At 36.6% G+C, this 143,348-nt stretch overlaps 14 protein-coding genes and 3 long non-coding RNA genes across 26 annotated transcripts; 4 read left to right on the top strand and 13 right to left on the bottom strand.

Moving 5' to 3' along the window:
* Window positions 1–14,995: 14,995 nt before the first annotated feature.
* On the top strand, window positions 14,996–17,274 carry LOC110871759 (AB hydrolase superfamily protein YfhM). Its single transcript, XM_022120489.2, has 4 exons — window positions 14,996–15,350; window positions 16,040–16,204; window positions 16,297–16,532; window positions 16,790–17,274. The coding sequence occupies exons 1-4, from the start codon at window positions 15,063–15,065 to the stop codon at window positions 17,052–17,054; spliced, it is 954 nt and encodes a 317-aa protein (XP_021976181.1). The 5' UTR covers window positions 14,996–15,062; the 3' UTR covers window positions 17,055–17,274.
* Window positions 17,275–19,603: 2,329 nt separating this feature from the next.
* LOC110869410 lies at window positions 19,604–20,515 on the bottom strand. Its single transcript, XM_022118666.2, has one exon. It carries the CDS (start codon window positions 20,477–20,479, stop codon window positions 19,919–19,921), a length of 561 nt encoding a protein of 186 aa, XP_021974358.1. The 5' UTR covers window positions 20,480–20,515; the 3' UTR covers window positions 19,604–19,918.
* A 3,410-nt stretch (window positions 20,516–23,925) lies between these two features.
* Window positions 23,926–26,269, bottom strand: LOC110871758. The gene is made up of 2 exons (XR_004880927.1): window positions 25,874–26,269; window positions 23,926–25,801 (listed from the first exon to the last, which is right to left on the bottom strand). It is a non-coding gene; the product is annotated as an uncharacterized LOC110871758 (long non-coding RNA).
* A 9,317-nt stretch (window positions 26,270–35,586) lies between these two features.
* Window positions 35,587–37,241, bottom strand: LOC110869409 (F-box/kelch-repeat protein At3g06240-like). Its single transcript, XM_022118665.1, has 2 exons — window positions 37,107–37,241; window positions 35,587–36,465 (listed from the first exon to the last, which is right to left on the bottom strand). Exons 1-2 carry the CDS (start codon window positions 37,239–37,241, stop codon window positions 35,587–35,589), a joined length of 1,014 nt encoding a protein of 337 aa, XP_021974357.1.
* Window positions 37,242–39,296: 2,055 nt separating this feature from the next.
* LOC110869408 (L10-interacting MYB domain-containing protein-like) lies at window positions 39,297–40,210 on the top strand. The gene is made up of 2 exons (XM_022118664.2): window positions 39,297–39,611; window positions 39,689–40,210. Exons 1-2 carry the CDS (start codon window positions 39,297–39,299, stop codon window positions 40,208–40,210), a joined length of 837 nt encoding a protein of 278 aa, XP_021974356.1.
* A 240-nt stretch (window positions 40,211–40,450) lies between these two features.
* LOC110869406 lies at window positions 40,451–41,688 on the top strand. The gene is made up of 2 exons (XM_022118663.1): window positions 40,451–41,162; window positions 41,240–41,688. The coding sequence occupies exons 1-2, from the start codon at window positions 40,451–40,453 to the stop codon at window positions 41,686–41,688; spliced, it is 1,161 nt and encodes a 386-aa protein (XP_021974355.1).
* A 1,744-nt stretch (window positions 41,689–43,432) lies between these two features.
* On the top strand, window positions 43,433–52,768 carry LOC110871756 (nuclear pore complex protein NUP93A-like). 8 transcript variants are annotated; one of them, XM_035983891.1, is made up of 13 exons: window positions 43,433–43,622; window positions 43,704–43,812; window positions 45,624–45,824; window positions 47,158–47,259; window positions 47,417–47,502; window positions 47,696–47,762; window positions 49,722–49,760; window positions 49,836–49,895; window positions 50,022–50,111; window positions 50,189–50,364; window positions 50,451–50,523; window positions 51,193–51,289; window positions 51,575–52,768. In XM_035983891.1, exons 4-10 carry the CDS (start codon window positions 47,236–47,238, stop codon window positions 50,270–50,272), a joined length of 450 nt encoding a protein of 149 aa, XP_035839784.1. In that variant the 5' UTR covers window positions 43,433–43,622; window positions 43,704–43,812; window positions 45,624–45,824; window positions 47,158–47,235; the 3' UTR covers window positions 50,273–50,364; window positions 50,451–50,523; window positions 51,193–51,289; window positions 51,575–52,768. The 8 variants fall into 8 exon arrangements, with proteins under 8 accessions (XP_035839784.1, XP_021976176.1, XP_021976174.1 ...); XM_022120484.2 differs by having other exon boundaries at window positions 45,618–45,824; XM_022120482.2 differs by having other exon boundaries at window positions 45,595–45,824.
* Window positions 52,769–55,838: 3,070 nt separating this feature from the next.
* On the bottom strand, window positions 55,839–56,852 carry LOC110869405 (phospholipase D alpha 1-like; the record flags this gene model as incomplete). The annotated part of the gene is made up of 2 exons (XM_022118662.2): window positions 55,839–56,095; window positions 56,171–56,852. Coding segments are annotated over 2 exons (837 nt in total), but the record flags the coding sequence as incomplete, so codon positions are not given.
* Window positions 56,853–73,602: 16,750 nt separating this feature from the next.
* On the bottom strand, window positions 73,603–74,718 carry LOC110869404 (F-box/kelch-repeat protein At3g23880). The gene has a single exon (XM_022118661.1). The coding sequence runs from the start codon at window positions 74,716–74,718 to the stop codon at window positions 73,603–73,605; it is 1,116 nt and encodes a 371-aa protein (XP_021974353.1).
* Window positions 74,719–98,617: 23,899 nt separating this feature from the next.
* On the bottom strand, window positions 98,618–101,700 carry LOC110871755. Its single transcript, XR_004880926.1, has 4 exons — window positions 101,430–101,700; window positions 100,905–100,990; window positions 98,752–98,792; window positions 98,618–98,690 (listed from the first exon to the last, which is right to left on the bottom strand). It is a non-coding gene; the product is annotated as an uncharacterized LOC110871755 (long non-coding RNA).
* Window positions 101,701–104,089: 2,389 nt separating this feature from the next.
* LOC110871753 lies at window positions 104,090–105,784 on the bottom strand. The gene is made up of 3 exons (XM_022120477.2): window positions 105,644–105,784; window positions 104,805–105,203; window positions 104,090–104,712 (listed from the first exon to the last, which is right to left on the bottom strand). Exons 1-3 carry the CDS (start codon window positions 105,773–105,775, stop codon window positions 104,206–104,208), a joined length of 1,038 nt encoding a protein of 345 aa, XP_021976169.1. The 5' UTR covers window positions 105,776–105,784; the 3' UTR covers window positions 104,090–104,205.
* Window positions 105,785–105,917: 133 nt separating this feature from the next.
* Window positions 105,918–113,069, bottom strand: LOC110871754 (TMV resistance protein N-like). The gene is made up of 4 exons (XM_022120478.2): window positions 112,808–113,069; window positions 111,886–112,392; window positions 111,329–111,489; window positions 105,918–106,910 (listed from the first exon to the last, which is right to left on the bottom strand). The coding sequence occupies exons 1-4, from the start codon at window positions 112,990–112,992 to the stop codon at window positions 105,931–105,933; spliced, it is 1,833 nt and encodes a 610-aa protein (XP_021976170.1). The 5' UTR covers window positions 112,993–113,069; the 3' UTR covers window positions 105,918–105,930.
* Window positions 107,228–111,139, bottom strand: LOC110871752. 2 transcript variants are annotated; one of them, XM_022120476.2, is made up of 8 exons: window positions 110,882–111,139; window positions 110,710–110,818; window positions 108,848–108,980; window positions 108,518–108,762; window positions 108,105–108,431; window positions 107,939–108,022; window positions 107,602–107,805; window positions 107,228–107,506 (listed from the first exon to the last, which is right to left on the bottom strand). In XM_022120476.2, exons 3-8 carry the CDS (start codon window positions 108,942–108,944, stop codon window positions 107,357–107,359), a joined length of 1,107 nt encoding a protein of 368 aa, XP_021976168.1. In that variant the 5' UTR covers window positions 108,945–108,980; window positions 110,710–110,818; window positions 110,882–111,139; the 3' UTR covers window positions 107,228–107,356. The 2 variants fall into 2 exon arrangements, with proteins under 2 accessions (XP_021976168.1, XP_021976167.1); XM_022120475.2 differs by having other exon boundaries at window positions 110,710–110,809.
* Window positions 113,070–113,376: 307 nt separating the features above from the next.
* LOC110869403 lies at window positions 113,377–114,771 on the bottom strand. The gene is made up of 3 exons (XM_022118660.1): window positions 114,754–114,771; window positions 114,080–114,325; window positions 113,377–113,989 (listed from the first exon to the last, which is right to left on the bottom strand). The coding sequence occupies exons 1-3, from the start codon at window positions 114,769–114,771 to the stop codon at window positions 113,480–113,482; spliced, it is 774 nt and encodes a 257-aa protein (XP_021974352.1). The 3' UTR covers window positions 113,377–113,479.
* A 10,434-nt stretch (window positions 114,772–125,205) lies between these two features.
* On the bottom strand, window positions 125,206–126,880 carry LOC110871751. Its single transcript, XR_002553917.2, has 2 exons — window positions 126,718–126,880; window positions 125,206–125,450 (listed from the first exon to the last, which is right to left on the bottom strand). It is a non-coding gene; the product is annotated as an uncharacterized LOC110871751 (long non-coding RNA).
* An 83-nt stretch (window positions 126,881–126,963) lies between these two features.
* LOC110871750 (putative F-box protein At3g16590) lies at window positions 126,964–128,273 on the bottom strand. Its single transcript, XM_022120473.2, has one exon. The coding sequence runs from the start codon at window positions 128,095–128,097 to the stop codon at window positions 127,405–127,407; it is 693 nt and encodes a 230-aa protein (XP_021976165.1). The 5' UTR covers window positions 128,098–128,273; the 3' UTR covers window positions 126,964–127,404.
* An 8,655-nt stretch (window positions 128,274–136,928) lies between these two features.
* LOC110871749 (wings apart-like protein 1) lies at window positions 136,929–142,815 on the bottom strand. Of its 2 annotated transcripts, none has more exons than XM_022120471.2 (13): window positions 142,052–142,815; window positions 141,148–141,247; window positions 140,226–140,562; window positions 139,899–140,011; window positions 139,685–139,813; window positions 139,513–139,609; window positions 139,323–139,424; window positions 138,442–139,034; window positions 138,100–138,365; window positions 137,876–138,011; window positions 137,427–137,524; window positions 137,265–137,346; window positions 136,929–137,174 (listed from the first exon to the last, which is right to left on the bottom strand). In XM_022120471.2, exons 1-13 carry the CDS (start codon window positions 142,561–142,563, stop codon window positions 137,091–137,093), a joined length of 2,649 nt encoding a protein of 882 aa, XP_021976163.1. In that variant the 5' UTR covers window positions 142,564–142,815; the 3' UTR covers window positions 136,929–137,090. The 2 variants fall into 2 exon arrangements, with proteins under 2 accessions (XP_021976163.1, XP_021976164.1); XM_022120472.2 differs by having other exon boundaries at window positions 138,442–139,031; window positions 142,052–142,813.
* Window positions 142,816–143,348: the final 533 nt, after the last annotated feature.

The following is a 143,348-nucleotide window of genomic DNA, read 5'->3' as shown; positions in this document are numbered from 1 at the left end:
GGGGTTATCCGATTCCGAAAGCGGGGAAAACTGAGTCCAAGATTTATTGGACCATTCAAAATAGTGGAGCGTGTGGGTAAGGTAGCTTACCGACTTGAATTGCCAGAAGAGTTGAGCAGTATACATAGCACTTTCTGTGTTTCTCATCTACGAAAGTGCTTAGCTAATGAAACGGCTTATATAAGCTATGACGACATTGAAGTTGACGATCAACTTAACTATGTCGTAAAGCCCATCGCAATTCTTAATCGAAAGGTTAAAACCTTAAGAAACAAAGAAATCAATCAAGTTAAAGTCAAATGGGAACATCGGAAGGGATCGGACACCACTTGGGAATCCGAAGAAGAAATGAGACGCCTGTACCCTTCCTTATTTGGTACGTATTACGATTTCGAGGACGAAATCCTCTTTAGGGGGGGGGGGTTACTTGTAACACCCCTAAAAGTAATAAAATAGAGATATTTAAAACTAGGAATAATTAACCTAGTTAAATCTTGTCATAGAAAGATAAGAATCAAAGGATTCTAATTCTTTTCATAACTTATAAACTAGGAGGACTAACATTGATATTTTTGAAAGTTGTTTTTGGTTAAAATTGGATAAGATTTAAACACACCTAGTGTGTGTATTCCCCTGGTCGATCAAACACAGACAAAGAAAACAGAGCTCACATTCAAAATCCTAATTCACTCAATTCCTTCCAAAAATCAAAGAGGAAATTCGATTGGAAGTCAATCTTAAGCTAAATTCTTGATCACTAACCTTAGGAGATCAAAAGGTATGATCAATTTTGATCTTTGGTGAAGCTTTGAAATTTTGTAGATGCTTATAACTGAAATTCATGAAGAACTGATTGATGTTATGGTTAAATAAGGATGAATACAAGTCTAGGAACAAGTCTTAGACACTAAATTGATTAATTCATGTCATAACCTATTAGTTTCAATGGTTGTCATATAGGTGTGATATGGGTTTAGTGAAGAATACTTGAATTCTTGTGATATTTGATGTTAATTGATAGTTATGATGCAAGTTCTAGTGTTGGGTATAGTATTCTTGATATATGAATTGAAATCCTATACTTAAACATGGTTAAAGCCATTAATCATGAATATGATAATGTTAGGATATTAATTATGCACACAAGATGTTTGATAAAATGTTTGAATGAACTTGAAATAAGTGAGAATTATGAAATAATTACTTATTTGACTAGTTGAAAGTATTGGAAGTTGAATATAGAATTATGGATACTAAGCGATATGTCTGAATTGGATCTTATAGGCAATTTGGGTGGATCGTCTAGTAACCAAGGCAGAGCGGATAATCGGTTGAAAGGAAAGCTCTAAAGGTACGTGGATATACACTTCGTAAATTTTGTTATTTTGTTATGTTCAATTACATTGATATAAAACTGTGGATTCCATATGATCAAACCGGATGAATTAATTAAGAAATTTACCCGATAATCAGATTTTAATAGCCAAATAAGAGGTGATTTGATTTTTGGACCAAAATGGCATTAAAAGTGAAACCCCAGGGACCCAGATTTAAAAGGTTTGAGTTTTGGACTAAATCTGCTTGTTGTGGTTGTTGTTGCTGCTGTAACTTCAAATTTAAGAAATATGACCTGATTTCATTTTTGGACCAAAATAACAATAAAAGTGGAACCACATGGACCCATATGCAAAAGGTTTCAAATTTGAATTAAACTGACAAAAATGATTAAAACTCAGAAACCAAAATGACAGTTTACTCCTTTATAATATACACACAAGTGGATAGGGTATTAAGCCATTAATAAAGTTGGTACGGGACTTTTGTTTTTTTGTTAATCATAATATTCTACCAACTCAAAGTGTAACAACAACTTGCGCTAGGCATAATATCATATTAACTCACATGCGAATATAAAATGAAATGATATACATTTTAAAGCTTACAGTAGGAAATTATATTGATGTTTCGTTTGCAAGTACACTAGAAAGCCCAAGGAAACCACAAATTAGTTTATTTGATTTCATTTATATTAGTTAAAAATTAGAGCTGAAATCGGTCAATATAAGTTTTGAATTTGTTAAAATTATTTTATAAGTTATCAATATACACATCTACGAATACTTTAGACGCACAATTAAGATTTTAGAATTATGAGTTAGTCGGATATCTTATTAGCTTCTTAATATGATATTCCTGATTTGATAGTATTTGTTTGAGGCTCGAGTTATCCATCCAGGGCCGACCTAACGTTTTTGAAAGCCCCAAACGAATTACAATGTTGGGGCTCTTGTGAGACTTAAACATAAAAAAAAATCAATACGCAATAGCAAATAAAAAATGAATTCGTATAATCGCGAATATCAAATCGCAACATTGCTTTTTTATGGTTACTCAATCGCAAATCGCACCATCAGCAATTACCCATAATCTCCCCCCCCCCCCCCTAATCGCCATTCACGTCAGTTGCAATTAAGAAGGTCTAGACATTTTATTTGTTTGGGTCATTATCTTTTCACCTATGTGTTTGTTCATTTGGGCTAAATGAACATGTAATATATGAAAAAACAAAATTGGAGCCCCTACTTTTTGGAGGCCTTAAGCTTTTGCCTAGAATGCAAAGCCTATCAGTCCGGCCCTGCATACGAATTTGTATACCTACTAGTTTTGTAGTATCAAAGTCATAAACGCTACTGCACGTACGCAATGCTGGTATTATCGCGAATTTACGAGACAAAGACAAGAGTTTAAACATTTCGCTACTGCAACCAACCTTTGATGTGTGTTTCCAAGCTCGACGGGTTATTTGGTGACAATGAGTTCATGCTCAGAAAATATTGTGCCCATGGTCTCTCAACTATACAAGTTTTTTTTTCTGTCAACAACAAATAACTTGTAAAATATCTTACCTTTCTATACATGCTCGCATATCATTAGTCGACTCTCACATACTACTGCTTCAATGGTTTTTCCCATTTTGCCCTTCTCGGCCTTACAATTCGTTTATTTATTTATATATTTGAATGACAAACTAACCTACGACTATATATTCATATACCTGCACATTACAGGATTTATATTTTAAACCCTCCAACTCTTAGATAAAGAAGAAGAATCTTACATTTCATTTATTTGAAATCTTTATCATGACGCCCATTTTATACTAGTCAACACCATATAAACACCGTATAACAATATGTAACACCATATAATACCATATAACACTATGTAACACTATATATCATTATATAACAAATATAACACTATAGGTTGTCTGATAGCATGTCTATGATAGATGTATAGTGTTATATTTGTTATATAATGTTATATAGTGTTACATAGTGTTATATGGTATTATATGGTGTTACATATTTTTATACGGTGTTAATATGGTGTCATATAGTATTATATATAGTGTTATAATACACTCCTTACACTTTAGGCCCTTTTTACACTATCCTTACCCTATATATATAGGGAGAAGATCATGCGAGAACCACCTCTTATTGTGAGAACCGCGAAAACCAATGTGAACACACAAAAAATACCTAAAAATAGCTAAAAATCACACAAAAATTTTTTTTTGAATTTTTTAATATTTTTTATAAAAAAATCGCTACTTTTCGAAGCAAAAAAAAAAAATTTTTTAATTTTTTATTTTTTAAATTTTTTTTTTGTGGGCTTCTAAAAGTAGCGATTTTAACATAAAAAAATATTAAAAAATTCAAAAAAAAATTTTAGATTTTTTTTTGATTTTTCTAGATTTTTTTTAGATTTTTTTAGGTTTTTTGAGGGTTTAGTTTTTAGCATTTTAGTTTGGGGTTGGGGGGGGGGGGGGGGGTTTAGGTTTTTGGGGGTGGGGGAGGGGGGTTTAGGTTTTTTTTTGGGGGGGGGGGGGGGGTGGTGTTAGGTTTTTTTTAGGTTTTTTTTAGCATTTAGCTTGGGGTGGGGGGGGGGAGGGGTTTTTTTTTGGGGGGGGGGGGGGGGTTAGCTTTTTTTAGGTTTTTTTAGCTATTTTAGGTTGTGTTCACATTGGTTCTCAAGGTTCTCACAATAAGGGTGGTTCTCGCATGAGCCCCTCCCTATATATATATATATATATGTATGTATGTATGTATTAAGCACTTTGCTAGCACATCTTCGGAATAATGTGTGCACGTTGACATGTATATACAAACTTCAAAGGTGGTGACTTTTAATCTATGTATTATTAGCCAAATGCCATATTCATCATATGGGGGCATGGGGCTGTGATTGTGAATTTCTTTATTTTAGTTAGTTATTTAATTTTAAGTTATATATAGATATGTGTGTGTCACGCGTAGATATAGTGTGGTAATGGTATATTACAAAATAAGATTGTGTTTATCATAAAATCACTTTATGAATATGTTAACACCTTATAATCTTATATGTATCCTTATAATTGATGCACATCACCTTTTGCATATTTATAAATCACCTCCCATGTGTATGTGTCTCTTTTCTTTGGAGTTGTCTCTTTCATATCATATCAAACCAAACCCAAATAATAGTCTCACTATCCCATCCTAATGTGATAGGCCGGGTTTGCTTTAATTGTGAAACACCTCTCTAAGTGGCTCTTGGGTAATTTTTGAATGATTAAGTGCTGAACCAGTAAGAGGTCTGAATTATTAAGAGCCAATATAATGCTTAACCGTTCAGAGGCAAATGTCTGACCAATTTATATTAGAGGTCTTAACCATTCAGACTCAGTATAATACTTAATCATTCAGAGGCAAATGTCTGAACCATTTAGACATCTGCTCGTAAAACAAACAGTCTGAACCATTAAGTGCTGAACCAGGAAGAGGTCTGAACCGTTAAGAGCCTCATTAAGAGGTAAACAAACAGCCCCTAAGTGTGTATATATATACTCACACACTTTTAAATTTATTAAGAAATTGATTCATTAATTTTACAACGTAAGTTCATACTTTTACGTATTTTAAAAGATTTATGAATTGTTGAACTGTGTTACAAAATTAATGAATCAGTTCCGTGCATATTTATTTCATGTATGTATGATCAAATAAGAAGTTTTTTAAGTCCAGAACCATATTCCGATCACATATAAAAAGAAAAATCTGCTATTTACCCTTTTAAATGTGGAGTGATAATCTTACACTTATTTTTATGTAGTTGAGAACTAAAACAAAAGCAATGGTACCAGTGGCGGACCCAGGATTTTATTTCAATGGGGTCCATTTTTGGGTCGGTTCTCGTTCAGGTCGAGTTAAAGTGAGGTTTGAACTAGATTTTTTTAAAAAATAAGAAAAATGGGCTTATCAAGGATTGAACCCATGACCTCTTGGTTAAAAAGAGAGAGATTTACCACTACACCAACTTTCTTTTTATTTCTATAGTGTCCACCTAATTGTATTTATGGGGTCCATATACAATTTAATATACCGAATCTACTATCTTTTTTAAAAAGATTAGGGTCCGGGGACCCCGGTGACACCAATGTGGGTCCGCCCCTGAATCGTACCGAACCAAACCATTTAGGGATGGTGACACTATATCCATTCATGTTAGGGATGTTGACACTATATTTTGGGTTTAGTTTCTTATGAATTTGACAACTCCAAATATGTTGATTTCATATGATGTCATGTTGTTGTGTATTCAACCCTACATAATAGTATCCTGAGTGAATTGCAAGTTTTGTCCTTTATCTTTAGGCCATTTTGCAAGTTTTGTCCTTTATGTTTAAATTTGACGAGTTTTGTCCTTTATGTTTAAAAATCAAGCACGTTTTGTCCTTTATGTTTAAAAATCAAGCACGTTTTGTCCTTTATGTTTAAAAAATCAAGCACGTTTTGTCCTTAAAAATCAAGCACGTTTTGCCCCACGTTTTGCCCCAAAGGGTAAAACGTGCTTGATTTTTAAACATAAAGGACAAAACTCGTCAAATTTAAACATAAAGGACAAAACTTGCAAAATAGCCTAAAGATAAAGGACAAAACTTGCAATTCACTCTAGTATCCTTGTCCATGAAGTAATCTCAACACTTCACTTTTAGTTTCATATATAAACTTTTCAATAAAACAAATTCACTACTTATGTATTAGAGGTGGGAAAAAAACCGGTTAATTAACCGGAACCGGTTATTAACCGGTTATAGATATTTAGTATAGGACCTGATTTTTAACTGGTAGACCGATTAATCGAAAAATTCAAAAAAAGGAGAAATATCCGTTTAATTAACCGAAAATAATTGGCTTTTAATCGAACCGGTTAAAATGATTAACTGGACCAACTAAAGCAATAATCGGTTAAAGTTAAAAGTGATATTAACCGCCATCATCAGTTAACAAAATCAGTTAAGGACCATAACCGGTTTGCACACCTCTATATGTAGTTACTAGCAGAATGCCCGCGCGATGCGGCGGGAGCGACAAATCACATTGTGATACTTGTTTTCGGTAGTTCTTTTATCCGTATAATATTTATTGTAGTATCATTGTGATAGATATACATCAAAAGCGAAATAATCAGGTAATCCATTTCATTGTGTTGTGCATGGTTCGGTCATTTCGGTTATTATCCTCAACCGAAGCTGAAACGAAGCCATCAGTTAGTTTATTTTATTAACCAATCGGTTTTTGGTTAATCACTTTGCTTTATTCGATTTGGTTGATGGTTTTTTAGTTTTGTTCATTTAATTTCAGTTAATAACAAAAACCAAACTTGGGGTACGAATTTTGCTTAAAAATATATAAAATTGAGGTAGAAATAATAAAATGAAATTATAAATATATGAAATGGAGGTATAAAATATGAAATATATGAACAGGATCAGGAGGTATAAAAGCTAGAAATATATGAAAATATAAATGGTTCGGTTCAGCTACTTTTGGTTTCACGAGAGTACAAAAAAATTGATAACTACTTTTTGGTTAATTCGGTTTTCCGTTAATTCAATTTTTGGTTGATTTCGGTTCGGTTTTAACTGTTTTCGGTTTGGTTTAGGTTAACGATTTAGTTATTGCTCACTGATAACCAGTTTTGGTTAATAAACCAATAAGAGCGCGCACGATGCAATGGGAAACACAGACATTGCCACGGTGTGCATTGTTCGATTGGTTAGATTATTATCCTCAACCGAAATGAGGTCATCGGTAAGTCTATTTTATTAGCCAATCCGTTTTCAGTTAGTCGGTTTGATTTATTTAGTTAGATTAATGGTTTTTTGTTTGATTCATTTTGATTTCAATTAATTGCTAAAACCAAACTTGGGCTAAAACTTTTGATTAGAAATATAAAAAAATAGGTATAAATACATTAAATGGAGGTATAAATACATAAATGGAGGTATAAATACATAAATGGGGGTATAAATATGAAATACATGAACATGTATAAAAGCTAGAAATATATGAAAATATGAATGGTTCAGTTTAGTTAATTTTGGTTAAATGAGGGTACAAAAAAAACGATAACCGTTTTTTGTTAATTCGGGTTTCGGTTAATCAGTTTTCAGTTAACTCAGTTTTTGGTTGATTTCGGTTTAGTTTTGGTTAACGATTCAGTAATTACTTACCCTTAAACATTGTTAATCATGTAACATATCAATTTTTTAATTTAAAAAACTATAGCAATATTATACTCAAATTAAAGAGAATAAAATACTCGTTTATATGGTGTAATTTAAGAATAAAAATATATTAACGTACAAAAAAGTTATGACCATTTAAAATCATGGGGGAGTTAGTCTTTTATAAGGGGATAAAGTGTAACTACCAACTAATTATCTATAATTTTGTTAAAGATGAGAGATTAAAGTGTAATCTAGATGAGATGATTAACTTGAGATATTTAATCACTTGACATTCTGTAGTTATTAATCATTCTGGGATAATGACTAAGTACGTTGAGCTTTAATCACTTGTACACTAAGACATTATCTACTTGTACCTTTTAATCAGCACGTCAACACTGACCAAGACAACTATCGAAACGTCAACAAAAATGAGTAAGTCGTCACAGTACTTTTGGATTTTTTTTGAAACATTATAGTTTATAAGAGATGGCAAGAATACGAAGGGAAAGATGAAACTAATTACTTATAATTATATTAAATCTTAGTGGATTGAAGTGTAATAAGATGGGGGGATAAAATATAATTATTGTTTAAATGACAAATTTACCTTAATTTTAGAGGTGTATTTATAAATTAAGAGCAAAAAATTCTTCTTTTTGGATATCTTAAAATGCTCATCTCTTATTCATCTATACTATATAACTAGTAGGGTGCCCGCACGATGCGGCGGGGGCGACACTTTGCATTGTAAAACTCGTTTCTGATAGTTTTCTTATTTGTATAATATTTATGATAACATTATTGTGGTGGATATATGTCATAAGTTTACACATATGTAAAAGTTTTGTTCTTTTATAAAAAATAATAACCAAAAGACAAAAAATATTGTTTTTTTTTTGTATAAAAATTAATAATCAAAAGACAAAAAATAAAAGATAAGTTGTTATAATTGTAAAGTTTGTTTATTTTATTGGTTAAATTATAAAGTATAATTTTATTATTTAAAGTTCATAACTTTTTATAAATATCCACATAGTACTCATCCAATAAACTTTAAGTTTAAAATTTTCTTTTTTATAAAAATAAAAAATAGTATTTGACTCGTAAGTACGTTTTAGAGCTTTAACTTAAATTGTTAAATTTCGGGTTTTTACAAATATAAAAAATTTATATTTTTATAAGATTTCATAAACTGTTTTTATAAAAAAATAGAATGATAAGAGTTTATATCTTTATTAACTTTATATCATACTAAGTTCAAACTTTTAGTTCCTAACTAATCTTATCTATATGAGTCTACTTTTAACAAATAATCCCTAAAAATATGCAACACAACCTACTACTATGTATCTAGTCAAGTTGGTAAATAATTATTTTAGAACTGACTAATATTATCTATAACAATATAGTTGAACTTATAATTCCTAAAAGTTTGGAACCCAGTTTAGAATTTATCTAGTAAAGCTTGTAAATTTCTGGAGTATTTTATTTATATTACTTGTTATAAAAATGTTTATAAAATAATTATTTTTTTATTAACTTTATATCATAGTAAGTTCAGTTTTTTAGTTTAGCTTTAAAGTTTATTACTTTATTACTTTTTAATTAAAAAATGCAAATTATTAGATTAATATCCAAGAATAACTGCAATAATTATTTTTTTTTATTAGTTGACTTATAATTCTTAAAATTTTGGGACATAGTTTACTATTTATCTACTAAATATCGTAAATTAGTATTAAATAATTCCTAAAATTTTGGGATATAGTTTACTATCTATCTACTAATCCGTAAATTAGTATTAAATAATTCCTAAAATTTTGGAACATAGTTTATCTTCTATCTACTAAATATCAAAGTTTTGTTTTGTTATAAAAATTAATAATAAATAAAGTATAGAAAAACTGTTTTAAACATGTAAAGATTCGTTTATTAATAAAAAATACTAAACAAATGACAAAAAATAAAAAATAAGTTGCTATCGTTATAAAGTAAGTTTATTTTGTTGGTGAAATGATAAAGTTTATAATTTTATTGTTTAAAGTCCATAACTTTTTTAAATATCCACATCATACTCATCCAATAAACTTTAATTTTAAAATTTTCGTTTTTGAAAAAGTAAAAAGTAAAAAATAGTAGGTGACTTGTAGGTACGTTTTAAACATCTTTAACTAATGTTAAATTTCATTTTTATAAATATTTAAAAAATCATATTTTTATAAAACAGTTTTTATAAAAAAAAAAATAGGATGTAAAAGTTTATATCTTTATTAACTTTATCTTTTTATTTAAGAAATACAAATTATTCGAAAAATCTATAATATTATATAATGATTTTTTCATATCTCGTGTCGTCCAACAGTTTTTTTTTATAGAAGGCACTAATAGATATATACGAAATCCTCGTGAAACATGACTGTTAAATTGAATAAGTTTAGTGTGCTTTGTAAATACAATCTTGAATTTACTCCAAACCAAGAGGTAGTTTTCATGTTTTGGCCATTCTTGGTAATCGAATTTATCTCTTTGGAAATAATCAAGTACGAACATGTAAATTATATAATACGAACATGATTAAGTACTAAAGTATATTAGTTCAATCGAGATGTAAATTATAAGTGCAATAAAATAACACAAAACATAAACTTCAAATATAAAATAAACTTTATTATTCATGGGATAGTCTATATCAAACAAAAACAACTGAAAATGAAAAAAAACATAAAAACACTTGATATATTTCATCTAAAATCTCTACTTTTTTATCCGTTTTTCTTGTTTGTGCTCGAATCAGCAGCATCATCTAATTCATCTTCTTTCTCATCGTCCTCAGAATCATCTAAATTTATAATCTCGACTCATTTCCATTCAGAGAGTCTCTTAGATCTTTTCTTTTGATTCTCATACTTCCGATCCTTAAAAAACAAAAATTTAATAAAAAAGTTAAAAAATGATTAAATAAATTTAAAAAAAGAACAAATATTGAATAAAAAAATTTAAAAAAGATTAAATAAATTTTAAAATTACCTCTTCACTAAATTGACGTTGAAGCTTAGACTTGTATGGACTGAACATTGCACCATAAGAAATAATTTCAACGCTATTATCACCATCATCCTACAATAAAACACCAAATAATAACGTAACGAACTTGTTAATATGAAAGATTATAAGCGAAAATATTACTTAAAAACTAACAAAAGCTTGTTCGATAACTGGGGTGTTTAAATTGGTGTGTTGAATCTGAAAAATCAAATAAGTTAGTATTCACATTAAAGTAAATAAAAGAAAACAATTATTCATTATTGTGATATAACAAAACTTATCATAGAACCGACCTTAGATTTTTCAATATCGCATGCTTGTTTTTTCGCATCAAGTGAATTCAGAACTGGCTCCATATTTTAAATCTGTTTCGCAATAGAAATGTAGAATTGTGAGTGTTTGCTATGTATTTATAGTAGTCCATTAGGGTTTAGTTTTAGATTGGTCATCCATTTATTTAGGAAGTTTGTTGTGAGTTTTAAGTTTTTAAAATAAGATGCACATATCCTGTTTAGTTTGTTGTGGCATGTTTAATAGCAAGTTTGTTGTGAGTTTTATCTATACTTACTATATTAAACATGCCACAACAAACTGACTCTGTACATGTAAAATTAGGGAATATTTTAGTTTATTAATGCCGTTCAAAATAAAAAACTTGGGTAAAAAACAAATGTTAATGTACGGTAGCTAGGTAATGGTCAAAGCTGGCTTGGGTAAAAAACAAATGTTGGCTTTAATCAATTGTACATTTACGCATCGGCTATTTGTACTTTATGAACGCACGGCGAAACTAAAAAAGGCAACTATCGAAACGTTTAAAAAAATGTGCCGATCGTCATGGTACCTTCGGATTTTTTTAAAACATTACGGGTTGTAATATATCGCAGGAATACATTAAAGAATTAAAGAGGGGGGGAGTGTAACTAATTACCCATAATTATGTTAAATGTCAAGGATTTAAATGTAATAGATTGAGGGACTAAAAAATAATTATGGTTTAAAAGACCACTTTACCCTCATTCTAGGGGTTTATTTATAAATAATAGGGGAAGAAGTTCTTAACTTTTGGGAATCCTTCCCTCATGTATTATAATATAGTATAGATAAAAAAAAACCATTTTGAGGACACTTGTCATCATATTAGGCCATGTTTTATAGATAAGTATTATTTTAGTTTAATTTTTTTTAATTAATTATAGACAATCATCCTACTAAATATTATTTAGTTTAATTTCTTATGGATAATTATTATTTAGTTTAATCTCCTTCTCATTTATAATATTATTTATTTAACTAATAGAGTAAATTACGATTTCGGCCTCTGTGGTTATGTCACATTTACTCTTTTAGCCCAAAAAGAATTTTTAACATCTGAGCCCCCAACGTCTTTTTTTCTAATCTTTTTGGCCCCTAACGTCTTTTTTCTAACCCTTTTGGCCCCTAACATTTAATGGATGGGGTTAGTGTTAGGGGCCAAAAGGGTTAGAAAAAAAGACGTTAGGGGCTCAGATGTTAAAAAATTCTTTTTTGGGCTAAAAGGGTAAAAGTGATATAACCACAGGGGCCAAAATCGTAATTTCTCTAACTAATATTATTTATCATTTATACATTTACGGAGTTTTAAATAATGGGTTAAATTTATTGAGAAATCGTTAACAAATTTTGCTACAACAAAATAATCTATTTATATCTATCTAAATTTTTATCTATACTATACTATATAATAAAACATTAATGTGTGACACATGTCGTTCATTGTAAGTATTTATTTTATGATATTCTCGCCTCACTTCCTAACTTATCTTATATTAATTAAATAAATAAATGAATAATGAGTTAATATTAAATTTTATCCTCCTTTAAATTTCGAATACCATTCTTCTATTTTTCTAATAAAATATTATCCGAAATATAAATTGTTAATTTAAAACATTTTAAATAAAATAAATTATTTATCACGAAAACCAAACTTTGTATTAATATATTAAATATTTTTATTTTCACTATACAAAATTACATTTACTAACTTTTTTTTATTATTTGGTATATAAAATTACATTTATTTAACTCGTGTAATAAATGAGGTTTTTTAAAGATGTATTATTTTATTATTTGGTAAAAAATATTACATTTATTCAACCCGTGTAATACATGTGGTTTTAAAGATATAATATTTTTATTTGGTATATAAAATTACATTAATTCAACCCATACAATATGGTTCTTATATATATAACTTTTTATTATTTAATATATAAAATTATATTTATTCAACCCGTGCAATAAAGGAAGTTTTTAAAGATATAATGTTTTATTATTTAGTATATAAATTTATTTACTCAACCCGTGTAATACACGGGTTATAACCTAGTTATAATATATAATATAGATATAATATAGATATGTTTATGAACCGGGCCTGTAACGTCTGGCTCCAGATATGGAGCCCAATAGCCAATAGGCCCTTGTGGCTTGTACTGTTTAACAATCTCTCGATAGAAGGTAGGCCCAGGCCCAGACGGCATGAACAACCATTTTAAGAGAATTAGACAAAGTAACATTCCCGGACGGTTTTTGAGGATATGAAACATGTTTCTTATTGTTTTAGATAAATCTTGGTGTAAAGTAACAATAGCAATAGGTTACCTCATGCATTTGAACTTGTACCTTACGGGCCCCTTTTTTGGTAACATAAAAGAACTTGATAGAAGTGTGAAAAAAAAGAAAAAAAAAAAACTTGATTTTGATTGTTTTAGACTTTTAGGCTACAATCGGTTTGGTTCTTGGTTTTATAGTAGTATAGATTCTTTAGATTCAGTGGTGGACCTAAATATTTTTTTACTAGAGAAAGATAAATTACAACCTTAAAGTGGTTGCAAGAATGGTAAGAACTTGTATGGCTACAAGTTCAAATAAAATAACTTTACATTACCAGAAAGTTTTTCTCGAAACTTTTGTACCATTTTAGGTTTATTTTAATTAAACATGATATATAGTATAAATAGTTAAATAGATCATGAGAACTCTTACGAGTTGCGGACCGTAAGAATTCTGATGGAAGTTCATGCTCCGGTCAGGTTTTATACAACCAGTTTTGGGTATAACTGCAAATTAAACCGTTCATCACGTTTTTAAACTCGACCGACAGAAAGTTTAAAAAGAATGATTTTAAAACTAAACCGATGACCAATTTAGACGATTTTATAGTTTGAATCTGAATCGTGAACACCCAGAGTTAGGGGTGTGCAATAACCGAAACCGAAAACTGACAAAACCGAACCGAAATTAACCGAAACCGAATTAACTGAAAGTCGGTTATCGGATATATTTTTCTTACCATAGGTTAACCGAAATTAACCGAACTGAACCATTTATTTTTTTTTTTTTTATAAATTTCTAGCTTTTATACCTCCATTTCATGTATTTTATGTTTTATACTTTCATTTCATGTAAGAATACCTCAATTTTCATTTATTTATACCTCCATTTCATGTATTTAAATCTATATTTCATGCATTTATACCGCCATTTCATTTATTTATTAATCAATTTCATGTATTTATATATCTATTTCATGTATTTATACCTCCGTTACATGTATTCTTAAGCAAAAATTTTAGCCCTTGTTTGAATTGATTATTAACGGAAAATTAACTGAACCGAACTGAAAACCAACAAATTAATTGAATTAACCGAACCGATTAATCGATGACTTCGATTATGGTTACGGTTACGGATAATACTAATAACCGAACCGAATCGAACCGAACCGTACACACCCCTACCCTGGGTATGCATATGAATTAAGGTATAAATTAATGATTCAAACTTCAAAATATTCTCACGTTCTTCACGAGTGTTTATTCTATCACATAATTTTGTGGAACTTTAGAATAAATAATTAGATAATTGCGACGCGTCTGAACGTGTAAACGGTTAATTAGTTGGTTTTTTTTGGTAGATACATGCTTTCGACTTCAAAGACATTATGGAGATACACAATTTCACGCGGTCTAGGTAAAAAAGCAAAGAGTATCATTCAAGGTTTGATGATGATTTCGTGTTGGTGTATCTGGAAAGGAAGAAATGAATTGGTTTTCAAGCAGTTTAGATGAAGTCCACAAGATATTTTAGGGGAGGTTAAAGCGAAGGGTTATGGGTGGGTTAGAAATAGAACTCCCAGTAATTATATTAGTTGGGTGGATTGGTGTAAATACCCATTGTATATATTGTAATTGTCGACTCTTTGCCCGTTTAGGTCGGGGGTGTTATTTTGTTGTTTGACCTTTTGTCCGTTTGAGTCGGTGGTGTGTTTTAATGAAGTTTATTTAAAAAAAAAAAATTGTTTTTTTGCAGGTACCGTTTTAGAAAAATAAACGTTGGTTGGTCAACAAGTAACTAACATTACACCAGTATATTATAATAACAATCACTTGAAACTTCAAAAAACAAAATGGATCAAATCAAACACAACTTCATTGAAGTCAACGGGCTCAATCTCCACGTAGCCGAGATCGGATCAGAGTCCTCACCAGCAGTGATTTTCCTCCACGGATTCCCGGAGATATGGTACACGTGGCGCCACCAAATGATCGCGGTCGCAAACGCCGGTTTCAGAGCCATTGTACCCGATTACAGAGGATACGGGTTATCTGATATCCCTGAAGAACCCGAGAAGACCTCTTTTTTTGATTTTGTCAAAGATACTGCGTCCATTTTGGATTATCTCAATATTTCTAAGGTATGGTGATCTTTGGTTGATTAGTTATATTGAGATTGTGGTGATATATTATGAATTTGTTGGAATAGGTGGAATGTTTATGTGACTGTTAGATCAATGAATTACTGAGTAGACCCCGAGCTCGTCAAGGCTCGAGCTTGGTTCATTTAACCTACGATAGCTCGAGTCTGGCTTTATTTCTTAAGCTCGAGTTAAGCTCATGAGTAGTTTTCCAAGCTCGGTCTCGGGCTTGGGCTTGGGCTTGTGTATTGTTTCTTAATTAATTTATATAACTATTCATATATCTATTATTTAATTATGTTATTATATTGTTACTATATAAATCATGGGCTCATCCTTGTGAGACAACTCGAGCTCGATAAGTGAAGCTTGAGCTCAGGCTTGTTTATTAAACAAGCTTTTTTTAGGTTCGGGCTCGTTAAGCTCAACTCAAATTGATCTTTTAGCGAATCGATCTCGACTAACTCATGAGCAGCTTAACTTGTTTACGGCTTTACACCCCTACTCCCAAATTACTTTTATGGTAATATTTCGAGATGCCTGTGCGTATTAGAATTAAAAAATAATCAATCGAAAAAACCCGTCATTTATCTTGTTATTTTAAAGTCTGTACCAGTCTGCTTTTTAATTTTGTTGACGTAGTCACATAATGATACATACTAAGGATATGTTTGTGTGAACATTGTTAGGTGTTTGTTATTGGTAAAGATTTTGGATCAATGGTTGGCTACACATTCGCCCTTTTCAACCCACAGAAAGTTGCAGCTATTGTATCGCTCGGTGTGGCTTTTAGGCCCCCTGGTTCCCGGGCTCATCAAGCCCTCCCCGAAGGCTACTACATTAACCGCTGGAAGGTACATTTTGCATATCCGTATTACATTCCATATGGGTCGTGTGCTCATATTCCCACTACATCAAGGATGGCTTAAATAGCATACATTTACAGGAACCTGGAAGAGCTGAAGCTGATTTTGGCCGGTTTGATGTTAAAACAGTGGTGAAGAACATTTACATTATTTTCTCTAGAAGTGAGATACCGATAGCCAATGAAAACCAAGAGATAATGGATTTGGTTGACCCGTCGACTCCTCTACCCTCTTGGTTCACAGAGGATGACCTTGCGGTATATGGGGATTTGTATCAGAAGTCCGGATTTCAAACTCCACTTCAAGTTCCTTACAGGTCATTATCGAACATATCATGTAGGTGGCAAAATGGGCAGAGGTTGGATAACGGGTCAAAATGGTGTCCAGTCAAATGGGTTGGGTTGACCGTTGACCTGCCAACACTTTCTTTAAATGTCATACATAAGTAACATAGTAGACATGTTTTAAAGAAAAAACTGTCATTATCAAACCTATCATCAAGAGAAGTTCTGGTACACTGTGGGTGACTTTTTAACTGTTTGACCTTTGACCCGTTTACGTTAATTGTTGTAGGATTTTAAATAGCAAAGTTGAAGTGTCAAAACAAGCTCCAAAAGATCTGAAAGTAGAAGCTCCAACACTATTGATCATGGGCGAGAAAGATTTTGTGTTTGGGTTACCTGGAACCGCAGAATATATAAGGAGCGGCGAGGTGAAGAAATACGTACCCAACTTGGAAACCATATATATTGCTGAAGGATCGCATTTCGTTCATGAACAATTTCCCGACCAGGTTAACCAACTCATCCTCAACTTTCTCAATTGCCACAAACATTAGTGAGTAAAGATCTCGGGTTTGAATCGACATATGGATGAATCTAAAAGACTGAAACTTGTTTTTATTATCTTTTAGTAATAATTAAATATAGAACTTAATGTAATACACATTTGAATTATGTCATCAATAAAATACAGAACTTGTTTGTGTAACAATAAACAAACTGGCCTGTTTTCTTCTTTTATCATATCATAATCGTATTATCATGTCATGTTATACATTTATTGATGTTGTGGCATCTATGCACTCTTTCTTATCGTTTCTTTATTCTTACTTATCCCGTCATGTTATGTAAAAAATCCTAATTTTTATTGCTATGTTGTTAAAGATATATCATTTCTCTTGATGTCTTTTTTTAACAACAATGTATTACACCTAAACTTACACTTGCAAGGTCTCTTGATATCTTAATCTGAACTTTCAAAAGAGGACGTAACAGAATATTAAACGATCAAAAGGCTGTAGAAGATGCAATGAGAACAGAGTTAAATCAACTTGATCAGAATGAAACCACAAAGCTAGAATACTGCAGATCCAGAACTGCACTTTATTCAAAACGATCCGGAAACAACTTACGATAAAAACTGAAACAACAAATTTCTATTGTCAATAATCACACGAATTGAAACAACAAATTTTTATCGTCAACAAATTTCTATTGTCATCTTTTGATGTTGATTGTGTATTTCTTGGATTGCGCGGCAGTTTGGGTTTCAGCCCAGTTGTTTTCTGTTTGAAGTTTGGAAAGATACATCTGGGCCCAGTTAGATTCCCTTCTAAATGAGATTTAGTAGCGTATTGGAATGAATTTTAAATGGTATTGGAATGGATTCTAAAAGGAATTGAAATTATGTTCCGTTCCCCCTCGTTGCTTTTGGGCGCTTTCCTGAGAACGAAGACTACAGAAACAAAGAGAACGGAAACGAGGAGAGGTTGATCAAAGTAGACTTTTATCAGAAGATGAAAGGAAAAATCGCACTAAATGAATGGAAATTGTTTTAGAACTTTGACCTAAAACAAAAGGGCAGAGTTGAATGGAGAATAGACAATGACAAAAGTTGGTGGAAAAAAATGTATCCGGGTTGACCTATTGCAAAATATCTTAATTATCATATAACATTTATTATTTTTGCAATGATTTTGTTTAGAGTAAACTGTCATTTCCGTCCTTGTAGTGTGCCACTTTCATCCAATTCTATTTTTCCCCTGTGAGTCCCTTAGGTTTAAAAATCTTGTCATTTTCATCCGGTTCTTTAAAATAGGATGTTATTCAATGATGGGATCCCCATCTTCAACATCGCACAATAAAAAATCTAAACCTTCAAATCGCATCAACCTTCAACATCATCGCATCACTGAACCTGCACATTTGCATCAGCCTTCAACACCATTCAATTTGCATCTGCCTTCAACATCAAAACCTTCAAATCGAATACTAACTTCAGAAAAAATATTAGCTTTCAAAGTCAAGAATTAAGTTCAATTCGCATATGGCATTTGATGTTAAAAAAAACTAACTTCTTCTAAATTCTTTTCAAAGTCAAACTATTAAGTTCAAAATCAAGAATTCTACATGGAATTTGTTCACCATATAATAACTAAATTCTTTTTAAAGTCAAACTATTTGTTTTTATTCTACATGAAATTTATCCACGAGTAATGCCTTGGAGTTTGTTCGCTTATTAAAGACTAAAAACAATGGCCTTGACAAACTGTACGGAAAATGTCCAGTGCTTTGCTGATCATTCATCCTACACCCAGCAAGACACAAGACGCTGAACAAAAAAATAGAACAAAACCGAAAAGGGGGCATCGAACATCATCAGGTCTTCGAACATTCCACGTTTTATCATCAATTGATATTTTTGATCAATAAAAGCTCTCCCAGATGTATTGATTTAGGGTCGTTTGGTGATGGTAGCCAAAGGTGGTCTAGAACCCGCGTATTTTTATGATGATGAACGGATGTATTTTGGTGATGGGCAAACTGTTTTAGAACTTGAAGGGCCAAATAATTTCCTCATCTTCCACTTCCTCTCCCGATGACCACAAACCCCTTGATGCAAATGGACCATGATGAATCAAAAATATCAAAATAAAAGGCAGACACAATATTTTGTACAAAATGGTTTCCAGCCCAAGATATGGTTCTACAAATATAAACATTTGCAGTGGTATATAACGTCCTATAAGTCTTGGGCTGGTCTGTCCTTGTTCCGATGATCAGCACAAGTGAACCAGATTAACTATAGAGTAAAAACAAAACACAAAATCCAAGTAGACACAAACTGAATATACAAGGTAACAGGAAGCCTGTACTGCCAGATCACTACCCCACGCTTTATAGAGCACCTCATCTCTGGCTCTATGAAATTCACTAAAAAAACATTTACTACATTAAACATGTAGAGAGTGAAGACTAAGTAAGGAAAATGAAGTGTATAAAAAAAATGTATAGTTAGATCAGAACATTTAACAACAACAACAACAAAAATACCCAGCAAGTCCCACAAATAACAAAGCTATTGGCGGGGTCTGGGAAGGGTGGGATGTAGACAAACCTTACCTCTATCCATATGGATAAAGAGGCTGCTTCCAAAAAGACCCCCGGCTCGAAACTAAACATCAAGCAAACAATGCAAAACTACAGATATAGCAATAGAAATCTACCAATCACAGAATAAGTGGTAACCGACTAATATAGTAGAATAGACACAACTATAGTCCCTAAAGCAATATATATATATATACACACACACACATACACACAAGATGATAAACACATGTAAGGTCCACCCGAAAAGTAGAATTTTTTTTTTTTTTTACCCCTAACCCAAAAATCTCAGACACCTCATTACTCTCTCCTAAAAATCTTTAACCTTAATCCTACGTCTCCACGAACTCCTATCCTGGACCATGTCCTCAGAAAGGTGCAACTCTAGCAAATCTTGCCTAATCCGCTCCTCCCAAGTTAGTTTGGGCCTTCCTCTACTCCTCCTACCCTCCACACAAAGGGTGTCTACTACTCTAACCGTTGCCGTCAATGGCCTCCTCTTCACATGCCCAAACCATCTCAATCTCCCCTCCTTAATCTTACTCGATATACTAGCCACCGCTAGCCTTTCCCTAAAAACCTCATTTCTCATACGCTCTAGCCTTGTGTGCCCACACATCCACCGTAACATCCTCATTTCTGCCACCTCCATCTTGCGTGTCTGCGTCTTTTTGATAGCCCAACAATCTGTTCCATATAACATAGCAGGTCTAACTGCAACCTTATAAAATTTTCCCTTTAATTTAGTTGGGAACCTCCTGTCACACAAAACCCCAGCGGCTGCTCTCCACCTACACCAGCCAGCTTGTATACGATGGGCAACGTCATTATCTATCTCCCCATCCTTTTGTACAAAATCATCAAAAACCATTTAATCTTCCAAATTGAGATAAAGAATCAAAAAGCATAAGTGGATCAAGACTCCTACCTATTAATGTGGGTATGTCTCATTGACTTATAAGTTATTAAAATTCAAAAAGAACATTGTGTTCCTTTATAGCAAGTATATTGTAAGACGTACTTCATGAAGAGAAAAAAAATGGATTGTTGATTTCCTCTGTGCTCTCAAGTAGATTCTTTTTAGAGTTTTTGGTTAAATAATCAACTAGTTTGTTTTTAGATTTTTTTCGTTAAATAATCATTATCTTGAACATCATGTATTTCTTTGAGTTAAACAGTATGACAATCATTAATTTCAAATGGTCTTTACGAACTGGTCTCCTATCCTAACACAAGTTTTATACTTTATAGTCTATAAAGTGACATTTAGCATTACAGTGGTTGTGTTTTGCTATTGTTTTAGGATTTGAAAAAAAAAATATAAGTTACTTTTGGGCTTTTTTACATATAAAGAACACTCAAAACTGCTATTAAAGCTACCAAAAACTGCTAGGTGTTTAGCCTTTTTTAAGTTAAAAGAATATAAAGAAATCCAGGAATATAACTACCAGGTGTTTAGCCTTGGAGGAGGGATCCGTGTAGTAATTCAGAGTGGGGACAAATCGGGGAACTAATGAGGCTTTCATGAAGACAGCTTAATGGGGATAAAGACATATCGAGACGGGCAAATGGGGAGAGGGACAGTTTTTCCGTGGCCTGTTACAGGAAGCAGTGGCGGAACCAGAACGATTTAGTTAGGGGGTCATCATAAGCTTATATTCTATACTGGTTCAAATTAGGGGGTCCATCTCTAAGTTTGTTCTTCAAAAACTCAAAATTTATAAATAAAAATTCAAAAATTTCCGGTGACCGGAGGGTCAACGGACCCTCTTGACCCCCCTCTGGTTCCGCCCCTGACAGGAAGGTTGTGATGGAAAAAATGTGCAGTTTGCAGCAAGATAAATTATTTTGTCTTTGGTTGGAACAGGTGGATCTTGCCAAAGATAAATTATTTTGTCTGGCGTGCTTTGCTCAACAAGATCCCGTCAAAGGAGGCGCTGGCTGTTCGGGTGGTGCACGTTGATAGTGATTTCTGCTGGAGGTGTGGGTGTTCACAGGAAACTGTTGATCAACTGCTCGTTTCATGCCTTTTCATGTGCATGGTCTTGTGGCGTATTCTGGTGTGGATATCGCTTCAGTCTTCGCCTCAGTCAACTAAATGGTCCTTCTCAGCCGGGATCAGTACGGGTCAAAGAATTGGAAGATGGTGATTGATGATGTTATTTTTTCGACTTTGTGGTGGATTTCAAAGGCGTTTAATAACATCATACCTGTGAGGACCTTAGTGGACAAAATTAAAGAAGAGTCTTTTTTTATCGTTAAAGTGTAGGTCGAAGTTTGGTAATTTAGATTGGTCAAGGTGGAATAATTTTCTTATTAACGATGTAATTATGTAATGTTGTTAGTTTTTGCTAGTCCCCTAGGTTCTTTCTTTTAATGGAATTTGTTAATAAAAAATTGTGACGGGTTGTAATTCATTTTAATTTAATTTTTTACCCTTTCCATTTAATTCCTATGTTTTGGCCTGTTACATATAATAGAATTACACATGTAAATAAATATAGTGTTTTAAATTCATTAACAATGCAGGTTCGACATTTTAATAGATCTTTTGGGCGTAAAAATCATTTTTCGCAAGATTAGAATAAATTCAAGGGTCGACTTTTTTTTGGGTTAAAATTGACAAGAGTTTTTTTTATTGCAACGTTTTTAAAACTCAACTCCGTGTATCACACGGGTAGCTAACCTAGTAAAATAATAAATCCACAAATGGGTTTCATCATCACTTGAAACCAATAAATTAATAAAACTCTGAGATGATTCTGTAAAACAAAAGTGATTCCACAAAAGTAATAAGAAAACAAATGATTCAATAAAAACAAAAGCTACTGAAAGAATTAAACGGATTCATTTATGGAGAAGTGGAATATCATAATTTACAAAGGCATTCAATAGATTTATTTCCAGTGTTCAACTTTCATTGAACCTATAAATTGATTAAACCCAGAAATCGAAAGATTGAAGTCAACGATGAACGATTCAACCCAGACGCAAGTGACGACCATAATTGCGATATTTGATTTGGGTATTAGAATGGTGGGTATTCAAGAAGAAGAAAATGGTTGGGTTTCGAGACGTGAGTTCAAGTGATGAAGATGTATTCAAGGGTACTTTTGTCATATAAGTTTCTACACATTCCAACTTCATTCAATTAATTCCAAATTCCAGTTCCTTTAAAAATATTTGGTGAACCAGACTACACCTGTGTTAGGATCGCAAAACACACACTTTACCACACACGTGCATACACATGTTTTGCACTTGCACACGGATGTTTGAAACACTAAAAAACACAAGAACAAAATGGCACATCTATGCCATTGTATTTAGATTAAAAAAATAAATAACTAAGCGTGCATGTAAACTAAGCTATCGCAAAGATTTGGACTAAAAAAATAAAAAAGTCAATATAAGATCACAAGTGTTTGAATGCGTTAAGAATCAAATGAAAATATATAATGTTGGTCAGTGTTGTTAATAAGACTATAACATGAACCTATCTAATTCCTCTTCAAGAGGAAAGTTAAAGTTGTACAAGATATCCTATAAGGAACATCTATTATTCTACTTTTCATACATAATCCATTGCGTCCTACATGATTTAATTACCTCACGCACCATGGAATGTGTCTCCTCTGAGAGATCATGTTCAATGACAAGTGAAATTCCTAGCAAAAGGGCATTTTTGTCAACAAAATAATGTGTTTTGGGGCTTTTAATTTGACATACGAGTTCGTTAAAGATGGCAACCGAAAATAAATTAGCCAAAGCAAAAAACCGACTAAAACCGGCTTCCTTGGCCATTGTATGGCGCTAAAAAATGTAAACGTGGGGGAGGAAGTTAATGCTCCCCATGAGATGTCAACATCCTAAAATGCATCTAAAAGCCGTTGAATTGGTCAAAAGGGATAACATGTGACCTGAACAATATACCATAAGTAATTTCATACTTAGACATTTTCCTAACATCAAATAAAACCAACAGTGGATGAACAAGAGTTTCTAAGGAGCAAAATAAATGAAAGATGACTACCCAATCAATGTATTTTGGCCTCCTTATGTCTCCTGAACCATGAATGATCCCACCCCCTTTGATCCAAGTGGACCGACCACGATGACTAAAAGATATCAAAATAAAAGGCAGACATACTATGGTTCTACAAATATAAACATTTGCAGTGTCCTTATAAACATAGTTAGATCAGAAAGAAAGAAATCATCAAAAAAGCACAAGTGGATCAAGGCTCTACTATTAAATGTTTGCCTCTACTATTGAATCTATTATGAATAATAATAAAATCATCAAAAAAGCACAAGTGGATCAAGGCTCCAACGGCCTACCAATTGATTTCAAGAATCATGTACTCCCATGAACAAAGATCATAATGGCTGGAAGTTTTACCATAAGAAAAGTACCAAACCTTATCTTGAACACAGGATGAATTATAAATGATTCACATAATTACAAAAACGACAATAATCTTGGAACAATGGACAAATACTAACTTTGCTAATATGAATAATTAACAAAAAAAAAATATGAAAAAAATATTATAACCTGCTTGTATGCTTCAAAAGCCTTCCGTCCTTAACCATCCACTTTGCTATTTGGCCATTACCTTTTTTCATAAATGTAATAACAGGCGAATCAAAGAAGAATTAGCGTTTCCATGTAGGAATACACATTATAATAAATAGTCTTTCTTTCATTAATCCCAAGATTATTGATGGATTTAGAGTAGGGTTCATAGGCAGCAAGTATGTTGGAGTAGGGTTCATAGGCAGCAAGTATGTTGTTAGCGGAGCCAAGATGAGTTTGCAACACAATTAATGGTTCACCTGTCTTCCGAAATCCCACTACACGTATTAATACATTTGGTGGGTGAGTACTGATAGTGTAGAGCTTCTGAAACGATTTTGGAACACCATCCACTATCATCCATACATGGTAAACTCGTTTATTGGCCTCATGACAGACTTCAACCACAACAAGGGACTCCCTTAGCTTATCCATGGACAAACTACATTCATGGTGGGCTAAACCATCCGGAAGGTTTACTTCTCCAAACTCTTCACTTGTCATATCAAACGAGATAATCAAACCACAAGTCGTAAATGTAGCATAATCCCAAGTAAGCCAATAAAGACATCCATCTACAACTACCGGTAACCCAAAAAAAATTAACTGTTACTCGGGAGATTGGTGCTATATGGACTTCTCCAAGCCCTTGTGCTTAAAGTAAACACCTCAACTTGCCAAGGGTTTAAACTTTCAGAACGTGTGACGGTGACAATCTTAGGGTTTGTAGTCTCACGACTAGGGCTGTAAACGAACCGAACGAACACGAACAAGGCCTTGTCTGTGTTCGTTCGTTAAGGAAATAAATGTGTTCACGAACGGTTCATGAACACTTACCGAACGAGATTTTATGTTCGTGTTCGCGAACGGTTCACGAACACAAACAAACACAAATAAATTTGGAGAACGCGACAAAGGATAAAGATAGATAGCCCAGAGAGTAGCACTCGAACTTGAATCCCTTATTGTGGAACGGAGGTCGATCGTATTCGCCGATGTAAATAATAAGAAATGAAAGAGAAATAATGCATAAACAAGGTGAAAGTGGGTTTCCTAGTTTAATTGTTAGGGTAATAAAATATATAGAAGTTTAATAATATGAAAAGTACAAATAAAATATAAAAAAGTACAAAGATCTTCAATTAAAACACAAACATACGAACATAAACGAACGCAAATCAATGAATGTTCATGAACATGTTCACGAACACCTTACCGAACGTCCACGAACACAATCGAACGAACGAGACCACTGTTCATGTTCGTTCATTTAACTAATTGAACGAAATTTCTTGTTCATGTTCGTTCGTTTATTAAACGAACGAACATAAACGAACTTCCCGCGGAACGGTTCACGAACTGTTCGCTGAACGTTCGGTTCGTTTACAGGCCTACTCACGACAAACCCCAAACCCTAGAGCGGTTCGATATGCGTTCAAATCTGTCACATGAGGCACATCGACAGCAACCGCTTTTCTAATACTAGGATTCCAAATAACAGCCCTGTCTCTGGGCGGATGACGACGTTGGAAACACAGCAAGCCGTGAGAGCTGCCGACTAAGATCACATGATTTTCAAGGTCGTTAACCAATGGGGGAACAGTCACACAAACTCTGTGTTGGGGGAAACTATCATCATCAACCAATGAAACATATTCTAACTTAAAATCATCTGGATTTTTATACCTTACAAGCAGATGTTGCTGCTGGCCAGTATAATGTGCAATGAAATCAGAGCTGTGGATCCGAGACTTCCATGATTTGCAGACCGATTGGAATCGAATCAACGATTTTAGAGGAAGCGTCTTCATGATTTCCGACTGGATTTCGAAGGGTATGTGGTCTGACATATTTTGATTTTGGATTGTGGAGAATTCTAGGGTTTACAGAGAGCAGAACGACGACGTATGAATGTTACTTTAAATAAATCGCCTTTTTAGTTTGTTGGGCTCAAGTACTCAGCCCAGCAGCTAGCTAGTTAGGGCAGATTACTTGGGCCTGGACAATTTTGAAGTATGAACCTCACCCGAATGCAAATGCAAATACAAGTCAAGAAGTTATTATGTTGTACATTTATTCGTATTTTGATCTTATCATGTTTATGTTATTATCTTTATCGCTCACCACATCATGTGATATTTACCTATACCACTTATACCTTGGTGATTCCGTTTGGTGATGTTCCGGCGTCTCTTCACTCTTTCTTATCACATTGTATCTTTCTCATGTGTGTGAAACACATCTTATTTTTTCTAATTGTTTGATAAAATATATATTATCTTTTGTCTTGATGGTTTAATCTTAACATTTTTTTTTACAATCAAAGTTCAACCATGAGGTTGTTCACCATCCACGTAGGGTTACTCGTATGTGTCGAAGAACATAGGTGTCCATAACACCAAGGCGATGAAGTGCAAAAGCAGTCCATCATTATCATTGCATTGTTTCCGCTTATGCAACAGACCAATCTCAATGTGAATGTTTATTACCCGACACCACTTATGCAGTTATGCCACATAGATGACTTCACTTACGCCTCATGGGAGGCCACATATCTCACCATACACTATATCACTCACTTTGTAGCAAAAAACTCACCTGGTCGGATATCTTTACGACTATAACCCACTTCCCGTTTAGCAAAACATCCCTTGGCCGCATACGCAACAAAGACCCAAATGAATGTAATACATATGAGAAATCTGGTTTCTAACACAATCATCGTCGCCATGGGTTTTTTTGGGATCCTTAAAAAAATCGTCTGATTACTACAACATGACCCTATCTAATTCCTCTTCAAGAGGAAAGTTTATAGTTGTACAAGATATCCTATAAGAACATCTATCATTCTAATTTTCATACAAAATCCTTGCATCCTACATGATTTAATTACTTTACTCACCATGGAGAGTTCAATGACATGTGAAATTCCTAGCAAAAAGGGTATTTTTGTCAACAAAATAATGTGGTTTGAGAATTTGAACTTGACATAGGGGGTTAGTTAAAAAGGTAAAGGGTGGGCTATTTTTGTCAACAAAAAGGGTATTTTTGTCAACAAAATAATTCCGTTTGCTAGTTTGTCCGGCGTCTCTTCACTCTTTCTTATCACATTGTATCTTTCTCATGTGTGTGAAACACATCTTAATTTTTTTTATTCAGGGCCGGCTCTAGGCCCGGCAAACCCGTGCCTACGCCCGAGGCCCAAAATTTCAAAGGGCCCGAAAAGTCTTTACAAGCTTGTATATATTTATTAAATTATATATTTAGTATATTCATCAGTTTATTATGCAAAAAAATATTTGTGGTGTAGTGGCAAAAACCATCTCAAAATAATGTAAAGGTCTCAAGTTCGAGTATTTGCTCTATCACTAAGTTTTTAATTTTGTAATTCATTTACCCTTAACCATAATTTTGGGCCCAATTCTTTTCGTCGCCCGATGCCTAAATTTTTTCAAGAGTTTTCGAGGACAGCTCTGTTCTTATTGTTTGATAAAATATATATTATTATCTTTTGTCTTGATGGTTTAATCTTAACATTTTTTTACAATCAAAGTTCAACCATGAGGTTTTGTTCACCATCCACGTAGGGTTACTCGTATGCATCGAAGAACATAGGTTCCGCTTATGTTAACCATTCATAACACCAATGCGATGAAGTGCAAAAGCAGTCCATCATTATCATTGCATTGTTTCCGCTTATGTTAACCATTCATATCATCATGTTCTACATGTATTTGACTCCACATATGCAACAGACCAATCTCAATGTGAATGTTTATTACCTGACACCACTTATGCCGTTATGCCACATAGATGACTCGACTTACGCCTCATGGGAGGCCACATGTCTCACCATACACTATATCACTCACTTTGTTGCAAACAACTCACCTAGCCAGACTATAACCCACTTCCTGTTTAGCAAAACAACTCACCATACACTTAGAAGAAGGAACATTCACACACATGATACGAAGTGTGTTCTATGTGAAGATGGCGACGAAACGGTGGATCATTTATTCTCAGGATGTGGATTTTCAATGGGGGTGTGGGATAGTGTGGTGAGATGGTGTGGCGTTCCAATTTTTTTTGCTTTTAGCTTGATGGATGTCATGGAGTTGCATAAAGTTCAAGGTCTCTCGCCAATTCGTAAAGAGATTGTGAGAGGGGTGATGATTGTTTGTTGTTGGAGGTTGTGGAAAGCTAGAAATGAACGGGTTTTTGAGAATAAAGACACCAAGGTTGTGTAGGTAGTCGCGGAAGTAAAGGCTCTCTCATTTTTATGGTATAGTAATAGGCATGATAGTAAAAGGATGGATTGAAAATCATGGTGTAATCTATATATGATGTAAGTGGGTTTGCGGCCCCTCCTTTCCGCCTTGGAAAGTAAGTGGTCTGGCGGTTTTGTTTAATGAAGTTCACTTTTCAAAAAAAAAAAAAAACCATTCTTCTACAAATACAGTGAATACATATATCTAGGGTGAACCGAACGTTACAATTTGTGAACCCTTCGGGGAAGTTCGTTTAAGTTCTTTGGTTTAGTAAACGAACATGAAATCTTGTTTGATAACTTAAATGAATGAAAACAAACATAGGCCTCGTTCGTTCATTTACGTTTGTTTATGTTCACTAAAAATTTATGTAAATCTATTTATTTTATTTAAACCTTTTGTATTCTTAACTTTTATGTACTTATTACATAACTAATAAAATAAGAAACACCATTCCTTCTATGTTTATGCATTGTTCCCCTAACCTTCTCACTGTTCACAACAACGTCAACAAATACTATGGACCTCCATTCCACGATTAGGGCTTTAAATTCCAGCACTGTACCATCTGCCATCTTCCTCTAGCCTCCACCGGGTTTTTTTTTATAATTATTGTTCAAACATGTTGTTGTTCACCTTCCGCGTAGGGTTACTCACATGCATCAAAGAACATATAGGTGTCCATAACACTAACTAGGGATGAAGTGAAAAAGCAGTCCATTATCATCACATTGTCTTCGCTTATATTAACCATTCATATGTCATCAAGTTCTACATGTATTGAACATGATTCGACTACTCTAGTTGTTGTGAATGTATATTACCCCACACCACTTATGCCACACAGATGACTCCACTTATGCCTCATGAGCAGGGACGAAGTATAGTGGGTGCCCGGAGGTGCAACCCCCCCCCCCCTCTCTTCCCCCCTCAATGTTTCGGTTATAAGTGTATAAGTTGCGATTTTTCGTCTGAAATTTTTAAAATTATATGGGATCCCCCCAACTCCAATTATTTTTCCTAAATTGTATATCCTAAATATTTATAAACTTTGTATATAAATGATGGGTAGTTTGGTAAATATACACTTTGTTTTAAAACAACAAATTTAATTTTTTTTAATATTTTTATTTAAAGAAAATTACATAAAAAAAATTCCTGATGTTTATATTTGTTTTTTATCTCTTCTCTCATCTCCAAGACTAGTTGTAACTCGTCACCCTGTAGGTGATCAGTCGGCTGGGATAGAATTTTCAAATCATTTCGTCTTTGTATCAGGGATCTCTAGCGGCATCTCTAGCTTCTTTGTTCCTTCGTTGTTCGGCCCTTTGTTGTTGGAAGACGTTGAATGTATCTAACTTGGATGAAATGTCATCCAACTGGTCGCTGTATATTCCCCTACGCAAATCCGAACTCCCAGCTGAAGGCGATGCCGTACCAGATCTTGATTTTTGAGCACGCCTTTTTGCGGCATCTCTTCCATACTCAGGCCGGTTTGGGCTTCGCGAATCATCCAAAAGGTCCTCAAACTCATGATCTCGTGCATCAGATTGGGCTTGGGACGAGGCCCTTGACCTTTTGGAAGACGTGTTACTTTCGCTACCACTGGGAATATTCGGCCACTTTGGATGGAACTTACAAATCTCCCAACAATGCATGAAACGGAAGTCGGTCCCCACATTTGTTTTGAATTGAAACAATGCATTCGGCACAATGTCGGCTTCGTTTTCACCACTTTTTGGGTTTTGCTTTGCTTTATTTAAATAAGCACTATATTTTGTAAGTTGGCCGCTTATCTCGCTCCACTTCGAGGACAAGCTATGGTTTTCACGATAAACTATCTTCCCAATTCTTGATGGAATACTCTACTAACCCCTTGCCACAAATGGGTTCGATGTTGAGAATTTCTTATTTTTATAAAAACAAAATTTAATATATTACAAAGTTATATAAAAAAACATTAAAATAAAAACAAAGTTTAAGAATACCTAAAGTTGCATGTTGAGATTGTTGAAACCAACTCCTCGCCAATGCAACTTCTTCAGGAACTGTCCATTTTAGTTGTTTTCGCTTGACGGTTTCAAGTGCTTTATCCGCCTCGGGTTTTTTTCTTATGGCTTCTCTTTTTGATGGGTTTCGATGCGGAAGGACCATCGTTGGGTGGTTAAGTTTCGGGGACGGTTTCGTTTTGTGAAAGGTCGATGGAGATTGGTGAAAGGTTGATGGGCGTTTGTGTAAACGGGGTAGGTATCGAATCATCGGTGTGTGGGAAGTTAGTAAACAAACAATTCCCAAGATACGATGCATAACCCGCTTCTTGGGGCATAGAAGAGTGTATAAAAAATGGACGAGGCATTGGACGAATGGGTGGTGGGCTAGGATTATTTTCTTGGAATGCATACGGGTTCTTCGGGTCAAAAGGACGGTTATGAGGATACATTTTTTTTCGTTTTGTAGAAGGAGAATTGAAGATGATTATAGAAGATGTGGTTGAATGTGGTAAAAAAATGGAAGAAAAATGTGAGTTTTATAGTGAAAAATAATTTTTTTTTAAGATAGCCGTTGGCCAACGGCTAGTTTGTTTGTCCAGTGAGAGCCCGCCATGTCAGCTTGACCAGACTGCCCCACACCCGGCTTGAAACCCAAGCCTCAAGGGTCACGCCCCAACCCAAGCCCACCCGGGGTGATGGCTTAGGCGTTTTCCCCCAATCCACGCCCAAACTCCCGCCCCATACCCCATGTTATAAGCTTGTGGAAGCAACTTTAAAGCTATTGGATGAGGTTTGTACACACCGTATAATTAAATGTTTTATTTGAAGATTATTAAGCTTGTGGACGCAACTTTAACGCGATTGGATCAGGTTCGTACACGTCGTAAAACAATACATTGGTTAATACCCACTTGTTTTAACCTACCAAGTAGAGGGGGCAATCTTGACCCACAGCCTTCCAAGTGGGTCAATTTGGGTTGCTTTTAAAATTATATGGGTTGGTTTGGGTAAGATATTTTAACTAAATGGGTCATAATGGGTCACTTGAAATTCCATCTTGTTATTTTCGAGTCAAAGCAGGTCGACAACATTAAAGAAATGGGTCGATGTGGGTTAGTGTCTTAAAGAAACGGGGCAGGTTTCGGATCGGAATGGGTTTCGAGCCGGCACAAGTATCCGCACGAGACGGGTTACAGCACGAAACGGGTTTTGGATCGGAACGGGTTTAGTTCAAATTGAGTTTCGGGCCGAGTCGGGTTTCGACACGACGCAGGTTTTGGATTGGAACGGGGTCGGTTCGGGTCGGGTTTCTGGCCGGCACGAGTTTCCGCATGAGACGAGTTTCGGTTCGGGACGAGTTTCGTACCGTTTCGAATCGAACCGTTTCGACAGGAACCGTTTCGACGCGTACCGTTTCGACGCGTACCGTTTCGACGCGAACCGTTTCGACGCGAACCGTTTCGACGCGCACCGTGTCGACGCGCACCGTGTCGACGCGCACCTTCTCGACGCGAACCGCCTCGACGCGTACCGTTTCGACGCGTACCGTTTCGACAGGAACCGTTTCGACGCGAACCGTTTCGGCCCGCACCGTTTCGAAGCTAGGAGTTTGATACGAAGAGACTTTTATACGAAGCCAATTTGATACGAAGTAACATTGGTACGAATCCAGCTGATTGTTTGGTACTCAGTCATTATACGAAGTTACGAACCCCGAAATCAGACTTCGTACAAAGCAGGGATACACAATCTGCAGTTCAATATACACAGAAGTTCGAATTGGATATTCAGTGTATCTGTGAATCCGTCACTGCAGTGTTTGTCCGCTGATCCTAACCCAACAGTGTTTTACGAACTTGAAGTAACAATTCAGTTTGATACGAATCCAGAACGATTACGAATCTGTTACTGCGAACCTGGATTCCATTTGTTACGATTTAAGTTCATCACGAATTTGCAGTTGTTATTTGCTGAAATTTGCAGCTGTTATTCGCTGAAATTTGGACAGATTTTAGTTCGGTTGCAGAATTAAAGGTTGCTTTGTTGCAGTTCACTGCAGAATTTGACGCAAAAACACGTTCACAAAACCATGATCACGAAACCACGATTTAAACACTGGTGCAGAATTTGTTGCAGTTGATTTGTTATATTCGGAAAATAGTGGGGACAGTCACGATCACGAAACCACAGTTTAAATCGGTTTTATAGATCTGCACGTGTTTAGTAAAATTCATCCGCAGAATTTTTCGCTCAGAATTTTGTCGTTTAGTCGCTGCAGATTAGACATTCGCTGCAGATTGGTTATACACAGATCTGATTGGTTATACGAATCAGGAGAGTACAAGTTATACGAATCGAGATTTTGCACATCCGGTACAAAGTTATTCGCAGAAATTATAAGCCGAAAAAAAAAACTGAAATACTGACCCCCAAAAAAAAAAAAAAAAAAAAAAAAAAAAAATGACCCGAACCCGTTTTGACCCATGACCCGACCTGGCCTGACCCGTTTGCCAGGTCTAAGGATAACACTCTTCTGCTATAAACTTTTGACATACTGTTTCAACCTACAATTTCTTACAAGAATTATATTCTTAACAAGCAAAGAGTTTCTATAAACATAAAAGTTACCGTTTAACCCTCTCACGATTCTTAGACAACATTTTGAATCCTCAGCCAGAATGTCATCATAATAGACACTATCTTGGAAGTAGAATCAACATCGTGAGAATATTTGTTGGATTTAATCAACATATTCTCTGCAGATGATGGATATAATAAAGTTTCATGAGCTTTGTTCTAATCATTGCAAGATGTGAACTTTGCAATGAATTTATAGTGGAAATTTCATCAGTGATGCAAAGATGATATTATGAAGAGGTGAAGATGGATCCACTTGATGTACAATCTCTCTGTTTTTTTTTTTTTTTTAATTTTTAACCAAACCGACCCGACCCGACCCAACCCGAAACCCGTTCTGACCCGGACCCCTTTCAACCCGAACCCGTTCTGACCCGAACCCGTTTTGACCCGAACCAAAACAACCCTTATTTTAATTGACCCGTTTCGACCCGAACCCGTTTTGACCCGAACCCGTCTTGACCCATGATCCGACCCAACCCGACCCGACCCGTTTGCCAGGTCTACTACCAAGATAAACCTTTTTACTCTTTTTGTCTTCTCATTTCCACCACACTTTTCACATTTTAATAGAGAAATAGAGAGAATGGAGAGCCGACGGAAGAGGAGAGGCGGACTCTGGCAGGGACTGACCTGGTGATGGTAAATCGATAATGAAGGTCTCTGGTAGGTCAGCCAACGGTCACGGTGACAATGGTGAAGCCGTTTGGTAACTTATCGTTGAAAAAGTGTAGTAAAGAGATGACTCAAGTTTCAGTATTTAGGGGAATAATTAGAGTGTGCAAATATTAATAATTTTTAGATTATGAATATTTACGAATTCTTTGTTGAGAGTTGCACCCCAGGGTATTAATTCTTTGTTCGCCCAGCTTATTTTCCTGTTAACTGTGACTTACAATACCTCCTATGACTTACTTGATTCCCAAACAAGGCCACAAATCATTATTATGTACGCAATCAGAGGCTAACAGAATAAATCCAGCAGTAAGTTGAATAATAAGATAAAACGGAGCCTCCACTTGTTTAGCGTCAATCAAAACCATGCTGAATCTTTTGTACCATTGCATATGAATTTCGAAAAAAAATCGTATTCTGGTCATAGAACATACTCCCCCAATGTTGGCTATGACAGTAAAAAAACCGACAAATGAGACCTGCTATTGAACTTGATTCCAGTCTCCGCCCTAAGAGTGTTACTGTTCTCAAACCAGTGACAAGAGATTTATAACAAAATATTTGAACCAATGAGAGTTTAGAAATTTTGTTGAATGGCTTAATATAGACACAGAACTATAGTAGAAAAGACAGCTGACCATATGTGAATAAGACCCCGGGTGTTTTGTGGCCATTGCAATGTACTTAAAAATGCATATTTAGAGGAGGAGGTAAGTGACATATATACAACGACCAACACCATCCTTATCTCTCCGATGTTCAAGCTTCATTATACCTATTTCTTCCCTTTTCTCAAAACCAGAATTGTCTCCTGTTTCACAAACTAAAAATACAAGGTAACAGGAAGCCTATACAGCACCTTATTTCTGCAAAGTTCCCGTTTACCAATTTCGGTAAGGTGATGAAATACTGAATTATTTATCATTGAAGGATTCGGTTACAATATATAGACATCATAACTAAACCGTAACAACCTAATAGACCCGTGGGCTCATATACTAATTTCTACTCTCAACACTCAGAAACAAAGTAAGTGTAATAATCCCAACACCTGCCTTCACGGACGCCCCAAAACTCACCAGGCACACTTTAAGTTCTTTTGTGCAAGCAGGTTTCACTCTTGACAGGTCGATCTATACTTTGACTTTCACCCGGATCGCCTTTAACCCTCTTTAGACTATGCCTAACCCACTTAGACTATATCATTAAAATCAAATTCCACTATGCTAAACTCATATCTTTGATTCTCTAAACCAGCAGCTTTATGTGATTTCTCAACATAACATAGCATCTCCAATAAATTATATTAAACATGCATATTTTTGGTACAAAATTCACTAAAAAAGACATTTAGTACATTGAACATATAGGGATTGAAGACTAAATAAAAAAAATGATGTGTATGTGAACATATGAGCCAAACTGCCATTTTGCAACTTCATTAGTTATTTAACAAAATCATTATGAAAGATAACAAAATCATCAAAAAAGCATAAGTGGATCAAGGCGCCTATCAGTTGATTTCAAGAATCATGTACTCCCATGAACAAAAATCATAATGGCTGGAAGTTTTACATAATAAAGGTACTAAACCTTATCTTGAACACAAGATGGATAATAAATGAATCACATAATTACGAAAACGATAGTAATCTTGGAACAATTCAATGGACGAGATAGTTACATTGCTAGTATGAATAATAAACAAAAACAAATATGAAAAAAATCAATAACCTGCCTGAATGCTTCAAAAGCCTTCCGTCCTTAACTCTCCATTTTGCAATTTGGCCAATTACCTTTTTCATAAACTGTAATAACGGGCTGATCAAAGCAAAAGTAGCGTTTCCGTGTAGGAATACACAAAATAATATAAACCTTTTCTTACATTAATCCTAAGATTATTGATGGAATTAGAGTAGGGTTCATAAGCAGCAAGTATTCTTGTGTTGCCAGGATGAGTTCGTAATTCAATTAAGGGTTCACCTGTCTTCATAAATCCCCTTAGACAAACTATCGATACACCTGGTGAGTGAATGCTCATAGTGAAGAGCTTTTGAAACGATTTTGGAACACCATCCTCCATCACCCATAGATGGTAAACTTGTCTATTGTCTTCAACCACAACAAGGGACTCCCTTAGCTTATGCATAGACAAACTACAATGAGGGTGGGCTAAACTATCCGGAAGGTTTACTTCTCCAAATTCTTCACTTGTCAGATCAAAGGAGATAATCAAATCAGTCGTAAATGTACCATCATCCACGGTAATACCATCACAATTATGAGCAAGCCAATAAAGACACCCATCTACCACTACCGGTAACTTGAAATGCTTAACTGATTTACGAGGGAGATTGTCGCTATAAAGACTTCTCCAAGCCCTTGTGGTTAATGTAAACACCTCAACTTGCCAAGGGTTTACGCTTTCCATATCAATAATACCGCTTTGAGAATGTGTGATGGTGACAATCTTAGCGTCGCTGGTCTTACTACAAACCCCAAACCCTAAAGCGGATCTATATAGGTTATAGTATGTCACACGAGGCACAACGACATCAACTGCTTTTCTAATACTAGGATTCCAAATAACAGCCCTGCATCCGGGTTGATAATCACCGTAAAAACAAAACAAGCCGTGAGAGATGCCTATTAAGACAGGACATTCAAGGTTCTTAACCAACAAGGGAACAGTGGGGGAGACTCTCTGTTGGGGGAAAGTATGATCATCAACAATGAAACATATTCTAATTTAAAATCATCTAACTTTGTATACCTTATGAGCAGATGTTGGCGTTGGCTGCTATAACGTGCAATGAAATCAGAGCTTTTGATCAGAGACTTCCATGCTTTGCAGACAGATTGTAATCGAAGCAACGATTTCACAGGAAGCGTTTTCAGGATTTCCGACAGGATTTCCAAGGGTATGCGGTCTGACATGTTTAGATTTGGATTATTATTGTTATCAAATATGAAGAATTGTAGGGTATAAACTGAACTTCTTAGGGTTTATCAGAGAGCAAAAGGAGGGAAGATTTGGTGGTGCATGCGGCGATTTTATATTGTTGGTTTATATACCAGTTCTTTTCTATAAAAAAAAATACGACATTTTTTCTCATAAAAGGACAATACCTTAAAAAGAATAAACTGTGATTTTCGTCCCTAAGGTTTATCACTTTTCCCACTTTAGTTCAAAACTTAAACCTTTTGAATCTGAGTACCTGTGGTTTCAGTTTTATTGCCATTTTGACCCAAAAGTGAAATCTGCTCATATTTATCTAATAAAATCCTGGTATTTTGTCCTTTTTCTCAGGGGTAAAATGGTATTTTAGGACTTATTTGGCAAACCCAACCATCATCATCATCATCCACCATTAACACAACCATCTGCTCTCTCTCAATCTCGTCCATGAATACCCCAAAATTCAAACCATTACCCTCAACAACCACCGGGAAACATCGCCTTTCACCGACAAACACCATTGTCTGCAACCCCAACACCACCGATTATACTCACTGCAAAACCCCATTTCAAGTTGTTAATAAAAGCATATTACGACATCTAATTGGTTTCAAGGTAGGCCCTTGTGCCCTTTTTCAGTTTATGTCATAATCTACAGTATTAGGTTGTTGTTGAACTTAAAGTTGTTGAATTTCTGATACCCACTTGAATATTTAGATTTTTTTCCTGTTAATTAGAAGTTAGAATAAACACAAAAAGGTTTGTTTTTTAATTTTTGAGTTTGATTATATGGGTATTTGTTGAAGATCTGATACTTACTTGAATATTGAGACCGCTTCATGAATTTGGGATTACATATATGTGTAGAAAGAGCTTGGTTGCATGAATTTGAAGATGAAAAGTAAAGTGCATATTTTGCTGATATAAAAAATGAAAAACCAATTAAACGATGTGTTAGAAAAATCAATTAAATGTATGTGAGATTTAGGATTTGCAGGTTTTGTGGATAGATTTGGGGATTGTGTCGTGCCCGAAATTGTTAATTGTTCATACAATTGCTCTTTTGCCAAATAAGTCCTTGTGGTGAGGTTACAATAAGTCCTTCAATCGCCGCCGATAAACACAACACCGAGCCGATCTGCGAGTTCTGATCCTGCTCCGTCAGGGTCGCGTAACCAAGAGTGAGATGATGTGTTGGTGAGGTAGGTGAGGAATGGAGCGAAGGAGGTGTTGTTGAGAGTGAGATAATGTTTTGGGGAAGAGGAACAGAGAAGGGTTTGGTAAGGTTTTGGTTTGGAGAAGATGATGTTTTGGGGAAGATTTCTAATCTCTGCTGTTTTTGTAATAAAACTATGGTGACCATTTTTCCCCTGAGGAAAAGGACAACATACCAAGATTTTATTAGACAAATATGAGTAGATTTCATTTTTTGACCAAAATGGCAATAAAACTGAAACCACAAGAACCTCAGATTCAAAAGGTTTGAGTTTTAGACTAAAGTAGCAAAAGTGACCAAAACTCAGGGACCAAATTACTCCCTTAAAAATAATACTAAGGGGCTGTTTGGTAGCCTCTTAATGATTCCATTAAGAGGCTACATCTGAATGGGTAAGAGTTAAGAGTGTTTGGTTTGTTAAGTGGACACCTCTTAATGGTTCATGGGCCTCTGAGCGATTTAGTTTTAAAACAATCTCTGAATGAAAACAAAGACCTAAATACCCACGTACGTACACGTTCCTTGCGTCTTCTCATCTTCTCTTCTGGCGAGTGGCGACCACCATCCAAGCATATCAACTGCCGATTCCAACAAAACTTCGATCACAACCAGGTAAGTTCGATCGCTCTGTATGCGTTTTGAAAACTAGGGTTTTTTTTTAAGTATTGATTCGCCAATATGTTAATCGTTTTAGTTATGTATTTGATGTTACTGGAATGCTCGATGTTAGGTTGTGCGGGTTATGGTTTGATTCAGGGCTAGTGTATGCTTGTATCTGGTTCAGATCTTCCGGTAAATTACATACAGATGAACTTAAAGAAGATATGTATTTACGTGTAAAAACGTAAAACCCACATATGAACTTTTGGCTAATTATCTTGACCAAAATCAAGAATCATTAAACCCAAATTTGACCATATTATGTGCTGAACGATGGTCACCCACTAGGGTATCTTATTTTAATTAGATTTTTGAACCAAACAAAACACCAAATTTAATAAGATTAGTATGATCAGAAGCTTGAGGATATTCTTCCATAGGTTTTGCATGTTTGTACAGTGGAGATCATTTAATGAATGCTTGGACTTTTTGTGTTCTTTTATGCTAATGAGTTTTTGTAAATGCTTGGGTCCACCACCTCTTTTATGTTTTTTGTAAATGCTTGGGTCCACCACCTCTTTTATGTTGACTCTATTTGTTAAATTAATTAGTAGTTTTAATAGAAATGTTGATTTAGTAAATGCTTGGGTCCACTTCTCTTTTTCCAGACTCATTTTCTTTTCATTTGACTATAATCATTTTAATGATATTGATGCATGATTGAATCTTGCTTTTATTTTGTTTTGAAATATTCAAAGAAATGTCAAAAAGGAATAGGATTAGTTGGAAGCAAGAGAGCGTTGACAAAACATTTCTTGAAGCATGTATTGTAGAAGTAACACTCCATGGTCGTGAAGGAAGCAGCCTTAAACAAAGCTCATGGAAGAATGTGGCGGAAAAGTTGAAAACCGAACACAATTTCATAGCGGATCAAAAACAAATGAAGAACCGCTATGATTATCTAAAATCAAAATTTTCTGCTTGGTCAAAGCTTAAGAACAAAACCGGCAACGTTTATAATCCTGTAACAAACACCTTTAACTTGTCAGAAGAAGAATGGCAACTAGAGATAAAGGTATTTAGTTTTTCTAAATAATAGTTATTATTAAATTTCAATTATCTTATAATATTTTATATTATTTTCCTACACAGTCAAACAAATACGTAGAAGCTTTGAGAAGCGCGCCACTTTCTTTCCCCGAGCTTTGTGTTCAACTGTTTGAGGGATCTACTTCGAACGGCTTTGATAGTTGGGGGCCATCTTCTACACTTCCTCATCCTTCTGAGGAAGTTTTTGACCACAATTTAAATGGTATTGAGGATATCGAGTGCGGTCAAATGGAACCCCCAACTCAAGGTGCTACTGAGGAAGCATCCGGTCGGTCTAAAAAAAGGGAGAAACGAAAAGATAAGGCAACAATAGATGAAGTTGGGGACTGCATTACTAAGGTGGCAAAGATCTTGATAGAGAAACACAATCTTTCTAATGATATTGATGCATGCATGGAGAAGTTGGAGACAATGGGATGGGGAGAGTTAGATGTGAAATATCAAACAGCACTTTTGCTTTTTGGTGAAAGTGCTGATATTAGGAAAGTGTGGTTACGACTTCAGCCGCAAAGTTGTGAACTATGGGTCAAGAATGCTGGAGCAAAGTATGGATTGATCGGATAGGGTTTTGTGGGTGTCATTTTATGGATGTTTTATGCATAGGGTTTTGTTGCACAAATTGTTATGGATATTTTTTTAGATGATTCTGTGGATATTATGTCAAGGATGTGTTTTGTTTGGATTGAATTTTGTGGATCTTATATATCTATGGTTTTTAATATTTTGTTATGGATATTTTTTGATGTTATGATATGGATCTTTTGTTCATCTTGAATGTTATTTAATGGTCATGACAGGTAGCCTATGGATCCTGACGATGAGGTTATAGTTTTCATTCTCCTTTGTTGGTATTGGAAACGGTTAGACTCAAAAAGAAAAAGAAATGAAAAGATAAGAGACTTGAATTCGGCATTGACCGGTCATGCATACACACAAGAATTGTTGCATGGAACTTCTACACAGTGTCATGAGTTGATGCGTCTTTCACGTGATGCATTTGTACTATTGTGCAATCATTTTAAAGAAAAAAATTGGTTGCAAAGTAGTAGGTCAATAAGCTTTGAAGAAAAGTTGGCTATGTTTTTAACAGTCATAGGCCATAATGAACGTTTTCGAATGGTTAAACGAAGGTTTCAGCACTCAACAGAAACAATTCATAGATGTTTTCATGAGGTCCTAAATGCAATGATGAGTTTCGCAAGAGAAGTTATAAATCCAACATCTTCTAATGCAATTGCAAATACTTCAGAACGACATAGAAAACTAAAACAAATATTCCCTGGAGCAATAGGTGCGCTAGATGGAACTCTTGTACATGCAGTCGTGCCTGTTGACCAACAGACTCGTTACAGGGGAAGAGGAAAGGGTGAATGCTTTCAGAATGTCTTAGCAATTTGTGATTTTGATATGATATTCACGTTTGTATGGGCCGGATGGGAGGGGATTGCACATGATTCACGAGTTTTAAAAGAAGTAGTATTTAACCCGACTTCCGGGTTTTCCTTCCCCCCACCAGGTTTTTAATCATTTTAACTTTAATTATTTATAAATTACCTATTGTTTATGTAATAGTTTTGATACTGGTGTTTATAGATAAATATTACCTTTGTGATGCTGCATACACCAACACTCGTGGGTTTATGACTCCCTACCGTAATACGAGATATTGGCTAGCCGATTTTCGACGACAACGTGCGTTAACTAAGGAAGAAAAATTCAATCATGCCCATGCACAACTCAGAAATGTTATTGAGCGCTCATATGGTGTTTTGAAGGCGAGATTCCCAATCCTAAAGCAAATGGCTCCCTTTTCTTTTCCAATCCAAAGGGACATAGTGATCGCCTGTTTCGCCGTCCATAATTTTATAAGGAAGTGCAATATTCGTGATCAATTATTTGTGGAGTATGGCGAGAACACTGTGTTTTCTGAAATACAAGGTGGAGAAAATGTTGGGCAGTTCGTTCACGACACAGAATGGGGTTCACAAGACATTGAGTATATGACTACTTTGCGTAACCAGATAGCTAGTCAACTAATTTGAAATGTTTAAAATTAAAATTCTACGTAAATTATTAATTTCTTGCTGAATTTTAGTAATTTTTAAGAATTTTGAAGGACTTATATGTAATTTGGATTTTCTATAATGTTATGTGTTTTCATTTTATTATTATTAATCTTCCAGAACCGTCATTCAGAGCACTGACCAAACAGATACATTTCATTCAGCATAAAATAGTTCAGAGGGGTAAAGTAGTCATTGTGCATAGCCATTCAGAGGTTCAACCAAACAGCACTTTTTGGTTCAGCACTTCCTAGTTCAGAGTCTCTTACCCATTCAGACCTCTTACTGGTTCAGCACTTACCCATTCAGAGGTTCCCAAACGGCCCCTAACTTTTTAAGAAGTATTAAAAACAATACTTTCTCTTTACGATGAGGTCTGAAGAACTAAAAAGAACAATACCTTAAAAATAATACTAAATTTTTAAGGAGAAGTATTAAAAACAATATTTTCTCTTTACGATAAGCTCTGAAGAACTAAAAAGAATATAATACCTTAAAAATAATACTTAATTTTGAGAAGTATTAAAAACAATACTTTCTTTTCACGATAAGCTTAAAATTAATACCAGAGGCATGTTGTTCAATGATTGAATTGAAGTTTTGGGAAAAACATGTCACACGATTATGTTCATTCTCGCACATAAAGGTGGGGTATAGTTAATACTCTAGGGTGATTGAGTGATTTTCTACCCAATAATTTTATGCTATGTCAACTCCCTATTCCAATCCCTATTTTGCACTCAATCAGGGGGTATGGTTAATCACTCTAGGGTGTTTGAGTTATGTATTTTTTGATTTGTTCTTCTCTCCTCTCTCCTCTCTCCTCTCTCTCTCTCTCTCTCTCTCTCCTCCATCACCTTTCTCCACCTTCGGTGACTTTACATCGATTTCTCACCCTCTCTCCTACTCAAACACCCTAACTCAATCATGGAGGTATGATCACCGATCAGTGACACCCACTCAAACACCCACTCACCAAACACCCTAACAATGTCACTTGCAAGATGAAGTTTTGCACTTTTGATAAATTAAGGTATATGGTTGTTTCTTTAAATATTAGAATTTTGGTTTAAAAGGTTGTTGGTTGCTCTGACAAGTAATGAAAGAATGTGTCAAATTTATTCTTTTGTTTTAAATGTGTTGTGTGAATTTAAGAATTCAAATACGTATTGAATAAAGTTTAAAATCTAGGCCAAATAAACTATATATAATAATTTTGTAAAAGTTGATGCTAGTAGTGTAATTATTACTCTTATTACTATTATCTATTATAACTAAGGTCATCCGAAGTCATAAAGCCCATTGTGGGGCGTTATACGACACGTGTCATGTCACGTCACACGAGGGCTTTATGGGGCATTATATCACTAGAGCACGTAGTCATAAAACCCCTACCCATCATTACCTAATTATTAATTTTCAATTTTATTAACTAATTATAAAAACCTTGCTTGTTTGTGATTGGTCCAAACTTTGAAAACATCCCCCATACCCGACGCTATATGCATGGCGCCTCCCCTCTTTTTTGTCTCATAAAGCCCTTCGTAGTGGTGTTTGGGGCTTTATAGGGGCTTTATGTGGGTGCATAGCACCCCACTACACAAAGTCTAACTAATAAATGAAAGTTTTTTGGGCTACGTGTCACTTGATTAGGGTATCCTCAATTCCATTTTCCCGCCCAACAGTACCATCCCTTTTTTTTTTCTTTTATCATCTCTCTTCTCGTCTTTCTTTTGAAACGCCTAGGGTTTCTTCTCTCTCTATATTCAGTGCGATTCAAACTTCACAAACCCTAACCCCCTTTAAAAATCACCACCGCCAAGAACAACCCGCTCCTTTCATTCGCATACTAGGGTTTCCAACTTTTAGCGTCTTCTCCAAGCTTCCTCTCTCAATCTCAAACGTCTGACAAGGTAAATCGAATATGTTCTTTGTAGATCCAACATAAATTTTGCAATATATATATTGATGATTCTTCATGCTTGATTACTTAGGTATCTTCATTAGGCATCTTCATGATCAACACCGTTTCTTCTCAATTGATGGAGAATACATGTTCTTATTGCTACCATATAATCCGTGCTAGCAATCAGATCTACACAGGTATGGTTCATATTTTTTTACTTTATTTTTCAAATTGTTTTTCTATGTTATATAACCAGCCGGTTTTAGGGTTTTTAAGGCTTATTGCAACAGGTGAAATCTCACGCTCGATTTATAAAGGTTCGGTGTTATCACTTATCTCAAATACATTTTTGTAGTCGGCTTCAAAGATCTTCAGCATAATGATTCTAGCAAGTTTCAATTTTAGGGTTAATTGCTAACTAGGGTTAGTTAAATGTTTTGATTTTTATTCGTTTTCTCTGATGCATATACCTGATGAAAATAGGGTACCTAAAACTATATCAGCATTCTGAGTGTGTTTAATGTTATAACTAAGTATTGGATGTAACATGAGACCACTTGAGTAATCGTTTAACTAATTAATATAGCTTGTATTTGTGAACACAGTTGAAGATAGTTTTGATACTCAGATTGGAGACTAATATCACTTAAAGGGCACTTTCCTTTTTATGTAAAAAAAAATATATATATACATGACTACTGGGAAAAGTTGATTAAACTTTAACACAACAAAAAGCAAGTGCAACCAACAATCGGTTACCACACCTATTTAACTGCATATTAGTACTTCATAGGTTTCGGTATGTCTTATATGATCTAAATATTGATTTTAATTATTTTTTACTCACCTATAATGTAATGGATTAGAAAAAGATTGCTTTCATTAGTGAGTTTGATGTATTAAAAAATATCATCAAAATATAAACATTATTTGACAATATTATATAATAATGTTCAAAAGTTCTAAAACTTAATGTTTCAAATACCAAAGACTTTAAATCTTTGACTTTTTATTCGGGTTATGAATTTCGGGTTGGGTTGTTTGGGTTTTTGGCTGGGAAAAAGTGACTCGATAACCGACCCATTTAAGATTTGGGTTTGAGTGGCTTTGAATTTGGATAAAATGGATGCTTGTTTTCTTTGAAATCATCTTTAATGTAATGTCCTGATGACTTCAAAGTTTTAAAAGTCCCATGTTTAAATTGGGTGGATTGATTAAAAAACCTAATCATGAAAATATAATTGTTTGTTTTCATTGGCTCTATCTTTGTTTGATAGTTGGTTTTATAATATCCCATTGTTAGAAATTTTTTTTAATAAACATTGGTTATAAGGATATGATTTATAGTTGGAATCTTTTTGACGCTGATCCAAGTAAAAAAAAGGTGTTTTGTATGTGGCATTATAAACAGCTTGGATATGTTAATATTAAACTTATAATCGTTTTTGTCATTTATTTCACAACGTATTATTTTGTTTGCCTTGGGAAGTTTATGGGTATTATTTTGAATCGGGTAAAATTTGGAGTGGCTGCTATTGTTGATAAGGACTGATTAGTCTTGGGCAGATCTGTTCATTTACCTGTTATAGGTCGTATGCGTCAATTCTTGCGTTGATCAGGTAAATTTCCATATAGAGGTTGTATGAAACTTCAACAGATTATTAAAATTTTAAGTATGATTAACTTTTATGAATTTCATAGATTGAAAATGTTCAGATCATTCAACCATGACTTAGATTTGTTAATATTTTATTATTTTGGTGTTTATTCTGTTAAATCCTAACCATTTTAACTTCTTTGTTGTACAAATAAAAGATCTATACTGTATTTTGAAGTATTACTATAATAATTACTATATTTGAATTTTAGGTTACTACTTTATTATATAATACACGTATAGAATTTTTGTAATAGACCTATAGAATTTGATTCCTTAAAGCTTACTTTATAAGCTTAATTAATCCAATCTTCAATAGCAGGATCAAACAATACTATCGTTTAGTTGTAGGTTCAGCAGACAGCACTAGGTCACCTTCAGCAAAAGATGGTTTAACCATATGGGAGTAACAAATGGTTTAACGCTATGGGAATTTCGGAGATCTGGTATTTGGAGGCACTCTTGGGATACCGACTTCACTAAGAGCAACTAAATGTGGCGTGTTCAAGAGTAAAAAGCATGGGCAACTTAAAAGTTTTTAAAATACTTTAAGTAATTTTTTATTTCACAATGTATTATTTATTCTGTCTCGTGATAGTTCACGATATTTGCTACTAAGAAGTAAGAGTAAACTGCCATTTTGGTCCATGTGGTTTGGGCACTTTTGCCATTTTAGTCCAAATCTCAAACCTTTTAAATCTAGGTCCCTGTGGTTTCAATTTTGTTGCCATTTTAGTCCAAATTTCAAATTTGGCCAAATTCCCCAATTTAAACCCCCCTGTTTTGTCCTTTTGCTCAGGGGTATTTTTGTCATTTTGGTCATTAAAAAGTTTGAGATCTGCACTTCATTAACATCAGATCTGCACTGCAACACCCCCTTTCTCATCGAAATTGCTCCAGCCAAACACCACAACCTCCACCACCACCGCCATGACCCCCACCGTCACCTTCACCACCCCCTGTCACTACCTATCCCCATCGCTCACCACCGTCAATAACGTCCTTCCTACTGTCGATTAAAACACCGTTTCATTTGCTTGATTTGGGGGTTTCATAAATGAACATACATGTATACATAACCTGATTCCAAGCTTCATCCGCCATTTTCTCCAAACCTGACATAACCTGATTCCTCTGCCTTTGCCTCACAATACTACCGATGGTAAACCATCATTCATCTCTTCTTGAGGCAAACAAAAATCAAATACAATGCAGCTAAACCGAAGATTTTGCATCTGAATCCTAATTTGGAGGTTGAATTTTTAGGGTTTGGGGGTTGAATTTTTAGGGTTTGGATACAGAGGCGGTGGTGGTAGAGGATGTAGTGGCGGTGGTGTGGCATTGACGGCAAGGGGAAGGTGAGTGGTGGTGACGGTGGCGGTGGGGACAGTCAATGGAGGTAGAAGATGATGATGATTCAGTGTTGATGGTGGCGGTGGGTGGCGGTGAATGATGTAATGGCGGTGGGGTGGGTGTTGATGGTGGCGGTGGTGAGAAGGGGGAAGAGGTGGCGGTGGTGGTGGTGGCGGTGGTGGTGCTTGTGGCGGCAGAGAGGAGAGAAAGAGAGAGAGGGGGTGAGAGAGTAATGTGAGAAGGGATATATATATATATATATATATATATATATATATATATATATATAATGCTTAAAATGACCAAAATGCCCCTGAACAAAAGGACAAAACAATCAGGTTGTAACAGCCAAAATAGGGATTTTTTTGGATTTTGGACTAAAATGGCAATAAAAGTGAAACCACAGGGACTCAGATTTAAAAAGTTTGAGATTTGGATTAAAATGGCAAAAGTGCCCAAACCACAGGGACCAAAATGACAGTTTACCTAAGAAGTAATTTAAAGTTTTTCAAATATTTTTATTTTATTTCAGAACATATTATTTATTCTGCCCCGCGAAGTTCGCGGGTATTAGCACTAGACTAATGGGGTGACATGTGATCCGTAGCCCATGTCCTTCTCTGAACGGGAGCACGTAAGTTGCTTTATTTATGTTTGTATTATACATTTTTTTACACCTTTTACAATATTTGTCACATCTTTTACAATATTATTTTTTTTTATTTTACCATTTTGATGTTTTTCTTTTTTAATTTAATATGCTTACATGTAAATATAACTTTGTGACTCAGGTTGCTGCTAGGGTCACACAGGAGGATGATGACAAAGATGAGTGGTTCATCGTCAAAGTAATTCACTTTGATAGGGAAACACGAGAGTAAATACATTTTAGATTAAATGTTTATTCAATCTACATAGCGGAGAATCGAGCAGAGCTCGTGCATCTTCCCGCTAGCATGGATCTTAATGTTCCACTCCCCTCCAAAGACTGTGACAGCTGTGATGGATCCGTGAGCATATTTAAAAAATAATAATATTACTATTTATGTATTTATGTTTTCTAAGTGCAGTCTAAAAGAGAATGTCGTCGGAACGCTTTCTTTAAACATTTTGCTGAGCCGCTACAAGACTGCAATGGTATTTTATTCTTTTGTAAAGTTTTGAAATGTTTTTTCTTTTTAGCAGAGCAGGTCATGCTATTTCATACTTTAGAGTAAACTGCCATTTCCGTCCCCGTTGGGTTAAAACAGTGTTTTGAAACCACTTTTAAAACGACTGTCGGTTAAAGAGGGTTTTGAAACCACTGTTAGGTTAAACAGTGTTTGAAACCACTGTTGGGTTAAACAGTGTTTCGAAACGACTGTTAGGTTAAATAGTGGTTTCAAAACACTGTTGGGTTAAAACAGTGTTTTGTGGAGAAAACAGTGGTTCTTTTTTTCCAAACAGTAGTTTGACTTTGGTCAAATAGTGTTTTAACTTTGGTCAAACAGACTTTTGAATCACTAAGAATCATATTTTTGCAAACAATTGTTTGACTTTGGTCAAACAGTGGTTTGACTTTGGTCAAACAGTGGTCAAACAGCGTTGCAAAATTCAGTTTTCAGAAGATCATTAAACCTAACAGTTGGTTTTTGCCATTGTTCGGTTATGTTAGTTAATTCAGTTACGGTTTAATTAATTCGGCATGTATATAACATACAAGAAAACAACTAAAAAGTATTAGGAAAAGGCACTAGATGTAAGGATGCTATTTATCGTTCTTGATCTTGGATGATGGATCTTATTGTTTTTATTAGAGGTAACTTTGTATAATAGTAATCAAGTTTCTCGATTGTTTTATAAAAGTCACTCAAACTTTTTTTGTCTCTCTAAAATCATTCAACTTTTATTTAGTGTTCTAATCATGCGTAATTACCCGGTAAATAGGTTACCCTTTGATGATGTGTCAAGTTTCTTAATTTTTAAATTTTTTTAAGCCTATGTGGAAAATATACAGTGACATGGATTTCTAGAGGAAAAAAAGTAGTAATACGATTTGCTAATACCCAACCCCGGCTCTCTCCGGCGAATACGGTTATCCCGATTATCTTCTCCGGTGACTTTTTGTTTTTTATCACCCATCGAAGAAATCTAACTAGTAATTAAAAGAAATCAAGATGGAGAAACCTGTATATGTAATTATGCATGTACAACTATTAAACAACATACATGTATATATATAGATCCTTACATACACAAAAGCCAAAATAGAAAAATCAAAAAATCGAAAACACAAATACATACATTAATAAAAACGTTAAAATTATAATTGGATACAAAGTGGATGGATTTCTAAGGGGGAAAAGAGCTGTTATATTGGCGCATGTTTGATTTGTTTCAAAAGCAAATTCAACACTAAAAAACCAATATGTTTTTCGAAAGAAAACAAAGGTAAAAAGATTTACAGGAACTCCAATGGATAACAACACCATCTTCGACTTTTATACATTCTCTGTAATCGTGAATTTACCCCAACCCATAAACCCCAACAGAAGAACCCCCACTAAGGTTGGTGCAACGAGACCAACAAGGATAGTTACGATTAGCAAAATGTGGGATTTTCAAATGGGGGAGAAGTATTCGTCAAGGTCGCCGTCACCGTCGCCGGCAAATTGGAGCAGGAGGGGATGGGGTGTTCTTAGGGTTGGGGTATTTGCCTATTTGGGGACGATAGATGAATTAGGGCTGTGATGAACTTGTGAAGAGTTTGAGAAGTTGAAATGGTGTTTGTTTTGAGCTTTATGAATAATGTCTTTTAATATTTTTATTAAATAATCCAAGTCACCATATATTTTCCACATCATTGTTATATATTTAAAAAACATAAGAAACCTGACACATCATCCAGTATAACCTGCTAACCTGACAATTACGCAAGTTTGAAACATTAAATAAAAGTTGAGTGACTTTAAAGAGACAAATAAAGTTTGAGTGACTTTAGTAGAACAAAAAGGAAACTTAGTTACTATTATGTGAAGTTTTCCCTTTTTATTATTAGTGAACTGAACTTTCTCTGTTTGATGTTGAGAACCGATAACTCAAGTTTCTGATACGTAGCACCTGCTAGCACGCGATCTAAAATCATTTGAATTGAAGGTATTCTTGTGCCATTCGTATTAGTTACTTATTCACTCATTCTTACTTTGTTAAATCTTGTAACTCTGTTTGTAGACAACTTTTGAGGATGTTTTTCCGGCTGAGGCTACAAGCGTTGAAGAATACTTGCAGCAGGTACTTAACACCTCTACTTCTCCAAATCGTTGAACTAAATACGCACGACTGTTTCACAGCCATTAATGAATGACAACCAACTGTTACTTAATTCACAATATTGATGTCACAATTCCATAATCTCAGGCTCATGAAATGGCAATGGTATCCGTCGTTCAGGAAGCTCAGAAAGATAATCTCAGAAATTTTAGTGGCTATATGATGGCAGTTTTAGAGGTTAGTTTCTACAATGAATATTTTATATTATCGTTGATGAATTTATTTTAAATGCCTTTTTGTTTTATATATTTTAGGATGACTGCCAAAAGGAAAAAAAGGGATTTTCTTCACAGTGTGAGCCGCATTTCAAACGTAAACGAGTCAAGCTTCGGGGCTAGCTAATAAGCCAGCCATAGATAAAAAGGCTGAAGCATACGCTGAGGTTGTTAGGACTCTCAGTGATGCCCGACAACGTGGTTTAACATTTGAAGTAAGTTCGTGAATAGTCTATCACTCAGTTTTTACGTTTGCGGATTCAATAAACAGTTTTAATGTGTAATATATTCTATTTGCCAGCCGGCTACCGCTTTCAAAAGTGCATATGAAAGTCTTGGTTTGGATTCTTATGGAGGTAAATCTGTTACCATGGGTAAGATTTGGCATTTAGTTTGTATTAATCATAAATAATAATTATATTAGTAATTTTCTCGAGCCCGAGAAGCAATCTCGGGTGATATTCTAGTTATTACTATATATACAAAAACCAAGTCACGTAAATAGTGACTAGGTCAAATTTTATTATTTTATTAGTTTCGCCCCTTATATATAATTTTGAGTAAACTGCCATTTTGGTCCCTGTGGTTTGCTTACTTTTGCCACTTTAGTCCAAAAGTCAAACTTTTTGCATCTGGGTCCCTGTGGTTTCAGTTTTATTGCCATTTTGGTCCAAAAATGAAATCAGATCATATTTGTCTTATAAAATCCTGCAATTTTGTCATTTTCCTCAGGGGCAAATCAGGTCAAATTTGTCTTACAAAATATGATATTTATTTATAAAAAAAGAAATGATCATTTTGCCGCTGCGAAAAATGACAAAATAGCAGGATTTTATAAGAAAAATATGACCAAATTTCATTTTTGGACCAAAATGACAATAAAACTGAAACCACGGGGACCCAAATGCAAAAAGTTTGAGTTTTGGACTAAAGTGGCGAAAGTGACCAAACCACAGGGACCAAAATGGCAGTTTACTCTATAATTTTTAACTTATATAGTTTTTTTTATTTGATTCTTACCAAATGATACCAACTGCCAACAGCCAGCTACAAAGTGCGGATAGCCTCACCAGTGTAATATAAATCCATAATGATATGAAAATAGTGAAATTGAGCTTTATTCTAAGCCAATATATATAGGTAGTGTTATCTACCCTACTTATAGGTTATCAGTGGCGGATCCAGCCAGTTTTTTCACTGGGTTCCTTTTTCCAAATCATACAAGGTTTACACTACAAAAAAACATTTTTTTCCAAATCATACAAGATTTACACTACAAAAAAATGTTTTTTTTTCCAAATCAACTGGGTTTCTGGGAACCCATAAAAAGGCTCTAAATCCGCCCCTGTAGGTTATCATTAAACCTCACAAACCTTGCCCAAAGCTTCAAATATGGAATAACGTGGACTTTTAAAACACTAATAGGTCAAATTAGATAAAATTGCAATTAGCGAAGAATGGGTTCTTCCTTGGCTACTCTTCGTCAACCATGGGAAAGAAGGGTATTCTGGTATTCTGACATGAGGCACACCGACAGCAACCGCTTTTCTAATACTAGGATTCCAAATAGCAGCCTTGCCTCCGGGTGGAGAAATACAGTACAAACAAAGCAAGCCATGAGAGCTGCCGATTACGAGAGGATATTGAAGGTTGTTAACCAATGGGAGGGCAGTCACACAAACTCTGTGTTGGGGGAAATTATCATCATCAACAAATGACACATATTCTTGCTTAGAATCATCTAAACTTTTATACCTTACAAGCAGATGTTGATGTTGGCTGCTATAATGAGCAATGAAATCAGAGTTGTGGATCAGAGACTTCCATGATTTGCAGACCGATCGGAATCGAAGCAACGATTTGACAGGAAGCGTATTCAAGAATTCCTACTGGATTTCGAAGGGTCTGTGGTCTGACATATTCAGAGTTGAATTATTATGGAATATGAATGAATTTTAGGGTATAAACTTCGTAGGGTTTATAAAAGATCGGGGGGGGGGGGGGATTTGGTGTACGATGATTTCGGGAAACTTGGAGATAAAGTTTTTAACCGTGTTGATCTGTCAACAACCCTACCCATCATCCTCACTACCTTAAAAGGCTTTGTTGTACCTAACAAACCTCATCTCCACACTTCAACTGGCAGTGTTGTTGCTGATGAAAAATTGCTTTAAACTCCACCTTTAAAAGGCTTTGTTGTACACACTTCTGCTGCCATGAAGCTCATTCCCCCTATCAAACACCAAAAAACCCAATCCCAACAAGACACTAGGCTTACTCAACAAAAATGATACACTTCGTTTCCTTATCTCTTCAGTGGGTAGGCTAACCTCCAGCCTTGACAAACAACGCAGAAGCAATTGCATCTATAACATATCTTCTAGTCAACCGGGTCAAATTTTCCTTACAATAGACCATAGTCACACAGTTCGTGGTATGCTCTGTTACGGGAACGGGATCGGAATTCACTAGGTCCCTAAAACTCGGTACGAAAGTGGGAAGCTCATTTCGGATCATTCCGGTATGATGTACCGTATAATGTTGTATGATGTACCAGTTAAACTCCATGCTATTTTTTTACATCAATTTTCATAAGTAACTTAAAGTCTGATGTTTAAATTAGGCCCAACTAATATTTATTTAAGTCCATTACCCAACTTAATGAATTTATAGGCCCATTCTAAAAAACAAAATCTGGGCTCACAACTTAAAACACACATTCTCAAAAACCTCTGTTCTTCATCTCTTTCATCGAATGCTTCATCTCAAGGCTTGATTTCTTGAATACATATTCACCACCAGTGGCGGACCCAAAAATTTTTTTCATGGGGTGCGGAAATTTTTAGGGGTCGATTGTATATCATTATATATTAAAAAAAATCCAGTCCGCTTCGGATTGGGTTGAGTCGAGTCGAGTCGGGTCACATGCTAAAAGAATAAAAATAAATCAAATCATATTTTAAATAAATAATACTATGCCCCGCTTGCGGTGTGCACATATAATGTATATATGTGTGGGCTCGGAGGGAAAAAGTGAAATGATACTAACTTTAACGTTATTTTTACTAATTTCGTGAAAATAACGTTAAAAGCGGCGGATGGTTAATCATGCATCATGTGGTGACGTCGATAGCTGAAAGACACGGGGGTACATGCACCAATCAGTCTTTGTCCCAATTGTTTGAGTGTTATATGTCTTAGGTCCAAGGCTTGATACGAAACTACAATCGAGTCGGGAGTCTCACTGGAAGCAGCCTCTCTATTCCTATAAGGTAGAGGTAAGGCTGTTTACATCTACCCTATTCAGACCATACCTTAGCTTTCCTATTGATGGGATTTACTGAGTATGATGATGATGAAATAAATAATACAAATTTATCATTCTCTTAGATTACATTGTATTGTCATTTGTTTAGTTTATCTGATCCCTCTTATTCTTTTGAGTCTGGGCTCGTTTAATGAAATAAGTTAGTTTTTATAAATTAATTAATAACAAAAATAAAAGTATAACACCCTAAAATTAAAACATCAATATATACTATACAGTACCTAATTATTAAAGCTAAAATACATTTAAAACTGTATGCTAATTAATTACCAGCCCAATATGATTCACTTTTCATCTCTGAATGTTTAAAAAATAAAAAGCTCCACTTTGTTTTTAAAGCCGGACTTCAAAGTTTATTTAAGTGGATTGGATAATCAGTCAAGTTGCTCTTGACTTTTGTTTTATTCACTTCACATTCCTCGTCCCCAAGCTTCTTGCTCAACAGGTTTCCGGTGAAAATTAGCTCCCCGTCGGAAAAATACAAGAACACTTCTCAAGCTGTTTTCACTCTAGTTTTTCAATTCAAGGGGAGCGATTGCAAAATTTCAAGGGGTGCGCTCGAGATTTTCGAGTTCCAATTACACTAGTTATACTTTTTTTAAGGGGGGCGGCCGCACACCCAGCCTATGCTGTCGGTCCGCCCCTGTTCACCACCCAATCCAATCGAAGGACAATCTAAACACAAGTTTAGGATACGGAAAACACCACCTAAACTTATGAATAGGATCCAAAAACACCACCCAAGTAGCCAAACTTGGATTAGCAAGAAAAAAAACTACCAACTATTCACAATAACAAACACAGTAGGAAATCATTAATAAAACGCCACCCCTTTCATTGCAAACGGAAACAAGTACATCCACTTCTGAATTCTGACCACTACCCACGTTCAATAACTAAGGAAACATTAGAACCTAAATTACTACCTAGAAAGCAAAAAGTATAACTTGGAAAAGCATGAAAATAGACTGCATGAAATAAAACAACTGATGCTGGTGGCGACGTGGGTTTTTTTAACCTGCGTGGCTGTATGAACTCTTCAACCTTCATCATGGGATTCCAATGGGTCCAACCGTTGCCCACGGGTATTGACCCCCCCGTTTCCAATGGATTTACCACCGGCTTTGCCTCCCCTTCTTAAAACTACAAAAACATAAGCAACCTCCTCTCCGCAACCAGATCAAGAACACTCCGTAACGGCATACAACTCCATGCTCAAATAATCAAACCAGGGCTCCAAACAATCCCACTCATTTCCCACTATTTAATCAACTTCTACTCCAAAACCCAGCTCCCGATCGACTCACAACAAGTTTTCGAACAAACCCATATCAAATTATAAACCATTTGGAGTTCTGTTATCTCATCTTTCGCCCAGAATGAACTCCCGGTTCTTGCATTACAATATTTCAAAAAAATTATTGCTTTTGGTGTTCGTCCTGATGATAATATACAGCTGCGATTTTTTGAGTTATGATGTGGGCTGGTGTGTGCATTGTTATGCGGTGATGATTGCTTATGATGGTGATGTGTTTGTTGCGAGTTCGGCGGTGGATGTGTATGCTAAATGCGGGAGGAATGGAGATGCACGTAAGGTGTTTGATGAAATGCCTGTGTGGAATGTGGTGTCTTGTAGTTCAGAATTGAAGAAGATGATTATAGGAAACAACGGATGCTCGACTTTGACCCAGCGAATCGCTTGAAACTCCCGCTCATCCGCTTCTTCTTCTTCTTTGGTCGATCGCACATAATGTGTTTTTTTGCCGTTTTTCTTTTTTCGTTTTGTTGGTTTGGCCAGAGGTATGCTCTTGATTCTTTATAGTGCTTTCTTAATTTGTTGGAGGTGGGTTGTACTTGAACGTTTTCTGATGCATGAGAGTTGAAATATCTGGATTTTGCCTTTGGTGGATTGGGTTAGTGTATTCACGCCAATTGTTTGTTTATTTGGTTGACTCAAAAGTGTTTTATTTTTGTAATTCTTTGATGGATTGGATTACAACTTGCACGACAACTGGTTAGTTGTTGAATTGTTAGTAGTGAAGGCATGTTTGTCATGGTTTCGGCCTTTTATGTTTTGGATTATAACATCCACGCCAACTATTTGTGTTTATGCATGAAAGAAAAATTTGTTTTTTATTAAGCATTTAGTGTGTGCTAGGTATACCATTTCTTTAGCATTTCTTTATGGGGTTTTTGTTTTGATACCTGTAAGTTTCAGTTCAGAGCTTAGAGCGGCCTTTCAGTGATGTCTTCAGTATCTTTCTTTTCCTTTTATCTTCGAAAAATACTATCTTTTTTCATTTCATACAACGTTCTTTTTTTTTTTTTTTTTTGTAATTTTACTTTTTGTATATTTGTAGATACTTGATGAGGTTGCGTGTCTCAATGAACAACGTTTATATATGAGTCGAATTGGGAGTTCTGAGCTTCTACAAAGTATGTTACTTTATGATGTTATGGTCTTCATCTATGGAACCCATGGACCTGACCCCTAGCCGGTGTCCTGGTTGCTATGTGATGCAGTTGGTAAGCTCCCATCGCTATCTCAGAATCTTGGGCACCGTCCATCGACCGCTGGTTGATGTTGGCAGATCCAACAATTATGTATTCATCATCCACTGTAACATGGTATGTATAATCAGATTAACTGTAAGCAACTGAACATATAATTACCAAACCACCCCTATATTTACCTATCATCATTTTGGCATGCACATGGATCATGAAGCGCCGGGCTTCTTCGGCTTTGTGGTTATTTGATTCAGGTTCGGGTGGTTCATACTCCCTGCTCCTCTTCGCCTCACGATTCCCAAGGCAAAAGAAAGTGAGATAGTCTCTTGGGTCATCTTCAAGGCCTTGACCTTGTAGAGCCTGAATAATATCTTTATACATCATTTCCATAGTCCTTCTTTGCCAGTCTATTATCGCCTGAACAGATGCCCTTTCCAGGATCCCTTCAAGCCACATTGGTACAACAACATAAACGGTAAACTTTTCTCCAGCCTCAATCTTGCTAACAATCTTTAAAGAAAGTTCTTTTGGAATTAAATGCAGCCCACCAACATCTTTGACCTTTATATCATCAGCAAGCCAACCAAACGAGCTTCCAAGAAAGTACTGGTTCTCAATATAAATAAAGTTTTTGGCTCGGCGAATGGCGTGAATATAAGCATCTTCAATACTTCGGTCAATTATGTCATCTTTACCACACACAAGACCTGAATTTGCTGCATCTTCTGGTGTTTCTGGGAACCTGTAAGCGGCCCCACCATCAATTGACCTGAAAAGTTGAACGTTCCATGATTCTGGATCATCATGAAACATAACTGGAGATTGCGGGATTATATCAAGCTTTCCGAGGTTAACCAACACATTTTACAAGGGAGGCATATAAAGTATTGTTTTATAAGAGGTAAAATGACGATTTCTCAGTTCCATTTCTTTTTCGTTATATTTTTCATTCTTTCTTTTTTACAGTTCATAAATTTAGTAAAAAGATTGTACTAATTATATTTAAAGTTTAATCTAAATTATACTCTTACATATGAAGTATGTTGATGTTTCATTGTGTAATGCAAGGAATGGTACTCTTGAGCCTGCATAAATAATACAAGTGGTGGGAAGTTTTTGAAGACAAATCAAAGTGAAGAGAGCAGATTATAGTTTCCAAGAAGGCCAACCAAATTAAGAGGTCCAATTTCTCTTTAAAGTATATAAGTCAACTTAAAACGTTTTGCCGTAAATTTGGTTCTGAATTCAATGGGGTCAAATATAATACGTTCTCATTCAATGATATAAATTCGAGTAAATCTACGTTTCGACCCCACCGCAATGCGCGAGGGGTAAAACTTTAACCCTTGATATCAATATGTCTTTTGATCACACGTGTCTGTTTCTCTTTTATACACGTTTTATGCTTTTTTGTACGTATCTTATGTATGAGTTGGGTCACATATAAATATGTTATGATTGTACAGTATATATTCGATTACCTTACATTTTGATCTAACCGCAATGCTATTATATCGGATATGTCAAAACACGCGTTTTCATATGGTGTACGCATTACATAACGCTTATACTTATCCGTTCAATGTTTGCACTGTACCCGCGCTACAACGCGCGCGGGTCTAAGTACTAGTTGTTATTAACCCATTGCCAGGGCGGACTTAAGAGTAGCCCAAGGTGGGCGGGCGCACCCCGGTAAAAAAAAAATTTTAGTGCTAAGTTCCGTCAAAAATCTCGTCCGCACCCCTTGAAATTTTTTGTTCGCACCCCTTGGAATTTTCCGTCCGCACCCCTTGGAAATTTTTGTCCGCACCCGTAAAAAGTGTTATCAATTTATATTTTAATTTTTTTTAGTAAGCTCTTATTTTTTTTTAAAACACTACCTAAATTATATAACTTTTAATACCTAAATAACTAAACCCAAATACCCAATACCTTTAACTAGCCCAATAAACAAACCCAACAAATCAACAATATTTCAAACTAAAATAAAATAAACAAGCCCAAAACCCTTACATATTCTCTCCCGCTCTCTATCATCCCTGCACGCACGCCTGCGATCGTAACATCAGCCACAACAGCAGCCACATACCTCTGTAATCAGCCATCATACCACCGCCAATCGAGCACGGGTAAGTTTCTTTGTTATTTTTGATGATTTTTAGTTGATTTTTTGATGATTTTTGGTGGGGTGGGACGGAACCGGTAGCCACCGGAAGTGAATTTTTGATGGCAGGAGACATGTGTGCTTCGATATGTTATTTTGTGGTGGGTTATATATGTATATTTTGTTAGTGATGATGATATTTTGTCTTTTTGGTGGGCTATATTTTTTTAATGGTGTATATGATGATTAGATGTTTTTTAGTGTGATTTACATTTTAATTTCTAGGGCTTGAATACTTGATACATTATGTAATATCTTATGGAGCCATGAACTTATAGATCAATTTGTTTGCGATAGCCGATAGGAACCATGAGTAGTGACATTATGACATGATTTCTCAAGAGGAAAGTTGATACATCTTCCGAATTCGTTGATGTGGATACTCTTCCTTCGGATCCTTATGATCGCAAGCCGATTGAATTATATTTTACATGACCTGACCCGATACGAACCAATTTTTTTTACTTATATACCTTGGGGCCTAAAATTTAAAAAAATGTTCCACACCCCCATGAAAAAATTTCTAGGTCCGCCGGCCATTGCTATCAGACATATTTATATAATATTAAAGATAAATGTCGGTGCACAAACAGACAAAACAGTGCCTTCTTTGACGCAATTACAGTTTTGCCCTTTCTAAAATTACAGAATTTCCTGCCTTCGTTTCAGTGTTTTTTCTTTGTACGGCACATATTACATGTCCAGTAATCCACACAAACATTGTCTTCACATAGCGTTGTTTTACCAGACAACTTTCCAGGTGCAGACAGCCACCATCTTCACACGCCGCATGGCAATAGAGTCAACAACAGCTGTGAAACCCACTTCGTCGTTGCTAACATAATCCCTAATAAAACGGGAATGTCGTTAAAGGCCGGAGAAGAAAAAAAATGTAGCTGGAAAATCGAAAAAAGAGGTCAAAAGCTTACCGTGAAAGCTAGCCGACACAGGCGAGATAAGCACATGCAACGCTAGATTGGGACTGTGGTGACCTTAAAACGACGGAAATAGTCTACACATTCGCTGATATAAACCCAAATGCAGTTATCATCCATCGTTTAGCTAATATTTTGGATCCCCAGAGGTCACGGTTGTAAAGATGGGGATGGACTAGCGGTGGACAAAAAGGGTTGAGATTGTAAGTGGAGTAAAACGGCTCAAAGATGTGGTGCATGGTGATGGTAGCACCGATGAGGAACTGGAAGATCTATGGGTAAAATTGAGTAAATAAGGCGGTTGAGGGTCCGGTTGCCAGATGGGGAGGCTCGATTAGGACGACGACTGCTCTATTTTTTTTTTAAAACAGAGCTAAAGGACCTTGTCAGCAGTCCGATTTGGTGACCCTACCGGCGACGGGAAACGTAAGGAGAGGATTAAAAAAAAATGAATTGTTTTCCTAAAATGAGGAAATTTGAAGCATCGGGTCGGATCAACCATAAATAAATTTATTGGGACATGTGCAAACTCTCAACCCTCTATTCTGTCGTTGATCCACATACAATATTATTTAATCAATTTATGTAAGACCATGTGTAGTGGAAGGGGAAAATAATGCCCCCAAGTGTGGGCATTTTACGCCACGTGGCGGTCCAGTCAGCAAAGGGGCATTATTGGGCGTTTTAGAAAAATGGGTGTAGTGGGGATGGGGCATTATTGGGCATTATTGGGGCATTAAATAAAAAAAAGAAAAAAAAAAGAAAAAATCTTATTGGATAGGACAAGGGGGATGAAATCTGATTGGACAAAGCAAAGGGTGTTGGGCGTGGTTTATAAAACGCTAAAGGGGCATTTTTTGATTTTTTGCTTAAAAAAACGCCCCATGTAATGGTACATGGGCGTTTTCAAGCGTTTTTTTTGAATTTTTTTTAAAAAAAACGCCCCATTACACAGGGTCTAATAGCCATTGAAATATTCACACCGGTGAGTTGATGACCAAATATTATTATTATTATTATTATTATTATTATTATTATTATTATTATTATTATTATTATTATTATTATTATTATTATTATTATTATTATTATTATTATTATTATTACATTATAAGGGTAAAGATCAAATAGGAAGTTAATTTTCTCTAGGAAGGATAGGAAGCCATAGGATTATGACATGTGGCAAATTTTAAAATAAAGAGAAAGGGTATTTTAGTCAATCCAACTCTTTCTTCTTCCTTTTTCAAAACCCAGTAAATTCAAAAACCCATCATTTTCAAAATCCACCATCTTCAACTATTTCTTCACTTTATATCTCAATAATCACTACATTATAGTGCGATTTTCATCACAAATCAATGATTCAGAACCCGATCAACGTGTTCTTCAGCTTTTTTTTTTGAAGAAAACCCAGTTTAATTTCATAAAAAAATCTCGTTTTTTCCGGTGATTTTGGAGATAATCACTCGATTCGTTCGATTCGAGCGTTGATAAGTGTTTCTATCATTCAAATTCCGACAATTGATGAAGAAATCGGCTTCGATCCATGTAAGAAATTCTTTAATTTCATTTTCATGATCTGGGTTTTTTATTTAGTCATTGCGTTTTACGATCTTTGCGGGGGTCCGGGGGCGGCAGCCCCCGGTAGCGGGGTCCCAGGGGCGGCAGCCCCTGGCGGGGTCCAAGGGGCAGAGCCCCTGGCTGGGGTTGAAAAATTAAATTTCCATAAATTGGCTCATTTCGAAGACAGTAATTCGTAGACAATTCAGACAGTTCACAGTGACAGACAGTTTTATGTGTCCATTGCGTTTTAGAAATAAGACAGTTCACAGTGACAGACAGTTCACAGTGACAGACAGCTATTGCGTTTTAGAAAAAAACACATTTTTAAGTGTTTTTAGTCATTGTGTTTTAGGTAAAACACATTTTTTAGGTGTTTTCAGTCCATTGCGTTTTAGAATGAGTCATTTTTAAGTGTTTTCTGGCCATTGCGTTTTACATATAAGACATTTCTTTGTGTTTTTGGTGCATTGCGTTTTAGGTAAAACACTTTTTTATGTGTTTTCAGTCCATTGCGTTTTAGAAAACAGACATTTTAAGTGTATTCTGGCCATTGCGTTTTACAAATAAGTCATTTTTTTGTGTTTTTGGTGCATTGCGTTTTAGGTAAAACACATTTTTATGTGTTTTCTGGCCATTGCGTTTTACAAAAAAGTCATTTCTTTGTGTTTTTTGTGCATTGCGTTTTAGAAAAATGTCATTTTTTAGGGTTTTTTTTTCATTGCGTTTTACGATACTGGGGTTTTTTCTATTGCGTTTTACGCAACTGGGTTTTAAATTTTTTTTTTCAAAATATAGCAATAGTATACTCGTTTTAAAGATAAAAAAACACTCGTTTTTTTTGGTGCAATTTTTATAAAAAAATAATGTCGTATGAAAGAGTTATTAACGTTTAAAAAATGGGGGGAATTGGAGGAGAGAGAAACTATTGGCTTGGATTGACTAGATTGCCCCTGAAAAAAGTCACGCGCCTCTTTTTTTACTTTCAATTTCCCTGATTTAATCTTAGCCCTTGATTAAGTAAATGGATGGTCAAGATCACTTCCTAGCCTTCCTAGCCAAATAAACTTCCTATTATATCTCCACCCTACATTATAAAGAATCAACTTTTTTCTGTATTAAAACTTGTACCTCAAGCTTAGGGAGTTTTTCAAAAAAGAAACTTGAATTTTCATATTTAACCCAAATATTTCATATTTTGTATTTTAACCCCTTCTAATTTTTTTTACATTTAACCCAAAGTTTTCCATCTTCTATAATTTAACACAAACACTTTATTATTTACAACTTTCGTCCCCCATACTTTTTATCGTTCGCAAGTTTTTCGTTTTACATTTCGTTCTAAATTTTGTGAGTTAACATGTCGTAGCGTGCATGTGAGGTTCAACGTTTTTTGCTCTATTTTTTCATATTTAACAAACCCGTCGCAATGTGTCCGTTTTTTCCCTTTTGAAAATTTCGCCGCAACGGGCGGGTCCTAGATCGACTAAGTTATTATTTTCTGCGTTTTACGTTTCTGGTTAATTTCTTCGAATTAACACACTGTAACAGGTGTGCGTGGTTCAACGATTTTAGTCTGCTTCTCGTTCAGTGTAGCTTTTACCATTTTATCTATTTTATTTTTACGATGTTGAGAGTCGATGTCGTGGCATTGGTGCTACTTGGGACGGTTTTATTTAACCTATTAAATTTTTTACTAATATTTTGTTTCGGTTTACCCCTATACTTCCTTTACTTAAAAACTATTTTTTATGTGCATATTTTATGTACGAGTTATGTATAAATATGATTTGTTCTACATTCGGACGTAAACTTTTTTTATAGACGAGTCAGGTCAAATATCATAGATTTTCGTTTAAAGAAACCATTTTTACGTGCATATTTTTATGTATGTTTTGGTATAAATTCAAGTTGTTCTACGTTTCCACGTAATTTTTTTTGGGAAATAACTCAGGTCAAATATAATATGTTTTCATGTTTATTTTATGTATGTTTCGTAAAGTTTGTTTCGAACCGAGTGGAGTCAAAGTATGGTTTCTTTTTCTCTATTTTTTCGAAAGCTCTAATTAATCCCTTTCGATTACATGTGCATATCCCGTTATGTTTTCTATGTCTGAGTTGGGTCACATATAATATGTTATGATTGTTCGATATGAATTTGATTTACTTTACTTTTGATCAAATCTCAATGCTTTTACAGGTTACATTGAGTTCAACTGGATACGTCGAAATGTGTGTTTTCATATGATCAATGCATCATATAACGTTTGGACTAATCCATTCAGTGTTTACGATGTATCCGCGCCGCAACACGGGCGGGTCTTAACCCTAGTTTGTAAAAATTAATACGTGCGGCCCAAATCGATCATATGAAGATATAATACCTTCGGTTAATTCAAGTATTGGAAATATTGGTTCGATTAATCGTGGTTATATTTTGATCAAATAAAATATAACAATCTTTTTCATTTATTAAAGAGAATAAGCAACAACTAATCGGTTATTTATAAAAGAAAATTATAACAACTTTATCCAAAAAATATATAATTTCCACATGAATTATTTAAACCCGTTCATTGATTAACATGGTGGTTCCAGATTTAGTAGAAAACTACTATTAACAGTGGCGGATCTTGCCCGTTGAACCTGCCAGGGCCGAAAGACACGGGCACTAAAATTAGCACTACGGCCGAAAAACTTGCCAGGGCCGAACATAGTATATATACAAAATTTCGATCGAAATGCGGAAAATTAGCACTACGGCCGAAAAACTTGCCAGGGCCGTGACCCTGCCACTAGTCCACTAAGATCCGCCCTTGACTATTAAAAGCATGGTGTACCAACCAACTAAAATATGGAATGTAAGCCTTCTTTCAAAACCAATACACAGTTTTATACTATGTTTTCTATTAATTACCATGTAATTGTATGTGAATGAGGTGGTGGTCTATTGGCAAAAGTAAAACCTTTAAACACTTTGAGAGATGAGGAAGTCTTGGGTTCAAGTCCCACAGACAGCAGAGAATAAAAAAAATTTGTCGTTCAAAAAAAAAAAAAAAACCATGTAATTGTATTTTGACGTGACACATGTATATATCGTTTCGGTCATATTATAATTTATTCTTAAGATTTTCTCTTACACTTGATCTAGCGTGTGCGTGTAACGAACTCAACTGATACCGCACGAACTCCTGCTACGTCCCCGCCGCAAAGCGCGGGTTGAATCCCACTAGTACTACATTGAACATATAGGAATTGAAAACTAATTAAGGAAAATGAAGTGTATATAAACATAGTTAGATCAGAACATTTATATGTCACGGCCCCCGACCCGGTTTGACCCGTTTCAGGAGCCGCGGGACAGGAATCCCGTGGTATTTAATTTAAGCGACAGCGGAAGTCTTTCTAAAAACAGGATCTTTCAATAATTTAAACTGCTCGTTTCATAACTTAGGGATAAATTCCCGAAATTTACAATAATGTGATTTCTCAAGGAAATCTTTATTTTCAAAACATGTTTATTTATTTATTTACATTGAGCCACTTTTCTAAGCTGGGAGTGCTTCACGGCACTTTTCTTTGCTCATACCAGATCACCTGAAACATGTTTGAAAAAGGTTTTGTCAGCGGGGAAATACTGAGTGAATCATTCATTTTACTGAAAAACGACTCGTTTGTTATAATCTACAGTATTAAGGGGAATTACAATGTTTCTGATATCAAACCAATTACCCACAGTATTTGTCACTCGACCATCCATTGGCTAGCCCATTTGTCCAATGGTGTCTGTGACTGTGGTCAGATCACCCCTTGGCCACCCGTTTGTCCAAGTGTGACGGGAAATAAGTAATGTATACAAAACCCCACATACCGGTTGTAACTTGGTGATTACATAGACTTAATCACTGTAACTATAACTTTGAAAATAATTTGGAGTTTTGTAAAACAGTTGATAAAAAGAGAATGATTCACAAACTGTGAGAAAAGAGTTTATAAAAGAGGAATGACTCACATTGCAGATTTACGAGCAGAGTATAAGCTTTACTGATTAGCCTTCTAACCTAATTTAAATAACAATGCACACACAAACGGGATTTAGTAACTAATTCAGCAGTTACGTCAATTCACGAGATTAAACCCTCACAACTATTATCAAGTGCGATACTTAACAATTCAATGGATTCACAACGAATGACAGAGCATAGTCCGAATTCGAACAGCACTCAAACATTCAAGTTGAAATCACAATATATAACAAAGTACAAGCTCAATTTGAGCAGCACTCGGACAATCGTTGGATAGTTATAATCGATCGGACGTTGAATCGTAATAGCGATCGAGTTATTACCCTGATTGCGGCAGCACCTCGTGATCGTGTGTGTGTTTATTGTGATATAACAGCCTTAACTCTACGTATACAGAAGCTATTTACGTCGTTTCAACTCCTCTGTGCAAGTCCCAAGGTCGGCTATTTATACTAATTTTTGGGACTCGCTTACGGACCGTATGCCTGACCCCTTACGGTCCGTAAGCTAAGCAATCTAATTCATAGGCTGCCTAGCTCGGGACTAGCCTTGGTGACTCAAGAATTCAGCCAATTAGAACAAAGCAACGTTTTAATTTAGATAATTATCAACTAGGGTTTGCCCCCCTCGAGTTTTAGGGGCCTTAATCCTGATTCTGATCATTCTGAGAATTTTACGGTTAGTGCAGAATTGATTGGGTGTCTTAATTAGGGTTTTCTTATTGGCTAATTATCGTCCTAATTATTGATTTTAGTGACAGTTGTTACATCCTCCCCACCTTAAGAAAAATCTCGTCCTCGAGATTTACTGAAATAGATGAGGGTACTTTCGCTTCATCTCTGATTCCAGTTCCCAGGTATACTCTGGTCCTCTCTTGGATTCCCATTTGACTTTTACTAGTACTAGTGGTTTGTGTTTGAGAAACTTGATCTTCCGGTCTTCTATTTGTAAGGGTTTCTCTATGAATTTTAGCTTTTCATTTAACTCTATATCTTGAAGAGGTACTACCAGGGATTTGTCTGATAAACATTTCTTGAGATTGGATACATGAAACACATCATGTACTCCAGCTAACTCTTCTGGTAGTTGTAAACGATAAGCTACTGGTCCTATTCGTTGGATCACTGGGAATGGTCCAACATATCTGGGACTCAGTTTTCCTTTCTTACCAAATCGTACTACTCCTTTCCAAGGAGATACTTTTAATAGTACTTTGTCTCCGACTTGGAATTCTAATGGCTTACGGCGATTGTCTTCATAGCTCTTCTGACGATCTCTAGCTGTCTTCAATCTTTCCTTGATTTGAGTTATTTTGTCTGTAGTCTCTTGTACAATCTCTGGACCTGATAACTGACTTTCTCCTATTTCTGCCCAGCAAACGGGAGTTCTGCATTTGCGTCCATACAGTGCTTCGAATGGAGCAGCTTCGATGCTCGAATGATAACTATTGTTATAGGAGAATTCAATTAATGGTAAATGGCTATCCCAATTACCACCAAAGTCAATTACACATGCTCGGAGCATGTCTTCCAGGGTTTGTATCGTCCTTTCACTCTGTCCGTCCGTTTGAGGATGATATGCAGTACTCAAATTAAGTCGAGTTCCCATTGCCTCCTGGAAACTTGTCCAGAAACGGGAAGTGAAACGACTATCTCTATCTGATACAATGGAGAGTGGGACTCCATGTAAGGATACTACTTCATCTACATACAACTTGGCTAACCTTTCCATGCTAAAGGTTTCCTTCATTGGTAGAAAATGAGCTGATTTGGTTAATCGATCCACAATTACCCAAATAGCATCATTACCTTTTCTGGTTTTGGGTAACTTAGTAACAAAATCCATTGTTATGAGTTCCCATTTCCATACAGGCATTTCTAACTGTTGTAGTAGTCCTGAAGGTTTCTGATGTTCGGCTTTAACTTGTGAACAGGTTAGACACTTAGATACGTATTCGGCTATATCCTTTTTCATACCTATCTACCAAAAATTATTTCTTAAATCTTGGTACATCTTATTATTCCCTGGATGTACAGTATACCTTGATTTATGAGATTCTTCTAAAATCTTATTTCTTAATTCTCCTTGCTTAGGTACCCAAATTCGTTTCTTGTGGAATCTCCAAATTCCATCTTTTCCTTGTTCTAATTCCTTTAGGTAATCTTTCATTCCTTCGGCATCGTCCTTGATTGCCGTTTCCTGAACTTTCCTTAATTGTTCCATTAAATCTAATTGTAGATTTAACCTAAGAGCACGGACTCGCTTTTGCTTTTCATGATATTTACGACTTAAGGCATCTGCTACTACATTCGCTTTCCCTTCGTGATATTGAATATCACAGTCGTAGTCACTTAGGATTTCCATCCACCTTCGTTGCCTCATATTTAACTCTTTTTGCCCAAATATATACCTTAAACTCTTATGGTCCGTATAGATAGTAAACTTACTTCCATACAGATAATGTCTCCAAATTTTAAGGGCAAAAATTATGGCTCCTAATTCTAGGTCATGAGTCGTGTAATTCTCTTCGTGCTTTTTCAATTGCCTAGAGGCATACGCAATTACCTTTTTGCATTGCATCAACACACATCCATATCCTAATTTTGAAGCATCACAGTATACTTCAAAATCCTTGGTTCCTTCGGGTAAAGCTAAGATTGGAGCATTTGTCAATTGGTGTTTTAGAATCCTAAAAGCTTCCTCTTGTCTAGATCCCCATTCAAACTTAACGGCTTTACAGGTTAGCTTAGTTAAAGGTACAGCTATCCTAGAGAAATCTTTAATAAATCGTCTATAGTATCCAGCTAATCCTAGAAAACTTCTAACTTCCATAACTGTTCGTGGAGCTTTCCAATTTGTGATTGCTTCTATTTTAGCAGGATCTACGTGAATTCCTTCGTGATTCACCATATGTCCTAAAAATTGCACTTCTTGTAGCCAGAATTCACACTTCGAGAATTTGGCGTAAAGCTTTTCCTTTCTTAACAAAGTTAAGAGTACATGCAGGTGCTCACAATGTTCTTCCTGACTTTTGGAATAAATAAGTATATCGTCAATGAAGACAATTACGAATTTATCCAAGTAGGGTTTACAGATCCTATTCATCATGTCCATAAATGCAGCTGGATCATTTGTTAATCCAAAGGGCATGACTGTAAAATCATAATGACCATACCTAGTTCTGAAAGCAGTTTTAGGTATGTCCTCCTCTTGCACTTTCAGCTGGTGATATCCTGATCTTAAGTCTATCTTAGAGAAATACCTAGCTCCTTGTAATTGATCAAAAAGATCATCAATCCTAGGTAATGGGTATCGATTCTTAATTGTAACTTTATTCAATTCCCTATAATCGATACACATCCTCATTGATCCATTTTCACAAACAACACTGGTGCACCCCAAGGGGATGAACTAGGTTGTATGAATCCTTTGCTTAGTAATTCATCTAATTGCCTTTTCAATTCTAGCATTTCAGTAGGTGCCAATCGATAAGGTGCCTTAGCTATTGGTGTAGTACCTGGAATTAGATGAATTCTAAACTCTACTTCCCTATCAGGTGGTAAACCAGGTAATTCTTCTGGAAAAACATCTGGGTATTCTGAAACTATAGGGATGTCCTGGAGTTCCTTATTTTTAGTGTTGATGATTACAGAAATCATATACACCATTTCTTTTTTCCTTGAATAACTAGCCAATTTCATTACTGAAATGAATTTCAGTGGCTTTCGAGGTCTATCTCCTGAAATTAGAATTAATTCTCCTGTGGGGGTATGGATTTCTACGGAATTCTTATCACACAGGATTCGAGCATGGTTGGCTATTAACCAATTCATTCCTAACACTACATCGAATCCGGCTAATTTCATAGGTAATAGGTTTGCAGAAAACTTATGACCTAACAGTTCTATCTTTCCTTCTTGCAAAACCTTGTCTATGTTGACAGAATTTCCATCTGCCGTTTCAACAGTAAAGATCTGCCTAAGGGTAGTTAGAGGTAAGTTAAGAGCTTAGCAGAATGCAGTATTAATGAAACTTTGGTTTGCACCAGAATCAAATAATACTTTTGCATAGACGTTATGCACTAAGAACGTACCCGCTATCACGTCTGGAATGAGTTCGGCTTCTTGAGTGGTCAGCTGGAATGCTCGTGCATTTTTCTTAGTAGTTCCTTCGGTCGTTTTAGCTCTACTGTCTGCTGGTTTAGCTAACTTAGGACATTCAGACTGGAAATGTCCTGTTTCTCTGCAGTTATAACAAATTCTTGTTTTCCTTCTGCAGTCTTCTTCCCGATGTCCTCTTGCCTTGCAAAAGTTGCAAATTACATTGCATTGTCCATAGTGTTTCTTTTTGCAATTTCTGCAGAAAGGAGGTGATGAGGATTGCCCTGTTCCCCTCTTTTTGAACTTATTATTACTATTACCCACGCGAAATCCTTGGGTAATCCTCTGAGCCAATTCCTTCTTGCGATCTTCCTCTCTGGTGCGGACTAATTCATCGGTTAAGGTATTAGCTAATTCCACAGCATCGTCAATCGTGCGTGGTCTCGCAGCTTTAACGATGTTACGGATTTCTCTGATTAATCCCCAAATATAACGGTAAATGAGTACCGGTTCTGGCGAAGCCAGGGAAGGTACCACTCTCGCATATTCGAAGAATGTCGAAGTATATCCTCGACAGTCTACACCTATCATACGATGGCTCAGGAACTTGTTTGCCATTTGTTCCTTCTCGTATTCGGGACAGAATTTTCTTTCTACAAGACTCTTAAATTCTTCCCAATTCATCGCATAGGCCATCCTTCTTCCTTTTGCTTGTAGCACCGTGTTCCACCATTCTAGCGCCCCTTCTTTGAAAAGTTTGACGCATACATCACTTGATCTTCTTCAGCACATTTACTTATTGCAATTACTGCTTCGGTTTTCTCTAACCAACGCAGTATTGCAGTTGCCCCTTCATTACCTGCAAATTCTGCGGGTTTACAGGCAAGAAATTCTTTGTAAGTGCAACCAGGCGTTGCAGCTTTCATTTTCTTAGGGAGTGGGGCCTGTTGCGGATCATGATCGTCATGATTGCCGCCTCCATTTATGCTGTTACTGCCGTTATCTTCCGGAGTACGTTTACTAGGAATTAATTGTGGTTCGGCAGGTTTCTGAACAGCAGCCACAATTTCTGGAATAGCATTGGCTATCCCTTGAGCAATAAAGTGCTCAATATCTTGTCTAGTTATATATTGATCTTCCTGATTTTGCTCAGACTGATTTACTTCATTAACTGGTTCACTATTAGCGTTTTCCATCTGCTAATTAGTATTAATAGGAGTTATTAGTGTTTAATTATTGATAACAAAATCACAGATAAACACATAGATCAGTATAACATGCAAGCATAGCCAAATTGTCGATACCTCGACTTCTGTTTTATTTTATATATTATACCTGCTTCAATACATACTTTTTATCTTACAGTGTTTTATTGCCCATTTTACAGAGTCAGTTTTACTATATTAGCTATAATACAAACAAACTTCTCCAAACCCCTCCTATCTTTTGGTTCACTGGCAGTTTCAGTAACGACGCTCCCTCTCGTCGTACTTCCAAGAGATCTGCTCCCCCATTTCCCGGATCCTATTCCCGGTGCCTATCAGTTCTTCACCAAACTGACGTAGTTCAGCTAAATTTTCATAGCTCATTGGCGGATTAGGGATAGGTTCTGGATCAAACTGTGGGAGAAAACTATAGGGACTGTTGACTATATTTTGGAATTGCCAGTCATTGGTCCACTATTCCTCCATTTGGCCTAATGGTCGGGTGTGAACTAGTGGGTCTGGAATAGCTGGTCCTAGGTTTATTGGGAATTGGGCTGTAGCAGGATAAGAGAAGAGATTATCGTTGATAGGCTCTAGTACATCACAATTATCCAGTAGGCGATCTATTTCGTCCTGGAATGTGATTTCCTCAGGCTGTTTAGAGCTTTCTCCGATCTCTATTCCCTTTTGCTTTAGGTCTATCCCTATTTCTGCTGGCTTGGAACTTTCTCCGGTTTCTATTTCTTTTCCCTTGCTCACACTCACAGGATTTTCTATTTTAGGGATTCTCCTAGGTTTCCTTCGGCGCACCTTTCGCCACCCTACATATCTTCTCCTCTTTTTAGGTTTTGCTTTTTCCAGCGGTGGAGCTTGGAATTCTAGCGGTTCCTCTATGTCAGCAATGTAACCAGTGAAGTTGTGGGAGACTTCAATTGGCACAGGATAGAGGTTGAGGTTCTGAAACGCTTCCGACATCTCATTCATGCTGTACGGCATATATGCAAAATGCACAAAATGCTAAGTTAAAACTTTGGAACAAAGCTTAACAAATAAACATTTTTATTGCATACCAATTTGTACAACATAACAGCAAACGGAACACACTCAGATTTATTTATTTATTTACTGGGAAGTACTTATTCCTAGATTTAGAGTTTTTTAAAGATTTGCATTTTCTGCTACAGTAGCGAGCAGATACAGATTTACCCATTTTTCTTCTAAGTTATTTTCCCCTGGTGGATTACTGTTAATTTCCTGAATTTCCGGGTTAAACCTCACTCTCTTGGTTTTGGGTTTCTTTTTCTCTTGCCCCTTTCTAATAATCAAATTCCTTTTCTCTGGTGTAAGTGGGTTTTCATAATTTGCCTTACGAACAAAGATTCCTTCCTCTAACTTGACGGAAGATTTGGAGGAAGAGGTTTTCTGTTCTTTAGGTGTACTATCTAATTTGCGGTAGATAGCAGAAATCTTTTGTTTACCCATACTGTAATTTTAACAATTAGTCAGTTAATAAACATATATTCACAGAATAAAATTTTCCTAAGTACTTAAATTAAAATAGTGAGCTTAATCAGTAAGCTTAAAACAGTGGCTCTGATACCACCTTTTCCTGTCACGGCCCCAGACCCGGTTTGACCCGTTTCAGGAGCCGCGGGACAGGAATCCCGTGGTATTTAATTTAAGCGACAGCGGAAGTCTTTTTAAAAACAAGATCTTTCAATAATTTAAACTGCTCGTTTCATAACTTAGGGATAAATTCCCGAAATTTACAATAATGTGATTTCTCAAGGAAATCTTTATTTTCAAAACATGTTTATTTATTTATTTACATTGAGCCACTTTTCTAAGCTGGGAGTGCTTCACGGCACTTTTCTTTGCTCATACCAGATCACCTGAAACATGTTTGAAAAAGGTTTTGTCAGCGGGGAAATACTTCATTCATTTTACTGAAAAATGACTCGTTTGTTATAATCTACAGTATTAAGGAGAATTACAATGTTTCTGATATCAAACCAATTACCCACAGTATTTGTCACTCGACCATCCATTGGCTAGCCCATTTGTCCAATGGTGTCTGTGACTGTGGTCAGATCACCCCTTGGCCACCCGTTTGTCCAAGTGTGACGGGAAATAAGTAATGTATACAAAACCCCACATACCGGCTGTAACTTGGTGATTACATAGACTTAATCACTGTAACTATAACTTTGAAAATAATTTGGAGTTTTGTAAAACAGTTGATAAAAAGAGAATGACTCACAAACTGTGAGAAAAGAGTTTATAAAAGAGGAATGACTCACATTGCAGATTTACGAGCAGAGTATAAGCTTTACTGATTAGCCTTCTAACCTAATTTAAATAACAATGCACACACAAACGGGATTAGTAACTAATTCAGCAGTTACGTCAATTCACGAGATTAAACCCTCACAACTATTATCAAGTGCGATACTTAACAATTCAATGGATTCACAACGAATGACAGAGCATAGTCCGAATTCGAACAGCACTCAAACATTCAAGTTGAAATCACAATGAATAACAAAGTATAAGCTCAATTTGAGCAGCACTCGGACAATCGTTGGATAGTTATAATCGATCGGACGTTGAATCGTAATAGCGATCGAGTTATTACCTTGATTGCGGCAGCACCACGTGATCGTGTGTGTGTTTATTGTGATATAACAGCCTTAACTCGACGTATACAGAAGCTATTTACGTCGTTTCAACTCCTCTGTGCAAGTCCCAAGGTCGGCTATTTATACTAATTTTTGGGACTCGCTTACGGACCGTATGCCTGACCCCTTACGGTCCGTAAGCTAAGCAGTCTAATTCATAGGCTGCCTAGCTCGGGACTAGCCTTGGTGACTCAAGAATTCAGCCAATTAGAACAAAGCAACGTTTTAATTTAGATAATTATCAACTAGGGTTTGCCCCCCTCGAGTTTTAGGGGCCCTAATCCTGATTCTGATCATTCTGAAAATTTTAGGGTTAGTGCAGAATTGATTGGGTGTCTTAATTAGGGTTTTCTTATTGGCTAATTATCGTCCTAATTATTGATTTTAGTGATAGTTGTTACATTATATGAGCCATCCATCTTGGTTCACCGTTCAAACAGAAAATTTCCATGTGATTTCCAGATTGTTTTGACTATATAATGTATATGTTCGATTTCCTTTAACTTCATTTGAACCGATCCAAACAGCCATCTTGCAATTCAGTAGTTATTTAATGTTTGCCTTAACTATTAAATCTATTACAAATAATAACAAAATCATCAAAAAACATTTAAGTCTTCCAAATTGAGATAAAGAATCTAAAAGCAAAAGTGGATCAAGACTCCTCCTACCCATTTATTTCAATGAACAAAGATCATAATGGCTATAAGTTTTATACCATAAGAAAAGTACTAAACCATATGAATAATAAATGAATCACATAATTACCTAAACGACAGTAATCTTGGAACAATTGATGAATACTTACTTTGCTAATATGAATAATAAACAAAAACAAGTATAAAAAAAATGTATAACCCGCTTGTATGCTTAAAAAGCGTTCCTTCCTTAACTCTTCACTTTGCTAGTTGGTCATTACCTTTTTCAAAATTGTAATAACGGGAGAATTATAGAAGAAGTAGTGTTTCCATGTAGGAATACACATAATAATATAAACCTTTTCTTCCATTAATCCCAAGGTTACTAATGGATTTAGAGTATGGTTCATAAGCAACAAGTATTCTAGCGTTGTCACCAGGATGACCTTGTAATTCAATTAAAGGTTCACATGTCTTCCTAAATCCCCTTACACCAAATGATGATACATCTGGTGAGTGACAACTAATAGTGAAGAGCTTTTGAAACGTTTTTGGAACACCATCCTCCATCGTCCATACATGGTAAACTAGCTTACTGGCCTCTAAATCTGGTTCAATCACAACAAGGGACTCCTTTAGCTTATACATGGACAAACTATGATAACTATGATAATCATGGGCTAATCTATCCGGAAGGTTTACTTCTCCAAACTCTTCACTTGTCATATCAAATGAGACAATCAAACCATAAGCCTTAAATGTACCGTCTTCCACGGCAATACTATGACGAGCAAGCCAATAAAGACACCCATCTACAACTACCGGTTTCTTCAAAAAAGATATTGATTTACTCAGGAGATTAATGGTGCTATGTGGACTTCTCCAAGTCATTGTGGTTAATGTAAAGACCTCAACTTGCCAAGGGTTTAAACTTTCAGAACGTGTGATTGTGACAATCTTAGGGTCCATAGTCTCACGGCAAACCCCAAACCCTAGAGCAGTTCGATATGGGTCCCCAAATGTCACGTGAGGCACAACGACAGCAACTGCTTTTCTAATACTAGGATTCCAAATAACAGCCATGTCTCTGGGCGGATAATTACGTTGGAAACACAGCAAGCCGTGAGAGCTGCCGACTAAGACAGGATATTCAAGGTAGTTAAGCAATGGGGGAACAGTCGCACAAACTTTGTGTTGGGGGAAGCTATCATCATCAACAAATGAAACATATTCTTCCTTAAAATCATCTAAACTTTTAGACCTTACAAGCAGATGTTGCTGTTGGCTGCTATAATGTGCAACGAAATCAGAGCTCTCGATCAAAGACCTCCATGATTTGCAGACCAATCGGAACCGAAGCAACGATTGCACAGGAAGCCAGTTCATGATTTCCGACTGGATTTCGAAGGGTATATGGTCTGACATATTTAGATTTGGATTATGGAATATGAATGAATTTTAGGGTATAAGCTTCGTAGGGTTTATCAAGATCAAAGGGAGGGAAGATTTGGGGGTGCGCCGATTTTATATTGTTGGTTTATATACCAGTTCTTTTTCTATAACAAGATACGACATTTTCTCTAAAAATAATCTATATATACTTAAAAATTTAGTTATATCAACTTTTTTACGACTTTTATTATGAGACTCTTAAATATATTTGTGTCTTTCAAGTTGTGATTGCCTATTAACAAGGGGCCATAAATAAACAAAATTAAAATCTTTTCCATCCCTGCTCTTGAAGAAACCTAATCGCTGCCAACTAAAGACACGCCACTTCATCTTCCCTTCCAGTTAAATCCTTTCCATCTCATGGCAGAGGGACAATCGTGACCCCTCTCATTCTCTTCCAGTACACACGCTTCCACATCTTAACCAGCGGCGGTTCACATTTCAACTCACCAGAATCGTCTCTTCAATCCCCCATCTGGTTCCACCCCACCCCCGTTAAGAACTACCCCATGGAAAGCAGTTGGGTCTGCGTATCGGCATTATCAGGTGCGATTCTTCTTCCTCTGTATGCGAGTATGCGATTGATGCTCTTCCAATGTTGATGTACAAGTATTAGTTGATATTTATGGAATTATAAGTAGATGAGTAAATTGCCATTTTAGTCCCTGAGTTTTGTCCAAACTTGCCATTTTAGTCCAAATAGTTTTTTTTTCCTCTGGGTCCCTGACTTTTCCCTTTTGTTGCCATTTTGATCACATACACTAACTCCATCCAAAAACTCCATCTTTAACCAGAGGTATTTTGGAGATTTTCATTTTAAATGTTTTCAATTGCCATTTTGATCCAATTCCAAAAAATCAAAAAAATTCCAAAAAATTCTAAAAAATAATAAAAATTCTAAAAAATCATAAGAATTCTAAAAAAAAATACAAAAAATCCGTTTCGGCGCGAACCGTTTCGAACCCGAACCGTTTCGAGCTGAACCGTTTCGACGCGAATCGTTTCGACCCGTACCGTTTCGAGCTGAGCCGTTTCGACGCGAACCGTTTCGACCCGTACCGTTTCGACCCGAACCGTTTCGAGCTGAACCGTTTCAACGCGAACCGTTTCGACCCGTACCGTTTCGAGCTGAACCGTTTCGACGCGAACCGTTTCGAACTGAACCGTTTCGACGCGAACCGTTTCGACCCGTACCGTTTCGAGATGAACCGTTTCGACGCGAACCGTTTCGAGCTGAACCATTTCGAACCGAACCGTTTCTAGCTGAACCATTTCGAACCTAACCGTTTCGAGCTAAACCGTTTCGAACCGAACCGTTTCGAGCTGAACCGTTTCGACGCGAACCGTTTCGACCCGTACCGTTTCGACGCGAACCGTTTCGACCCGTACCGTTTCGAACCGAACCGTTTCGACCCGTACCGTTTCGAGCTGAACCGTTTCGACCCGTACCGTTTCGAGGCACGGTTCGCGTCGAAACGATTCAGCTCGAAACGGTTCGGGTCGAAACGGTACGGGTCGAAACGGTTCAGCTCGAAACGGTTCAGTTCGAAACGGTCCAGCTAGAAACGGTTCGGCTCGAAACGGTTCGGCTCGAAACGGTTCGGCTCGAAACGGTTCGGCTCGAAACGGTACGGGTCGAAACGGTTCGCGTCGAAACGGTTCGCGTCGAAACGGTTCAGCTCGAAACGGTTCGGGTCGAAACGGTTTAGTTCGAAACGGTTCAGCTCGAAACGGTTCAGCTCAAAACGGTTCGCGTCGGTTCAGCTCGAAACGGTTCGGGTCGAAACGGTACAGGTCGAAACGGTTCGCGTCGAAACGGTTCGCGTCGAAATGGTTCGGGTCGAAACGGTACGGGTCGAAACGGTTCGGGTCGAAACGGTACGGGTCGAAACGGTTCACGTCGAAACGGTTCAGCTCGAAACGGTTTGGGTCGAAATGGTACGGGTCGAAACGGTTCGCGTCGAAACGGTTCAGCTCGAAACGGTTCGGGTTCGAAACGGTTTGCGCCGAAACGGATTTTTTTGGATTTTTTAGAATTTTTTAGAATTTTTATGATTTTTTTAGAATTTTTTGGAATTTTTTTGATTTTTTGGAATTGGATTAAAATGGCAATTGAAAACATTTAAAATGAAAATCCCCAAAATACCCCTGGTTAAAGATGGAGTTTTTGGATGGAGTTAGTGTATGTGATCAAAATGGCAACAAAAGGGAAAAGTCAGGGACTCAGAGGCAAAAAAAACTATTTTGACTAAAATGACAAATTTGGACAAAACTCATGGACTAAAATGGCAATTTACTCTAAGTAGATACATGGTAACACAGTTTGATTCCGGTTATTTTACTTGATATGCTATGTGGGTTCTGTTTCATTTTTTGTCCTTGATAATGGCTTTGATTTTTTTATCTGTTATTTTTCATATAGCTTTAGAGATCAAGAAGGAAAGATATACAAATTTTGAAACGGTTTGTGATACAAACTCTCGTACTCAATTAACTTATTCAATGGTTGTAAATAAGTAACTTTTTGATAATGTCGGGGACTATTAATTTCTGAATTGACAAGAATGGGAAAATTGTGTTCGTTTTATATTTTATGCCTTCTTGAGTTTCAATCTTGCTTTTCTTTTTCATACTAATTACAATTATATTTCTATGGCTTTAAGAATAAGGTAATTTGCTTATACTTAGGGATGTTTTGGTATCTTTGCATTTATCTTAAACATTTAGTCTGATTGTTAGGGAGGGAAGAAGGTTCATGAGGTAGTTCAAGTGGGTCTGAACTATGATAAAGCATGATGTATGTATGAGTTAGAAGGTGTGAGTATTGTAGAGGAATACATGAAGACAAGAAGGGCTATGGATATTGTTGGAATCACTACTGACGAACAGGTTCTCTACATTTCTACAAACATGTTTATTAAGTGATATATTGTTTTTTTAAACTTCTGGATATGGGCTTAGGGTTGGATATATTGGCGGTCAGGTGGATTGCGTAAATGGTCAAAATGTATAATTTTTATGACGGGTTTGGTTGGGCTAGGCTGACCCGCCTTTTCTTAAATCTCACAGTTTTTAATAATACTGAAGGCCATCGATCTTAAGTGGATCTGAAAGCATTTAATCAATAGTATATTTTTATTTTAGATTATCGATCATTAGTTCTGAGTTTTATTTCATATTATATATATTGTATTATATAGTAAAAATGAAAACATTGGTTCACGATCTCCCCTCAACAAAGAAGAGGTGAGCACCACAAGATCTACTGGACCGAGTGTTGGCTGATGGGATTGGAGCAGGATAAGTTCACTCCGGTGATGGTAAGGAACGCTGATGGAAGCATTTCAACACTGCCGAATTGTTTGCACTCTCTTGTGGGCAGCACTCAGACCCTCGAGCTTGATTCGTGTACGTATTATGATCATGGCCATTTTGAATCCTTCAACTGCAAGAATGTCCTGCTAGATGGGGATGGTTGTAAGCGCGTTGAAGCGATCGTAAGGTATATATCGGCTTACACTTTATTCGTGCCTTGTTTAATAAACCATTTTAATTAAAGATGTGCTATTTACCTTTCTACTTGATCTGAAATGTTATTTACATACCTGGTATATGTTTACTCTATTTTAAAATTAGGAGGCTACAACAGTCGGAAACTTGAGTTCGTAAATATAAAAGTGCATTGTTCTACATTAAAAAAATAGGAATAAAAAAACTTGGGAACGCATCACTTCGAATGTGTAAAGACATATAAGGGAAGAAGTTGGGTTTTGAAAAAAATAAACTTGGTGTCGTTATAAATGGAAAGGCAACAAAAAAACTTTCAACTATAATTGATTGACTTACATAAACAATGTAATTGTGCATATTTATTTTTGGATAACTCTCTACATAAATGTTTCATGCTTTTCCTTCCCAGACCTGCTTATGCATATTCGGATTCAGAAGAAACACTTGACAGTTACCCACATGAAAGGTATACTGTCTGCACTTAGTGTTAGTAATGAAAACCCGTACTACTTTTCGATGCATATATACGTAAACATAGTATACCATTTTTAATAGTTTCTTTTCGTTATTTCACTGCGGTCAGTTGGCTGGTGATGGGATTGGGGATGACAGTGGCATGCGTTAGCTAAAGTTTGGTCTATGTATTATCCAATAAGATAGGAAGGCGTGCTAGAGTTTATGCGTTTTTCCTCCCTTTGTAGGCGTATTGTCTTACATGTTATGCACTGGCCGTGTCAGACGTCTTACCACGAACAAACCATAACTATTATGCATGCCGTGCATCGCACGGGCTTTCTCTCTAGTACTCTAAAATTTTTTTCTCTAAAAGTAATATCCTAAAAAATAATACTTAGAATGCCAAAATAATTTTGGAGATTTACCTGTTTATTCTTTTGTTTTTTAGTTTTATAAATATTTAAAAGAAAAAAATCGGTTTTTTTAAACTAACTAGTTGATTTTCCATCTACGCGTTGCGGCGGAGACCTAATGTCTGCAAAACGCGTGTCGGTAACGGTAAACAGATACCAAATATCAAAACATAAATAAAAATGACGTGATAACGATAGTCACTTCGTCCTAAAAAAGTGATTTAAATAATCTAATATATAATAATAGGACCCACACGTCCTACATGTTGGAAATTCGGTTGTTTTCAGTTCAGTTATTACGGTGCTAACACGTTAAAATATAGATGAGCTCGGTACCGGTAACGGCACCGAAAGTACCGATTTGGAAAATCATCGAAATTAGGTACCGGCACCGAAAATGCTCGATACCATACAGTATGGTATTTGAAGGTAAAAATCAGTAAATACAAGTATGGTGCTAGACTGGTGTCGAACCGAAAGTAGCGATTCTGAACAATCCAAAAGGTGGGTACAAAATTGGTACCGAAAGTGATTGGTATAGTAAATTTGGTACCAATACGATACCGGTTTGATTACAGGATTTGATATGATTTGTTCATCAATAATCTAAACATCAAAGTTAATTTTACCTTCTACAATTCATTCATTATAGAAAAAAGACAAAAAAATAAAAAAAAATAAGTTGTGTATATAAAACCTCATTCAAACGAAATACAGTTTACTTATAGTGTGTATGAAAAGTAATCTAAACGGTGCAATACTTGTTATGTTGGTACAGGATTTGATGAGCTCGTTACCAACCGGTACCGAAAATACCGTTACCAAAAATACCGTCACCAAAAATCCTCAAAAGTGGGTACCGGTACCGAATATACCTGGTACGGTACGGTTCAGTACCGGTCAGTACTGGTACGATACCGGTATTTGAGGGTAAAAACTGGTGAATACCGGTGCCGAACCGATACCGAAAATGTCAAAAGTCGGTACCATTCGGTATCGAAAATATACCCGTTTGGTAAATTTGATATCAGTATTGGTACCCCATACCATTTACTCATCCCCTTGATGATGTTACTATTCATTGGGTTGTGTATGAAAAGTAATATAAACGGTGCAATTACATGCGTTGCTACGTTGCTACAGGATTTGATGAGCTCGGTACCAACCAGTACCGAAAATACCGCTACCGAAAATTCACAAAAGTGGGTACCGGTACCGAATATACCTGGCACGGTACGGTTCGGTACCGGTCAGTACTGGTACGGTACCCGTATTTGAGGGTAAAACCCGATGCCAAACTGTAACAATTCTCACTATAATTATTACTTATTATGTTAATTGTCCAATAAGGAAACCCTAATTGAGAAACCCAAGTAATCCTGCATAAACCCTAAAATTTTCAGAACAATCAGAATCAGGATCAGGGCCCCTAAAACTCAAGGGGGATACCCCCTAATTAACGATTACCTTCACAATTCGTTGTAGAATGAGAAATTCGTTGATTCGCTGACTCACCCAGGCTACAAACACACGAATCAACCCTATGCTAGAAGTGGACCCGTCGCGACACGCGACAGGACCAGTGGACCCGTCGCGACACGCGACAGGACCAGTGGTCCCTGTCGCGACACGCGGGGGAACCCATTTTTCAGATATAAATAGAGGGGGTTGGCACTTGAAATTCTGCGTTAGTTCGACGTTTAAATTCCAATTATACGCTGAGATATAGTCCAAATACTACAAACACACACGAATCACTAAACGCTGTCGCGATAAACAGGGTAATAACTCGATCGCTATTACGATTCAACGCCCGATCGATTAAAACTATTCAACGAATGTTTAAGTGCTGCTCAAATTGGGTTTATACTTTGTCATTCGTCGTTAATTCGATGGATGTTTAAGTATCGCACTTTGTCATTTGTTGTGAGGGTTTAAACTCGTGAATTGTCGTAAATGTTGTATTAGTTACTAACCCAGTTCGTGTGCATTGTTATTTAAATTAGGTTAACAGGCTAATCAGTAGACTAAACTCCGCCCGCATAAATCTGCAATGTGAGTCATTCTCTTTTTACCAAACTTGCTTTCAAAATCATGTTTGTTTTCAAAGTTATAATTATAGGGATTAAGTCTTTGTAGTCTTCATTACAGCCGGTATGTGGGGTTTTGTATACATTACTTGTTATCCGTCACCATTGGACAACGGGTTAGCCAAGGGGTGACATGACCATAGTCACAGACACCATTGGATAACAAGATAGCCAATGGGTGGTCGAGTGACAAATACCGTGGGTATATGGTTGACATGTAGAAACATTGTAATCGCTCTTAATACTGTAAATTATAACACTGCATCGTTTTAGACAAAAAGAATGATTCACTCAGTATTTCCCCGTTGACAAAACCTTTTTCAAATATGTTTCAGGTGATCTGATGTGATCCAGGAAAAGTGCCCTGAAGCACTACAAGCTTAAGGAAGTGGCTCAATATAAATAAATAAAGAAACATGTAATGTAAAATAAAGATTTCCCTGTAAATTACAGGGTTTTATCCCTAAATTATGTAATAAAGTAAACGGGCATTTTTAGTATTAAAAGATCATGTATTAAAGACTTCCGCTGTCGCCTAAATTAAATACCACGGGGTTCCTGTCCCGCGGCTCTTGACCGGGTCAAACCGGGACTAGGGGCGTGACAGGAAAAAGGTGGTATCAGAGCCATTGAGTTAAGCTAATTAAGTATTCAGCAAAATACTTAATTTTACTGATTGCCATTCTGTGATTATGTGTTTTATTAACTGACTATTTGTTAGTTACAGTATGGGTAAACAAAGACTTTCAGGCTATCTATCATAAATTAGATACTTCACCTAAAGAAAAAGGAACTTCCTCAAAATACCCAGCAGATATGGATGAAGGAATATTTGTTTGTAAAGCACAGTTTGAGAAGCCAATTCTCCCAATAAAAGAAGTTTGATTATTAGGAAAAGTCAGGAGAAAGGAAAGAAATCACAACCAAAGGAAGTGAGGGTTAATCAGGAAACCCAGAAAATAGGCAATAATCCACCTTGGGAAGACAAATTAGATGAAAAATAGGCAGATCTTTATATGTTAGCTACGGTGGCAGTAAATACCAACCTTTAAAAACTATCAGTACCCTGAACCAGTATTAGCACCTATATTACCTACCAACCAGAAGCTCTAAAAGAAAAGTTTACCCAGTAAATAAATAAGTTACAATAAACCCTAGTATGTTTTAATTTTCAGTTGTCCTTTGTATTAAAATTAGTTACACGGTACGCAATAATACTTAAATGTTTATCGGTAAAATTTTGTTACAAAAATTTTAACTTAGCATTTTGCATATATGCTAAACAGCATGAATGAGTTATCTGAAGCCCTTCAGAATCTCAATCTCTATCCTGTACCAATAGAAGTTTCCAACGACTATACTGGTTACATTGCTGATTTGGAGGAACCTATGGAATTTCAAGCTCCACCTCCGGAGAAATCAAAGCCTAAGAAAAGAAAAAGATATGTAGGATGGAGGAAAGTACGCAGGAGGAAACCAGCAACTAGGAAAATTCCCAAAATAGAAAATCTTATGGATAAAGGAAAGGGGATCGAGATCGGATAGAGTTCTAGGCCAGCAGGATAGAAATCAGGGAAAATTCTAGGCAAACGGGAATAGAAATCGGGGAAAGTTCTAAGCAAACTGAAGAATTTCCATTTCAAGAGGAATTAGATCATCTACTGGCAAGCTGTGATATCATTAGACCTATCACCAACAATCTTTACCCTTATCCTGCTGAAACCCAACTTCCAATGAATTTGGAACCAGCTATTCCAGACCCTCTAATTCACACCCAACCTTTAGGAGAAATGGACGAGTGGTGGACTAACGACTGGCAGTTTCAAAACCTTCTTAATAATCCTTATACCTTTTTCCCTCAGTTCGACCCAGAACCTATACCAAACCCACCAATGAGTAATGAGAACCTAGCCGAACTCCGCCATTTTGGCGAGGAGCTGATAGGTACAGGGAATAGGATCCGGGAAATGGGAGAACAAATCTCCTGGAAGTACGACGAGAGGGAACGCTGTTACTAACTTGCCAGCTAACAGGGATAGCAGGAGGAGGTGTGGTAATAGTATATAATAATAATAATAACAATCTTGTAAAATAGAAATAAAACGTTGTAAAATAACAGTGTGTATGGATGCCTAATGTAATCTATAAAAATGGAAGTCGAGAAATCGACAATTTTGACTATACGTGTGTTGTAAAAGTTTGTGTGATTATGTGCAATTGATTTGTTATATTTAAAATTATCGATTATTTGACACTAATAATTTATACCTATAATAAATTACCAGATGGAAAACATTGGTAATGAACCAGTTAATGAAGTAAATCAATCTGAGCAAAATCAGGAAAATCAATTCATGACCAGGCAAGATATCGAAAATATCGTTGCTCAAGGGATAGCCAATGCTATTCCAGCAATCCTGGCTGCTGCCCAGAAACCTGCTGAACCTCAACAAATTATTCCTAGTAAACGTACTCAGGAAGATAACTGCAGTAATAGCATAAACAAGGGCGGCAATCATAATAATCACGATAACGATCCACGGCAGGCCCCACTCTCTAAGAAAATGAAAGCTGCAACGCCTGGTTGCACTTATAAAGAAGTTCTTGCTTGTAAACCAGCTGAATTTGCAGGCAATGAAGGGGCGACTGCGACACTGCGTTGGTTAGAGAAAACCGAAGCAGTAATTATGATAAGTAAATGTGCTGAAGAAGACAAGGTTATGTATGCTTCGCATCTTTTTAAAGAAGGGGCGCTAGAATGGTGGAAAACGATACTTCAAGCCAAAGGAAGAAATATGGCTTATGCCATGAATTGGGAAGAATTTAAACAGCTAATGGAAAGAAAATTCTGTCCTGAGTATGAAAAGGAACAAATGGCAAATAATTTCCTAGGCCATCGTATGGTAGGTGTAGACGGTCGAGGATATACTTCAACATTCTTCGAATATGCGAGAGTAGTACCAACCCTGGCTTCGCCAGAACCGGTGCTTATTTCCCGTTATATTTGGGGATTGATTGGCGAAATCTGTAATATCGTTAAAGCTGCGAGACCTCGCACTATAGACGATGCGGTGGAACTAGCTAACACCCTAACTGACGAACTGGTACGAACAAAAGAAGAAAATCGGAAGAAGGAATTGGCTCAGAGAATTACCCAAGGATTTCGTATGGGTAATAATAACAGGTTCAAGAAGAGGGGAATCGGGCAATCTTCCACTCCGCCTTTCTGCAGGAATTGCAGAAAGAAACATTTTGGAAAATGTAATGAAACCTGTAACTTTTGCAAAGCTATAGGACATCGTGAGGAAGATTGTAGGAAAAAGACCAGGATCTGCTATAACTGTGGAGAAACCGGGCATTTCAGAACCGAATGTCAAAAACTGGTCAAACCAACAGACAACAAAGCTAAGACGACCGACGGAACTCCTAAAAAGAATACCAGAGCATTCCAGCTAACCACTTAAGAAGCAGAACTCATTCCCGATGTGATAGCTGGTACATTCCTAATTCACAACGTGTATGCAAAAGTATTATTTGACTCTGGTGCAAACCAAAGTTTTATCAATACTTCATTCTGCCAAGCTCTCAAATTAACACTGACCAATCTTAGGCAGATTTTTACAGTCGAAACGGCAGATGGAAATTCTGTTAAAATAGATAAGGTCTTGCAAGAAGGAAAGATAGAACTATTAGGTCATAAGTTTTCCGCAAACCTGTTACCTATGAAGTTAGTCGGATTCGATGTAGTGTTAGGAATGGATTGGTTAGTAGCCAACCATGCTAGAATTCTCTGTGATAAAAAATTCCGTAGAAATCCATACACCTACAGGGGAAGTAATTTCAATCACAGGAGATAAACCTCGAAAGCCACTGAAATTCATTTCAATAATGAAGTTGGCTAGTTATTCAAGAAAACAAGAAGTAGTGTATATGATTTCAGTAATCATTAACACAAAAAGTAAGGAACTTAAGGAAATCCCAGTAGTCTCAAAATACTCCGATGTATTCCCAGAAGAATTACCTAGGTTACCACCCGATAGGGAAGTAAAGTTTAGGACTCATCTAATTCCTGGAACTACACCAATAGCCAAAGCACCTTACCGGCTAGCACCCACTGAAATGCTAGAATTGAAAAAGCAGTTAGATGAATTACTAAGCAAAGGATTTATACAACCTAGTACATCCCCTTGGGGAGCACCAGTGTTGTTTGTGAAAAAGAAAGATGGATCGATGAGAATGTGTATCGATTATAGGGAACTGAATAAGGTTACAATTAAGAATTGATATCCATTACCTAGGATCGATGATCTTTTTTATCAACTCCAGGGAGCTAGGTATTTTTCTAAGATAGATCTACGCTCCGGATACCATCAATTGAAAATACAAGAGGAAGACATACCTAAAACTGCTTTCCGAACTAGGTATGGTCATTATGAGTTTACAGTCATGCCCTTCGGACTAACAAATGCTCCTGCAGCATTCATGGACATGATGAATCGGATTTGTAAACCATACTTGGATAAATTCGTAATTGTCTTCATTGACGATATACTTATTTATTCCAAAAGTCAGGAAGAACATTGTGAGCACCTGCATGTACTCTTAACTTTGTTAAGAAAGGAAAAGCTTTACGCCAAATTCTCGAAGTGTGAATTCTGGCTACAAGAAGTGCAATTTTTAGGGCATATGGTGAATCACGAAGGTATTCACGTAGATCCTTCTAAAATAGAAGCAATCACCAAATGGAAGGTTCCGCAGACAGCTATGGAAATTAGAAGCTTTCTAGGCTTAGCTGGATACTACAGACAATTTATCAAGGATTTTTCTAAGATAGTTGTACCCTTGACTAAGTTAACCTGTAAAGCAGTTAAGTTTGAATGGGGACCTAGACAAGAAGAAGCTTTTAAGATTTTAAAACAAAGGTTGACAAAAGAAGAAAGGGATGTCACTGCTGATGAGGGTTTTAGGTTTTGAAAGATGAGATGGGGAGATCTGGTTTAGAAGAAAGGAGAGAGAGTAAGACCAGTGGGTTACGTCGCAGTCCAGTCCGTATGGGGCATTATTCTAAAAGTGGCGTAGTGGGGCATTATTCCAATAACGCCCATGCAATCATTTCACAATTATTATTTTTTTAATTTAAAACATAAAAAACTTCATTAATTTAAAATAAAAATTACACTACTTGAAATAAAAAAAAACAGAAAATAAAAAAACCGAAAAAAATAAAGTTAAAAAAAAAGAAGATGATCTAGAGTCCATATTTTTTTCGAATTTTTTGGGGATGCATTAGCGCAAGGATTAACGCATCGCCTTGGAGGTGGTCGATAGGTTTGGACAAAAACTCAATGTCCTTTTCCATTTGCCTCGCCTCTTGCATCTCGTTAAACTTTTTGGTTTCGGCCACTCGTTCTTTCATAATCTCATAACGTTGGTGGCCGAGGTCGCGAATGTCTTGGAGACGACGGTTCATCTCCTCGAAATCTTCCTTTAACTCGAGATCGGAAGAGGACTCGACCGTTTTTTTCCCGGTTCGCTTATCCTTTCTTCTACCGGGCGGTCGGGTCAACTCTTCTTCAAGTTCCTCGTCAACGTCCACCACCTCATTTAGATCGACATTGCGGGCATCCGATGTCGGTGTTTCAGGGCCAACGGAGGATGATGTTTTTGACCGTTTAGCTCGACGTCTACTACTAGACGTCATGGTACCTACTAGCGCCCACTTTGGACTTTTTTCGTAGTAGATCCCAACACTTATAGTACGCGAAAGGGCATTTCGTTTTCTCGAACTCGTCCAAAGTCCTCGTTAAAACCCGACGTCAGCTTCACCGCTCGCGCGATTATCGAAGTTACGTTGGTACACTTCTTGGAACGCATGACACTTGTTGTTGATGTCGGTCCATTTGCTAGAAATGGAATCTTTGTCCCGATGTTCGCCTTGATCCCACGTGCTATATAAGAGTGCACGAACCCTATCCCAAAAAACGGGGCCCATTTGAAAGTTTGCTACAAATTTAAAAAATAAAATTAAAAATATAAGTTGTATGTTAAAAATAAAAGTACAAATATAAGTAAAAAATAAGTAAAAAAAAATATAAAAGTTACCAGTTTCGTGGTCCTCCGAAATGTTGAGCCACGCCCGAGTCAACGTGAATTCCTCGTCCTTCGTCCATTTAAGGTGAGTTTTTGTACGTCGAGGTTCGTCCTTTTCCTTCTTCTTATGCGACCTTCTGCCGCGTTTCAATTTCTCTTGCACCGGTTCGCCTTGCGTCTCCGGCACGACATCGACATCGGGTTCGGATTCGGCCTGTTGTTGTGACGGTTGCGACCCGCCAGCTTGACCATAGCCGAAGGTGGGAGGCACGAACGGAGTGGCGCCACTCAAGTAAGCCACGTACGTTAACATGCTCGGGTCCATTTCTTGAAGGTTAAACGTGTGTTGCGGTTTGGTTGTGTTCGGGTTCATGGGTCATGCGGGGACACCAAAGGGGGGTCGGTATGGATGCATGTTTGTATAAAATATAAAACAAGTAGGAGAGAAAGTGTGAGTTTTTTTTATAAAAAAGTAGGAGAAAGTGAGTGATATTTATATAGTGGGTAAATTTTGGAATTAAAAATAAATAAATAAATAAACAATTGACCGTTGGCAACGGTCATGTCTCTCGCCCCTATGCAAATTCAGCGTTTTATTTAAAACGCCAACAACATTTTTTTTTTCAAAAAAAAACGCCTAGTGTAATGGGGGGGGGGGGCGTTTTACGGCGTTTTTTTCAATTTTTTTTTTAAAATACTGCCCCACTACGGGTGGTCTAAGAGAAGATTTGACATTTTGAGTAATTATAAAAAGAGTGAATTTCTTGTCCTTTATCTTTATACTCATTTTCAGGGGCTGTCCTTTATGTTCAAAATTGACGAGTTTTGTCCTTTATGTTTTCATATCATACACGTTTTGTCCTTTAGGCCTAACCCAGTTAGTTTTTCAGTTAAATTTGGTCATGTGCTTTACACATGAGGGCATTTTTGTCAATTCAAAGGTTGCAGAAGCTTTGAGTTGTAAATCTAACGTTGAAGTTACCTTTGAGTTGACCGAAATGCCCTCATGTGCAAAGCATATGACCAAATTTAACTGAAAAACTAACTGGGTTAGGCCTAAAGGACAAAACGTGTATGATATGAAAACATAAAGGACAAAACTCATCAATTTTAAACATAAAGGACAGCGCTTGAAAATGGATTGAGGTACTTGGTCCTACATCACAACAGTTTGTGTATTGTGTGTAGTTGTTTTGACTGTTTCTTTTCAAAATTTTCTTATGCATAACAAAATCTGTGTTGGATTTGTTTTCAAAAGATTCAATTTTATCAGTCCCTCGGGATTTCACGAAGTTCACCTTCTGAACCTTCTTCTTGTTTTGGCTTTGTTTGCCTTTTCCCTTTCCTTGGTGAAAGTGACCTTGCTTTCGTTGATTGTGTTGTGGTTGCAATTTTTGATTCCCATATTTCTTTCTAACTTTGGATTTTAGGATAGGAGGACACTGAGTTACTACAACTTCTAGGCTCGACTTTCCCAAAAACTTACTAGTAGAATCTTCAAAAACTTTATCAATCAAGGATTGATTAACATTCTTGATTGGGAAATCCTTATCTGAATATATTTTATCAGATCCAATCAACGTGTAAAGCAAATTCACGCTTTCACAATTCTCACTCTTGCGCAGACGTGGACTCAACCAGAACAGTCTTACCAGGTTTTGTGGGAGGATCACATAGAATATGATTCTCGAGAGGTATGTCCTCTTCTTTGATAACCGCATCAGACTTTACTGAGTTAGTCTCGTCGGATTCATCATCTGAAGAATTAGCATCCTCAACAATGACTGGAGGATCCTGATTTTGTTCAGCAGTTGATACTTTCGTATCTGCTGACGCATCTGAATCTGATGATACTTCCTTTTGGTAACCGAGCCCAGCTATAAATTCCTCGACGTCTAATGGAACTGATGGCTCAAAGTGAGGCTTATTCTCCTCACCAGGCATAGCGGTATAATTGTGTCTAATAGGTGGAGGAAACTTCTTATATCCAATGCACGTGACATCTTCTTTCTTTTTCTGTATGTCAATGATGTGATCCAGCACATACCTCGAGCTTGAATAACTATCTAACTTAAGCTGGATCGCCTCACTTTCACACTTAACACATGCCAATTCTTTTTGTGTTTCCTCGAGCCTATTGATGCAATTGTTTATTGCAGTTTGTTTTCTTGAAACCATTTTTGTTAGCTCGGACTTATCTTCCTTCAATGTGTCAATTATATTTTTAATTTCATTTTCATGATTTTTGTGAAACATATTGGCCTCTGTGCATTTTGAAAGATCCACGATCAAACTTTGATTGTGGATAAATGTCACGTCGTACTTGCTTTGCAAATCGTCATATTTGCTTTGCAAATCCGACAATTTGCTTTGCAAATCAAACAATTTAGCATTTAACTCAACACAATTATCACACCTATCAGAACTTGGTTTATCGACACATACCTGACTGGATTCGCTCTCAGATAGTGACTCATTTGCCTCAGAATCAACAACCTCCCTCGATGATTGATATTCAGATCTCTCCTCGCTTGAACTTGAACTTGTAACATCTTCAACTGAACTATTGCCATGTTCAGAACTGTCGTCATTTCCCGAGGACCCACCATCGCTAACATTCTTGACAATTTCAGCATAAAACGCCATTCTTGTTTGACCACTGTTCTCCAACTGAACTGTCGGGTCACAATCGACAGTAGATTTATCCCATAGATTGACTTTTGATGGTGAAGAGTTACTTGACGGTGTGGGAGACTGAAGCCAAGATGGCACTGAACCCTTTTGCGTTGGAATGGGTGAGGACGAGGGTGTGGGTGTGGGAGACTGAGCCCATGAAGGGACTGGACCTGAACCTTTACTCGTATACATATCTACATTAGGATCTGGTATCCAATGACCATACATATCTGTTGTCATTTTCGATGTACTTTGATGAGAAGGATCATATGATGATTGAGACCCTAAAATGCTTGACCACCAAAGGTGTGTACTCATGATGAATTGTAAATAACCAAATTAAAAGACAACTGTGAACCAACTGTGAAAGAACCAATATTCACAAAGAATGATATTCACGAAAAATTGTTCACGAACAATATAATCTCACGAAAAAGTGATCTAAGCCCAAATATTAAATCTCACGAAAATTCTTAAGTCCACGAGATAATTACTTGGGCCTGTTGTTAATTGCCTAAGCCCAACTCCAACGAATAACAATCAATCAATTAAAAAAAGGCCCACGAATTTCTTGCCATTAATTCTTCGTATATGCCCATAAAAATAGAAAGAGTATTAGTAATGTTGGCCCAATATTACAAGTTCACAAAAAATGTTGTTTACGAAAAACACATGTGATTCTTTTGTGAAAAAGATGTCACTTAAGAATATAAATTGATCCTTGCATGTAAGTGACGAAGAAGTGTTTCTCAAATTGAAACTCTCAAAAGACTATAACATGCAATCACTCTTCATGAAAGACCTGTTGACTAAAGCCATATTGTTAATTCATTGCAAAAGTTAACGACGAAGGTTGTGAAAGAAAGATTGTTCAAGAAGAATTTTGGCTTGTGTAAAGTTCACGAAAGATGGACTGGATGAATTAAATGCCTGAGCCCAAGCCCATGAAAAGCATATAACTATCAAAAACCCACTATCTACCGAGCCCAGTCCACAAAAGATAATGAACGAGTAATAGGCCCAATTTTCAATTCAAGTCCACGAAGAATGATAACAATTTGGTCCACTAATAATGTCAGGTTTTTTTTCGTGGGAATGAGACAAACACAGTTTTTATTTTTTATTATTATTATTATTATTAACTTTTTTTTTGTGAATGCCTTTGTGTGAAAAGGATCTGGACTAAAAACTCAATCTTCGTGAAACATGGGTTCTTTGCCAAACTGAAAATTCGCAGATTGGTTTTTCGTAGAAGAGGGTTCTTCGCAGAACGGTAGGTGAGATGTTATCCAGATCTGGTGAAAGCAGGTGAAATCTTATCCATACGAAAAACACTCCGGTGACTTTTCCGGTAAGCTTGTTCGCCGGAAACAATGGTGAATTGGTTTTAAACTTCAAAACTCAACAACAAGAAGATATTTTCGATTATCTCCAGCCCTTTTAACAAGTTTCAACCGAAAAACATCAACCGAAAACGTCAAATTTCTGAGTTTTAAACCGTATTTTAATCCGAAAAACTGGGTTTTGAGATTTTGTTCAATAAACTTATAAAAAATGCTCAAAAACCTCACCGAAAACTCGGTTTTCAACAAGAAATCGAGCCTTAGGCTCTGATACCACTTGTAGGTCCCGATACGGATCGTGGGACTTAGATGATTTCTTGTTTCGGGTGCCGTAACGAGTGTGGAATCCTCGTTGCGACACAAACCGAGCGAGAGAATGAACAATACGCAAGGATATCAACGATTAACGGTTACGTGTATTGATTTCGACAAAGTTTCGGTACAAGATTCGACAAATACAAAGCTCACCGGAACTTTCTCTCTCTACACTCTCTCTCTAGCTTATTGATATGGATAAATGATCAGTGGGCTAAAGAGCAGCGGATAGGGGGGTTATCAGTGGATAAATGTACAACAGGGGTTACTAATAACAGTGGATTAGTAGCAATAGTGGATCAGTAACAGAGGGTATTAGTAACAGAGGTTAGCAGCAGGGGTTGTTAGTAGTGGGTGGTTACAACAGGGGTTGTTAGTTAGTTGAACAGTTGTTACAAAGATTGTTAGCTGTCAGTTGTAGGGTTGTTAGGGTGGGATTATAAATAGTAACAGTTGTAATAGTATAGGGTATCTTGTGAAATAATAATCAGTTTCCCTCCTAAATTCTCTGTTAACCACCATTAACGTACTTTCGGAGCTTATTCAATCATTGAGTTTCCTGAGCGTCAATAGAACTTGACCATTGTTAATCAATCTCAAGTTCATTCAATTTCAATCCTTATCATTGGTATCAGAGCTGTCTATCCTTGGACACTCTTGATTCAATTCAAACACGAACCCTAATTCAGCCAATTGGGGAAAAGTGCAGCGTTCAATTTCAAATTCTGAATTCAATCATTGTTTCGGTTGAATTCCTTCATTTGACGTCCGTTCAATTCAATTTCCATTGATCTTTGTTCAGATCAATTTCCTAAATCAAAATGACGAAGAGACATGGTCATAATGATGCTGATGATGCTGAAAGCAGCCAGCAGATGAATAGCAGAATCGATGAGAACACGAAAGCATTGGAAGAAATGAGAAATATGGTGACAGGATTATCTTTACAGTTGACTCAAATGGTCAACAATCAAGGCAATGCGAGAAACCATCAAAGACAAGAGTTGCAGAATGATGGAGAAGGATTCAATTTTTCCGCAAGATTGACCAAGATTGAATTTCCTCGGTTTAAAGGTGATGATCTAACTTCATGGTTGTTTAAGCTGGAACAATTCTTTCAGTTGGATAGAGTGTCGGATGAAACAAAGGTCAGATTGGCAGCCATTCATTTTGAGGAAAAAGCATTACAATGGTATCAATCTTTTACTGGTCAAAGAATTGAAGGTGAAGTTTTGACTTGGGTGGAATTGGTAGAAGCCTTGAAGGTCAGATTTGGGAAGTTGTTTGATGATCCTATGACTGATCTGAAGAACTTGAAACAAACTACTTCTGTTCAAGAGTATCATGACAAGTTTGATGCCATTATCAGCAGACTTCAACTGCCAATAGAGTATGCTCTGAGTTGTTTCATGGCGGGGTTAGAAGAGGAGATACAATTGCAGGTAAGAATGTTTAACCCTAAGAATATTCAAGAAGCCTTCTGTTTGGCTAAACTGCAAGAGGCCACTATCAAGGCTAAGAGGGGAAGAGTTGGGTTCAAATCACCCATTTTACCTAACCCAAGTAACAATAAGCAACCAGTTTCCTTTAGTAAGTCAGCGGGTTTTGACTCAAAAAGGAATGTGATTAGGAAGACCTTGACCAAAGGTGAAATGGATGAAAGAAGGTCTAAGGGCTTGTGTTTCAACTGTGATGAGAAGTATTCACAAGAACATATATGCAAGGGTAACAGGAGACCTCGGCTGTATCACATAGAGGTTGAATGGGTAGAAGAAGAGGTTGAAGGGGGAGAGGAGGAAGTAGTAATGGAGTGTGCTCAAATCTCAGTTAATGCAGTGGAAGGAAATGACAGGTATAAGTCCATTAGGGTTACGGGTCATTATGGAAAACATGAATTACAATTGTTAATGGATACTGGAAGTTCACATAATTTTCTGGATATTGCATTAGCCAAACAATTGGGGTGTAAGATGGTTAAGGGCCCAGCTGTGTTAGTAAAAGTGGCAAATGGTCATGAAGAAATTTGTGATCAAATGGTGAAAGGATTTTCTTGGATCATGCAAGGAATTCAATTCACAGCGAATGTGTATGTAATGCCCTTGGGGGGTTGTGATTTGGTTTTGGGGGTTCAATGGTTTACAACCTTAGGAAGCATCAAGATGAATTATAATGATAGAACCATTGCTTTCAAGTTCAATGGTCAGAAAGTAGTTTTGAGGGGGCAATATGGGAGGAAATTTTCTCAAATTACTAAGGGTAGCTTGAAGAAAATGGAGTTACAGAGAGCTGAATTGTCTATGGTGCAGGTATGTGCCATTGAAGGGTATAGTACAAATACTTCAATGGTACTGCAGAAAACTCAGCAATCCAAGGAACAACAGCAGCAGTTACAGAAGCTGTTAGAGGATTTCAAGGATGTCTTCCAAGACTTAAAGTCTTTACCACCATCTAGGGGCCAATATGATCACAGAATTCCATTGAAACAAGGAACTGATGGGGTGAATTTAAGGCCTTATAGATATCCTGTGGTGCAAAAGGATGTGATAGAAAAAATGACTAATGATTTGTTAGAACAAGGGGTAATTCGGTCCAGTACCAGTTCTTTTGCCTCGCCAGTGGTTCTAGTCAAGAAAAAAGATGGTACATGGAGGATGTGTATAGATTATAGGAAACTGAATCAGGCTACAATTCCTGACAGGTTTCTTATTCCATTGGTGGAAGATTTGATGGATGAATTATACGAAACAAAATTTTTCTCTAAATTGGATCTCAAATCTGGGTACCATCAGATCAGAATGGATGATGCAGACATCCATAAAATAGCATTTAAAACTCATAATGGTCATTTTGAGTTTTTGGTCATGCCTTTTGGGCTGACTAATGCACCATCTACCTTTCAAGGTTTAATGAATCAGGTTTTTAAACAGTATCTGAGGAAATATGTATTGGTTTTCTTTGATGATATATTGGTGTATAGTCCTTGTTGGGATACTCATTTATCTCATTTAAAAGATGTCCTAGTGGTGTTAAGGCAACATCAGTTGGTAGCCAAAAGAAGCAAGTGTGAATTTGGAGCCACTAAACTGGAGTATTTGGGTCATATAATATCTCAACAAGGAGTGGCAACTGATCCAGCAAAAGTATCTGCAATACAACAATGGCCTGTACCCACCAACATCAAAGAATTGAGGGGATTTTTGGGACTCACTGGTTATTATAGAAGATTTGTGAAAGGGTGTGGTAGCATCACCAAACCCTTAACTCAATTGCTTAAAAAAGACTCCTTTCAATGGTCTTCGGATGCTCAACATGCTTTTGAACATTTGAAGGAGGGTATGAGTCAACCTCCTGTATTGGCGTTACCAGATTTTAAAGAAACATTTGTGGTGGAAACAGATGCATCAGGGTTCGGAATAGGTGTTGTTCTAATGCAAAAGGGTCATCCTATCGCTTATATCAGTAAGGCCCTGTCTCCAAGACATATGTCTTTGTCCACTTATGAGAGAGAATTGTTGGCCATCATATATGCTGTCCAAAAATGGCAACCATATTTGGCTCATGCTCATTTTGTGATCAAGACAGACCAACATAGCCTTAAATATTTGTTGGATAGTAAGATTTCCACACCTTTCCAGCAGAGATGGTTATCTAAATTGATGGGATTCAACTTTGAGATTATGTACAAGAAAGGTGTAGACAATAAAGTGGCTGATGCATTATCGAGGGTGACTCATGGGGAAGTGTTGCAGTTAGCAGCATCATCTGTTCATACAGACATATGGGCAGCCATTAAAGAAGGATGGTCTAATGATGGAGATTTATTAAAAATCATTCAAGATCTGCAACAGAATCCTATGTCTCATTGTCATTATAGCTGGTCTAATGGAGAATTACGAAGAAAGGGTAAGTTGGTCGTTAGTAATTCTACAACTTTAAGGGAGCAAATCTTGCAGTGGATGCATGCTTCAGTACAAGGAGGGCATTCTGGCATTCATGCTACTACTAGCAGAATTGCTAGATTGTTTTATTGGCCAAAGCTGCACAAAGAGGTGAAAGCTTATGTTAAGAATTGTATAGTTTGTCAACAGTGTAAGTCAGAAACAGTGGCTTATCCTGGGATGTTACAACCTCTCCCAATTCCTCAAGGGGTATGGGAAGATATAGCGATGGATTTTGTTGAAGGGTTGCCTAAATCCAAGGGTAAAGATGTTATTTTGGTGGTGGTGGATAGGTTAAGCAAGGGTGCTCATTTTATTGCTTTACATCATCCTTTTTACTGTAGTTGATGTGGCTCAGCTATATTTGGATCACGTATATCGGTTACATGGCCCTCCTAAATCAATTATATCTGACCGAGATAAGGTGTTCATTAGCAATTTTTGGAAGGAACTGATGATACTGCAAGGGGTAGAGCAGAAGATGTCTAGTTCATACCATCCCCAAACAGATGGTCAAACGGAGGTACTGAACAGATGCTTGGAGGGTTATTTGAGGTGCATGTGTTTTGAAAAACCTCATGAGTGGGCTAATTGGTTACCCTTGGCAGAATATTGGTATAATACCACTTATCAGTCAGCTATCAGGTGCACTCCATTTGAGGTCATCTATGGTCAGCCTCCACCTATACATTTACCATATTTACCGGGAGAAAGTAACAATGAAGCAGTGGATAGAAGTTTGGTAATTAGGGAGGAGGTGATTAATATTTTGAAAGAAAATTTGAGGAAGTCTCAACAACGCATGAAACAGTTGGCTGATGCTCATCGAACGGAAAGGAGTTTTCAAATAGGAGACTGGGTATATTTGAAGTTACAACAATACCGACAGCAGTCAGTGACTCAGCGGCTCAATCAAAAGTTGACAGCCAAATATTTTGGACCATATTTGATATTGTCTAAAGTAGGGGAAGTAGCGTACACGTTGCAGTTACCAGCTGGGTCTGCTATTCATCCTACAGTACACGTATCATTGCTAAAAAAGTATTATGGTCCTGAGCCTACTTCAACAGCGGTGGTTAATGAAGAAGTGCTGCAAACCACTGTTAGGGAACCTGAGAGTGTAGTGGACACTAGGGTTCTTAAAAAATTCAATAGAATGTTGGTGCAATGGCTGATTAAATGGAAGCATGTGGGGGTGGAAGATGCAACTTGGGAAGATGCTAAGTTGATGATGCAGAAATTTCCAAATTTTGATCCTTGGGGTCAAGGATCAGGTTATCGGGAGGGTATTGATATGGATAAATGATCAGTGGGCTAAAGAGCAGCGGATAGGGGGGTTATCAGTGGATAAATGTACAACAGGGGTTACTAATAACAGTGGATTAGTAGCAACAGTGGATCAGTAACAGAGGGTATTAGTAACAGAGGTTAGCAGCAGGGGTTGTTAGTAGTGGGTGGTTACAACAGGGGTTGTTAGTTAGTTGAACGGTTGTTACAAAGATTGTTAGCTGTCAGTTGTAGGGTTGTTGGGGTGGGATTATAAATAGTAACAGTTGTAATAGTATAGGGTATCTTGTGAAATAATAATCAGTTTCCCTCCTAAATTCTCTGTTAACCACCATTAACGTACTTTCGGAGCTTATTCAATCATTGAGTTCCCTGAGCGTTAATAGAACTTGACCATTGTTAATCAATCTCAAGTTCATTCAATTTCAATCCTTATCACTTATCCAAGCTCACTCCTTACTGTGTTATACATGTTCTGTTTATATAGTCAACAGCCAGTAAACCCTAAGAAACATGTATGGGCCGTGAAACATAATCAGGCCCATTAAGAAAGAATCCTTCGTGGATATGTACTCTACGTAGGAGAGCATTGAGCCTTCGTCCACAGATTGTGTCACAAGTGTTCGTCCATGGCATGGAGTGTAGTCTTCGTATTGAGGAGTCTTCGTCTCATGCAATCCTTTGTCCACTTTAATCTCTGATGTTCATATGGATTCCTTTTAGTAATATTAAAAGTAAACAATTAATTGTTTGAACCAAAATCACGTTGACTACATGAATCCATGCATAGATATGTTATCACATGACATCATCACATCATCATGGTGATGTCATGGTGATGTGGCGGCCGATGATGGTTCGCGGCTCTTCGTGCTTCGTGTGTCGATCTCTGGGGCGCACGACGGAGGAATGTTGTGACGTCCGTCTTGAGCCGAACCTAACCGAGTCGAATCAAACTGAGTCGAACCGAACTGAGCTGCATCCACAAAGTGCATCAACAACACATTCGTCCTTCAACAGATAATTTTCAGCACTTACTAAAAATCCGGTAAATTCACTATTCCAGTTGGTGGAAGTTGCAGTGTGATGAATGTTGTTGTATTACAGAACATATCAGGCTGTTTACCCGGAAGTGTGACACTCATAAAGCGATCTTCAACTGCATTTCCCTGCAACAGTTCATTTGAATTACGGAGTATTATTACCATAATAATTTTTAATCCATATAAAGATTGAAATCGGAGAACAATATAGAGTTAAACCTGAAGCATGGAATGTAGTACCCTCTCACGTCTAGGTAACTTATTACTGCTCCAATTTGCAGAAACTAAGATTCAACTTTCTTAAAAAACATGGAAATTGAGCAAACTTCAGGTTCACTGAGCTGTCTTGCTGAAAAGATTGTAACCTTATGCGATTCATGACAGTTTTAAAGGAGGTTGAATCTTGACTCTAAAGTTGACTGCAACAGAAAAAATTTATATCTTCCAAACATTCTAAGAGATGGAAGTTGCAAGCTATTCTTTTTAGCTTGTGACACCGATGTAAGTCAAGAGAAACAAGGTTGGTACAAAATTTTCCAACTGATGTTGGGATTACTTCAATGACAGTATGATCCAATTGAAGGCTTACCAAGCTATCCATGTTCGATTGGATATCTGGAAACTTTTGAAGTTGACAGCATGAAGAGAGCTTAAGAGTCTCCAAGTTTTTCATCTGTATGATAGGTGGAAACTTTTTAAGTTTTAAACATCCTTTCATCTTCACCAAAACAAGCCTCTCATGATATCCAACTAACGGATGAATCTCGTCTAATTTTTCACAACCCTGTAAATTCAATCTTTCAAGACATGGAAGAGCGTTAAAATCCGGTGTCTTTATTAGGTACCTTGAATGACGAAGATCAGGAATCTTCAGATTTGGTAGATGCTGTTAACAGACATGTACACAAAAGGCAAATAAGTAGGTATAATTATAAACATTGTCATTCGCGTATGTTTTTGCTCATGGATCAATTAGGCCGGAGCTTTACGCCGTTTAGTTTAAATTATACACAAATTTGTTAGTTATATAAAAATTTATGTAATATAAATGGTAAATTGAATGGTGTTTATATCGGTTAAAGACAAAATCCCCTTTGTCACAAGGAGAGAAGTGTTAATTAAGCTCAAAACAAAAATTGTTTATTGTTGGTCATGGCTGGTCAACGAGTAGTAAATGCACATGGTCTTAAGGTCCAGTCACAAAATTTTATTGTAAACAATTTTATCTTGACAATCTGATCTTATACGGTGTACGTATAGTATTCATTTCACAATTCTAATTTCATTAGTCTAAGGTCTACTTATCCGAGTTACCCTAATAATAAATTGATTATGTTCGACATAACTTGACAAAACTAATACTTCATTTTCCTGTGTTAGTTAATCAAGGGAACCAAATTGTGTCAGTATCCATAACCAAACGTCATCAGATTAACATATAATATAATTTTAACAAAGCTAGCTTTTACCATTAACGTTCCAGCCTCCATAGCACAACACTCTACAGTCTACAATATCATTTTTTTTTTTCCAAATTCTATATGTTTTTTCTGGATGATTAGAGTGTGCCCCTCTTATAATGTAGTGGGCCATTTCTTCTATCAAGTCATGCATATCAACTATTCCATTTGAAACTTTTATTAGAGACTTTTGTATCAACACCTGGGATAAGCAAATCGTACCCGGTACCGGTATCGAACCGGTACCTGTACCGAATTTACCGAATCGGTACCGGTATTTACCCTCAAATACCGGTACCGAACCGTACCGTACCGGGTATATTCGGTACCGGTACCTACTTTTGGGGATTTTCGGTACCGGTACCGGGTTCGGTACCGATCGATACCGAGCTCATCCCTACCCCTATATGAGGATGAAAACTGCAAGCATCAAGCACCATCATTGCCTCATCTATCAGAGATCTCCTAAAGTAACATGCAATATCTAAGAATAACTCTTTCTCGTCAATATATTAGCCCACTACTTTATCATAAAGATATATGTGGTTTTAAATAGCTGATCAATATATTAGAGCTTTCACATCCATTCCAACATATTTTCACCCTAAATTACACTAAAAAACACTACATTTTCTCTCTTCTTTTCCATGAAATAATATTTTTTATATCTTCATTATTACATTTTCTCTCTCCTCCACTCACAACCACTTTCAAAATATATTAAAAATTTATAGGAAGTGAAGAGTGCCCCTTAAAAATACAGATGAACAATAAAATTTTCTCTCTCCTCCACTCACAACCACTTTTTATACTTTTTATGTTATAAAAGCTCCACTCACACAATTTGATGGAATAGATGTGAATGCTCTTAGCCCACTACTTTATCATAAAGATATGTGGGTCAACATATGTGGGTCAACAGAAGATTTCAATATTTCACATTGGATCCCTTTATCTATTTGTATTTTCTTAACCAACAATATCAAGAGAAAATTGTGTAACTACTAAGCTAATAAATGGCTGGAAATGAACTTAGAAAAAAGATGTGTGGGTTAGGTGGAATTTCGACCCATTTACGAATAAATGTGTTGGGCTGTGTTTAATTTATTTCAACCGGGTCAAAAGGGACACATGAGTAAGCCATTTCCAATGCATACAACATCCTAAATAGTTCTGTTCAACTGTTTCAGATTGTTAATATATTATTAACTGTTTTCGTAACAAGAAATGAATGATTTTACTGTTTATAATATTCTAAAGGAATGGACAAAAAAACTATTTGCAAGTTAACCCGTCTTGACCTGTATTAAACATTTCAAAGTTTCAATCATATCCTGTTTTTGACCAGTTACCTATATATTGTCCATCTTGCCATCTCTAATTTGTTAATCAGATAATTACCATGCACAGCAGCATTCATCTAGTTCGGGCTTACCATTCTTCTGATTAAATTTAGTGTTTGATTGACATACATGATTTTTCATTTTACGATTTAGCACAAAATAATCATCAAACATGTCAAGATTAGAAGAAGATACCTCATTCAATTTGTTATGTTTCTTCAAGTGAATGACGATCAAAACTGTTAAACCTGTGATTTCAGCTTCTTCTCATACCCTCCAACCTAGCAATCATGTTGTAGAAGAATAAAAGAGGTAAATGGTATAACATTTAATAATCACATGAAATGAAATGTAAAGGATCCATTTATTAACAAAATATCATTCTTGCGCAATACTGAATCTATATTTAAGGAACAAAAAAGAAAACTGCAGATGTGTGTGTGTTGGTGATCCAGAAACCTCAACAACCGTGCCACCATATCAACAAATGACACATTGATTGTTGTTCTCAAAATAAGTTATTAATCCCAACACCTCTGAGTAAAAACTCATCATGGTTTGCATGATTAGACCTACTTTGTTCATTGAGGCATTTCATCAAACAGTTGGTATGCATGAAACAACAAAACTCAACCAATCACAATATACAAATAGATTAAGAAGATGTGTTTGGACAGTTGATACAAATTAAGCAAGTTGAGAGAGAAAAGAAACACATACCAACGTATACAAATAGATTATGAAGGTATGCTCAATTTCACACAGGTTTCTTCTGGTTCAAGTGGGATCACGGATGATGCTGGTTCTTGTGATGAGCATGCTGAGAATAGCCCTAGTAATCACGGTTTCATTGTTCGGCTGGAAAATCGTATATGTTCATTTATTTAATAAACGAACAAACATGAACCCATTTTGTCATTCATTTAGTTCCTTTATTTAAATTTGTTTATGTTCGTTCGTTATGTTTGTTATTTAATAAACGGACGAACATGGACACACATTTTGTTAATTCATTTATGTTCGTTTATTTATATTTATTTATTCGTTCGTTTATGTTGGTGTTCGTGTTCATGTTCTGTTAAAGTTAAATGAAAAGTTTATTTATAGGCCTATTTGGTGATTTCGACTCACTTGACCTGTTAATAACTCATTGGAGATGTAATATAAACCCAAACAGGTCCATCTGTAACTCTGTAAGCAAACTGGCCAAAATTACCACCTTTCTAAATCACTTGCTAAATTGAAGTAATATTTTAATACAATCTGTGGCTTGCTAGCAACTTTTATAACTTCATGGCAGTGTGGTTTTTTTTTGTTGCAGAATACATCGACGGCTTGATGCATTCATATTATCATTTTGTACCGGTGTTATGTTGTAGAATGGCAGTATCTACATATTGCATTCTTGTTTGCATAAAGTAGTTTACTAAGCTCTTAACAAAACTTATTAAGGGTGGCAGTTTCAAACCATTTACTAGTGGGCTGATTCGGGTTGTGTTTTATCTCTCAAACAGGCCAAATAAATGAATTTAGATGAAAAAGGAATCAAACGAGTTGAAAATCACCTAAATAAATTTATTCTTAATGCATACAACCTTGTATATCAATTTTACTATTGTTTTTTTAAATTATAATTAACATATTAACTGAAAATCACCTAAATCGTTTTGTATTAAAGTGACTTGTTTTGACCCGTTACCTAATCAAACCATATTACCAGTTACCACCTCTAGGTAGAGATGCACAACTCGCTTTTTTTGTAGAACCTAAAACCGGGTAGGAACCGGGTAGGGTAGGAACCCGTTCCGGGTACGTTCGGGTTTTGGCCGGTTCCGGTCCGGATTTTGACCGAGTAGAGGTGGAACCGGGTCTGGTTCAGTTCCTTTTGTTACAACTGGGTCCCGGGTCTGGAACTGGTATGTACCTGCATCAGGAAATTGTTTACACAGGCTAGTGGAATCTTCCCACGTACTGAACCAAATATTGGGGAACAGAATGACCCGCTTTGGAGAGAACACGAGTATCCAAATATCTTGAACGGGTGAAGGATCATGGTGGCGGTCAAGTCAACCAAACGGAGTGGAGTGACCTGTGATGCGGGAACGCCAATACATTTTCGAAGGAGGGAGACGTGGAACACGGGGTGGATTTTGGCGCTCTCCGGTAAATTCAGTTTATAAGCCACAGAGCCCACCTTGGATACCAACTTGATAGGGACCGAAATATCGACGGCTGAGTTTATAAGGGCAGCCCTGTGATGAAATCCATGGAGATACCTTCAAAAACCTGTTGTGGTAAGGGTAATGGTTGTAAAAGATTAGCAGGAGGTAAAAGTGAAGATTTCATTTGCTGGCAAACTTGACAAGTGGCCACAAAAACGTTTAACATCTGATCGCATTTTGGGCCAAAAGAAATTGGATGAAAGGCGATGGAAGGTACGTGTGACCCCGGAGTGACTGCCAATCACAGAATTATGAAATTCCTCCAGTAGCTTAGTGCACAGGGGCGAACCTGCTGGAATGACCAACCTATCTTTGAAAAACAAAAGTCCATCTTTAAAACAGAAGGAAGCCGGGTACCGACTGTGGTGCAGAGGTGCACTTCATTTGCATGGACTTGAGATACGGATCATCAGAATTAGCCACCCGGAATGTAGCAATCAAGGACGGTTCAACACGAGAGTGAGCAAAGAAGGCTGCATGAGACATGCGAGAAAAGGTATCAGCTGCAGCTTTGTGATGACCGGGGCGATAGGTGATTTCAAAGTCAAAGCCAGCCACCTTAAATGCTAAAAATAGGTTTGGTAATCATATATAACTCAGTTGTAACATCAGCCTCACCCAAGTATATACTTAATTTTAAGAATATTGGGTTTTCATTAAATAAATAAAAAAATCAACATTCGGGAATTGACTTGTCCAAGAAACAATTAAGCTTACAGAAAATGGATGGCTGGTAGGTGCCAGATGTTTGTTCGGTATCACTAGCCCTTTTATCACCGACTAGTCGATTTCATGTGTGTTTTTTTATCAATATTATTGTAACAATATTGTTTTTGTATGTTAGTCAATACACTAAAATTGAAAAAAAATATATCAAAATAGAAAAAAAAAAGTGCGTGGAGAAGCAACCCAATTTTGGCCCGTATAAAAATGTCGTTCCAACTCTTAACTTATTTTGACCCGTCTTGTATCCTCCTCTACAAATAACATAACTTTGTTGCTTACACATACGATAGTAGCACAAAAGGGGAGCAACAACTAACAAAAACGACATATGAAACCTGGTAGTATAGGATGTGAAGTTTTATAGGATAATAAAGAAAATTTATTACAACTTTGTTGGTAGACTGCAATAATGTTGCTAAAGCAAACTGGAAATGGTAACAAAATGTGGGCCCAATAATGTTGAAACTGAGATCTACTAATAGTTGTTGATGATCCTTGAAACAAAATCTAGGAAGATATACCAGCAGCATTAGTGCCAATGTCAACTATTAATGATTCCATACAATCCGAATATTAGAGGGCTGTGAATCATACATGATCTCAAATGTCTTTGCATCTTTATATTCTTCATCCCAACACTCTGAGTAATTGATTGGGTTTTCGTTTAAATCAACTATTTTATTTTTACTACGAACAAGTTCCACATTAAGACCACCCTTATCAGTCTGAAATAAAATATTTTTGGTGTATGTAGGATTCAACCATGGGATGTGCCGCAATGAATTAAAGGGTACATAACCCACCCTTTCATACTTACATTGTTTCCAATCTTCATCCGACTCTTTAGAGTAATCATATGTGGACGTCTCCTGCTTAATATCTATGCGATAACTCAACTTACCGCGACTGTGATCACGTAAGAATAATAAAAGTCCACTAAAGTCACTGTACCAGTTGCTTGGAAGTTGCAATGTAACTAATCTCGCAAAAATACATGACGATGGTTCAACCGCGGGAAGTAAGACACTCATAAAGCGATCTTTAGCTGCATTTCCCTGCCACGTTTTCATTCCAATTATGATGAACACTATTATTATATTGTAAATTAAAAAATGATTGAACTTCAAAAACAAGATAAAAGTTATACCTCAAGCATAGAATGTAGTACCCTCTCACCACCAATCAACTTATAGCAACCCCAAAGTGAGACTTTCCACAACCATTTATAGTATGATAAATCTCCTACACTTTCAAGTGAGTCACAACCATCTGCTTTGAGAATAGCTATGCTTGATGGGAGGTCTGGCAATTCTACAAGGTTCCAACACATGACAGATCGAGAAACTTGAGACCTGGGAGTCGTCCAACTGACGCTCATATCCACGTAAACAAGCCTTTTGTGATATCCAATTGATGGATGAATCTCTTCTAAACTCCAACAACCCTCTAAAATCAATCTTTCAAGACATGGAAGGCCTTCAATATCTGGTGTCTTGATTAGGTTTTTTGAATCAGAGAGATTAAGAATTTTTAAATTTGGTAGACTCTGTTTCAAGAAAAGTAGGAAAAGTCAAGTAAATAATTAAGTATCATTAGACTGGAGCTCTTGATTTATACCCAAATTTTACCATCTTAATATCTTATAATAACAGCCTCTTTAACATGCATAGTAAATTCCAATTGCTTAAAGCATCGTATCATTTTTACATCATATCGTCGATAATTTTCATCAATCTTTGCCCAAAAAGCTACCTTCTATTTGTTAATTTATTTATTTCTGGCAATATCATCAAAAGTTTCTTTGAAGCATTCAATCTAAACTAAGCTAATCGACTTCTAATTTATAGAGAAAGTATGATATGTATTTTTCTTAATGAAATATTTAATTACACCTATACTTATAAATGTGTCAAATACCTATGTTCATTTTATAATTCATTTCACAGTTTTATTGCAATGATTTGTGAAACAACAATATTTATCTACCTTATACCCATGCCAGAGTTCTTTTTGTCGGCTGAATTGCAACTCTAGACAACCAAGCTCTCTTGGCTGAAAATTTGATGGGAATGAAGATGCCGGATAATTATAAAGGCTAATCCACCGAAGCTTCTTCATATTTGCAACAACATCAGATAGATCCGGAAAATTTGATGGCAATGAATAACGATAAGCTACTACTTCAGTTTCCTGTTTTAATTAATCAAGGTAACCAAATTGTGTCAGTAACGTTATACACAAGTGTCATTTGATGCAGATATATATGAAATATTTTATTGCAAAGTTAATTTAACCATTGGCACTGCATCTGCCCCGATATCACAGAGGTATGCTATATCTTCCCTCTTCCAAATTCTGCTATGTTTTTCAGGATGATTAGGGTGTGCCCCTCTAACAATGTAGTGAGCCATTTCTTCTACAAAGTCATGCATATCAAATCTTCCATATGAATCAACTTTTATGAGAGACTTTTGAATCAACACCTTCACCCCTATACAAGGGTGTAAATTACAAGCATCAAGCACCTTCATTGCCTCATCCATCTTTTCTCTCCTCCAAAAACAAGCAATATCTAAGAATAATTTTTGATGGTCGGGTTCAAGTCCATCATAACTTAGTCCATCATAACTTATTTTGAGTCTTTCGGCGACTTTAACATTTGGGATGCATTTTAACTTGGCCAATGCACTCTTCCACTCATCCTTGTTTTTGTCATATAGAAAAGAACCTAGGATTTCAAGGGCTAATGGGAGCCCGTCAGCATAAGAAACTACATCTTTTGAAAGCATCTCGTAATCTTCTATAGGTTCATCTTCCCGATATGCATGTTTGTTGAAGAGCTCCATCGCCTCGTCATCTGATAACAAACTCACTTCATATATCATGTCTGCATGGCGGGTTAGCAAATGCTCATCCCTCGTTGTAATTATTATCCTGCTCCCCTTACCAAACCAAGCATGTGATCCGGCTAGAGCCTCTAGTTGCTTAAGGTCATCAACATCGTCAAGAACAACTAATACGTTTTTATTACGTAACCTTCTTTCTATCATGCTTCTTCCTTCTATCTCACTCCCTACCTTCACATCTGCTTTCAAAACAAGTGAGAGAAATTTTTCTTGCAACTTTGTCAAACCATGCTTTCTTGATTCTTCACGAATATTTTCAAGAAGGCAATGAGCTTCAAACCGGTGAGAGATTTCCGCATAAGCAGCAGATGCGAGAGTGGTCTTACCACCACCCCCAACTCCCCATACACTACAAGAAATTTCAGCTTTAGTGGCGACAAAAATCGTCGCTAAAGCTAGAAAAAGTCGTCGCTAAAGCTAGAAATAAGCAATAGCGGCGACATGTCGTCGCTAAAGATGTCGCCGCTACTGCTTCGTCGCTATTGCTTGATTTTCGTCGCTAAAGGATGTCTCCGCTATTGCTGATTTCGTCGCTAAAACCTGTTACTTAATAGCGACGATGTGGGTCGCCACTAAAACGTTTTTTTTTTTTTTGATTTTTCAGGTTTTTCCAGTTTTTTTTTCATATTAAAACCTGTACATTTCTAGTTCACGAGCCAAAAAAAACTAACCAAACATAAAAATTAATTAAGCATAAACTACATAAGCGTGAACTACATAAACGTCACCAATCCGAAATCGTTTTAAGTCACTAATACGTCATAAACTACTTAACATCTAAAACGTTATAATTTTAAATCATATCCATGTCATCATCGCTGCCATCATCCGCTTCTTCACCATCAACATCTTCGCTTCCAAACTTTGTCGGGTAACTCGAACTCAAAAAGTTTTGAAGTTCATTTCTAAAATCCGGGTTTTGGAACCAACTCTGGAATAGTGCCTACAACAATATATATACCAAATTTATTAAACTGCCAAGTAAAGCAACCAACATATACAATAGGCTAGTTTCTAAACTAAAATAGGATAGTTTACCTTTGAAAATTGTGGAGTTTGCGACTCCTCACCAGAGACAACCCGCGATGTACTTGAACAAGGTTTAGGCCCAATACCTCGAGTATGACCACGCCTCGAACCCAACACATTCTCGAAGATTGCAAGATCACCCGGTTGTGAAGAACTACCACCTTCTTCACACGAGCGTTGACTCAAAGCCTCATACTCTAACACTAATCGGCGCTGTATTTACAAAGATAATCGAGAATTACACTTTAAATAAATACTAACTATTAATCAGACCTTTGCTTGTAATTTAAAAGGAGTAAATACCATATATATATGTTTGAGAGTTACACTTTAAATAAATACTTACATAATCCTCTTCGGCTACCGAGCTGGAAAAATTCCCATCTTTATCGGTATGGGTTTTGTGGAACACTTCGAGTCGTTGCAAACTCTGTTTAACATCAAAAGTTTAATTTGATATTAAATGAACACTATATATACACACATATATATATAGATATATAAAGCATAACCTCTTTGAAAGAAGTACTAGCATAAGAGCTTGATCCCCCTCGGTTTGCGTATCTCTGCTTCCCGCGGCATGCTGCGTTAGCTAATGACCGTTTGATATGTTCGGGCGTTAAGAAATGACGAATTGCTTTATGCCAGTTTTCTCTAGTCATATCTTCGGGGACTTTGTTCCTTGCTCCCTCTATGTCGGCATACCCTCCACCTTTCAGAAATTCAAGTTTAGCATAGTGTTTACGGTCGCTGAACCGCTTTTGGATCACCTGTTGTATGCCACCCTTAATCTTAGAGGCATGGATATCCTTTTCAACCTGAGCAAGATCAAATTTTGCCTACGATTTAAATAAAAAAAGTTAGTTAAGCAAAAAAGCAATCAACATAGGACATATACAATTAACTTAAATAAACGTTAATTTACTTTTAGATGCACATCCAAGGAAGTCTTCTCAAACTGATCAACATTCTTCCAACCTGATCTATCTAATGGAATGTTACGCCACATGTATATACCCACCTCGCGGGTAAAATAGTCACATGGCTTACCAACCGGATGGAACGTACACTCTGTATCAATTGGAAGGGTTAAAGGTCGCCCCGTTCTCCTCAACTCTGCATCGAGTTTAAGGTTTTTGGCCTTCCCCCTTGTCTTTTTCCGAGGAACAACTACAATTATAATTAAAAATTATTAGTCACAATATTTATTATAAATGAAGTAAAAATAGTAAAAACTAATTTTAATAAGACTTACGGTCCTGTTGATGGTTACCGGGACAAAAACCGCCACCACAAGGTGGTTGATCCCCGGCTCCGTCCCCCCCGTGACCCATGCCCATCACATCAGCCATCAGATACACAAGCAAAACCCAAAAAGAAATCTTGTCCTGAAAAGTTACAAATATAAATAATAACATGCGTATCTCATATACGAATAAAAATTAGAACAAGTGCCTCTCGAACGAATAAAAATTAGAACAAGTGTCTCTTGAATCAGATTAATAGAAACTACAATAGAAAGTACATTTTTAATCAAACTCTCCATCAGATACTCCAGTTTCCTTCTCGGATGGCTCCGTATCATAATCGGGATCGTTCTCATCATTTTTACATATAAGATTCATTTTTTTATTAGTCTTTCACTTTTTTTAAATGATTTCTTATTAAACGGATTTTAGGATTCTTTTTATGATTTCTTATTCATCCTTTTTATCATGTTGCCTTAGTATGTATTTTCTTACTTTTATCTTTATATTATTGTATATCTTTTAGCTTTATCATACTATTAAGACAAGTTTTAGACGTAGCGATGGTACGGGTACCAATGTTATTCGACCGGTATTGGTTCGCTTCGTCGCGATACCCTTGCCATACTCGTACTCGCTATAATAGCTATAATATCCGGCATAAAAAAAATCTATTTGTAATATAGTTAGTCTAGCTCAAAATGATAAATAATAATAGTTACTCTACTTAAGTAACATCAAATAACACCAACAAAAGAATTTCTTGTTTATGCAGTTGCATTGCGTATTTGCTTTCTATAAAAACAAAATTTTAATCCAAAAGAAATTACAGAAATAAAAAAAAATTAACTTATTTGGGTATAAAGGCAGAAAGCTGCTGCGGCGTGCGTGCAGTGCGACACTGCTACTGAGGCGTGTGTGCAGTGCAGCCGCGCAGCCGCTGCTGCGGGCGTCCAGTGTGGTGCTTCTGCTGAGACATGCATGCGGTGCAGTCGCCGCTGCTGCATGTGGCGCTGCTGCTGCGGCGTGCGTGCAGTCACCGCTGCTGCGTGCGACGTTTTTGCTGCGGTGTGCGTACAATACAATGCTGCTATTCATTGCTCTCCATAAATAGAAATAAGACACCTTGTGCCTTGATTATAGCCGCGATAGGCGACCTTGCGACTTCGACTATATGTTTGGGATGCTACATATATAGGTACGACATATATTTACAAGTATTAAGTAGCATGTACCTTCTAACTACATACGTGCATAACATTATTTTGTACCATATATATAAAAAGCATAAAAGTCCAAGAAATGTGAATAATGGCTTAGATTTAGAACTGAAGGGATTTTTTAGGCTAAAGGGTAAATCACGACCGTCTCGACTCTCAAGTGTCAGATACAAGACATGCTACTGAGTATAAAGATTTTATTGGCAAAATACAAAATTTGAAGTTCAATATAGACAGAATCAGTTTTGACTCGTTAACCACCTAACCAGTTTTGACCCGTTAACCGACCCAACCAGTTTCACCAACAACAATATCCTGTATGAATCACAGACAAAATATACATTTTCATATAGTCTGATCCATACTTTTTAACTTGCCCATCCTAACCCCTCTAAGAATTATAACTAACCCAAAACAATCCATATATTCATACACAGAGTCCATTTCAACCCAAATTCATACAATTGGGTCAGGATTGTTGGGCCTACCTACAAACATACATGCTTATACATACTGTACTACACAAAATTAAGAAATTAGGTTCAACAGGTTCAAGTCGGTCAACAAAGCCAAACCAGTCAACACGTCAGGCTGACTGGTCAACGCTGGTCAACAGGGGCCTCGGGAAAGAGAGATTGAAAAGAACTAACCAGAGGTGCACGGATTTCAGTGGAGATGGCCGGATTTCAATAGAGGTGACCGGATTTCAGCAGAGATGACCGGAAATGGTTGCATTTTAGTGGAGGTGACCTACAAACACTATACAAAATCAAGAAAAATAACTATATAACTCAAATAAACAACAATATAAAGAACCCTAACCGTGTATGTCGCCGGAGGTGGTTGGATTTCAGTGGATGTTACCGGAGGTGGTAGAAATTGACTGGAGGCGGCCGGAATCTTTAAGGCTCTGGAGATGGTGAGTGGAGACACCAGAAACCCTAGCGTTTTGAGTGGCGTGGACGGAGCACAGCTTGGAACGGAGACACCAGAAACCCTAATTTGGAACCATATTAAGGCTCTGGAGATGGTGAGTGGAGATGTGCAGGGTAGAATGGAGGGAAAGGGAAATGGACAAGGAGTTTATCCCGCTTAAAAGCCTTTAGTGGCGACTCAAATGAGATATTTCCCTGATCGTTGGATCAGGTCTTCATCCAACGGCCAATAAGCGATTGAGGGTCTCATGACACGGATCCACCTTTAGCGGCGACATATTAGCTGTCGCCACTAATGGTGTCGCCACTAAAGCTCAAAATTCTTGTAGTGATATTCCAATAATGCGTACACCACCTAACTCCATTTTCAACTTTGATTTCAGATCCTGTAAGCGTGTCTCTATTCCAATGAGGTCTTTATTGACATTTGTACTTGGTGTAGGTAGCCTACTAGAAATTGTACCAACAATTTCTTTGATGCATTTTGCTTCGTGACTGCGTGATGGATAAATACAAATAATTAGAATTCAGAACATGCTCCCACTCCCTTAATGAGGTGAGGGTCTCATTAATTCAGAAAGTACTGGTAACCACTACCAGCTTCAGCCTTTCAATATTTATATTTATAAAACAGCTCCCATCAAATGCAATTATTTTTTATTTTTATAAACTTGGCTCCACAAATTAAACACTTTTTTAACACTTCCTTCTCTGTCTTATAAACTAAATAACGCCTTAAATCTACTTGCAAATGTGAAAAACTAACTTATTACGATAGAAACTACTTTTTCATAAACCTGGCTACTCCCAACTTGTTTGACCCTTTGATTGTTTTTTAATTTTATGCAAATATCTTAAGCATAAAAATGTTTAAAAAGGAGAGAACATTACCTGTTTTCAATGTCAATGATGACCCATCCAGAAAGTTTGCCTGCCTTTTCCAGAGCTTTTCTCCATGATTCGACTTTGTGCTTATTTTCCTTCTCATGTTTTGTAAATGCTTCTCCATATTGCCCTTTTTGTTTTCTCACATCAGAGGGATCTACGTGATAGAATATGGGCATCACGATTTGCCCTCTCGTGTCCATGCACTCCATAATATGTGCAAGCTCATCTAAGCACCAAGATGAATCCGCATAGTTTTTAGAGAATACAATGGCGGCTATCCGTGATTCTTGGATAGCCTTCAACAGGGCTGGACCGATTGACTCACCCCGAGCAAGTGTTTCGTCATCCTTGTACGTGTAGATTCCTCGTTGTTCAAGAGCCGTGTAGAGATGATCCACAAAGCTCTTACGGGTGTCTTCTCCCCGAAAGCTCAGAAATACATCATGATTCCATGATTGAGAACTAGAGGCAGAAATTGAGTGAGAAGCGGACGAAGAAAATGCCGTGGATCTGTAAATCGAATTTGTTTGGAATTAGTGAAAGAAAATGAGATGTGGTATTGAGTATTTGAGATGCGTCATGTGTATATTAAAAAAAAATCATTGATCGGTTATGCAACAACATTGATCACAGAAGATATAACCAACAGATCAACTGAAAACCTTAACATATGTTATCAAATTTGACTTTACCAAGTCAACGTATATGCATTCACAGCATCTAAGAACAAAATAAGACATACCCAAAATCATGTTTAAAACCCTAATTTTGGTGTCCAAATCAACACAGCTGATAAATTACAGAAGGAAATATTATAATCTCACAGGAAATTTACATTTTCCCCGAAAGTGAAGCATGAATATTATATTTTTTCAAAAAGGAAATAGATACGCACTAAAGTAATATTAAATCAAGGATAGAACACCTGTCTTCTTCGGAAGACGTTGGGCTGTGTTGTTGATGGTGATCGGAGGAGCCTCTCATGAATAGAACGGAAACGATGTAGTAGACGGTGACACCGGCGGCGAGAACAGTGAAGAAAGTAGTGGGAGAGAGTCCGGTGTAGGCGGTTATAGCTTCTTTCAGAGTCTCCATAAGTTCAACAGCCATTGTTCACGATTGCTCTGATGGTCTTCTTGCTCTGATTCATCTACTAGCGTGTATGTGTGTACGTATATAAGCATGAGTAAATTAGAATACCAAGTTTCATGACTGTTCTTTGTCGGTTCCAGTCAATATTATTGTAACAATACTGTTTTTGTATGATAGTAAATATACTAAAATTGAAAAAAATATATATCAAAATAGAAAAAAAAGTGTTTGTGGAGAACCAACCAAATTTTGGCCCGTATAAAAATGTCGTTCCAACTCTTAACTTATTTTGACCCGTCTTGTATCCTCCTCTACAAATAACATACCTTTGTTGCTTACACATACGATAGTAGCACAAAAGGGGAGCAACAACTAACAAAAACGATATATGGTAACCAAATGTGGGCCCAATAATGTTGAAACTGAGATCTACTAATAGTTGTTGATGACCCTTGAAACAAAATCTAGGAAGATATACCAGCAACACTAATGCCCAGGTCAACTATTAATGATGCCATGAAATCCGAATATTAGAGGAATGTGAATCATACATGATTTCAAATGTCTTTCTATCTTCCTCTTCTTCATCCCAACATTCTTCTGAGTAATCGATTGGGTTTTCGTTTAAATCAACTATTTTATTTTTACTACGAACAAGTTCCACATTAAGACCACCCTTATCAGTCTGAAATGAAATATTTTTAGTGTATGTAGGATTCAACCATGAGATGTGCCGCAATGAATTAAAGGGTACATAACCCACCCTTTCATACATACATTGTCCCCAATCTTCATCTGACTCTTCAGAGTAATCATATGTTGACGTCTCCTGCTTAATATCTATGTCATAACTCCACCCACCACCATTATCAACACGTAAGAATAATAAAAGTCCACTAAAGTCACTGTACCAGTTGCTTGGAAGTTGCAATGTAACTAATCTCGTAAAAATACGTGACGATGGTTCAATAACGGGATTTACGACACTCATAAAGCGATCTTCAGCTGCATTTCCCTGCCACAGTTTACATTCCAGTTATGATGAATACTATTATTATATTGTAAGTTAAGAAAATGAAATTTAAAAACAAGATAAGATTTATACCTCAAGCATAGAAAGTAGTACCCTCTTATTCGCTCTCCTCCAAAGTGAGACTTTCCACAACCATTTATAGTATGATAAATCTCTTACAATTTCAAGTGAGTCACAACCATCTGCTCTGAGAATAGCTATGCTTGATGGGAGGTCCGGCAATTCTACAAGGCTTGTGCACTCCGACAAATCGAGGCACTTGAGACACGGGATTTGAGAGAGGCCGGAAGGTAGTCTTGAAAAGTTGTTTCCATATAGCTGTAGTATTTGTAGGTTTAATAACTCACAAATATCAGATGGGAAGTCTCTATATATATTCTAAAGTTTAGTTATATGTTCTATTTTAAAACCAAAATTTATGGTTGTTTTAAATTGGGTTCTTCTTTCTCTCTCTCACTCCACTAAATTAATAGTGGTTGGTGTTTAAGGATTATTACAACTGCTACCTGCCAAACCCACATTTCCCCCAAATCCCTCCACTCGAAACTGCATCTTCATCTTCTCCAAAATATCTTCAACAATCGGTCACATTCAAAAATTATTCAACAAATTCATGCTCTGATATTGCAATAATCTTCACAGCGATCATCAGGTACACTGTTCTTCACCTTCGTTATGATAATTTTGAAACCCTATGTTGATTAGCTCATAAACATGAATAATTGTCCGTCTATATGGATTCTTACTGGAAACTTCAATGCCATGCCTTTATTCAACCCTTAATATCCCCCTAATCATATTTAGTTTATCTTTCATCATCTTCCATGACTAATCATTTGTTCCTTCTACAACAGAGAGTTTACATTATAACACTACATCGTTTTAGACAAAAAGAATGATTCACTCAGTATTTCCCCGTTGACAAAACCTTTTTCAAATATGTTTCAGGTGATCTGATGTGATCCAGGAAAAGTGCCCTGAAGCACTACAAGCTTAAGGAAGTGGCTCAATATAAATAAATAAAGAAACATGTAATGTAAAATAAAGATTTCCCAGTGAAATCACTTTATTGTAAATTACAGGGTTTTATCCCTAAATTATGTAATAAAGTAAACGGGCATTTTTAGTATTAAAAGATCATGTATTAAAGACTTCCACTGTCGCCTAAATTAAATACCACGGGGTTCCTGTCCCGCGGCTCTTGACCGGGTCAAACCGGGACTAGGGGCGTGACAGAAAAAAGTGGTATCAGAGCCACTGAGTTAAGCTAATTAAGTATTCAGCAAAATACTTAATTTTACTGATTGCCATTCTGTGATTATGTGTTTTATTAACTGACTATACAGTATGGGTAAACAAAGACTTTCAGGCTATCTATCATAAATTAGATACTTCACCTAAAGAAAAAGGAACTTCCTCAAAATACCCAGCAGATATGGATGAAGGAATATTTGTCTGTAAACCACAGTTTGAGAAGCCACTTTCTCCCAATAAAAGAAGTTTGATTATTAGGAAAAGTCAGGAGAAAGGAAAGAAATCACAACCAAAGGAAGTGAGGGTTAATCAGGAAACCCAGAAAATAGGCAATAATCCACCTTGGGAAGACAAATTAGATGAAAAATGGGCAGATCTTTATATGTTAGCTACGGTAGCAGTAAATACCAACCTTTAAAAACTATCAGTACCCTGAACCAGTATTAGCACCTATATTACCTACCAACCAAAAGCTCTAAAAGAAAAGTTTACCCAGTAAATAAATAAGTTACAATAAACCCTAGTATGTTTTAATTTTCAGTTGTCCTTTGTATTAAAATTAGTTACACGGTACGCAATAATACTTAAATGTTTATCGGTAAAATTTTGTTATAAAAATTTTAACTTAGCATTTTGCATATATGCTAAACAGCATGAATGAGTTATCTGAAGCCCTTCAGAATCTCAATCTCTATCCTGTACCAATAGAAGTTTCCAACGACTTTGCTGGTTACATTGCTGATTTGGAGGAACCTATGGAATTTCAAGCTCCACCTCCGGAGAAATCAAAGCCTAAGAAAAGAAAAAGATATGTAGGATGGAGGAAAGTACGCAGGAGGAAACCAGCAACTAGGAAAATTCCCAAAATAGAAAATCCTATGGATAAAGGAAAAGGGATCGAGATCGGAGAGAGTTCTAGGCCAGCAGGGATAGAAATCGTGGAAAATTCTAGGCAAACGGGAATAGAAATCGGGGAAAGTTCTAAGCAAACTGAAGAATTTCCATTTCAAGAGGAATTAGATCATCTACTGGCAAGCTGTGATATCATTAGACCTATCACCAACAATCTTTACCCTTATCCTGCTGAAACCCAACTTCCAATGAATTTGGAACCAGCTATTCCAGACCCTCTAATTCACACCCAGCCTTTGGGAGAAATGGACGAGTGGTGGACTAACGACTGGCAGTTTCAAAACCTTCTTAATAATCCTTATACCTTTTTCCCTCAGTTCGACCCAGAACCTATACCAAACCCACCAATGAGAAATGAGAACCTAGCCGAACTCCGCCATTTTGGCGAGGAGCTGATAGGTACAGGGAATAGGATCCGGGAAATGGGAGAACAAATCTCCTGGAAGTACGACGAGAGGGAACGTCGTTACTAACTTGCCAGCTAACAGGGATAGCAGGAGGAGGTGTGGTAATAGTATATAATAATAATAACAATCTTGTAAAATAGAAATAAAACGTTGTAAAATAATAGTGTGTACGGATGCCTAATATAATCTATAAAAATGGAAGTCGAGAAATCGACAATTTTGACTATACGTGTGTTGTAAAAGTTTGTGTGATTATGTGCAATTGATTTGTTATATTTAAAATCATCGATTATTTGACACTAATAATTTATACATATAATAAATTACCAGATGAAAACGTTGGTAATGAACCAATTAATGAAGTAAATCAATCTGAGCAAAATCAGGAAAATAAATTCATGACTAGGCAAGATATCGAAAATATCGTTGCTCAAGGGATAGCCAATGCTATTCCAGCAATCCTGGCTGCTGCCTAGAAACCTACTGAACTTCAACAAATTATTCCTAGTAAACGTACTCAGGAAGATAACTGCAGTAATAGCATAAACAGAGGCGGCAATCATAATAATCACGATAATGATCCACGACAGGCCCCACTCCCTAAGAAAATGAAAGCTGCAACGCCTGGTTGCACTTATAAAGAATTTCTTGCTTGTAAACCAGCTGAATTTGCAGGCAATGAAGGGGCGACTGCGACACTGCATTGGTTAGAGAAAACCGAAGCAGTAATTATGATAAGTAAATGTGCTGAAGAAGACAAGGTTATGTATGCTTCGCATCTTTTTAAAGAAGGGGCGCTAGAATGGTGGAGTACGATACTTCAAGCCAAAGGAAGAAATATGGCTTATGCCATGAATTGGGAAGAATTTAAACAGCCAATGGAAAGAAAATTCTGTCCCGGGTATGAAAAGGAACAAATGGCAAATAATTTCCTGAGCCATCGTATGGTGGGTGTAGACGGTCGAGGATATACATCAACATTCTTCGAATATGCGAAAGTAGTACCAACCCTGCCTTCCCCAGAACCGGTGCTTATTTCCCGTTATATTTGGGGATTGATTGGCGAAATCTGTAATATCGTTAAAGCTGCGAGACCTCGCACTATAGACGATGCGGTGGAACTAGCTAACACCCTAACTGATGAACTGGTACGAACAAAAGAAGAAAATCGGAAGAAGGAATTGGCTCAGAGAATTACCCAAGGATTTCGTATGGGTAGTAATAACAGGTTCAAGAAGAGGGGAATCGGGCAATCTTCCACTCCGCCTTTCTGCAGGAATTGCAGAAAGAAACATTTTGGAAAATGTAATGAAACCTGTAACTTTTGCAAAGCTATAGGACATCGTGAGGAAGATTGTAGGAAAAAGACCAGGATCTGCTATAACTGTGGAGAAACCGGGCATTTCAGAACCGAATATCCCAAACTGGTCAAACCAACAGACAACAAAGCTAAGACGACCGACGGAACTCCTAAAAAGAATGCCAGAGCATTCCAGCTAACCACTCAAGAAGCAGAACTCATTCCCGATGTGATAGCTGGTACGTTCCTAGTTCACAACGTGTATGCAAAAGTATTATTTGACTCTGGTGCAAACCAAAGTTTTATCAATACTTCATTCTACCAAGCTCTTAAATTAACATTGACCAATCTTAGGCAGATTTTTACAGTTGAAACGGCAGATGGAAATTCTGTTAAAATAGATAAGGTCTTGCAAGAAGGAAAGATAGAACTATTAGGTCATAAGTTTTCCGTAAACCTGTTACCTATGAAGTTAGCCGGATTCGGTGTAGTGTTAGGAATGGATTGGTTAGTAGCCAACCATGCTAGAATTCTCTGTGATAAAAAAATTCCGTAGAAATCCATACACCTACAGGGGAAGTAATTTCAATCACAGGAGATAAACCTCGAAAGCCACTGAAATTCATTTCAGTAATGAAGTTGGCTAGTTATTCAAGAAAACAAGAAGTAGTGTATATGATTTCAGTAATCATTAACACAAAAAGTAAGGAACTTAAGGAAATCCCAGTAGTCTCAAAATACTCCGATGTATTTCCAGAAGAATTACCTGGGTTACCACCCGATAGGGAAGTAGAGTTTAGGACTCATCTAATTCCTGGAACTACACCAATAGCCAAAGCACCTTACCGGCTAGCACCCACTGAAATGCTAGAATTGAAAAAGCAGTTAGATGAATTACTAAGCAAAGGATTTATACAACCTAGTACATCCCCTTGGGGAGCACCAGTGTTGTTTGTGAAAAAGAAAGATGGATCGATGAGAATGTGTATCGATTATAGGGAACTGAATAAGGTTACAATTAAGAATTGATATCCATTACCTAGGATCGATGATCTTTTTGATCAACTCCAGGGAGCTAGGTATTTTTCTAAGATAGATCTACGCTCCGGATACCATCAATTGAAAATACAAGAGGAAGACATACCTAAAACTGCTTTCCGAACTAGGTATGGTCATTATGAGTTTACAGTCATGCCCTTCGGACTAACAAATGCTCCTGCAGCATTCATGGACATGATGAATCGGATTTGTAAACCATACTTGGATAAATTCGTAATTGTCTTCATTGACGATATACTTATTTATTCCAAAAGTCAGGAAGAACATTGTGAGCACCTGCATGTACTCTTAACTTTGTTAAGAAAGGAAAAGCTTTACGCCAAATTCTCGAAGTGTGAATTCTGGCTACAAGAAGTGCAATTTTTAGGGCATATGGTGAATCACGAAGGTATTCACGTAGATCCTTCTAAAATAGAAGCAATCACCAAATGGAAGGTTCCGCAGACAGCTATGGAAATTAGAAGCTTTCTAGGCTTAGCTGGATACTACAGACAATTTATCAAGGATTTTTCTAAGATAGTTGTACCCTTGACTAAGCTAACCTGTAAAGCAGTTAAGTTTGAATGGGGACCTAGACAAGAAGAAGCTTTTAAGATTTTAAAACAAAGGTTGACAAATGCTCCAATTTTAGCTTTGCTGGAAGGAATGGAAGATTTTGAGGTATATTGTGATGCTTCAAAATTATGATTAGGATGTGTGCTAATGCAACGCAAGAAGGTAATTGCGTATGGTAGTAAATTTACAGTCTATACGGATCACAAGACTTAGGAGCCATAATTTTTGCCCTTAAAATTTGGAGACATTATCTGTACGGTAGTAAATTTACAGTCTATACGGATCACAAGAGTCTAAGGTATATATTTGGGCAGAAAGAATTGAATATGAGGCAAAGAAGACGGATGGAAATCCTGAGTGACTATGACTGTGATATCCAATATCACGAAGGAAAAGCAAACATAGTCGCTGATGCTCTAAGTCGTAAGTATCATGAAAAGCAAAAGCAAGTCTGTGCTCTTAGATTAAATCTGCAATTTAATTTAATGGAACAATTAAAGAGAGTTCAAGAAACAACAATCGAAGACGATGCTGAAGGAATGAAAGGACGAATAAAAGAGTTAGAGCAAGGAAATGATGGAATTTGGAGATTCCATAAGAAAAGAATTTGGGTACCTAAGCAAGGAGATTTAAGAGATAAAATTCTAGAAGAAGCTCATAAATCTAGGTATACCATACATCCAGGAAACAATAAGATGTACCAAGATTTAAGAAATAATTTCTGGTGGATAGGTATGAAAAAGGACATAGCTAAATATGTATCTAAGTGTCTTACTTGTTCGCAAGTAAAGGCAGAACATCAGAAACCTTCAGGATTACTACAACTGTTAGAAATGCCTGTATGGAAATGGGAACTCATAACAATGGATTTTGTTACTAAGTTACCCAAAACTAGAAAAGGTAATGATGCAATTTGGGTAATTATAGATTGATTAACCAAATCAGCTCATTTCTACCCATGAAAGAAACTTTTAGTATGGAAAGGTTAGCCAAGTTGTATGTAGACGAAGTAGTATCCTTACATGGAGTCCCGCTCTCCATTGTATCGGATAGGGATAGTCGTTTCACTTCCCATTTCTGGACTAGTTTCCAGGAAGCAATGGGAACCCGACTAAATTTAAGTACTGCCTATCATCCATAAACAGGCGGACAAAGTGAAAGGACGATACAAACTTTGGAAGACATGCTCCGAGCATGTGTGATAGATTTTGGTGGAAATTGGGACGATCACCTACCCTTAATTGAATTCTCCTATAACAATAGTTATCATGCAAGTATCGAAGCTGCCCCATTTGAAGCACTGTATGGACGCAAGTGTAGAACTCCAATTTGTTGGGCAGAAATAGGAGAAAGTCAATTATCAGGTCCTGAAATTGTACAAGAAACCACTGACAAGATAACGCAAATCAAAGAAAGACTGAAAACGGCTCGAGATCGTCAGAAAAGTTATGCAGACAATCGCCGCAAGCCGCTAGAGTTTCAAGTCGGAGACAAAGTACTTTTAAAAGTTTCTCCTTGGAAAGGAGTAGTACGGTTCGGTAAGAAAGGAAAGCTGAGTCCAAGGTACATAGGACCATTTCCAGTAATCCAACAAATAGGACCAGTTGCCTATCGTTTACAACTACCAGAAGAATTAGCTGGAGTACATGATGTGTTTTTGATGTATCTAACCTCAAGAAATGTCTATCTGACGAATCCCTGGTAGTACCTCTTCAAGATATAGAGGTAAATGAAAAGCTGAAATTTGTGGAGAAACCACTACAGATAGAAGATAGAAAGATCAAGTTTCTTAAGCACAAACGACTAGTGTTAGTCAAAGTCAAGTGGGATTCAAAAAGAGGACCAGAATACCCTTGGGAGCTGGAATCAGAAATGAAGTGAAAATATCCTCATCTATTCCAGTAAATCTCGAGGACGAGATTTTTATTAAGGTGGGGAGGATGTAACAACTCTCACTATAATTATTACTTATTATGTTAATTGTCCAATAAGGAAACCCTAATTGAGAAACCCAAGTAATCCTGCATAAACCCTAAAATTTTCAGAACAATCAGAATCAGGATCAGGGCCCCTAAAACTCAAGGGGGATAAACCCTAATTAACGATTATCTTCACAATTCGTTGTAGAATGAGAAATTCGTTGATTCGCTGACTCACCCAGACTACAAACACACGAAGCAACCCTATGCTAGAAGTGGACCCGTCGCGACACGCGACAGGACCAGTGGTCCCTGTCGCGACACGCGGGGGAACCCATTTTTCAGATATAAATAGAGGGGGTTGGCACTTGAAATTATGCGTTAGTTCGACGTTCAAATTCCAATTATACGCTGAGATATAGTCCAAATACTACAAACACACACGAATCACTAAACGCTGTCGCGATAAACAGGGTAATAACTCGATCGCTATTACGATTCAACGTCCGATCAATTAAAACTATCCAACGAATGTTTAAGTGCTACTCAAATTGGGTTTATACTTTGTCATTCGTCGTTAATTCGATGGATGTTTAAGTATCGCACTTGTCATTTGTTGTGAGGGTTTAATCTCGTGAATTGTCGTAAATGCTGTATTAGTTACTAACCCAGTTCGTGTGCATTGTTATTTAAATTAGGTTAACAGGCTAATCAGTAGACTAAACTCCGCCCGCATAAATCTGCAATGTGAGTCATTCTCTTTTTACCAAACTTGCTTTCAAAATCATGTTTGTTTTCAAAGTTATAATTACAGGGATTAAGTCTTTGTAGTCTTCATTACAGCCGGTATGTGGGGTTTTGTATACATTACTTGTTATCCGTCACCATTGGACAACGAGATAGCCAATGGGTGGTCGAGTGACAAATACCGTGGGTATATGGTTGACATGTAGAAACATTGTAATCGCTCTTAATACTGTAAATTATAACACTGCATCGTTTTAGACAAAAAGAATGATTCACTCAGTATTTCCCCGCTGACAAAACCTTTTTCAAATATGTTTCAGGCGATCTGATGTGATCCAGGAAAAGTGCCCTGAAGCACTACAAGCTTAAGGAAGTGGCTCAATATAAATAAATAAAGAAACATGTTTTGTAAAATAAAGATTTCCCAGTGAAATCACTTTATTGTAAATTACAGGGTTTTATCCCTAAATTATGTAATAAAGTAAACGGGCATTTTTAGTATTAAAAGATCCTGTATTAAAGACTTCCACTGTCGCCTAAATTAAATACCACGGGGTTCCTGTCCCGCGGCTCTTGACCGGGTCAAACCGGGACTAGGGCCGTGACACAAACTGATATCGAAAATGTCAAAATGCAGTACCGAAAATATACCTATTTTGGTACATTTGATACCGATACTGGTACATAATACCATTTGCTCATCCCCTTGATGATGTTACTGTTCATTGTGTTGTAATTTTAATATAGATAATATTCATTGGGTTGTGTATGAAAAGTAATATAAACGGTGCAATTACTTGCGTTGCTACGTTGCTACAGGATTTGATAAGCTTGGTACCAACCGGTACCGAAAATACCGCTACCGAAAATCCCCAAAAGTGGGTACCGGTACCGAATATACCTGGCACGGTACGGTTCGGTACCGGTCGTTACTGGTACGGTACCGGTATTTGAGGGTAAAACCCGGTGCCAAACCGATACCAAAAATGTCAAAATGTGGTACCAAAAATATACCCGTTTTGGTACATTTGATACCAATACTGGTACCTAATACCATTTGCTCATCCCCTTAATGATATTACTATTCATTGTGTTGTAATGTGTTGTAATTTTAATATATAGATAATTTTAATATATAGATAATGTCCTTATTATTTAGTGACCCCACCTCCCACCCTCTCCTCATAATTCTCATATATGAATTCAGAATATTAAATAATTAAATAAAAACTTCTATTTAGTTACTGTTTATTTCGTTGAATTATTAATAATTCGTTGAATTATTAATATATAGGACAATTACAGAGCGGTTTTTAATTCAAAATGTCAAACCCATGAACATCCATGGCTTTGTAATTGGTTTAAAAAAAAACCGAATTTTTAATCCAAATTCCAACATGAACAAATTGTCGTGTCGGTTTTGACAAAATTGTTTTTAATGGAGGTAAAGGTGGAGAGAGAGACAGAGAATGATAGAATAGGGAGAGCGTGTATGGTGTGTGTATATGAAATTATAAATGTGTGTATATGTATGATTAATTTATTATTTTTTTATTTTAAAGGTAAAAAGATTTAAAAAATAAGTGTGTATATACAAATGTATGTATATGTATATATATTATATTTATAATTATTTTTGTTGTTTTTTAATTAATGATAAAAATATAAAATAAAAGAATAAATGGGTAAATTGCCAAAACGTCCTTGAGGTTTGGGAATTGCCAAAATCGTCAATGACTTAATGATACATTTTAACCGAGTTAGTGGTTTAGATGGAAATGGTAACAAAAATGAAATCACAGGGGTCCGGTTACAAAAAAAGTTATTTTGGATGAAAGTGACAAAAGTGCTCAAACCTCAGGGATGATTTTGGCATTTTACTCTAAGAATACTTTAAATAAAAATAACTCTTGAAAAGTATTGGAACGCCAATGAACTTACGGTGTAATGGCAGACTCGTGACCTTCAAAAGTAGAGGTTATGGTTCAAGTCTTGTTGAGAGCAAAAATGATCTGGGTTGTGCCAGAGATTTTACGATAATGGGTCTTCACACGGTGGGTTCTCTATAATGGTTGTGGGCCAGGTCACTAGCGTCTTTGCGTTCGCAGGCGTGGGTGGCCTTTTGCCATTTAGTTTACCTGGGTGTTCGGGCTTTTGCTGGTCATTTAAAAAAAGTATTGAACCGTAGACCCTTCTATAGGATAAGCATCAACTGAAAAATTATTATATGTATTTTAAGTTACGAAATACCATACATACTTATACACGAGCCTAGCATATAGAGTACGGGATTAACATGCCATGTGTTTTTATATTTTAATGGTAATTTATCTTACGGTGTTTTATCGCACTCCAAGATTTGGGTTTAAGTTTCAAGAACGTGAAAGACATAAAGAGGAACCTTAACAAGGTTAAGATGGGAAGGTACAAGCTAAAGATCAACATAGCGAAATTCGCAGAGGATACTATCGTCGCAACAGAAACAGCAAAGCAAACATACAAGAAACGGGAGTTTCCAAAGATACAACAGTAACATGAGAGTGTGTGTATTAAGCAGGGTCATTGGGGTGGCAGATCCTTTAGGAATGTGCTACTGAAAAACGAGGGACCATTTAAAGAAGTTGAGAAACTCATCGAGGTGCCGACAACAAACAGTGCTTTCTACAATCTTCATGGTAGGGCGCTTGTGGGAAGGACGGTTGATTTCAAGACGCTTCAGAACTTAAACAACCTAGCTAAGGAAGTGGGAATTTTTAAAGTGGAGATTCTATACTTGTCGGGATTGTCATTGATGTAACATCCGTAAAAATCGGATCTCCGAATATCCGAACCAGATTACAAAACCGGACCCTTTTCAATTAAATAAAAATAAGAAATTTTAATAATTTTTATTAGACACACAAAATCTGCTACTGATTGGTTTTTTTAGTAACACTTTGTATCATTTGTTCAATTTTTTTTTTTTTTTTAATCAAAAGTCAGAAGAAGATGCAATGAGTATAGAGCTAAATCGACTTGATCAGAAATCAAACAACAAAGCTAGAATACATCCAAAACAGTACTTTACTAGAAAATAATACAACTGATCCGGAAACAACTTACCATAAACCAGAGATAAAAGATAAAAAACGAAACAAGAAAATTCTTCGGTCAGAATCATAGTTCCACAAGCAATAATTAAAGGATCCAAAATTCAAATGAAATTTTAAAAAGACATAAACAAGTATTCCGGTATTGGCTAAACAGAGTCCTCTAAAAGCTCCAAGCGCCTCCTTGTACCATGCTCAAACCTGTCATACGCAAAGAAAAATCACGACCATGCCACATATTCAATGATTGCATAAACATAAATACAATAATCTATAATGTGGCAGTATGGTAAAGCGAAAATGCAATTTGAATTCCTAAGAAATGTACTTAACACTTGGATTCGAACTTAATAAAACATCATTCAGGAAAAACCAACACTTATTATTTTCATGTTAGAAATTGCGGCGTTTGTTGGAAATTTCGAATTAAGAGATTTCTTTGCATGCAAGGCAAGGAACCATGGAGTGGATAATTATTAGAATACTTAAACGTGTTTAGGTTTAATTATTTAGTGATAATTATCATGTCCAATATAATAGGTTTATTAGCAATCCTAGTTATAATCTAATTAGTGATTGTAATTCAAGTTTTGAGTCAGTTTTTTTATTAATAATAAACGTTTGGGTGTTAGCCAAATACTTTGCAATTTCCGATTTACAATTCTATTCGATACCGATTCATCTTGAGTGTTTTGATAAATGAAGTAAACTTATAGTCTTACTAAAATGAAAAGCTATTTAATTTACGATAAGAGTTTCTTTCCCTAACTAGTCTCTTTAAATTCATATTTAACAAACATATAAAAACAAGTTTGTTTATCGTAAAAACTTTTAAAAACAAGTTTGTCAATCTGGTTCTAGAATGCAATTCCAAGAGAGAACAAGTTTCGACGCTTACAAACAGATAACATCGCTAACACAAGAGGTTCATGATATAACTTTTCGAGATTTTGCAACTATGGTAACTCATTAGTCCAGATGATAGACACCTATTCAATCCTGTTTCTACGAAATTAGAATACGACTAAGACATCCTATCAAAAACAAGGGTATTCAGTGACGACATCTTTATCAAAACACCCCTTAACCTTATAGCATCTACCATTCCGAATTTGCCAGATTTATATATTATGTCGTTTCATCCTAAAACGGTTAAAGCAGTGGCGGACCAAGGATTTTTTTCCAATGCGGTCCATTTTTTCGACGTTCAAAATTTTCTTAACAAAACGTTAAAATTTTCGGGTCCGTCCTCGTTCAGGTCGGGTCGGGTCCGCCCCTGGGTTAAAGTCTTAACGCAACATACATATGGGGTCATCCACCTTGGTTCAAACGAGAAAATCTAGATTATTTTGGCTTAATAACGTGTATGTTGTTCGTCTTCCTTAATTTTCATTTTCACATGAACCTGAGCTGACCCGACCCCAACAGCCATTTTCCAACCTCTATTTGAAGCAATCAGGATACATACCCTGCAAAACCTCCAACCTTAGTAGCTACTTAATGTACGCCTCTACTTCTTGAATCTGTTGTAGCATTACATTTTTTATATACTATCAATGAAAAATTGGTTTATGTACCAATTTTTTACATGTATGTAGATCTAGATGTATAGATGAACTCCAACTTTTCACCTAATTCAATAAAAATATAAAAGAAATCAACAAGCGAATATGAATAATAAACAAAAATAAATAAGAAAAATCGATACCTTGCTTGTATGCTTCATAAGCAGAAGTGAAAACGGGCTGATCAAAGCAGAAGCAGTGTTTCCATGTAGGTATACACAAAAAATGACCTATACCTTCCAATAATCCCAACATTACTTATGAATTTAGAGTAGGGATCATAAGCAGCAAGTATGCAGTTAAGGGAGCCAGGATGAGTGTGCAACTCAATTAAAGGTTCACCTGTCTTCCTAAATCCACATATACGAACTATTGATACACATGGTAAGTGGCTACTAATAGTGTAGAGCTTTTCAAACGATCTTGGAACACCATACTCCATCATCCATACATGGTAAACTAGTTTATTGGCCTCTATATTGGGTTCAATCACAGCAAGGGACTCCCTTAGCTTATCCACTAACAAATTACAACAAGAGTGGGCTAAACTACTCGGAAGGTTTACCTCTCTAAATTCTTCACTTGTCAGATCAAATGAAACAATCAGACCTAAACGTATCATCAACACTAGCAAGCCAATAAAGACACCCATCTACAACCACCTGATCCCAGCCAAATCTAATCGATTTACCAGGGAGATTGTTAGATAGACTTCTCCAGGCTCCTGTGCTTAACGTAAACACCTCAACTTGCCAAGGAATGTAAGCTACATCCTCGATATCAGTCCACTGGATTATGTAATTAATCTTGACTATCTTAGGATCATTAGTCTTGCAACAAACCCCAAACCCTAAAACGGTTCTGTATATCTCACTATTTGCCATATTAGGCACACCAACAGCAACCGCTTTCCTAATCGAAGGATTCCAAATAATCGCTCCGTCGGTTTTACCAAACAAACATAGCAAGCCGTGACTGCTGGCAACGATTGTATAACATTTAAGCATATTAACCACCAATTGAGGATCAGTTACATAAACTTTCTGTAGGGGAAAAGTATCATCATCATCAACAACAATTGAAACATATTTATAATCATGATTAACAACCGCATCTTTATACCTTACAATCAGATGTTGTTGGCCTCTATAACCAGCAATGAAATCAGAGCTGTGGATCAGAGACTTCCAGGATTTGCAGACCGATCGGAATCGAATCAACGATTCCGCAGGAAGCCTCTTCATGATTTCCGATTGGAGTTCGAATGGTATGTTGTCTGACATTTCGATTTTGATTGTGTATTTCTAGGGTTTATAGAGATATGAAATCGATTTTGATTGTGAATTCTATTGTTTGCAGACAACATGAGCATGTGAAACACAGATATGTGTGTGGTTTATTCAAAAGCAAAACGTTGCCGTATTGCTCAAGTATATGTTTGGTTTGTTAATTTGACGGTTATTTGTCAATTTATAGAAAAGGATGCTGAGGTTTCATATCTCTTTGATCTTTTTTACCAAAATTAAGGGATGTTTGGCAACATCTGAATGGTTAAGTGCTGAATTATTAAGAGGTCTGAACCATTATTTAGGGGCTATTTTTATACTTTTATCATTATCTTTTTAATTACATAGTTAGTACTTGTGGTTTGCATAAAGTAACATACTTAGGTACTAATAGTTTAGAATCACATTTTAGGGTATTAACTTTTCATTTTGTAACGTTTGAAGGTATTAACGTTATTTGTAGGCTTAAAATCACATTCTATTAGTACCTAAACATGTTATTTTGTGCAAACCACATGGACTAACTATGTTAATATCCTAGAAGTTAATACCTCCAAACGTTACAAAATGAAAAGTTAATACCCTAGAAGGTGATTTTAAACTATTAGTACCTAAGTATGTTATTTTGTGCAAACCACATGGACTAACTATGTAATTAACTCATACTTTTATCATTATCTTTTTAATTAAATAATATTCTTTTATACTTTTATCATTATCTTGTTTCTCTCATCCACTCACAACCACTTTCAAAATATATTAAAAAAATTATAGAGGGTGAACATTGTTCTCTCAAATTTATAAATGACCTCTACTACTCACAACCACCTACAATCACTTTTTATGATATAAAAAGCTTCCACACAGGATTTAGGGGACGGATTGTGAATGCTCTAATACAATAATTATCCTTCCATCCTTTATTTTTCAATCAAAAAGCCCTGAAATAAATATTTCAAATAGTTAATTTTGTGTTTTGATGTGTTATACCATATATGTGTATTGAATGAAAGAACTAAGATAAGTTTAGTATTCATTCAAATCAGATCAAGAAACACCTTTGTAATTGTAATATATGTTTAAAGATAAGATGGCTAGGTCAGGTTTGTGTTCTTGTGAAACAAGTGGAGTAGCTTTTAATTATGTGAAGAATATCACATCGTCTTTAACCGCAGGATGTGAAGTATACGTCCTAATATGTGAAGTTGTGCACGTTTCTAATCTTCACGTAAGATAAGGGTACATTCGTCCTCACAAGTTGGTTTAGTGGTTAGTCATCTGGTTTCTTAACCTGAGATCCCAAGTTCAACTCCCACTAGCATCACTTTGAAGGACTTTGGTGGTGGCAATGAAGTTTAGAACTAGGCCTCTCTGGAGGTCGCCAGTTCGAAACCGAGCCGTACCGGGTTTACCGCAGTGGGCCTTCGGGCGGCGGGTTTTCCCTGGAACTGGTGGCTTGGTGGCTCGGGTATGCATCCAACTCTAACCGTTATGTAAGAGGGAATGCATTTGCTCGATTGAGGGCATCTCAGGTAGCTTATCCAGTGATTTAGTTGGTCGTTAAAAAAAAGATAAGGGTACATTCATATCCATAGGGTTGTTGGCTCGAAATATTTACTCAAAGTTTGGCTATGGTAACATACTATGGCTTACAACGTATAAAGATAAATAGATAATTTGTTACTAAAAAGTTCCATAGACAAAGGTAGAGGTGCACAAAAAACCTGGAATTGGTTATTTGTGTACTCGGGTATTTTATACTCGTAACCAAAACCTACCCTATCCGTAGAGTATGGATATGCTATACATTATGAGCTCAATACCCGTACCCGAAAATACCCGAAACCGATCGTACCCTATACCCGAACCTGGTTATACCATACAAATACACGTTTTTTTTAATACCCGAAAGAATACCCTAATATTTAAAGTATATTTTTATTTTTACTTTACAACTTTTATATTTGTGTTTTCTAAAAATGCATATTATAAAACAGATGATTTATACTTAGTAAAATTATGTTATTATAATTTATTTCATTTATTTTTTAAAAATTACAAACCAAATTTAATTTTTAAATGAAATTATTTTTTGTGTAAAATAATAAAAAAAATACTTATTTTTTAATACCGGGTACTAAGAGCATTCACATCCAACCCCCTAAAATTATACATGCATTCCACTAAAAAACAACTCCAATATCAATATATTTCCACTAAAAACAAATACTTTTTCTCTCTCCTTTTCAATTAAATAATATTTTATACCTTTATCATTACATTTTTCTCTCTCTTTCACTCACAACCACTTTCAATATATATTAAAAAATTATAGTGGGTGAACAGTGTCCCCCCAAATATACAGATGAACAGTAACATTTTCTCTCTCCTCCACTCACAACCACTTTTTATACTTTTTATATTTTAAAAACACCACACTGAGAATATGATGCCTTGGATGTGAATGCTCTAACACCGGACTCATATCCAATTCCAATACCCAGTTATACCCGATCATACCCTATCCGAGGACATAGTGTATGGTTTTTCTCCTTAATACCCGTACCCAAACCCTATTTAGTTTCTCTCAATACACACGATTCTCCAATACCCAATCATACCTAGAACCGAACATATTTGCACTTGCACACATGATACATGTTGACTAGTACAGGGACTGATATTGTAAATAAGTCAATAAATGTGAGTCAGGGTCTGTAACTGTAATAATAAGATAGTGTAAGGTCTAGTATGATAGTATAGTTAGTTGGTAGTTAGAATGGTAGTTAAAGGTTGTTAAATACAGTTGAGAAGGAAGGAATGGAAATCACTGTGTGTTGACTGAATTCTTTGTTCCTCTCTCTCTTATCCTCTCAATTACCACGTATCAAATTGGTATCAGAGCTGTTCGACCCTCGTCGGAGCTCCGGTTACCACCACTATTCCGTCATCTTCTCCGATTCCTCTGTTCAATTCTGTTTCATTTCTGTGCTGGATTGATTAATCTTGATCAATCTATTCCATTCAATTCATTCCTGTGCCTGGATTGATCAATCGTGATCAATCTATTCCAAATCAAGTCCATGGCGAATACAAGAAGTCAATCTGAACTCGAAAGAACCATTCAAAATCATACCACTTCATTGCTTAAATTTGATGCATTCATGGAAAAAACAGACAGATCCTTCCATGAATTGAGGCAAGTGCTTGAAAAAATCTTGACGGATCAAACAAATGTGAACAATCCAAAAGACAATGGTCCAGATAACACATCTATCATCAGAACAGACAGGCTATATCGATTGGGAAAGATTGAGTTTCCAAAATTTGAAGGAAATGAAGTGGAAGACTGGATTTGCAAGTGCGAACACTTCTTTGATGTGGATGAGACACCAGAGGCTTTCAAGGTAAGGTATGCTGCAATTAACCTTGATGGTAAGGCCATGAAATGGCATTCTTCGTTTGTTAAACAGTTAACCAAGCCTATAGCCGAAGTGACTTGGGCTGAATATTCAAGAAATGTGTTAGAAAGATTTTCTACCCACCAGTATAGTGATGCAATGGGTGTTCTCACATCCACGGTTCAAACGGGAGAATTAGAAGATTACTGTGAGAGATTTGATGCAAATCTGTTGAGAGTCAGCCTTTGTGAGGAATATGCTGTCAGCATATTCTTGAATGGGTTAAAACCGGAATTAGCAGGTCCCGTGAGAATGTTTGAACCCAAGAACATGAAAGAGGCCTACAAGTTTTCCAAAAAACAAGATATGGCTAACAAAACTCTGTTGATTAAGCCTAAACCATACTCAAACCAAACTGGCAAGTTCTATCCTAATCCTACTCCTGTTTCTTCTTATAAACCAAACTCAGCTACATCTTTTAAACCACCTGTTAATACCAATCACTTACCCTTATTACCATCTCCACCACTTAACCAAAGGTTGAATGCCAATAAAAACAAACTGAACCTACCCCACAAAGAAATGGAGGCCAAAAGATTGAGGGGAGAGTGTTTTTGGTGTCCAGAAAAGTTTTCATCCACCCACAAGTGCCCAAATAAGCAACTGTACATTCTTGAAATTAGTGATGATGGGGAAACTGATCAAATTTCACAGGAGGAAGACACTGTGATTGATACGACAAATGATGATCCTCTTATTTCCATCCATGCACTCACTGGTGTACCTTCTTTTTCCACCATGCAAGTTGTTGGCAACATTGGTACAAAGACTTTGAGAATTCTCACTGATTCTGGATCTACACACAATTTCTTAGATGAAAAATTGGCTATTAAGCTTAACTGTCAATTAGAAGATATCAGTCCTATGAAGGTTGGGGTTGCCAATGGAATACCATTAATGTGTAACAAGATATGTAGGAACTTTGAATGGCAGATGCAGGGACTTTGGTTCAAAGCTGATGTGTTAGTCATAGCATTGGCAACTTATGACATGGTTTTGGGGGTACAATGGCTGCTGCCACTTGGAGATATTGTGTGGAACTTCAAAGATCTCACTATGCAATTCAGGGTGGGGAATAAATCGTATCAGTTGAAGGGCAGCCATAACAATAAGTTGTCTCTTTGTTCAATGGAAGTCATGCAACACTTGTTATCTGATAAAGGGCAGGTAGTACAGGGCCACTTGTGCAGTTTAAAAGTTGATGATGCTGATCAGTTCCAGCATAAGACAGTCGTCTCTAACACTGTAAGTAATGAGCAGTTGAATTCTTTACTACAAGATTTTGATGAGGTCTTTCAGACTCCTACCACTTTACCTCCTCAAAGGGCTTTTGATCATAAGATTATCCTTAAGGATGAATCTGTCACAATAAATCAAAGACCTTATAGATACCAATTAGCTCAGAAAGATGTCATTGAAAAAATGACTAAAGAGCTATTGGACACTGGAGTAATCAGAGGTAGTTCAAGCCCTTTTGCTGCTCCTATAGTTTTGGTTAAAAAGAAGGATAATACTTGGAGGATGTGCATCGATTATAGAAGGTTAAATGATGCCACAGTTAAAAACAGCTACCCTATTCCCTTAATTGAGGATTTGTTAGACGAATTAGGAGGGGCTGCAATTTTTTCTAAGCTGGATCTTAGGTCCGGTTATCATCAGATCAGGATGTTTCCTGGTGACATCCATAAGACAGCTTTTAGAACACATGAAGGCCATTTTGAATTTATGGTCATGCCGTTTGGGTTGACCAATGCCCCTGCTACTTTTCAATCCCTCATGAATCATACTTTTAAGCCTTTTCTCAGGAAATCAGTGCTGGTCTTTTTTGATGATATATTGGTGTATAGTAAGACCATGGAACAACATTTGAATCATTTAAGAGAGGTTTTAGAGGTACTAAAGGCTAATCAACTGTTTGCAAAAATGTCAAAGTGTTCTTTTGGAGGCAATTCGGTGGAATATTTAGGGCACATCATTACCAGGGAGGGGGTGGCCACTGATCCAAAGAAAATTGAAGCAATAAAACAGTGGCCTGTTCCTTCTACAATCAAACAGCTTAGGGGATTCCTTGGGTTATCTGGTTATTACAGGAGGTTTATCAGGTCTTATGGCATTCTTGCAAAACCCCTTACTAATCTCCTACGGAAGGATAGTTTCAAGTGGAATGTAGAAGCTACGGCAGCCTTTGAAAAACTCAAGGAAGCTTTGTGTACACCTCCTGTGCTGGCCTTACCTGATTTTTCTAAGACCTTTGTTTTGGAAACAGATGCTTCGGGGCTGGGTATTGGGGCAGTCTTGATGCAAGAAGGGCATCCATTGGCCTTCATAAGTAAGGCTCTTTCCCCTAGACAGCAAGTGTATTCGGTCTATGAAAAGGAGTTACTGGCTATATTGTTTGCAGTCAAATACTGGCATCATTATCTTATAGCCAGTCATTTCATTATCAAAACAGATCAAAAGAGTTTGAAATATTTGATGGAACAAAAGCTCACTACTCCATTGCAACATGTTTGGTTATCCAAACTTATGGGCTTTGATTATGAGATAGTATACAAGAAAGGAGTGGAGAATAAGGTGGCTGATGCACTATCTAGGGTGCAGGGTCCAACCTTAAGTGCTATTTCAGTTTCTCACCTACACCCTTCACTCATGGATAAGATCAAGATGTCATGGCAACAAGATCCTGTAGTACAACAGAAGCTGCAACAGCTGATGAATGGGGCAGTGGTTCCTAAGTATAAATGGAATGGGAGTATTCTTACCAAGAATGGCAAAATTGTAGTGGGAAAGTCTGAACCTTTACAACAGGAAATCATTGATCTCTGCCATAGTTCCTCAATGGGGGGTCATTCGGGGGTCCATGCTACAATACAACGAATTCAGAGTATGTTTAGGTGGAAGGGGCTGCATAAGCAGGTGAGACAGACTATCAGGAAGTGTGACATATGTCAAAGAGTTAAGCATGAGAATGTGGCTTCTCCGGGGTTATTACAGCCACTTCCTATTCCTAAATATGTATTTTCTGATGTGTCAATGGACTTTGTTGGGGGATTTCCAAGGGTTCAAGGAAAAGATACCATTTTAGTGGTAATTGATAGACTCACTAAATATGGGCATTTTATTCCTTTGGGCCATCCCTATTCAGCTGAAACTGTGGCCCAGCTCTTCTTAGACAATGTTTTCAAGCTACATGGGTGGCCACAAACCATTGTATCTGACAGGGATCCAGTGTTTCTGAGCAACTTCTGGAAAGAGTTTACCAAACAGCAAGGAATCAATTTGGCAATGTCTACAGCCTATCATCCACAGTCTGATGGGCAAACTGAGGTGGTGAATCGGTGCATTGAATCATATCTAAGATGTATGACTATGGGCTCAAACAAAACTTGGTTGAAATGGCTATCTTTGACGGAATGGTGGTACAATACAAATTTCCATTCATCTTTGAAAATGACCCCTTTCCAGGCCCTCTATGGTTACCCTCCGCCCCTATTTGTACCCTACATACCTAAAGATTGTTCATTGGAGGCTGTGGATCAAATGTGTTGTGACAGAGAAGTGGTGTTGCAGGAGTTAAAAAAGTCTTTGAACAGGGCTCAGAATAGAATGAAGCAATTAGCTGATGCAAATCGTACAGAAAGGGAATTTAAGGTAGGGGAGTTTGTGTACCTGAAGCTGCATCCTTTTGGGCAAAATTCCTTGAGATCTTCTAAACAAAATAAGCTGAGCCCTAAGTATTTCGGTCCTTTTATGATTGTGGAGCGTATAGGGAAAGTTGCTTATCGGCTTGATTTACCGGATGATTGTGCTGTACATCCCACCTTTCATGTTTCGTTGCTGAAATTAGCCAAAGGATCCCATCGCACAGTCATTCCACTGCCCTCTCAACCCAGGTTTATGTTCTATCCTGAAGCTGTAGTGGAAAGAAGGATTATGAAGAAAAGGAATCGGATGGGCATGCAGGTTTTAATTCGTTGGAAGAATTTACCGCTCACAGAAGCTTCGTGGGAGGATTTGGAAGAAATGGAGTTGAGATTTCCTAATTTTGACTTTGGAATTTTGAGGCAAAATTCTTAAAAGAGGGGAGTAATGATACATGTTGACTAGTACAGGGACTGATATTGTAAATAAGTCAATAAATGTGAGTCAGGGTCTGTAACTGTAATAATAAGATAGTGTAAGGTCTAGTATGATAGTATAGTTAGTTGGTAGTTAGAATGGTAGTTAAAGGTTGTTAAATACAGTTGAGAAGGAAGGAATGGAAATCACTGTGTGTTGACTGAATTCTTTGTTCCTCTCTCTCTTATCCTCTCAATTACCACGTATCAACACACGTGTGTTTGAAATAATTGCCACTCTCAATGTGAACATACGTTAGAATTCAAATCATGCTCATAACATTGTGACTACATATGCTACACACCACTCACAATGTGGACGTACACTAGGCCACACCACTTGTGTCACAGAGGCGAATCCTCTTATATCACCAAACAATATGCAGAATATTGGGTCACTTCACAAATCTTTTCTTATAATAGATCTGTTAGCTTTGTTCATTGTCAATTCATTTTGTAACAATTTTTTTCTTGCCATTGATCTCGTATCTATTTTTTATTGTCTAGGCATCTCATCATAGTGATTTTGTAACCAGTTTATCTTTAACGTGTTCTTGTTAGTGAAGATGTCGCTGAAGACAAGTGATCATCTAGAGGAAATCATTTTTATGTACACCTGATTTTAGTAAACAATTCACCTGGGTCTCTCTTACAAACTATAACTCACCTCCTGGTTAAGCAAAACATCCTTAGATCAAATACGCGACATAAACCCAAATGAATGGATACATACGGGAAATCTGGCGTTCTTAATCCACTCAGGTAGCGTTCGTTTCATGGAATGGAATGGAATGGAATTAGGAAGTTTTTCTTTGTAAAATTGATCTTGGTTGGGGGAGGGAGGAATTTGAAATCCCATGAATTTCTTTAATCAATGAAATTTGTGACTATTTCAACATTCCATTCCATTCCTTCATTAGAGTGAAGAATTTCTAAGGAATGTTGAAATAGTCACAAATTTCATTGATTAAAGAAATTCATGGGATTTCAAATTCCTCCCTCCCTCAACCAAGATCAATTTTACAAAGAAAAACTTCCTAATTCCATTCCATTCCATTCCATGAAACGAACGCTACCTCAAAGTTCCTTAGAACACAATAATCGCTGTCCATGGGATTTTGGAGATCCCAAGGAAAAGTCGTCTGATCACAAAACATGAGACCCTAGAATTAACACCCATAGAAAGAAAACGTAGGACAACGCACAACACCGAGAAGGTGAAAAGGGGGGGGGGGGGGGGGGGGTAGTATTTGATAATAATATGAAATAAAATAGAAGAAATATATAATGGTGGTGAGTGTGGTTAATAAGACTATAACATGATCCTATCTCATTCCTCTTGAAGAGGAAAGTTAAGGCTGTACAAGATGTCCATTGATGAACATCAATCATTCTACTTTTCATACATCACTCATTGCATCCTACATGATTCAATTACCTCAAGCACCATGGAATGAGTCTCCTCTGAGATCATGTTCAATGACATGTGAAATTCCTAGCAAAAGGGTATTTTTGTCAATAAAAATCGTGTTTTTGGGCTTTGAATTTGACATAAGGGTTAGTTAAAAGGGTAAAGATGGCATACCACAAATCTCTCCAAGACAGGTACAAGAACAGACAGCTTGCGTTTTGGAAGACATTCCGCAATGGCATTGCGTATGCTTTTACTGTCAAAAGTCGAACATATGTTCCCATGAGACAAAAGGCCAACTGGTATTGCTAAAAAGAAAAAAAAAAGTCAACCAACCTTTCTGTAGATAAAAATGCAAGAAGAAGGGCGGAATACGCCTCAACAATTGTTTTCTCTGCCTCTTTCTCTCCCTCCAAAACAGGATCTTCATCATTCTACACAAACACATTGTGGTCAACAACTTATAGACCAAAGGTAAATTTTTGGTCAAGGGGTATCTTGGTCATTTAGCTAAAACTCATCAAATATTTTCTCATTGAACTGTTACAAGTGCAGCAGTTTTAAGAGGGTTTTAAAGTAGATTGGCATGTATTCATCCTTGAAAAAATTGCTTTGATTGAAGGGTATTTGGGTCATTTAGCTAATAATTAACAAAAAAAAAAAAAACTATAACTATCAAAGCTCTGCATGCCAAACATACCCTTGGTCCACTAGATTTGCTTTTCAAGTCAAGGATATTGTCATCATTTAGCTAAAAGTCAACAGAACAATACAAGTGCACTCACCCAAGATGATTGCCGTCCTTCAGCTGCCTCACCGGCCCCTTGATTTGCCAAAAATATAGAACAAAGTAGCGGAATTACATCCGTTATTTCATACTCCATGCTAGGTATCGATATACTGGCCGCTGCAAGATGTGATCTGTACAAAATACAAATTTTCTATTTAATAAATTAGATACATAAAAAATATCAATTCACTTATGATAAGGACAAAAAAGGAAGCTGACCTGTTATGCCCATCTTTCTCGACCAAATTAACAAGTAATCCAAGTATAGCAACAAGAAAATCCAATTCTTGGTCATTAAGGCGCTTATTATTGTTACTGTCAACCTCGTGAAGGACTGATTTCTCTTTTTGATCACCGAAATTGGGTAAATATGAATTAAACGATGGATAATGGCCAACTATCAAACCACACATCATCTCCAATCCTCCACATGCAGCAATTTGTTGACACCCCACAGAATTTTCATTTGTTAAGTTCATTAAAACCTGTAATAAGACTTTTTATTGGGTCAAAAACAGTTGACCAATCTAGTGTTCATAATAACAATTGTGGATAACTCACCTTCACTGCTGAGAGGAGGCAATCGGCAAAAAGATTAAAAGTTTCAACATCATCCACATGTGAACACGAAGCTGGAGGAGAATCATTGCGTTCCACGTTGCTGGACTCTTGTTGACTACATACCGTTAAGTCAAACTTTGACTGTTGGTCTCCATCCTTTTCAACTACTGAACTGCTTTTTTGACTTTCAGAAACATTATTCTTAGTGGACATTAAATCCCACCACTTAGTTGGTTCTTCTTCTTCATCATCATCAAATGCAAAAGGGTCATCGCTGCCAAAAGGATCTTGACTTTCCTCAAAGTCAAACTTGTTGTGTAGACTAGTTCCAGAACTTTTACCTACTTTTCTTAGTGAACCACAACCACTCGATGGGCCACTGCTTGATCGAGAAGTTGAAGATTTAGATTGTTTCTTTAGCAAGTGACTACTGAACCTAGAAACAGGATCAGATTTTGAAGAATCTGGCTGATTTTGCGATGAAATATGGTTTTTCTTTAAAATATTAGAAGTCTTCTGGGAAGGGACCTGGTCCATACTGCAATTCTCTATGGAGGAACTGATATATATGATCTCATTGCAGTCATCAGCTGCTTGAAAATAAATATATAAACAAATAAAGTCAACCCAACTGATATATAGGAGAGGATTGGTTTAAAAAAAAAATTGTTAGTTTTTATAGTTTTTTTAACATAGGGGTATTTTAGTCTTTTCACTAAAAACTTAACGGTAAATTGGATGGGGTTAACGGAGGTGGAACAAAAGTGAAAGTACTGGTACTGTTGGCAATTTTTAAACTAATGGACTATAATGGTTATTTTCAACAAACAACAGGGACGAAACACGTAATTAACTCGATTTTATATATTAATAATTTGTACCTTTTTCATCAGCCAGTAATGGAAGATCAGAGGTATGAACAGTCCCATTGTTTCCATTCCTAATGTCAGATTTGCATGAAGATTTTTTTAGTAGAGAAACACCTGAAATTAATTGTAGGAAAAAGAAGTTTAAGAACACTAGGAAAAAATTATGTTAGTTTCACCACAAATAAAGAAAAAAACAAGATACCAGAGAGGATCTTAATGGCGCTAAGAATAAGTTTCGTGAAAGACTGAGAAACATGTCGATAATCATAGTCGTCATCCTCTGCTCCAAGCAAATGGTTCTGCATTTTCAAATAATAAGTTGACATTTTCGTAATTAGACTTCTTATACGAGAAAATATGCTTATAAGTGTTACCTGGTTATCGCTACTAAGAAAAGTAGCATTTTCCATGATTTTCAAACACTTCAATAGAAGCATTGGGTTTTCTAGGTTGATAATGTTTTTCGACTCCGGAGTCTGAGATGAATAACGTTCTAGCCAACCCTGCAAAATATTATGACTATTAAATATTATTTGTCATAGCATCAGACTGGACACATAATTTAGAAAAATGTTTTATTTGTCATACCTCCATGACACCGTGACATTCCCGTATGATGTCAATAACAGCATCTAGTCCCCCGTGCTCTCTTAGTTTTTCCTTGAAGTTGCCCCCTATCTTTCTAACAGTCCCAGTTGTCTCTGAAAGAATACAAATAAACATGATCACATGTTCGTTATTTTCACAAATGCTCATAGAGTAAAGCTAAAACTTACAAGCTATACTACACCAGTGGAAACCAATCCAATCATTATGTTACATTTAAAGAAGAATGTACTAGTGATAACATAACAGAAACGGTCAGATGGTCAAACGGACCAAAAGCTCATGGGTCGAATTGGTTCATGCAAGTACCTTCAAGAGAAACGGTGGATAAACAGGCTTTCTCCATTGTTAGTAAAGCAATCCATTTTGGATTCAACTCGGGCCTTTTCATGTCACTGTCACTTTCAACTCTTGGCTTCAATTCTTTGCAGCTCACAAGAATGTCCTCAACTTTTTGCAATATAGCGGCGGAAGACGCTTCGTCTGCCTTTCCATCATTAAAAATGGAAGCATCTTTGCTTAGGGCTACAAGTTTACTACCAAGGGTTGAACCTTTATTTTTAGTAACAATTGTAGTTACAGGTTTCAATAGTTTTAACAAGAACCGTATGGCACTAGGTGAATCCAAAAGGTAATCTTCTTGGCCCTGAAATGAACTTAGAATGGTAAATAAAAAACGCCTACTATTGAGGACATGCTTCATAACGACAATGGAGCACCTTTCTGTTAAAAAGATTACAGAAACGATAAACTAAAAATGTTTTTTTCCAACACTGAACTTAAATCAAGATGAAATTTTGAAGATGGGTAACGTAGATATTGATACTCTTACAAAAACTAATATGTGTATACATGGAAAAACTTAATGCAAACCAATCAACCAAAAAATAGTTCACAATTACATATACATTAAGGGGGCGTTTGGATGTGTATTATGCAAGTGATTATTTTTTACTTGAAGAGTCAAGATTAAATAATAAGAGTTAAGGAATAGTTACACAAGTTTTACCATTATCTCAATAATCTGATTATTTTACCTCTTAGCAAGAAGCATTCCTAGTTGGTTATTGCGCACAATAATCACTTCAGATGCACATCCAAACATACATTGAATTATAGAACCAAACACATGCTTGAAGTATCATTTCAGGTGCACGCGTAAAATAACGTGTAATATTGCCTCGTTTCCTACACACTTGTTCAGTATAAAACCTAAATATAAGTAGCTTACATCGCTTGTCAAAACAAAAAATAAAGCCGCAGCAGCAAGGTTACTAGGGGTATCATCAAGATTCAGGTTCAATACAGCATCAATGATTGTCTTTGCCATCCTGTGTAAAATATTACTAAATGTTAACCACACACTACAACAAAACAAACAAACTTTGCGCACAACATATACATGTAACATACAAACGCAAGCACCACAATTTTGTACTTAAAACAAGTGTTCAAAATTTTAGTTTAAGATTATAAAGGAAATCAGGTTTATGCTAATACAGGTAATCAACGATTTCATTATGTTTGTGTAGTTTGGAATCATAGAACATACCTCTACATATACAACAACAGGAAACAACTAACAAACTAACTGCACATGCCAGCTGGCATAACAAACTAACTGCATATATAACAAATACACTCTAATAGATTATAAATAAACTAAAGAACTTTCGTACCCTCAAAAGTATATTATCAGTCGGTGTACCCGTGCCAACCCCCTCCTCCCTCTTCCTCCACACGCACATTTTCTGGTTTCGCTTTCGCTGCTGCACTAGAACTTAAACACACACACATGCAACTAAATATGTACGTATTGTCTGTATGTATGTGTGTGCGTATAACCGCCAGTAAGATCAATCCACCACCCACATTTCCATTTTTTGTAACTAGTAAAAATTTATAAGTATGATATCATAAAAGTTATAAACTTCTCCTCCTAAACAGAAACTATAACTAACTTCCTACAAGATTCCGCCTTGATTACTCAACTAAGCTCATCAAATAAAATCAATCACAAATGCATAAAAATGCACATAATCAAAACAACTTAACACACACAATAACCTCATCAAATGTCAAAACTGAACACACATGTATCACAGTGCACATGATCATAATTGATAATTCATTACCCATGGGTTCTCACGAGTCTCCGCTGCGATAAACTCCCGCAAACCGTCAACAACGACAACAAACTCACCCGCCGTATCCGCACCGGCTGCCCTCTCCTCAACCCATCCAAACCAAAATCCACCTCATCAACATGCTCCATCATTTCTCCATACTCCTGAGCCTCCATCAACGTCGTCGTTTCAGTCAACACCACTAACTGCTTCGTCTCCTTCTTCACCTTCTTATCCTTACTCTTTTCAGTCTTCAATTTCTTCGATCTCGGGGGTATAACCGTCAATTTACCTGAATAATCTTCACACGAATCGAAACTGTACGGATCAGAATCAAAGGAATCGAAATTCAACGTATTTTTGGTTGATTCTTGAGATGTAAACGGGAAATTGAACTCGTGAGTGCTGTTTTGAGATAAATTGTCGGTGAATTCGTCTGAATCGTCGAAATTGAAGCTGTTGCTGTTGCTGTTAGTGCTCCGGCTGTTGTTGCTCCGGCGACCGTATGTTCTGACGATCATTTTCTGTTGCGATTTGGAGCTTTCATGTGAAATTGGGGGAATTTGATAGAGAAATGTGGAAGTTAGGGTTTTGTTTAACCTAATTTGGGGGGTTTTGTTGATTTTGAAGACTTGTTTGCAGAAGCTGGAAAGTGGAAAGAGAAAACTCTCAAATTAGGGAACGTCCGGAGGTTTTTAGACGGAGGGTGTTTGAGAATCGGGTCGGGTCGGGTAAGTGGAGTTGTTCATGAGCTACTAGAGTTCGAGTTGTCAAAATGTAGAATAGGCTTGAGTTTGGACACCAGTGTATGTTGAACTCTGTTTAATAAACGAGTACTAGCTTAATTTAAAAAAGAAAACGGCTTAACACACTCTCTAAATCTATAATCTATATTCTATAATACTATATAAAGCATTTCTCATGTCTAGAATTGTAATTTCCTTCACAATTTGTAAGACGCCATATCAAAAGTCAGGGTTAATTTCCCCAATTTTCATCCTCTACTCCCATATTTGCCCCCCATTCAATGAGGTTCCAATGATTCTTACAATTCAGCCATTCTCTATTAAATGCGATCATCAGTTTATGCAATCTAACCGTTTTTGCTTCAATGCCCCGTCCGTTTCTAACAATCCACCGTCTTAAGAAGTCGTCATTGAAATCAGGCACAAATCATTGATTCAAATCAAGAACCGGCGAGGAGAGGAAGGGAGTTTGACGGTGGTGGTTCGATTAGGCACCAGAAGGTCGAAGGTTTTAGGTCCTGGCGACACATGTATGGTTTAGCGGTGGTTGACACATGTAT

This window comes from Helianthus annuus, chromosome 15 (assembly GCF_002127325.2).
Source record: "Helianthus annuus cultivar XRQ/B chromosome 15, HanXRQr2.0-SUNRISE, whole genome shotgun sequence".
NCBI classification, from domain to species: Eukaryota; Viridiplantae; Streptophyta; class Magnoliopsida; order Asterales; family Asteraceae; genus Helianthus; species Helianthus annuus.
This window is presented reverse-complemented; position numbering and strand designations above follow the sequence as displayed.

Bases quoted from the DNA above. Each gene is read 5' to 3' on its own strand.
- LOC110871759 (XM_022120489.2), top strand. From the start codon at position 15,063: ATGGATCAAATCAAACACAACTTCATTGAAGTCAACGGGCTCAATCTC. The intron at 15,351-16,039 runs GTATGGTGATCT...GAACATTGTTAG, and splicing joins ATTATCTCAATATTTCTAAG to GTGTTTGTTATTGGTAAAGA. The intron at 16,205-16,296 runs GTACATTTTGCA...ATACATTTACAG, and splicing joins ACTACATTAACCGCTGGAAG to GAACCTGGAAGAGCTGAAGC.
- LOC110869410 (XM_022118666.2), bottom strand. From the start codon at position 20,479: ATGGTTTTTGATGATTTTGTACAAAAGGATGGGGAGATAGATAATGAC.
- LOC110869409 (XM_022118665.1), bottom strand. From the start codon at position 37,241: ATGGTGTTTGTCGGTGAAAGGCGATGTTTCCCGGTGGTTGTTGAGGGT. The intron at 36,466-37,106 runs GTTTGCCAAATA...TTCCCCCAACAG, and splicing joins ATGATGATGATGATGGTTGG to AGAGTCTCCCCCACTGTTCC.
- LOC110869408 (XM_022118664.2), top strand. From the start codon at position 39,297: ATGTCAAAAAGGAATAGGATTAGTTGGAAGCAAGAGAGCGTTGACAAA. The intron at 39,612-39,688 runs GTATTTAGTTTT...TTTCCTACACAG, and splicing joins AATGGCAACTAGAGATAAAG to TCAAACAAATACGTAGAAGC.
- LOC110869406 (XM_022118663.1), top strand. From the start codon at position 40,451: ATGGATCCTGACGATGAGGTTATAGTTTTCATTCTCCTTTGTTGGTAT. The intron at 41,163-41,239 runs GTTTTTAATCAT...TGGTGTTTATAG, and splicing joins GTTTTCCTTCCCCCCACCAG to ATAAATATTACCTTTGTGAT.
- LOC110871756 (XM_035983891.1), top strand. From the start codon at position 47,236: ATGTCCTTCTCTGAACGGGAGCAC. The intron at 47,503-47,695 runs GTAAATACATTT...TTCTAAGTGCAG, and splicing joins TTTGATAGGGAAACACGAGA to TCTAAAAGAGAATGTCGTCG. The intron at 49,761-49,835 runs GTATTCTTGTGC...CTCTGTTTGTAG, and splicing joins TAAAATCATTTGAATTGAAG to ACAACTTTTGAGGATGTTTT.
- LOC110869404 (XM_022118661.1), bottom strand. From the start codon at position 74,718: ATGTCAGACCATATACCCTTCGAAATCCAGTCGGAAATCATGAACTGG.
- LOC110871753 (XM_022120477.2), bottom strand. From the start codon at position 105,775: ATGAAGAAGCTTCGGTGGATTAGCCTTTATAATTATCCGGCATCTTCA. The intron at 105,204-105,643 runs GTAGATAAATAT...TTCTTGAAACAG, and splicing joins AACTCTGGCATGGGTATAAG to AGTCTACCAAATTTAAAAAT. The intron at 104,713-104,804 runs GTATAACTTTTA...AAAACGTGGCAG, and splicing joins TACTACATTCTATGCTTGAG to GGAAATGCAGCTAAAGATCG.
- LOC110871752 (XM_022120476.2), bottom strand. From the start codon at position 108,944: ATGGCTGATGTGATGGGCATGGGTCACGGGGGGGACGGAGCCGGGGAT. The intron at 108,023-108,104 runs GTTATGCTTTAT...GATGTTAAACAG, and splicing joins CTAGTACTTCTTTCAAAGAG to AGTTTGCAACGACTCGAAGT. The intron at 107,507-107,601 runs GTAAACTATCCT...ATATTGTTGTAG, and splicing joins AAACTCCACAATTTTCAAAG to GCACTATTCCAGAGTTGGTT.
- LOC110871754 (XM_022120478.2), bottom strand. From the start codon at position 112,992: ATGGCTGTTGAACTTATGGAGACTCTGAAAGAAGCTATAACCGCCTAC. The intron at 111,490-111,885 runs GTAATGTTCTCT...TCCATCACGCAG, and splicing joins ATCATTGACATTGAAAACAG to TCACGAAGCAAAATGCATCA. The intron at 106,911-111,328 runs TATCACTACAAG...TTTCTTGTAGTG, and splicing joins TGGTGTACGCATTATTGGAA to TATGGGGAGTTGGGGGTGGT.
- LOC110869403 (XM_022118660.1), bottom strand. The intron at 113,990-114,079 runs GTATAAATCTTA...AAACTGTGGCAG, and splicing joins TACTACTTTCTATGCTTGAG to GGAAATGCAGCTGAAGATCG.
- LOC110871750 (XM_022120473.2), bottom strand. From the start codon at position 128,097: ATGTCAGACAACATACCATTCGAACTCCAATCGGAAATCATGAAGAGG.
- LOC110871749 (XM_022120471.2), bottom strand. From the start codon at position 142,563: ATGATCGTCAGAACATACGGTCGCCGGAGCAACAACAGCCGGAGCACT. The intron at 139,035-139,322 runs GTACAAATTATT...TTTATTTTCAAG, and splicing joins ATTACTGGCTGATGAAAAAG to CAGCTGATGACTGCAATGAG. The intron at 138,366-138,441 runs GTGAGTTATCCA...GTCTTATTACAG, and splicing joins GCCTCCTCTCAGCAGTGAAG to GTTTTAATGAACTTAACAAA.